This window comes from Puntigrus tetrazona, chromosome 20, assembly GCF_018831695.1.
Source record: "Puntigrus tetrazona isolate hp1 chromosome 20, ASM1883169v1, whole genome shotgun sequence".
Taxonomy (NCBI): Eukaryota; Metazoa; Chordata; class Actinopteri; order Cypriniformes; family Cyprinidae; genus Puntigrus; species Puntigrus tetrazona.
The window spans coordinates 18,452,762-18,594,613 of NC_056718.1; the positions used below are offsets into that span (position 1 = coordinate 18,452,762).

Here is a 141,852-nt window from a genome sequence, read left to right on the forward strand (position 1 = left end):
CAATAACAAGTAGGCGGATGAGCTTTTAGTGGCTGTTTCCACGGGCTGATGTGCTGCGAGTTAATCATCAAAAACACAAATCAACACTTTTTTAGGTGAAAAAGTGTACACATCTATGGTGTGTACAACTGACGTCCACTAAACGGCCAGAGAGTACTAGTGCACCGTGTGAGGGTCCTGCGAAAAGATTTCCCGCGTCTTACCAGAAGATGGCGCCTGCAGCTAAATCACATCCATTTTCCAACAGCTGGTCCGGTGTGGGCACTGTATTATCACACTTCTTTACTACTATCACACGTTTCTTTTTAACTGTTAGTGTATTAAATAGTTTAATTAAGATTTAATACTTTCAGAGTTCAGGTTAAGTCTCTTCCTTACTACCAGAGCTAGTTTGCTAAATTTCGAATGATTATTAAACAACCAGCACAAACTGGAACAGCCGTTACAGCACACTCGGGTCACTTGAAAGAATACTGTAGTAATTTACATTTATATTAAGTATTATAGTGTTTGTAAACCATACTACAGCAAAGTTTATTATACTGAATGAGGTTATGTTGGGCGACTTCGAACACAGGTTGAGTTTTGCTCCAGACTGGAGATTAGGTAAAGTAGCCTAGGTTTGGCATGCTTCTTGACTCTTCACCTCTTTAATCTGGTCCAGCTTGTCCTCCGCCATTTGGATCTAAACAAAAATAGCTGAGGAGCACTAATGAGTTGATGCAGGTCACAGTTTAACCGTCATTACAAAAAAAGCAGACTTGCTGAGAAAAAAAGCAAAATGCCTTAAAACAGAATACAAATTTGATTGTATGTTTCATCCAACAGCAACAAAGGGTTTCATGCCGGATATTTATGAATCTGATAGGCTTACCTGAGATAGATACAAAACAAAACCCCAAAAACATTAAAAGATATATCTAATATATAAAAACACCACGTGAAGTTATGACAAAAGACTTTAATCTGTTGATTTCCCAGGTTACATGATAATTATCAATAATAATAAATGTCTTGGTTACATGTGTTACATCTTAAAACAGCCATTAGAATACATATTAGCTTTCCACTCCGTGATTCTGTCCAAACAGCTCATCTGTCGCTCTTCCTCAGATCCAGGAGAGTTAATACAGCTGCTGTTTCGTTTTGACCCATTTTTTTTTTTTTTTAAAGTTCATCGGTCAAATGACCATAAACACCCTGTTATTGGGATAAAATCAACCACTATCCCATAGTTTAGCATCTAGCACCAGAGTGACTTGATTTCAACAGAGTTGAACAGAGACATTCTCTCTGTACTACATATCGTCATCTGCAAAATCAATACTGTAATGCTACATTTAAATGTGACTTTTTTTGGTGGTACTCTAGCCTGTGTGAAATTACGTAGCGATCATACTTGCTTTTTGCCCTATTTTATTGGAAAAGCACATGGAGACGGAGCTTATTTTGAGAGTCGTATAGTGAATGCACATAATCCACCGATTACTATCATAACCAGTTGGAATGATTTTCAATGCCCTTGAAATCACATAAAACACAAAATTAGCATCTAAAAAAAAAGCTACAGTGGTAATACTTGAGAACGTAAAAAGGACAAACAAAGGGAACAAAAATACTTTGCTGATTAGGATGCGTTAATCTGTAAGTAGTAATAAAAAAAAAAACACATTGTAACATAACATCAAAGGACTAAAAGCTTGATTTAACAATTTACAAAATCGGTTCATAAATTACATCGTATAGCTTTGAGTTAGACATCATGCTGAGATGTGTGCAAGAATATGCTGCATGTTAGAGAGGTTATAGCATTGACACCAGCTGTATCCAGTCAAGAGCTCACAAACAAGAGAACGCTTCTTTCAATTGCAGATAAACTCCTGTCTGAGCATTCCAGAGGTTTTAAGATTACGTGCATGTCATCGAGTGACACAATGGAACGGAGTGAGTGCACATCTGTGTGTCCATCACTTTGTTTCTGTATAGTGAGGTGTGGTCTAAAGAAGGTCAGGCAAGTGGCTGTAGACCGAGTCGAGCAGCGTCTGGCTGGCTTCTTGACTCTTCACCCCTGCTATCTCGAACAAGCGGTCCAGCTTGTCCTCCGCCATCGGGATCTCCTCGATAACATGGAGCTCCTCGGGGTTGAGAATGTGCAACATATCGTCAAAGATGGGCTGCAGGTCACATGGGTCCAGACGCACCTGCCGCAGCACCGTGTCCTTTTTCTCTGCGGGGACAGAAGATTGAGTGTTGTCATTAATAAAACAGTTTCAGGCTTTATTATTCATTATGGTCTTTCTAACCAAATGCTAAAAGAAAAGTGCAAATTTTCATATAAGATTAATATTTAATATAATATGAATATAAATCACAGCTCAAGAAGAAAAAATAGGATTTCTTATTATTGTTTGTATTTTGACAGTTAAAATAAGGCATGCACAAGAAGCCAAAATATTTGTGTATATATATATATATATATATATATATATATATATATATATATATATATATATATATATATATATATATATATTTTTTACATTTTACTAATATAAAATAAAATTACTAAATTGTATTTAATACATTATTAATACATAAGTATTATAGAGCCTAGCAATAAAAAAGGTAGCATTTCTAGATTTAAATTAGGCATATTTGTAAACTTGGAACACAAAACCAGTCATTAGGGTATTAGGGTAATTTTTTTATTTATACAGCATTTGAAAGCTGATGTGCTACTTAAAAGTTATGTTTTGATATAGTTATGATATGACATTTAAAAACTTTACTTAATATATCCTAATGATTTTTGCCATTTAAAAAAATTTATAATTTTGACCCATACAATATATATTGTTGGCTGTTGCTATAAATATACCCCAGCGATTAAGGCTGGTAATTTGAAATTGTCTAACAGACAATGCAGAAACATAAAGCAACCACAAGGGAGCGATATATTGTAAGATTCTACTACAATACCTTTCACCACAGTGCAAAAACAATTACTTTTTCATTTTAATTACACATTCATTCATTACAGTTGATAAATTATGTGAACATAACAAATATTAATAAAACATTACCAAAATATCTATCTATCTATCTATCTATATATATATATATATATATATATTATAATATATATATATATATATATATATATATATATATATATATATATATTTACAATATTAAAAGTTTAAACATTTTTAAGATTTAAAGTGTGACATTTTGATAATCTGAAATATAAAAATGCTTATTAAATTATATATTTTGTTAGAGTGATTTTCTAGATGTTTTTCACCCTAGTGTTTATCCATGTGCGTTTACCTTTGGTTATGAAAGAGCCTGTCCGGCTGAGGGCAGAGTCCTTGCTGGAAGTGGAGTCACAGCGCAGCAGAGGCTCTGATTCGTCGGTGAAGAATCCCTTGGTGCGCTCCATGGGGGACTGCTCCAGCACCACACCGGGTGACTCGAAAGGCTTATGGCTGGGGCTCAGACAATGGCTTACATTCACAGCCGTCATTAGCTTGTTCAGGTCGACCTGAAAAAGAGGCGTCACAGTGCACGTTAATGACAGCGATGAGAACATCAACCTGGCACACATTTCTAGAGATTCTTTTTAATGCCGTTCTGATCCCACAAGTGTATCCTGTCAGAACAAACAAAGTTCTTTTGCAACAACTATTACATGAGTAATGGATTTGAAAGAATGAGGGTCTTGGCTGATAGACGGCGATGACTGTATTAATGTGTGGGCTCTACAAGTGTATCACTATGTGCTCACGGCCGGGTCAGCACAAAGGGTTCAGCCTTCGCAGCCCTGGACCACCCACATGAGTCCTGTCACTGTTGGCCTTTGCGTCAGGAGAGGACAGATGAAAAAGATCCAGTACAGCCAGAATTTGACTGCCCACAGAGCACATGGCCTGTGTTACAGTCACAAAACCCCCTCATACTTGTTATGGCAGTTTGTTGGAACATTATTGGTGCATTTCTGAGAATGAGTCACTTTGGAAGAGTCCGGATTTTATTACCGCAGTCTGTACTACGCACTTAAGGCAAATATGGCCACCTTTTTAGGTATCAAGTGAACATACCCACAAAACACTCTCAGTATAATCTACATGCATGGCACAATCTGAGAGTGACATAGCTCGATCGGGCGGGTTATCTGAAAGGTATTTGATTGTAATGTAGCTAAAATCGATATCAAATAGACTTGGTGACTCCTAAGAAAGCTCTGGTGACTCCCACATTGGGAATTCCTGACGTAAGCTATTCAAGGAAGCTTATAATAGGCTGGGAGGGTATTCAAACTTCTGAAGTGGAACATCCAAATTATAGGAAGAACGGAAACCACTTCATTTCCGGGAAAGTTTCCCTTGGAATCAGCAGTGAATAATCAATGCCACATAAAAAGGCAGACCATTACTCTGAGTGCCACGGTGAGAGTTCACGTTTAGTCATTCATTGGTCACCCCACACGGAGAAAAACAGCTTTGAACTCAAAGACACCACCAGGAAAATGGCACCACAAGAGGTCAAGCGAGATAATATATGAGTAAAGGAGCATTACAGAACACAGACGTTTTTGTGCTGCTGTATTTGTCGCTTTCTTATAAACGCTTTCATTATACAGGTAGTTCACTTTTCAAATTCAATACACTACATTTATGCAATGGAGGGAGTTTTCTTTGACTTCGGAAATCTTGTATTTTTGCACACAACATCGGTAGGGACTGAGCTAACAGATAACACTGCTCCACCCTGTCCATGAAATCTTGCATTAGTGCCGAAAGGAAGGAAGTAAGTGTGCCGCAGCACATACAAGATACAAAAATAGCCGCTTTTTACAAGGGAAGCCAAAATGAGTGCAGCAATTACAGATGCATATCTCTGGTGAGCGTTGCTGGCAAATTGTTTATCCGTCTATATCCAAAAGCTTTACGTCGCCAAAAATGAACAAAAAAGGGATGGATTTAGATTTTTGGCAATGTGGCATTATGTTTATGTAAATTAGGCATGTTTTAATACAAAATTACTGTAATATGAAGAACAATTGTCCATAATAATTTATTGAAAAAACATATATAAAATAAAAATAATTGTTACAAAAATAATAAAAACTAAGAATGAGATTTTCACTTCATATTAATATAATATAAATATATTTTATAAACGTAATATTTTTCTTTAATATACATGCATGTATGTGTGTGTATTTATATATAGATAATAAATATACACAGTACACACACACATATATTATGTGAACATACTTTTTTTGGATGCGATTAATTGCAATTAATTTTCAAAGAGATTTTTGTGTAATACTTTAGTAGTATTCACTGTCATTTACATTAATTTAATGCATCTTCGTTAAATAGAAGTTCTCATTTCTTTCAAAAACTAGCGTATACGCACACATATTACATTATTGCTGAATCTACATTCGAACTGACTAAAATAAACGATAATCTTCCACATCTAAGGTCGAGTCTCGATGAAATCAACAAGCGCAAAGTGTACTGTTCAGACAAGTAGCATGTGACAGGAAGGAGGATGGGCGTATACCCAAATATCTTCTCTGTTCATATCCAGTCCAAAGGTTTTTGTCGAACGTCTGGAAGCGCAACGCGAACGCTGTGCCATCACCCACCAGGACACAAGCCACACATGTGGAAAGTGTGTCACTCCCACACTGATCTTATTAGCCACAGCTAACACTGCTCCAGACTCAACAAGACCACCTACAGCACACACCGCATGGTCCACATCTGACTATACGAAGCCTGGTAGTGAAACTACAACATTATACAGGAAAAAACATGATTTCAAGAGAAACAAAAGGTCAATGGTTTGGAAAACCGGTCAAAATGTGTTATATACACAGTAGCATGGGGCAGACTGGTGGTGGCTTTCAGACGGAGTCTGTTTGACCGGCGTCCATGACACGTGAAACACTGGGTGTGTTTATCCTCTGAGGGCCCTTATCTAAGGTTTACTTGCATTCTGCGTCCAAGTGGTATGACTTTGTATCCTTTGTAACTCATAAAAGCACATATCGTTCTGTTTATAGGCAGTAAAAGAAGTACTATAGATACTATAGACACTAATGTCTTTCACTTTCTTTCCATGTGCAATTCATTCTCCCGACGGGAGGTTATGCGCGCTGTGGCACCGTGGAGCATGGGATACATGTGATTTGATCTACAAACATGTGGCTCTGATGAACGGTGCTCTGTCATGATAATGATGTTTCATCCTCCTTGCTGCATCATTTTCATTCAGCATTGCTAATTCAGTATCAGATCTTGTAAGCATCGTGTTTTGCTCAGAGAAGAAGAAAATGCCCTGACAAAGCCCATCTAATTTGTATATTCCATGGTTCACATTTTTTAATGTGAACTAAAAGTTCTGCCATTATTGTTCTCACCATTGTGTTGTTAAAAAACATATAAGTCTTACTGCAGTTGAGTACAGAACAAGAGAGGATGGGAAAGAGGATTTTTGTCGCAGTATGCACTAAAAATGAAATTTTTTAGCAGGGTAATTTTTTTAGCAGGGTTTCAAATGATACGAATGCACATTTTGTATAATTAAAACTGGCAAACTAAATTAAATTAAACTAAAAATTATGTTTAGCAGGGTTCGAAATAATATAGATGCTAATTTAGCATAATTAAAATTACATTGCACTGGCAAAGAACATCAAATAAGCAAAAAAAATTAAATAAGATTTCACTGGCAAAGTTGGTTAGCTGTTATTGATAACTTACATTTCCTGTGATACTATAATATACTGTAATATCCTTGTTAATGTAAACTATTCATTTACATACAGATTTATAAACATAATTAGAGGACGAATGAAGTGATCATATAAGAACTGCTTCAAAAGAGTGAACCATATGTGCCCAGCAGAGAGTTGACTTTGCTCTGCCTTTACAGACGAACGTTCAGTGAAAGTCAACACTCGCACTGGCGATTAGGTGATTATGAGGTGGTGCTGACAGACACGCATATAAATAAATCTGAGAAGTTTTATCTCACTTTATCTCGGCCAGATCAGTGGCATCAAAATGAGACCAAAAGCCTTAACTTCACCATCTGCTCTGACCTTGAGACAAGGACATAATAAATAAAGTGGCCTTTATAAGACCTGCGCACAGGAAAGGCAGTAAACTCTAAAATGAAAGTTGATGACTGATCCTCCATCTCCGGTAGCCTGTTAGGCTTTTGTCATTAGTAATCCAGCTCAATAGGATGCAGTCAGGAGTCACGATGCACTCATGTGGTTTGTTTACTCTTCTGCGCACGTATTATCCAAGTTGAGTGTTATTAGACCTGGGGTGTGTGTGTGTGTGTTATGTAAGGCTATATACACATGACTTCATGATCCATTATTGTGTCCTGACTAGCAGCTTCTGGCCCAAACATGACAGGACGGTCTGGTGTTTGCTAAGATACAATTATGATGAATCTATGAAAATTTTGATCCAAATGCTGACCACCTGATTTATTTTAATAAAATGAAAAAGATAAATTATTTCCTATAATATTTACATTTCATGTAAATGACTACATATTTATTATAACTGTATTTATTTTAATTGTTTACATTTTTTCACTTTTTGTTTATTTAGCTATTTGTTATGTTAATCAAATAAATTAATTTTACTGTTTATTTTTATTTGATATTAGTTTATTTTCCTTTCTGATTCATTTAATGGATTTCTATTTTAAAACAATGTATAGTTTAAAGATTGTTCATCTTTCTTTTTTAATTATCTATTTCTTTTTTGCACTTTTATGCACCTGGTGGTTCAGCTGGATGCTGCCATCTTCAGGTCACATGGCCAGCTAAAAACGACTCACTTCATGCCGTAAACGTGGCTGACTGCTGCTCACCTGAGGATTGTCTTCCATGACACTACGTATCTTGTCCACCACGTCGATGCGGCGCTGGCGGTGAAGGGCATTGATCAGCTTAGCCAGGTTGGCGTCACTGTCGCGTATGGTCCAGTGCTGAAGAGCAGCGTATGCCCTCTCGTGATCAGCCGAGTAGCCGTTGGAAAATGCGGCCACCTCTCTCTCGGTGGCACTGGCCAGAGACTTATACATATCAATCCACTGACTGCCAATCTGTGCTGCCACCAGCTTCAAGATGTCAACACCTAGAGAATGAGAGGAAAGGTCAATCCTATGTTTATCTACTATAAACTGTAACTGAACCTCAATAGGCAAGCACAGCACAAATTGCCCAATGTGTTGCCTTTGACAAGCTGTACTGATATATCACAGTGCAAAATGTTTTTTTTTTTTAATTTGGTTTCTTTCATTTTTATGCTTATGTATGTTTAGAATCACAGTGAAGACTGGAGTAATAGTTTCTGTAAATACAACTTATACATCACAGGGATACATTTCAGTTAGTTTAAGCAGAAAACAGTTTTAAATTGTGGTATTATTTCAAAGCAAGACTGTTTTTAATTTATTTTTGATCAAATAAATGCAACCTTGGAATGATGTTCTGTTGGCGCGGTATGGAGTAGACGGTGAGAAATGGAATCATACAGTGCAGACAGACAACACTCTAGGGTTACAGTACACCAGCAGCTCCAGTGGGACATGCTGTCCCATGGATAAGGTCATATGAATGACCTAGATTGATGTCTGTGTTCATACGCTTTGGTGTACAGTGACATACAGATGCCTCCTAGGGAATCCTTTAACTGTGAATCCTTGCAGCAAACCCAGGAAGCCGTGATAAGTTGTTTTTTTTTGTTTTTTTACTCACACTTGTGGAAAATCCCACAGATTCACAAAAACTAAAACCATGAAATAAAAAAAGTTCACTGAAAATAAATAAATATTTAAAACTAAACTAAACTAAACTAAAGAACTAATGTGTGTGTGTGTGTGTGATCTGTGTATATTTATTATGTATAAATAAAAACACACATACACTATAAAAAAAATGACAAAAAAACAACAAAATACTGAAAGCTTTAACAAAAATTCAGGTAACAGCAAAAAATATAAAAATTCAATTTCATGAAATAAAAACCTTTAAAAACCATAATATAAAATAAAATTGGCTAAGAATATGACAGGGACACAGAGAACACCATAGCAATCGCATGTGCTAGAAACACATTAGTGATACCATAGCAACGCACTTTGCATTTCACCTATGGACATTTTTAAGAGAAGCACCACTCTCTTGTTACAGAAAAAAATTAAATTATGTAAACTTCCATCAAGAGAGCCCAATGTAAAACAGCACAGATCAATGCAATCCATGTTGAATTAGCCTCTACAGCAGATAAACGTGACTGGGTTCAGCGTAACAGGATGATTGTAGGGGACAACTGCTGCTGGAAGGTATTAGAGCATCTATCTGTAAGCCAGATCTGTCTTGTTTGGGATCCATCTGTAGCAAATTCAGTGGAGCTCTCAGGAGGATAGCGTGCCACAGACTGTACTGCGGATCTAAAAATGCCAAAGCCTGCAGGCTGCCCATCCTCTCGCCTGTTGTTTCCAGAAGTCACTACGCCATGGCAGCGTGTTAAAGGAGGACGGGCTCTGTCTGAGCGATTTAGGCCAAAGACGACGGGTCGCGTGATGCCTTCCCTGTCTATGACTGTACTTGGTTGCCCTAGTCCCGAAGGCAACTTTTATGGAATGCTGGGAAAACACGTGTCACTATATCTGAATGTAAAGTGTGCTTGCAAATGTTTCCAGGCTTGTGTCTCACACAGCAAGTACAATGTTTTTCTTACACTCTTAAATGAATGTGACTTCAACATTTGTTATTATTTGATAATATTATTTTAAATATATACAGGAAATCTAATAATCTATCATCAAATATATAAATTGATTACATTAAATTTGATATTAAATACATAAAGATAGATACAGTTTTATAATTTAGAAATGTGTGGTGTTGTATATATGTGTGTGTGTGTATATATATATATATATATATATATATATATATATATATATATATATATATATATATATATATACATATATACCTAAATACATAATTTTGTAAAAAAATATTACAGTGTATAAAAATACACTGCATCAAATGTTTTTATTCAATTATTTAGATTACTGGACAATTTGACAGGAAATAGTTTCAAGCTTTGCGTAATGTATCTAATTGTCACACGAGACGTACTGTATTCAAGATGTAAACGACTGACTACTTGCTGTAAATAGGGTAGATACAAAAGGTGTTATGCAAAAGTGGAGAAACAAGTTATAGCTCATTTGCATGTATAAAGACAACAGCTTATCAGCCACAGCCGTTTACAAAAGAACAAAGCCTTAACGTCTTCATATGAGAATTCAAATGAGGTGACAAACCAGCTGCAACAGGTCTAGGTTGGCTGCAAAACAAAGGAATCCTCAAAGAGAGTCAGGACTTCCCCCTCTTAGTGAGTCGCCATGGTGGCTTTGCCGGAATGTCTCACGGCAACGCAGTCATCCCATAAATCCCTGACACCTCATACACTGAACCAGCCACAGTAATTACCACTTCCCCATCAAAACAATGAAACCGTTCACCTGGTGAAGACCAGGGGAGGTTCACTAGCAAGGGGATCCTACAAGCTTCCCCCGACTTTCCCTGACTCCTAAACAAAATGCTGGCAAGGTTGAGCTCACCCATGAAGTTCCTAATCGTCTCTTATAAAAGCCCCAGCCCACCCTGATTCTGGGCAGTGGGCTTTTATAGATAACACCTATTGCAGAGGTTGTTATATGAGGCGTACATGCGGGTGGTTCTACGTCTTTGATCTCCGCTATGCGTGCTTTGTTATACCTCCAATGAAAGAATTCATTATTTGTACGATCGCTCCTTCATCTTTATATATGTTTCCCATGCGGCCCTTTATGGCCATTATTTCACTAATGTAGTAAACGGACACACATGCACTTCAGGCCGCCCAATTACACACCTTGAATGCATTAGGGAAATGTTTTGTGTTGTGTTCGCGGAGGCAAACGGCTGTGTAAAGGTTACCTGTGCTTTCTAACATGATTCGAAGAGGCTCTACTATCTCAGTTTTTATTCAAAAGTTCAACGCGTAATAAATTCTTTGCTCGTCAATGAAGTCAATGAACAATGAAATTGTTCACGTTTAGGAGTGCAAGGGAGAAAAGCACAGTAAAATAGCGAATGCATTTATTTATTTATTTATTTTGCACCTGGTGGACATGACATTTTATGATGGTGAGCAGATCAATGGTTCACCCGTCCTTGATATTCCACTATTTTCAAGGCAAGTTAACAATAAAATATCATTAAACTATTCTTAAATTGGTGTTGTATTTTATTATTCATCATAAATAATAGCAATATCTAAATAATAGTAATAATTGTTGGAAGTCAATATTTCCCCATATAATTATAATTTCAGTTCAAATCCAGTACCTCTGTTTGGGGGATATTTCTGGGTGCTAGGTTACTAAATGGTTACTCCGCCCCAAAAAACTTGTCATTAATCACTTAGCCCAAGATATTTTGGATGAAAACCGGGAGGCTTGTGACTGTCCCATTGACTGCCAATAAATTACACTTTCAAGGTCCAGAAAGTATTTAAAAGACACTGTCAGAACACTCCATTTTGTTTGTTCAGTTGGTCATGCAAATTCCATGCGATGATCAACAGAAAGCGGCTTGGTTAAAAAGTGACCTCTTTGTGAACTGTGATTCATAAATCACTACACTACTGACAACATGATTTCTGTACATTAAATATTGCTAATGTATTCACACCCTTATGGGCGGTTGCTAGATGGTTTCTTAAAAGAACTAAAGTCAAAATAGCCCAGCTGAAAGTCTCTATGATCTTAAATTCCCTGCGTCAATGTGAGTCTGAGACACATACTTTCACTTACTTGACTACTCATTTTATCCTATACATGATTTCAAGTAGCATCATACTAAAACTTCATACTAAAAACTTTTGGTTAGGTGTTTGCTCAAGCGTGAGGTTCCTGCAGAACATACAGCGGCACCCTGAATTCAGACCTATGGCAGTCAGTCCCTCCACTCATCTCCCACCAGGCCATGTCCACCAATACACTTCCCCAGCTCTCAAACCACAAAGAACCGGAATAATCTAGTTCCAACTGCTCAAGCATACACACACAGGTGGAGATCTGAGGCTCATATAAGCTCGTTGCTTCAGTCCCAACTAACCTAACGGCCTCTGATGCATATTAACAGCCAGGTTATGTGGCAGAGAGTGTGAAATAAATAATAAAAGAGAAAGAGAAACACCAGAGACGTAAAGCAAATGCTACCCAAGGAGCGGAATGGGAAACAGAATGAGATCAGGTTCCGTATGATCATGTGACTGATCTTGACGTTGGTCTTGGTTGTGTAACTGTTGAAGTTCTCATTACTATATGCGTACAAAGTCACCATAGGTTTCCCTTTTTTGAGGACACTCTGCCTGCCATTGGTCAGCCAAACAGGTAGCCACGCCTTAAAATCATAATTGGCTGTATTGTTGCTGTTGCTGTGCTGGTCATGATTCTCAAATAAACAGAGCAATGTTTTAAAATGTTTTTTCCAATTTCAATCAATCCACGAATGATTACAGATAAGCTGGGATAGAAGAATGTATTTTATGCAAACATCATGAAAAAAAAAAAAAATCTGACTATCTGGAAGAAGACATGGTGAGGGAAAATAAAAAATACGAGATGGGAAGAAAATTAATATTTTTGTGTTATATTGTTCTCTTACAAAACTATTGTGTTCCCCTAAGAGACTGAGTTTGCTCACAAAGGCACTGAAATATAGGTCTTCCTCCAATCTCGTATTTTTCCATCACAAAAGTTTTGTAAGCAATCGCAAAACATTGAAATATATCTATAAAAATACAAAAATATAACTCACCCTGTCCATTTGAGTAGTAGATCCACCTCTCCTTTGTCTGCGCAGGAGAGCTGGGCTTCTTGTGGATGGCTTTCTCCATGATGCTGCTGGGATCCTGTCTAGGACCTTTCTTCAGCACTCGTGAACTGCGTTTTACGCTGCATACCACGATCACTACCAGCACCAGCAGAAGCAGCAGGACTATCATCCAAGGCAGGTGCTCATTGATGTCAAAGTGCTTGTGCGTGCTAGGCCTCGGTGCACCTCTGCGGATGGGCCGGTACCCCAAACCTTGGGCCTTGCCCTCAGACAGAGTCTCCATGGCCTGTTGATTGGCAACCTGGGGGTCTCGTGATGAGGAAAACTTGTTTTGCAATTTAGGGAGGTCCTGAGTTGCAGCGATTAAGAGTCCACCATCCTCATCACTAGTCTTGGAGGAAGTTGTGGTTGTGGTTGTTGGAATGTCTTCTTCAGCGTCGAGGGCCGTTTCTGTGCTACTGAGGACCGACCCGGCTACTTCTTGAATCTCTGTAACTGGTAAAACGGCAGTGCTTGCTGTGTGCAGAGTGGATCATATAATTGTAGACAAAAACAGAGACAGAGAGAGAATTAAATACAGTCCTAAAGATGAGCTTAACCTAGACAACAAAACAGAAGGGAGAGTATCTAAAACTTTAATCCAGCATCAAGCTGGCATGTGTAGATAGCAAAGTGGAGCTGTGCTGCTCAGCCAACATAATCTCACATGGATTTCTCATCTTAACTGCTCAGATTTGACCCAAAAACTAAAGTCAATGTAATTCTTCTGAAAATAAGAGATAAGTACTAATACTACTGGCAATACTATGACTGCTTTGGTAAAACAAACAACAACAAAAAAAACAGCTTTCAAGAGTTTGGGTTTAGTAAGTGTTTCATTTAGCACAAAAATATTAAATTAAGAAAACTGACAACAAAAACATTTCTAATGTTACAAAAGACTTCTATTTCAAATAAAGGTGATTTTGAATTTAGTTTGGGCCTCTGAAAAATGTATTACAGTTTCCACAAAAATATGTAACAGCAACAGCAAATAAAATAAATACTAAATACTTTTTTCAGTGTTTATTCTATTATTATTGCATTTTCGATAAAAAAAACAAAACATTTATGTAGTCTTCTTGAGCACAAGAATTTTACTACTCTTACAAAGCATAAAACTCTTGATAGGTAGTGTATGTGCGAATTGCATTTATTTTTATCATTACTATTACTAAGAATAGCATAATTATAATCATTATTATTGAGACGATAAGCGCCTTGCTTGCCCTAAGCAGGGAAATTTTACAAGCTATAGCTCATATAGCTACATCCGTGCAGACTTAAAAAGAGTCCTCTAAAGAACATGCACAAAAACATCACATACAACCACTGCTTTATTTAAACACCAAATTAGGGAAGTTGATGAAGGGGTTGAGCAATCAAGTTGAAAAGAGGGAGCTGTTAGTAACAGAACCAGCGGATGAATGCACGTGTACAACAAACCAGGGGAATATAACACTACCAAGTAAAGGAAACAAATATCTATGTATGTATGTACTGTATATGTATGTACATATCAATCTATTTGTCTGTCAATCTATATACTCTGTTTAGTAAGGAATAACTCCTCACTGAGCTTTTTCACTCTCACCTCTATATGCTGACTCAGTGCTGGAAACCGTGGAAACGGAGGCCTCTCCAAGTAGGACATAGACCGAACTGGCTGGAGTTGGCCCGCACACACTATCTGTCTTTTCTGTGCCTTTGATCAGCAGCGTTAAGCCAAGAGACAAGCAATCTGTGTGAGATCGGCACCTCAGAGCATTTGATGCCACGTCGGAGAAGGTGCCACGCTGACATGGCCGGCAGCGCACATCCTCTGTCTCACTTCCTCGCTTTCGGACGCCCCACCCCGGTGGACATAATGAGTGCCGCTGACACTTTCCACCCTGGGAGAAGCTGCCCGGAGGACACACGCACAGCCGGTCGGTGGTGGACGTACAGGGAGTTTTCTCGAAAAATGGGGCTTGGCAGCGTCTCTGACAAGCGTGGCACTGTTGAACACCGTTCTCGCCCCGGGTGAAGGTGCCGTCCGGGCAGGGGCTGCATTCCCGTACGGTGGCCTCTGTGCAGTGGGAGGACACGTAGGTGCCCGCCGGACACTTGTCGCACACCAGCTTGTTTCCAGCTTGGTCGGTGTGGCGGTAGTGTCGAGGGGACAAGGGCTTCTCTGTGGTCGTGCTGGGGGTCAGTGTGTGGGTTAGGACGTCACTGACCGCAGTGAACAGCAGCTAACAGCAATGAAAGAACAACAAGAAGACTGTTACGCAATGACAATACAAACAACCAAAACGTACAATAAATGTCTTATTTAGCATGAATGACCACTGCGTCGTCGGTTTGTATTATAAGAAAAGAAAACTATATAACGATTAAGAAAACCGCTGGTGCTTTTGTTTGTTTGCTGGCTACATACTCATGCCTTTTCAACAACTACACGACAAGTTTTGACATTTCACAGTCAGAGGTTGAGTCACTAATTGAAGAAAGTGGAGCCAACAGTCATTTAATGTTGTGATGAAATGAAACAGATGTTTTCTTCCATGCTGTAACATACATCAGAAAAAAATTAATAATTGGAAAAAATGCAAGGTTGGGCAGGTTTATTTGGACAAAATGACTGGTGAAGTCCAGCATATGTCATACACAAGTACAAAAAGTAAAAAACACATGAGTGAATCAATAAATGTGTTTAGAGAATGGATGTCCTGGATGAGAGGGAAGCTGTGTTTTGGTTGAATTTTTCTTTTTTCATTCAACTGAATGTTACTATTATTACAATTGTTTCAATGTTTGCCTTTACTGCTAACCAATAAATGTCTATTAATAACACAACAGTATGCTGTACCAAAAATATTCCCCACTGTGCTTAAAAATAAATCATTATATCGAAAAAGACACTAAAAAAAACGCGAGACAAAAAGACAGACAGAATATCACAACAACCTCTAGCTTTACGTTTAGGTAATGAGCAATATCTCAAAGAGCATACTGATGTCATAATATGGAGCGAACGACCTCAAGAACTTTGAACTGTGACATCAGCCAGCTTTGGGAAATATAAGCAACTCTCAATTCCTCTCTAAAACACAGAAGTCTGCATAACACTTACACAGTCTGCAACAAATCATCCATGCAAAAACACTTTACAGTCCAACAACAGGGAACCCTGGAATGCGTTGACAGCACTCTCGCAGCCCGATGACCTTCACAATAACTTTTAATGACAAGAAGCCTGTAAACGCAGCCGCTCTATAGTTACTACAGCTTGAGCGTTTCCCATTGAAAGCCAAATTCCGATCATAACGGTCCCGCTCTTTCCTCTGGCGCATGCAGCAAAGCCGACTGCACAGCATGTTAACTGCACCTAACATTCTTTATGATGCTAGCCCACATTTTAATTCGGCACCTAAATGGGGCTTTGGCCACGACAGGCATCTTGGGCTCGGTACAAAAGTCGTCACCAAAAAATATGATGCTGGAAAGCGCGGCACACAAGGGCCTCGCTGCATCATCAGTTTCTAAACACAAAGTTCTATTAACTGCTGATCTTGAATCCCCTGGAGTTTTATTACATTTCCTCAACAACAGACCGCACAGAAGACTAGTATAAAAGCGCAGGAGACTAATTTCCTTGCTAATACACTGTTACATCTAACAAATGTGCTAACTTAATTCTTTTTGTTGACTTTACTTAAAGTGCTATTGTACTGATCTAGATCTATTAAATCTTACTATTTGTGCTAAAAGTCCCAGTTACTCAAATACCCGAAGCGTTTCCCGGTTTCTTTGAGTGCTGTGCGAGCCACGTGACCACTAACGTCATCTGGGTTTGGACCGAGAACTTTCTGATCGACGGCCATCTTGTTTTGTGGAAGACCTCGGCGGATAAACAAAAACTGGTGAGTATTTATTATATTCTCGAATGACTTTTAAAGACTACTTAATTGAAGGAACGAGTTTGCACGATTTAATTAAGTAAATTTAACAAAAATAACTTTCTACAGTGTACGGGGGATGGCTGAATAAAAACAAACACGACATTAATATTCTCCAGCCAACACATACAGCCATCGCTGGGAACCGCGGGACGATGCCAGAGAGCTTGGGCTCGGATGCACGTGTTGCTCTTCGTGAGGTGATGGGGATTGTTTCAGGACGACAGACTGAACATGAATAGCGATTAGACAAAGCTGCGCTTTCCCAGCGGCCTTAGCTGTAGAAGAGGGCCAGCAGTGAGCTAACAGACGAGGGTTTGAAGTAGGGCAGCGAGGGGGACAACTTCACCGATGACAGGACAATGTCTGTATGCTTAGTGTGCATCCACAGCGAAGAATGAGTACACTGTTGTTGCAGAAGTCGGTTTTCTTTCAAACGGTTTTGGGAAGAGGAACTGGCAACCCGAGATAAGAGGAACACTTTTTTCACGCACACTTGCTTTCGATAACCACAAGAAGGGACGTGATGTACAAAACGCCAAGACATGTAACAACTCCACCTTTTCATCCCACCCTAAACAGCTCCTGGGTTAAAAGGGCACTTGCACGAAACCTAATTTGGACATTTTTATGGAAGCTTATATAAATATGAGTTCTTATGTGAGAGTGTATTCGCATTCTTGCCATCTATGTCTGTGTAATGTCTCCACATTCGGAAAAATGCACTTCTGGCACCGATTCAAAATGAAGCCTTTTATAGCTGTGACTTTCATAGAAACTCATATGCCATACAAAAAAAAAAATATAAATATTTGTTCTAAAATGTTAAGCAGATGTGTTATTACCTGTAAGGCCATGAGAAACAACAAACAAGCAAAAAAGCTTCTTAAACTCAATTAAGACTAAGATTTATCTTCTATTTATCAGAAAATCAACTTTACTGTTTTTTCTGTAGTCTGATTGAATTTTTTCTGAAAGTGAAAGGCTTTTTAGAATAATTCTACAAGTGTCCTCTTCAGGTTGTGGTCCACATTTGTTCTTTTTGCAATTTTCCCAGATTTTTATTAAGTAAACATAAAATAACGTTCATATTGTTAAAAATATTTAATAGTGAACATGGATTTACTGTAATGTTTACTTTATTATCCATAATCACGGTAAAATTGAAATGCCAAACAGGCTTTTCCCTATAAATGATAAAAAACAGAACTTTGATAATTAAACTATGGATTAAAATATCAAATATATTTGGAGATATAGACCGATATTTACACGAAAGCAGTCTGCTATACTGTTCTAAGCTATCATAACTTCTGGCCACATAAATATGAACTACTACATCAAACTGGGCAATTTTTTAAATAAAACTGAGATGTTTCTTTCTTCTTTGAGTATACTTTATGTGTCTGTATTTCACTATATCATATTATATAAGCCTAATGATTTAAATATTCTACAAATATATATATATATATATATATATATATATATATATATATATATATATATATATATATATATATATATATATATCAAGCTTCACAAGTATAAACATGATTTTAAACCTTAATTTTCACTTTGCAAGGTTTGATTGTTGACTGACCTGCTCTTATGAGCCATAATGTTTTGTAATGACTCACCTTTTCGCTGATACATGAGCTTGCGATCTGTGCACGCAGAATTACATAACTTCACATTTATCTATACTTAGCATGTAATCAATGATGTAACTAAATGTTGAACATATGTGGGGAGACCGAAGGTAAAAGTGTCACAGAACACTAAGCGAATTTGCCTATGAACTTCAGGATAGATTTGTCTGCGTTTATTGTTTTCGGGACAAACGTAGTATGCAAATCTGCAAGAACAGGGATAGATGTGATATCACCAGGACTCCGTGTGCCAGACTCTGCTAGATGAACAGGGCACCTGTTACACTTCTGATACATCATAACTGAAGACTGCAAAGCAAGAACAAACACTCCCTGTCTGGAGGCATTCGTGCCCATTTTGTAATCGTCAACAGTCGACGAGTCTGCAGGCGGCGTGAATGAGAGAGGAATATTCCTGCAAATGTCAGGCCACCTGCCAAACAGATTGCATCAGTTGCGTCGATGCCAATAAATATGTTTTTCGAGGGTGCACAGATGAGCACACTGGTGTTGTGAGACTAACAATACATATTAGCCTGCATTGGTATCAAACAGCCGAATCCAATTTTTTAAAACTGAGCAGCAACAGTAAGCCGTGTGCATTATGGGATTTAAAGGTCCCATGATAAAGGCCCGCTAATGGATGAGCCGGTTTGATATACCAAATTAACCTCAGCTGACTTTCTATTGCATGAGGATATTAACACAACAGGCATATTAAATCATGTAAATAAGCCACTGTCAATCAAACAACAACATAAGTCAGGCACATGCTTTAAGAATGAAAACGTATAGAAAATATCGAGCCAGTGACACCAAAACCATGACTATAGGCATATTAAATCATACGAGTTATGATCTAATTGATTTAATAAATCATGTCATTGGGTAACATCTTCAAAACAAAAACAACATTAAGTGAATGTTTTCACTGTTTTAACAAGGCAGCGGTTTTACGTAAAGCAAATGTCCGTTAACTAAAAACAGGGATATTATTAAGCCATAACAAGTGCAGCAATGCAAAATAATGTGTACTCATCTTAAAATAGGTCAAGAAGTGTCCCGAATTTAACCTTTAACGATTCCCCATTTGGCAAAATTGTATCGGCGATTTTATTTTTTTATTAAAAACAGACTGAAGCGGGAAAATACGTGAAATGTAGTATCACAAACAAATGCCTGCGATAATATTCTTAAGATCGCGTTGGTCCGTTTAAGCTGTGTCATAAACCTAGGTGTGCCTCCTTAACTGTGAATTCGTTCGGAAAGGAAAACAATTGCGTTATTACGCTGTCCCAACCTTTTGTTTGGGCTCCATCCTCGCTACAGTAGTAGCGTTACACCGGGTACCCCTACTGTCCCTTTAAATCCAACAAAAGCCCGAATATTCGAGAGGACAAGAGAAGCATAATGCGTAAATAAATGCGCCCTCCACTTACCATCATCAGCGACCAAGTCAAAGACATTTTCCCAGGCATTGTCCCTGCGGAATCACTCTTGTTTAAATATGCCCAGGTCCACATCTGTTACTTCATAGGTGGCTTCATAGGTGGAGCATCAGCATCTCCGCATCAACAGGACACCCACATTGTTGTGAGGTATTGTCCCTTTTGCTGGGTTATTCCTTCAGTGTACGAATTCCGTCCACTGACGCCTTTTTATAGTCTGTGCCCCGGCGTGCACGGGTTTCAAGTAGTAGGGGATAAGCGCTTCGTTTTGGAAGAAGAACGCTATAATTCCCATAGCGATGATGGATGGATCTGTGGACTGAAGTCTGGCTGCCGTTTGTCCAGGTTACGGATTCCCTGTGCCGCAAAGAAGACGGGCTGCGGATGATGGGCGGGTACTGGCGACACACGTCACGACCGAAACTCGCCACTGGCTGCTCGTCTGCGCCGCGCGCCGTATCACGGGCCTGATACGAGCCGGTTTCCGGGAAGATATGATGGGGAGCCGTGGTGTAAGCGGAGTCTACCCTACAGGGCGTTAGACTGAAAAATAGTAGGACTAAAGGTGCCGAACAGGTGTACCGAGCGCCCAGGCAAAGCAATAAAGTTAATTATTTTCATTGTGGCACACATTGTGTAAATCGTTACTGTAAAGTGGACAGTGTGACCTTAATTTAACCTTACAACTTCAATATAAAAGGCCTATATAAAATGTGTACATAACATGCTGAATAAAAAATACATATTTTATCTTGAATTTTATCGTTTACATATTAAAATAATGTTTATATGAATACATGTACCAATAGTATATATACACTGCCATTCAAAAGTTTGGGATGAGTATTTTTTTTAATGTTTTTTGATGTCTCTTAAAGGTGCTCATCGAGGCTGTATTTATTTGATCGAAAGGAACAAGCAGTGATACTATGAAATATGACTGTGATTACTAATTTTATTATACTTAAGAAAATAATTAATTTTATGTGCCGCAGTGCTGAAATTTCATTAGTCATTACTTCAGTCTTCGGTGTCACATGATCCTTTGGGAATCATTTTAATAAGCTGATTTACTATTAATGTTGAAATTGTTGTGCTGCTAAATTTTTTGTTTTTCTGGAACCTGTGTCACCTGTTAAAAAAAAAAAAAACATTTATTCAAATAGAAATCTTTTTTTTGTCACAATCTTAATCTTTATTAAAATGTTTCATCCATTAAACATAACTTTGTTGAATAAAAGTAGTCTATTAATGTCTTTAAAAAGAGAGAGACATTTATTACCAGTAATTACTAACACAAAGCATACATAAGACAGATATAAAAAATAAAAATACACTTTAAAAAAATCTTTAAAAAAAGTAAGTATCTTAAGTTTTTAAGTATGCAAACAAATTATTTTAGCTGCATTAAAAAAAGTGTTTATTTCAAAGAGCTAAGAAAAATTGATTGCAACCACTTAAACGTGAATATAAACGAAATAATAATTTATATAAAAACTGATGGTGATGCAACTATTATGCATACAGTTAAACACATAACCTCAATTTAAAAACATGTGCAGAATTATTATTATTAGAAATAAATAGATAAAATAACAAAATACCTAAATATATATATAGGCACATGCCTACAACGTCCATTCTCGTTTGCGTTATTGTTTGAATGAAAGCACCTCATCCAAACGGCGGTGCTCAGGCCTCAGACATATGCAAGCGGCATACGGCTGTTTTGTGTCACTGGCACAAGGACAGGAGACCGTTTCCAGTGTGTCTCAGACAGGCAGAGCTCAGAGCCCACTGGCAGATGAAGAGCACACCATCTGGCACAGGCCTACACGTGCATCTGAGAGCTAAAAGGATGAAACGGGGAAATGCTCTCACGTGCCACACTGTTTCTGCCCCGGGAACTCACTCTAAGTGGGTTAGTGAGTTAGACGACGGGGCGAGAGAAAATGCCTCGCTCTGACCAACATTAGTGCATTCATACTGAAATGTACAATAATATGCTTATTTATGCCGCTGTGCAAATTATACACCAACTAGTGCTTTAAACAAACCACCAGCACTGTGGACTGACAGCTTTACTACATTTTTATTATGCGTGCTGACACCTTATTTCTGTCAGCATCTGCTACAGTATACAAAGCAATGCGTCTGGGTTACAAAACCAAATTATATTATATGCCAGTCGTTAATAATCAGAACAGCAATACATCGAAATCTCTTGCATAAATCATTATATTATATCATATGATATTATATTACCGATTTGATTTCTTGTGCAAATAAAGACATTTAAAGTCACACGTGGAACAGAGTGTAAGTTAAAGAAAACACACTATTAACGTCAGCGTCGTTCCACCCTTTCTTGGTTTTGTAAATTGTTCACATTCTGCCCTCTGCTGGCTGAAAAAGCGATTTTGAAGACACATTGAGAATGTTACAATATCGTGAACCTTAATGATTTGATATTGAAAAGCGTTTGTACAATAAATAATGACATTTAATTAAGGGAAGCGATATTTATTAGGACTAGATATGTTGGTACCAAGGCAATTTAAAGTGAACGCTTCAACGGTTTGAAAGAAAGCAGCTACTGTACTTGTGCGAGTCTAAGCAGTAGCTCGGAGTGTCCAGCAGAGGGAGACAAAAACCGTGAGAATATTAATGAAAGAAATGCCACTCACTTCACAGGTCTGTATAAAGAGGGTAAACAAAACAAAATGACTGAAACATCAGGCACTATATTAATGTCCTATTAAGACGTACAGCAACTCTTTGCCCTTCAGCAGTTCAGAACACTAGCTGTGAACTGCATTTATGAGGGAATAAATTAAGCACATATGAATCTACTAGAATCTGTGTTTCGGAACTACTCAAAAAGTTTCAGTGTTGTTTATGTCTAGGATTAGGGAGGACATGGAAAGCATGACTTCATTCCGGAGCCCCATTCCTAGGAAACCATTGGATCTTATGACCCCACTAGATGGATATCTATTATGTAGTTTGATGTTAATTTCTGGGATTTTGTGTGTGTGTGTGTGTGTGTGTGTGTGTGTGTGTGTGTATGTGCGTATCCTTCTCAGCATTTGATACAGTTCATAGAAAGTGTAGATTTTTTTAATTGTCATGTAATATAAAAGAATATATGGTTAAGTTGTAAAAAAGTGTTTCTCATAACCTTTTTGGTTACTATATTATAGAACAATCACATATTTTGTATATATATATATATATATATATATATATATATATATATATATATATATATATATATATATATATATATATATATATATATACAAAATAAAAGCTTTTGTTTACATAATGTATGTATGTGTACTGTGTTTATACACAAATACAGTATATATTATAAAACACACACATGCACACACACATGCAAACACACACACACACACACATATATATATATATATATATATATATATATATATATATATATATATATATATATATATATATATATATATATATATATATATGTACACATTTATAATATACATATAAACATATCATATATATATACACATTCCAAAACAAATGTTTTTATGGTTTATATCCGAAAGAGAAAATGTGTAAAAAATTATGTTGCATATTATTCCATTATGTTATAGGCCTAGAATAAAAAGGTTCTCATGTTACCTTTAGATGATGCTAAGCCCTCTTTCAGTGTAAGTTGTAGTGTAATGCTACCATTCTTTCTCAATAAATGCGATTCTTTGTGGTTGTCCTGTAATCATGAACACAGACTGAGCAGATATCATTTCAAACCTGCCATAAAACTTAGGGAAGTACATGGTTATGGAAATTGACTTTGATTGGGGCAATTTCAGTTTACCGTTAACAGCTTAATAGCCAAATCTAATGCAAATACTTCAGCCACAGAGAGACATTCAGCTGAGAGAAGACGAGATTTCACAGCTACTTCACCGCCTACATACTCTGTTGACAAAAATATCAGGAGAAAGTGACTGCAGAATGACTGGTATCCCCACCCCCAATGTAAATGACACGTAATCCTTTTTTGCATTAAAATATTTAAGACATGATAAACAAAATCCTTTTTCATTACTAATATACACTTAAAATTCCTTATTATATACAATATAAAATATACTAACATATTTTCAGTTAGGTATGTATATAACATATATATATATATATATATATATATATATATATATATATATATATATATATATATATATATATATATATATGTGTGTGTGTGTGTGTGTGTGTGTGTGTGTGTGTGTGTGCGTGTGTGTGTGCATATGTGTGTATATGTGTTTTATAATATATACTGTATTTGTGTATATAGTACACACACACACACACACACACACACACACACACACACACACACACACACATACATACATACATATATATATATATATATATATATATATATATATATATATATATATATATATATATATATAATATATATATATATATATAGTTCAATCACTGCAATATTGACGTGGATTTGTTCATTTGTACTTGAATAACCAATTTACACTAAAATGTCACACCTCAGCCTTTTGCATTCCAGCGAGGATCTGACTTCTCGCGGGATCCTCCCGATGAAATATCGCGGAGGCAAATCTAAGAAAGGTGGAGACTTCGGGATAACTTCCTGCACAGTACTCAAGAATCATACCTCATACTTAAACAACAGGCCGTCATCAAAAACCAAGTCGAATGGATTAGTAGCGCAAACAAACTCGCTAACAAGCACTTCACCGACACGATTCCACGCACAAGTAGGATTTGCCGCTAGCATCCAGCCTTGCTAGCTAACATCAGCTACCAGGACGGCAGATTGTACACATCAGATCAAGACGGTCTCGTATCGAAGGACAGTATGGGTGAGTTCGGCTCGCTTCTTATGGATCAGTTACGGTGTCACTTCGCGTTCCGGTTACCAATGAAACGGCCCGAGCGAGTCACTTCAGCCTCGTTTTAAAAGAAGAAACTGTATCCAAGTGGAATAAAGAAAAAAAAAACTTGCGATCTGATGAATATTTGACTAGGCGCCAGTGTCGCAAACTGGCTCGGCTTGTCCAAACCAGTAAATTCCAGGCATTTGCGTCAAGACTAATGACTCCCTGCTCCGTCAGTACAGTATTGTTGTTTACCTTTCGGATGCAAGTGGCTTTGAGGTTGTTTGATTGTTTTTTTTTAAAAACAGTTTGTACTAGTTGCTGTGGCTCGGTTCCAAGGAAGCCCCCCTTAAAGGTGTACTCGGTTATTTTCGCTGATGAATAAAACGAACGTTTAAAGAAACAAATGACGTGCGCTTAAATAAGACGGAGACTCGAAACCATGTCAGTATTGTAGAATCTTGAAAAAGCAGTTTTATTTAACACGAAGAGGGTCGCCCCCTTATGGGCGCCTTCATGTTTATGTCACATGACACGCTGCGCGGCGTCCCGATTTACTATTATTAATAACAACAGTTGTGTCGAGCCCAAAACTATTAACAAGACGAGTAAGAGCCAGGCTGAACACTAACAAAACGCGTTGTAGTGCTTTTACCCCAGCTCTGATCAGAAGCACCTCCCTTGCTAGAAGTTAGGCAGGTAGGCTATTGGGTAAACAAATATTAAAGTGGAAAACGTTAGGTTAGTGCCTGTTTTGCACTGTCATGCTCTGCTGCACGACTCTGCTGGTTTGAATAAAGTGCAAATGTAAGAAGTTGTCTACAAATCCTCTTTTGGGTTAGCTTCATTTCCATATGCGCTCCTCTCGATTTCAGGTTGTTGACACTTACTGTAATTTCATTATTAGCAGTTGTTATTATTATCGTTCTTTGTCAGTTGACCGAGCCTTTGGCTCATGCTCGTATTGTTAGTAGCCAAAAACAAACTGACATTCAGAAGTAGGCTATATATTTTTTTTATGACTGGATAATATGGCTTTTAGCGATGCACTTTAGACCTTTTCTCTTTGAGAAAAGAGTTTTTTTGCCATCCGCGTGATTATCTGAATGATGGGTCTTAATTTTTATAACACCGTAGGGCAGAGTTTTTAATGTCAAACACAACCTCCTTAAGGGAAACGCTGGAGTGGAAGATGTGTTAGGACATGTCCCTTTTACATTCACTTTTGGTCGAGAACCTAAGCGCTGAGGCTCAAAGGAAAAAGGGTCTGGAAATGTTTGGCTTTTTAGATACATGTTACATGGGGCACAATGGTCATTTGTTTTCTCAGCTGTAGGTTAGAGTAAACGTGCGGCGTGGGCTGCCCGGCCGGCCGGCTGGCAGACAGGTTGCTTTCGTGGCCTCGAGTGCCTCCCCCCCTCTCTCTCGACAGTAATTCATCATGTTGTCACAGAGTTATGTAAGCGCCGGATTGGGAATTGAACCCATCAGGAAGTATGGAAGTGTGTTAAGAGTAGTAAGCGTGCTTTGCACAGGTGTGAGTGGACATTGCTTGGTCATGTCGGGTCTTGACTGCAAACAAAATCAGTACAGGTGAAGTGACAATAGGTGAACATTTCTCACTGATCTCAGGTTTCAGTGGGATCTTTAACACTGATCTGTTTTCTTTCTCATGTGGGAATCTGCTCTGCAGATGGCCTTGTCGTGTCGTTGAACAATTAAAGGGTGTCCTAATAACTTTCTGTTAATTAGTTGTGCACTTCTGTATACGTTAAATGTGTTTTAATGCAATTGATTTTAATAGACATCAACTACATAATTGTTTCCAGCCAACTTTTAAATGGTAATGTACATTATGAAGTGTACATTATGACGTTTCTAGATCAAAATCTTTTCGTTTTCAATCGATTAAGTGAACAATTGAGTTTAATTTGAACTGATAACATCACATTAAGGTTAAACACTCATGGTGTGAAAGAAATATTATTAAAGCACTTTGTTATGATGAAAGAATGCAGATGGTAAAGACCTATTAATAATAATAACAACAGATGCAAAATAATTCAGATTCAGTATTTTTTATAGAAAACAAAAATGGTAGCAATACTGAATCAGTTTTCTTTTTATAACGTCTCTTGACATCATGCAATAGGCTGAAAATATGTGAAGAATTCCAGCAGCCTCTCCCTACCTGCTAACTACTGCATTACTAGTTATTTTGCCAAGAGATATTGAGGAAAGGACTCTGGTTGACCTCGAAGGTTTGTGTAATAATCTCTTGTTTGACAGACATGCTTAAAAATCCCAGATTTTCTCGCCGGCCACTTTTGACCGCACGGTATTTGTTATTTTTCAACTTAACAAAAAATGCTTTGCATGAAGAAACCAAGAACGGTTCAGCTTCATGTTTGACTTCAGGGAGGACCAGGCTATGGATCCTTTTAAAAAAAAAAAAAAAAAAAAAGAATAACTTTTCGTGCAAGATCTTGAAAGCTGCTGCTATTTTTCACACTGGTCAAAAGGTCTTCAGATTAGTTTATTTCCTATTTGCATCTTGAAAAAGACCCTCTTTCTCTTTCTCTTCTGCAGGAAGTTCCATTCTGGTTGATCCAAGTTATCCTTTCTGTCTTTAAATGAGGATTAAATCTTTAAATGAAGACTAGTTTATTTACTGTGTGTGTGCCAGCCAGGGTCTTGATTAGCTCAGCACAAACTGCTTGAGGGCATTGTGAGGTTAAATTGAAATGAAGTTTCCCATATTAGTTGCTCTATTTCCTCCAACCTCCAGTCGCCTATTGATTGTATGTGTGTGTGTTGTTGTTGTTTTTTGGTTAGTGTAGTAATTTTATTTTATTAAACCGTTGACCCATTTAACGTCTGCCCTTTCTCTCTGATTCATGGCACACATGACTCGCCTGAATTGCACTTCTACAGTGAACATATGCTCTGAATAATTTTGTCTGTAGAATTTTGAGGTTGTCAGTACATTATTTAAAAAAAAACATTTTATGTAAGTTTCATTTACATTCAGAATCAAGGACGTTTTCTGCTGGAATTTACTGTGGAGTCATTATTCTGTTACTAATTAGTCTTGCATAATCTGACTTTTGACTATAGGTGGAAAAACTGGGCCAAGAGCCAGCCATTTGTTCTGACATGAATGTTAAATAATCAAGCTTATTTTTATGTGTTTTATATATTAGTTAATGTTTTTTTTATACGTTTTATGCACACATAAAACACAGCACATGTCAGCCTAATACCAGGACTGATGTTTTAGGACATATTTTCTTTTTTTTTGTGTAGTAAGGTACAGATAAATGTAGTTTTTGTGTAACAAAATAAAATAAAATGATTCTACTTTTATATGTCTTAAATCAATAAAACTGCAGTAAGGCAGCAATGTTCAGTGGCCAGAAGTCTGTGAGAGGTACAGACAACAGAGAATAAATTCATTTTATATTGCAAACCTCTGCCAACTCTTGCCATTTTTGTGTGCAATATGTACAGATGGTTTGTGGGCATGCCGTCTGAAGATTTGACAAAGCTCTAACCTACACTGGCAGTCCAATATTCCACAGTGGTATGATTTCAATGGTTTCGAAAAAGCCTCTCATGTATTTTATTTTATTCTTTGAGAAATAAAATGTACAAAAGAATGGCATTTATTTCAAATGTAATATTTTGTAATAATTGAAAACCTTTATTGTTGCTTGATCAGTTCAATGCATTATTTGCTAATTAAAAACAATAATTAAAAAAAATGAAAAAATAAATATTATAATAATAAAAGAATAGTATTTGCTCATGTTGTTCCAGACCCTTTTTTTTCTTTTTTGAAACACAAAATCAATGTAAGAAAAATCAATGTGAGGTTTCTTGAGGAAAATAACAAATATTAATAAATAATTTATTTTTAATGGGTGAACAGTTTGCGAAACACAACTGTACAGTGAAAGCATTTTAGCGCTTATGTGTTTCTCAGCTCCTTGAACCATCTATGAGCCGTAACCAAAGTTGAAAATAAACAAGAAGCCTTTTACTTCAACTCCAGCTGTAGAAATTATTTCGAAAGGTAATTTAAAAGATTGTATTGCTTGCTTGTTGGATAAAACTAAAACAGTCTTATTCCTTAGACGCGAGGCCGAAATTATTTCCTACTCCGTTTAGTCTTTTGTGTTATTTCACTGACCCAGTATATTCCTGTAGTTATTCACCAGCTGGCAACTGTGAATGGCGTTTTAAGTAAAGCTTTAAGAGATTTTGGCAATCAGAAAGCAGAGAAGTAAATGACCTAATATGTTTTCCTTTCTAAATGGCTGCAGAGGGAATAGGAGCGAATAAAAGCAGAGTCACAGGCTCTGGATCTGCTCCTGACACTAATGCCAAGTCGGCCAACTATGTCATTATGACAATTTCTGCAAAGCTCTGCTCTAGATCAGGATGCTTCGGAAGGCGAAAACAGAGAGGCTAAGTCAGCATGAAACGCTGGATACATGAGCTACACGAAGAAGCCATATTGTTGTTTTACTAGACACTTTCGGTTTCCAAAATCCTGATCTCGATTATTCATTTTTGTTGCATTGGACCTGACCTCTGTTTTATATGCAGTAAGCACAGCATGCAAAATAAAAAAAAAAACAACGATATACTTCCTATGTGATATGATAAAGCCTTTTGAGTGAGTTAATTTGAAGGTTCATCTTAATTTGGATGTTCTTCTTCCCCTTTCCCCCTCCTTTATGTTTGGAAGCATGGTCTAGGCTAAATTAGAAGCAAAACCAACTAACCACAATTTATGGTAGCTTGACATTATACGTAACTTTGTCTTCTGCAAACTGCACCAACAAGAAGAGGAAGACACAATGACCGTGAGCCGCCAACCTTCACAAAGTGTTTATGATTTTAATCCAAGAGCAGAGATGACAGCACATAGTTTGGCGTTTGCTCAAAAAGGCACTTATCTATTGTTTAAAAGCGTTCCATTATATTGGGATTTTTTATTATAGTTTTTTTTTTATTATGCACAAACTGCTAGGGCTTTCCCTGTCCTAGGGTCTGATATCAGGACAGAGTAGTTTAGGGAATTTTGCTTAATTTATTTGACCATTTTAGGATCTTTCCCCTCCTCTCTCTCTCTTTAATAACTTGTTTTTAACTGTATATCAGTCAGCTTTCAGTGGCTCAAGCCTCCATCAAGTTGGATGAGATGCATGAGAAATGAATCCTCTTCCAGTGCAAAATTTCTGTAGATGTGGTTATTGTGAATTTGTCTGGCCACAATAATTGAGTAGTGAAAATGTGATACTGTGACAGCCCTAAAATATTTTTATTCACTGCCGTAATGGGTATGTCTTTCCCTTTTTTAGCAGCAACACAAGAGGTTTTCTTTTTGAACTACTTTGCCAAAACCAGATGATATTTCTTTTTTTACTGTAACCGAGTTGGAAATCCAGAACCAACATTACACTGGTAAAATCATTGAGAACGGGGCATAACACAGATTCCTCACAATCTAGTTGACCTAAACCGGTTTATTTTGCGTCTATCAACAAATGCTCTCAAAAGAATTCCCCACAATATGTGGGCCATACAAAGAATTTTTTTTTTTTGAAGATTACATCCGTTATGTATCGTTCGTGGAACTACTTTGTACAGACATAACCAGACAAGGTAGGGATGAGATCCTGTCAAACACACTGACCTCTTCCCTGAGCTTTCCATGAGACGTCCCTGCTATCTCTGACATCGCTGTGTAAATAACCCTCGTCAACAGAAGCACTGTGTGCATATGCAGCTGATCACATTCTTCTCAGACTCATGCAACTCTCACAGCCAGATTTAGCGCTTTTCCTAAGGCATTGTCTAACACGATAAAATTTCCGTAGACTCTGGAAATGGTTGGGAGATGTTTGTGTCTGGGTGTCCGTGGTAATGATTAGGTAGCAGAGAAACGCACATTGCCCAGACGTTGTTGCTTTTGTTTGCCTGAAACCGCTTTACTTGGAAACGGACAATCCAAAGCCCTTGAAAAAGTGCTTAAAATGACCATCGTTGAGCTTTGTCCTTGTAGACATACCTATATTTGATGAAAACATTGTTTATAGGCTGCGCTCTGCTGGCCTTTGGCACAGTAATTTTGAAGTTTTCGCTCAACAAAGAGGTCAGACAATAGTGGCTGTCTAGGGGCAAGGTCTAGATTTCCACACTGTTCTTCTGTGGCCTTTGTGTGGAATGTTTATTCACTCACTAAAGGTCAGATCCAACTATATTAGGACACATTTTAAATATTGGACTGGTCAAGTTCATGTGGATCTGATTGCACTTTAACTCCTGTGTTAAGTTAATCACAGTATGTAAAACAAAACAAAACTAAAATCCCACATTACGATAAATGGTTATAATAATATTATAATTTTTTGGTGAATAAATAAATGTAAATGCCCTTAGCTTTCCTTGTTGAGAAACTTCACATAATGAAATATGAGATCAAATATAATCATCATAACTGTAATAGAAATTCTGTTACATTAAAGTGTTGAATGCTTATGGGTCCTAAGTGGAGAAAATCACAAATGTCAAGAAAAACATTATAACCAGTATTTCAGAAAACGTGAAATTCATAATTTTCTCACCCATTTGACGTTCGTATGACTTTTGGACTGCTTGTATGATATCTATAATTTTTTTTAATCCTGTCTGTTTCACCTAAGACAAACGGAAAGCCATGTGGATAAATGTCGACAGAAGTTTAAGGCTATTTTTATGGTGTACTATTCCTTTAAGAACCAACCATACATTTAAAATGGTATACAATATCAGTGTCAATGCCACGGACCATTTGTTGTTGAGAGAGACCATTCATTTTTTCCTCTATCATCACCTTGTATTTGGTGTGAAAAAGCCTTGGTTATTTTTAACTGAACATCCTCGTTAACTAATATCTGTGCAATTATTTCTCATTTTACTTTATCGCAGCATTACTTTTATTAATAACCGTGTGTTCTCCCCTTTGTAGTTGAGGTGGTGGTGGAGTTTGAGTATGAAGCCGTCCACGAAGATGAGTTGACCCTCAGACTTGGAGATGTGATCAGAAACGTGCGACGAATCGAAGAGGAGGGATGGATGGAAGGAGACCTCAACGGGAAACGAGGCCTTTTCCCAGACAACTTCGTAAAGGTAATCTCAAGAAATGCTATATATCGGATTTATACAAGGAAAACAAGAAAGTGCTAACAGGAGCAAAGTGGTTTTCTTTAGGTATTGCATTACAAGTTTTGAATTCCGTTTTGAAATCTGGCCGTGAGTCATTGCAGGCATTGCAGTCTCATCTTCAGTTCGTGTACGTCCTAATTAGTGTTTTTAGTAGTTATTGAGGCAGCGTGAGGAAACCCACATTAAAGTCGGTTGTAATGACAAATCTTGTCAAAGGCAGGAAATTATTGCTTTCGTTTCCTTGCGGAGATCCTTTAGTAGGGTGTGAGGTAATCTTCCACTCCCTTAACTGAACTTTGATCCCGGAAAGATTTGATAGTCAGCATTTAGGTGGTTTCAGGAGAAGATCATGGAAATCGAGCAGGTAAGGAGCTTGTTTTAGTTTGTCTGTCTGTCAGTTCGTATCTAAATAAGATCTTGGGCTTGTCGTGTCTGGAAAACGTGTTGCTGCTAATGTTTTGTCTTAAGTTGGTTTTAGTTTCTCATATCATGGCAGTTTTGATTGCCTGTTTCGCTGAATCACCAGACAGATCGCAGATAGCTCAGGATTTGAAGAGCATAAATGGAAAATAATTCTTTAGTAAAAAATGTTTTTCCACTAACAGCACAATTCAGTTATGTTCATTATTAAGTTCATTTTGCATAATTGTGACTTTGGAATATTTGTTTTAAATAAAGATTTTGGTCAGGAATAGTTATTTACACTTTTTAATTTATTTTATTTACAGCTTTCAGTATGCTGTTTTTTGCAGATAATTTTGTATATTATTATTATTATTATTATTATTAATTATAATTATTTAATTATTTATAAGGAAACAGGAGCTTTAAAAAGGTGGAGAAGGCTGACCTCAAATTAGTTACTGAGCAGGGAGTAACAAAAAAGAATTTCTTTGTCAGCATCTCAGACAGGAAGTTTGGAGCGGATGCAGCCTGTGGCATTCTCCATTCTGCACCGGAGCCTCCAGGAAACAAAAGAGAGCTGCTCCACATGCCTTTCTCTCAAACCCAAACCCTGTCTGAGTCCATCTAAACCCAGCTCACAAGACTTTCTGTGACGGTGCTAAAACTATGCTATAACACTTTGTTGTATTACGTAGTAATGAATGTATTACATAGTGCTTATCATAGTAATAAAGGGTACTTGTTATCAACCACAACATATGTCCAAAAACATCTAAGTATTATGTCTCAAAAACATGTTAGCTCCTTGGGTAGTAGACTAAAAAAAGCAAATGCAACATGCTCTGAGGTTGGTATAGCAAATGAGGTTTGAGCTATTATTATTATTTATTTATTGCTATTATTATTTGAATATGATTGCAATTGTGTATTGTGCCACATTTAATGTAGTTAGAATTCTGCTTCATTGCATTCTAATTGCTACCTTAATCAGAATTCAAGAATTTAAAAGGATTCTTGATTCATTGCTAAACTGAACCCTAAATAGGCATAAAACACTGGCTCTACCAGTTCAGCGTTCTTTAGAAGTAAGTGCTATCAAATCCATGAATATCCATACCAAATACAAATCTCTTTGAGAGAGAGAGAGAGAGAGAGAGAGAGCAGGTTTCGACTGGATGCTCTGAAAACTTAATTCTCAGGGCGTATGAGAACACGGCTGTGTGAAGATCTTATCACTCCTTTGTTTCTCTTCTGCCTCTCTCTTCCCACCTTTTTCTGAATGTGTGAGGGAGGCTGTGGTGTTGCTGAATTTACATGTGTTTGGAAACCGTGAATGTAGGTGCAAGTCAGTGGTTTCTGTAGAGTTTTACATGATGCGGGTGTGAAGAATGTAAATGTAGAATGTAAACCTTACAAAGAATTAATGCATTCATGGTAATAACGTGCAGGTGCTGTTGGGCGTATAGACGTTAAATTCTTTCAGACGTTTGCATTTCAATTCAAACTGATTTAAATTCAGATTTTTGTTTATTTTATTACATTTTTCTTTGTTATATGTGGTACTATATGTGATTATTTAATTCTTTGTTGTTGTTTTGTTTTTTTTTTTAATCAAGGAGGTGAAAAAAGATGAGCCAAAGTCCAAAGAGGAGCCAAAAGAGGCTAAGGAGATAAAGGATGAGACTCCGATACAGCGGCGAGCATCAGGGAATGTGGCCAGTCTGGTGCAGAGGATCAGTACCTACGGCATCCCAGCAGGAGGGATCGGCTTACAACCTCATTCTCAGCCCCGTGCCTCAAAAAAGAGTGCGTCTTTTTTTGTTGTTTTTTTTCTAATTCTAACAGTTTTTAGCTTTTCTTTGAAGAGATACTCCACCCCAAAATTAAACTTTTAGCATTAATCGCTTACCACTATGGCGATCTAAACCCGTAAAACATTTGCTGGTGTTCGAACAGGATATTTTATATGAAGACTGGGAGGCTTGTGAACTGTCCCAAGTAATGAACACCGTCAAGGTCCAGAAAAGTAGAAACCCATCATCAGAATGCTCCATCTGCTGTCAGCGGTTCAAGCTGAACGTTATAAAGCACGCTATGTATGCTGTTCTGTGTGAGCCGCGCCACAAGGATGCACTGCTTTTGTTCAATACGCGAATAAATGTGCGTGGAAAACATATCATTGCTGAATAAAGTGTTCTCACCGCTTAAAATTCAGATCGAACGTGAATGGTTTTTAACACACTTCTGGAACATGACTAAGATATTCATTCGTGACAGTCACAAGCCTCCCGGTTTGCGTCCAAAATATCTTAAATTGTGTTCTGAAGACAAACAGCTTGTATGGATTGAAATGGAGGTTAGTGATTATTGACAGCGTTTTCACTTTGTGTTGGAATATCCCTTTAATTTAGAGATTTTGTTTTTAGTATGGCACATACATAAAATCTGTCTTTGTGACAGCCCCCATCAAAAATGTGTTCCCTCTGTAAATCATTGTGCATGTTCAAGTTCAGTTTGTCAGACATGTCTTTAGATGAAGGCCATGTTGCCTATAGGTTGTAGTGGTCTAATTCAGCCTAGTGGAAATTAGCATCAGCAGTTTACAGCGTCTTTACTGTTAATTGGTTTTGTGTGCGTTATGATAGGAGTTTTTGTTATTAAAATAATTTGCCATCGCAGGTTGCAATGATATTCATATAATTCACCGTAGTATGGCATATGGCGAGATCTTTCAGCTTTGTGTGCGTGTTGGTTTTGATGGAATTAGTGAAGCACAAAAATGTTTAGCGGGTGACCGTTTTTGGCCAGTAGTGGGCAGCAGTTGCTTTCTTATCGGCTCATAAATCCTGTTTTCATTTCCTCTGTCTTGATTCTCGAGTGTACGACTGTCTCAGATTTTAGAGGAAGTCCACTTGATCCGATCCAGCTTGCTGGGAACATTGTCACAGAACACACAGCGATTGTGCTGCCTTCCTGTCTTCAAGGTTTCTGCTCAACAAATCGCATAAAACAGTGATAACAGTGGAATGTAGTTGTGTTGATTCTCTTTCTCTGTGCTCCTGTGCAGGTTTATCGCGTTGTACCCTTGAGGAAATAACGTATATTTTGTTTAGTTTCTTCTCAGTGCAGCTTTCATTTCAAGCCAGACGTAGAGAGCTATCTACTGAACCAAACAGGACTGTGGTGGTACAGTAGCACAGTAATAGAATTAAACTGTAATGCTATAGTATTTCAATTTAAAATGATAATGTATTATTACTATTATCATGTACCATGGCATTAACTTAATACCAAGTACACAAAAATTTAAAAGGTTTGGGGTCAGAAAGATTTTTTTTAAGGAAGTAATATATTTAGTCCACGATAATTATTAAACTGATCAAAGATATTTAATCACAAAAGACAATAAAGGCATTTATAATGTTTAAAAATATATATTTTTTCAAATAATAGGGTTTTTTTTACTTGCTTTTATTTTTTATTATTCTTAAAAATGCCTAATTGTTTACACATATAGCAGCACAACAATATAATTATTATTTTTAATATGAAAAGTTCCTTGAGCACCAATTGAGCATATTAGAATGATTTCTGTAGGATCATGTGACACAAACTGGAGTAATTGCTTCATAAATGTCAGGTTTGCCATCCAGGAATAACTTACATTTTATAGTATTACTGTTTTAATGTATTTTTGATCAAATAATGCAGCTTTGATGAGAATATGAGACAAATTGATACATTAAAAATTGGTTTAAAAAAATAGTTTGTATATTTTCATCAGAATTATTTTAATGTGCAGTCTAAAAGAACATTTATGACTATTATGAGTATTTTTTAAATGTCTATTGTCACTTTTAATTGAATTATTCTAAAATGTTTTCTCAGTTTAGTTTTTGGCTGACAGGTAACGTCTTAATTTGGCTTGTTATACGGAGCCAACGGAGTAATCGGCCGTTTTTCTTTCTCCTTAAAGGCCACATGAATCATCTCAAGGACAGGGTGTGGTGTTTGTGTGTGAGAACGTATGTGTGCACACAAGTTTAATAAAGGCTCTTCCTGATTGCGCTAGTCTTTACTCACTGAGCCCTCTTCAGGAAGGCGGAGGAAAGGCACACTGCCGTTATTGGCTGAGCGTGTCAGGTCAGATCCAGAGTGACTTGTGTTTTCATTACAGAGCCCAAGAAGCGTCAGTGCAAAGCCCTGTTTGAATATGTGCCTCAGAATGAAGACGAGCTGGAACTGAAAATTGGAGATATCATTGAAATAACTGAGGAGGTCAGTAGCTTCTGGCTTTTTTTTTTTATTTAATGTAACCCAGTGTTTTGAAATTGCACTGAATCTTTTTATAGAAATCCAAACACAGCAAACGTTCTCTGATAGGCTTTTTTGCATGCTCCCATGAAAGATATTAAAATGTTCCTTGAGATGTTCCTCAATTTTAGTTTACCACTCAGATGTTTCTCATAAGCTAGTAATAAAAATATAGTATGTTTATTTAACATGCTTTCTTTGTGACTTCATCTGTAACTGTATGAAAATCAGTGTTTCTTTAACAGTGGTTTGTGGCCCAAAAAGAACTATATAAAATTATGTAAAATGCAAATTAAACAATTCAGGTAACCATATAATTGTGAATAGTCAGTAAATAAAATAAAATGTGTATTCATAGGCTAAATGCTTCATATATCACGTGTTGTTTATGATTAAACTCTAATATTGTTTTGTGGTGCGTATCATCAAACCACACTGCGTTTAGTACGGCCTCTTTTATCACAAAGATTGCTTTTGGGTTTTTTTTGTTCTTGGCTAACAATATTCAAGAGACAAAATATTGTATCATTTTTATATACTTTTAGGACAGTTTTGCTTTATTCTTTAAACAGTTTTGCTATTGTGTTGGTTTTTCACGTGATGTCCTGTGTAAAGTCTGCATCCTGAAGTGAAACCACTTGACACCTACTGTTTTTGAAAACGAGTGTTTGACTGGACAGTTCCTGTATTAGTGCTGACTGAGTGTTGTTTTTTTAGGTTGAGGAGGGCTGGTGGAACGGAAGCATGAATGGGAAGTCTGGACTCTTTCCTTCAAACTTTGTCAAAGAAATAGAATCAACTGAAGACACAGAGAGCAGCGATGTAACAGATGAACCAGGTACTGCTCAGCTTAACTCAGACATGTCCTCACACGAAAACACTTAAGACACCTTTGTTGTATTTTTTTATTTTTTTTTGCACATTCAAGGGTGTGTGCGGCGACGTTTTGTAGGTGTTAGACCTAGTCACGGCATCTGCAGTTGACAACTTTTTGTAAATCATATTTATTAATTTGTTTGAGACATTATGGTCAACCTAAGCAGTCTCAAAAACCAAGTGTACTTTACTGGGGTCAGTACAGTTTACTCTGCACATGACCCATGACATGACACGCTTGTTGTGGTGGTACTCATAGAGAAGTGTGTGTTCACAGATAACAGAGATGGAGCTTCTAGCCCTACATCCCCTCACCCGGGCAATGGGGTCATGGCCCAACCGAAGAAGATCAAGGGCATCGGCTTTGGTGATATATTCAGGGAGGGATCTGTAAAACTCAGAGTCTCTCAAAGACTACCGTCTGAAAATGAGGAAAAGAAAGAAAAAGTAAGTGTAGATCTGCACATGATGTTGTCTTATTTGCCTTCCTCAAAGCCCTTCCTTTGTCTGTCTGTACTGCAGGACCAGTACCAATCCCAAAACGGGAAACTTTCAGTATTGTAGTTATTTGTGTATAGTGTGTGTGTGTGTGTGTGTAGCCCATAATAGTGCCTTATAAAATTATTTAATTGTCTTGGCATGTATGATAATCAGTGCTGCCCATTCCCATAGCCATGAGCAATGGAGCGTTGAAGGGTAATTACATGTCTAACTGCTCTACAAGTTTTGCCAGTGATTGCTCAAAACTTTACCATATAGGCAGGCAGTCTCACGGTCTCACCTTCCTTCTTAGGAAATATGTCTCTCTATTTTTGGTCTTCGTTATTTAGGGTGGCTGTTTTTGAAGCAGTCTGGTATGGACTGAGTTTGTGCTCTGCAGAGCTCGAACTGAGAGCAGAATATCCCTGTCTGTGCTTTTTGTTACATCTGCAGACAGCTGGAGGACATTGCACATTTTAATTGCTAGACATGTCAATGACGTGTGCTTTGTGTTACGTTTCTAGGAGCTACATAACTTTTGTTTGCCTTTAGTTTTATAGGCAGCTGCTTGCAACTTCCAATCTAGATGAACCCTTTTACAGCTATTATAAATTCCTCTGTTTTTGCGTGATTTAACAATGTGCGTTACACTAGTAAAAGAAATGTCTCATCAAAACACTTGATGATACTTTGCTTTGAAATTTAATGTAACCCATACTCCATTGGTACAATATATTATGTAAATCTATAATATATCTATAGTTATAATTTGAGACAACATTTTACTTTTACACAGTGAAACTTAAAAATGAAATACATTTGTACATTTCTGGGTCATTTTTCATTCCTACTGTTGTTGTTAGTTGAATTTTTTTTTTCTGCTTTACAGTGATAGATAGATAGCTCTTTCCAAAAACTATCTATCTATCTATCTATCTATCTATCTATCTATCTATCTATCTATCTATCTATCTATAGATATCTATATCTAGATTTATTTAAATCCAGATATATTTAAAAAAATATATAAATATTTTTAATAAAATGTATTGTTATACTTTTTCAACACACACACATATATAAATCATTATATAATAAATATAAATAATATGATAAATGAATGAATAAAGGCTGCATTGATTTAATCAAAAATACAGTAGCTGTAAAATGTTATTTATTAACGTAATGTATTACATGAACCATAATACTAAAGGAAAACAAGGATTCTTAGAAAATTCAAAGGAATGGCATCTATAAAATGGAAATCTTTTAAGAGATTATAAATATCTTAATTGTCAGTTTTGGTTTTGATCCATCCTTATTGCATAAAAGGAAAACAACTCATCCCAAACTATTATAGTTGTTAAATGTGCCACAAATGGCCTTCCATGTTATGTCATTTAGCTCTGTTTACAATATTAAAGCATTTAACCAATACTTCCTTTCTCCCTTTTTGTCACATTTTGCATCCCATTATGTCATTCAGATTAGTTGAGTCATCCGCCACGTCTCATATCAAGAGCTCGGGTCATTTATAAACATGTCACGATCATGTAATGTGATGGTCTGAGGATTTACTGAATACTTATAGATTCCTTACTCTGTTTTGGGCTTAAAACGAAAACAGTAAATTCGGCATGAGCTCCCATTGAATTTGTGCATATGTAACAGCAGTGATCTTTTCTTTTTTTTCTTTTTTTTTAACCCAGCATTCCTTTTCATCCAGGCATGGCTGACCTGTCTCAAAGTCTGTACCTTTCAGTGTGCAACTGCATGTGTTTGTGTGGCTGCCGTGTCAGTAAATCCATTTGTGATTCTGCTTCATTTTAGCCAATTCCATCATTACCATCAGCCACAAAACCCACCCCTTTGAGCACTCCTGAACCCCCTAAAGGAGAAAAAGAGGCAGAGAGCAAAGGAAAAGGTGAGTTCATGGGAAGGTTGACACAAAGCTGTATGTTATAACCAAAGTAATGACAGGAGGTTTGTGGGAATCCACCAGACATGGTTAGATGTTGACTGCCCTGATTATGACTGACTGACATTGGTTTTCCTCCTCCTGGTTATTAGCTAAACCCAAATTATAGATTAGTGTCTTAAAAGTGCACTTACTTGTGCTTTCCTAACACTCCGCAACTTAAAGTTTTTAGTAAAGAGTGTAGTAGCCAAAACACGTTGTCGAAACCTTTATGCATACGTTTTCTTCCTTTTTGTCTTGTCTCTCTACAGTAAAAGAATACTACAAGGCCATATTCCCCTATGAAGCAACTAACCAAGATGAACTGGATTTAAAGGAGGGTGACATCATCCACGTACTGAGCAAGGTACGAGCAAATGTCTCTAAATAAACAACACATATTGAGTAGTATTTTTAGGACAAAGCATTCACAATAAGAACATTTTAAGCATGACAATTATTATATAAAAAAATCACATTATGTAATGTTTTGCTATAAAAAAGGAATCTCAGAGATAATCATTAAACACTCACTAAAAAAAAAACAATCTATACATTTGCTGAAATCTGTTTTTAGAAAATATGTTAATTTATTTCAAATTCATCCTTTATCTCTTTATGGGTCTCACGGTAGACTTTGAAAGTATTAATAAGCAAAATGACCTTGTTTGCTAATCAGCCAATCTTCTAATATCGGTCATTTCTAAACAGCCAATTGTCAGGACTTTATTACATTTTTTTACATTTACATTTACTCATTTAGCAGATGCTTTTATCCAAAGTGACTTACAAATAGGGGAAAATGGAACCAATCGAAATCAACAAAATAGCAATGATACGCAAGTACATGTCTCAGTTAGCTTGACTTAGTACACTTAAGAAAGTTGTTTGTTTGTTTTTTAATTCTATAATACTTAAAAATAAAACCTTTTTGTTAATTGCACAATTAAAATAAAAAGAATAGATAGGATAGAGAAGCTAGACCAGTTTTGGTACCTACATTAATAATGAGGCGACGATAGTACTCCACCTCATACAAAAACGTGTGAACCAATCATATCTGCGCTCTTCATTTAAGCCAGTTAATCTATATCCTGTACTGTAGTTCAGTCTGGTGTGTGAAAACACTACCTGACACAAACAAGCCTAGGCAGTTGGTCCACATTTTTGTAAGTTGTGCCAAAGAGTCATGGTTCATATTAGAATTACATATAACATTAAAAATATGAAGCATGGATTGAATCATGGGGACAAAATCACCCTAAAATGAAATTAAAGTTCATTTACAAAAACAGGCATGATATGTGATATAATTGTTGCTAGTGCAGAGACCTCAGATGGGATTTCTGCAGTGATGATCTACAGTGATCAGAGATAAGAGGGTTTTTTGGGGCGTTATTTAATTTTTTGTGTGTCTTTGATCCTATCTGCAGACATTTATTATACTGTGGCTGATGCATCTCATTACCCCTGGCTTCTGTTTTATTAGCAACCGAAGGGTGTGTCTGGTTCATTTAAGGCACGTGGAAACCGTTTTCCCGCAGTCAGCTATTGTTAGGCAAAGGCCTTGAGCAGGAAGCAGATCAAAGTTGGAAATGTTTTAAACATGACCACCATCTAGTGGCAAGGGATATGTCCGCGTTTCTCATTCATAATAATGTGTATTTAAGCTTTTAAGGTGTATTGTATATTTTATAAGATAAGCTGTTCATGTTTTCGATCGTTTTGATGTTTTAGGACACAGGAGAGCCGGGCTGGTGGAGAGGAGAGGTCAATGGCAAGAATGGAGTTTTCCCAGACAACTTTGTAACTCTGCTTCCTGAGGCAGACAAAGAGGTACATTTGCATTCATTAATGCTGCTTTTGATGTTTACCTTGGGAACCACTCAGTACAGCCCTGCAATTATAAAATATCAGAATCACCTACTTTTATGTCGAACATAAAAGTTTTTACTCTTATGACAAGTGAAATCTTCTTCAAAATAATCTCTAATAAGTTGGGTTTTTTTTCCTCCTATACAGACACTCGCATCCAAAGGCTCCGTTAAAGCGTCTTCTAAACAAGAACCAGAGGAGGTAGGCAGTGCTTATTGTTTTTTTTCAGGCAATATCAAGTTAACATCGAATCAAACAGTTAAATCAATAACGGCTCCTTATCATCTCCAAGCATTTCATAAACACAGCTTCATTTTAGTTTAGGAGTCTTCAGGTTTAACCTCAGGGTGCGTGTTTAACCACATTTTGGCAAACCGTGGAGCAACAGGCCCTTTTTATTGTGAGAAGCAGCTTATTTGTTCAAAGCACCATCTACCATATCTAGAGAACAAACAGAGGGTTTGTGCAGGCAAAAGCTCTGTTCTGGCACATACATTTTTTTTACAGAAATTCTGTGAAGCCTCATGGGTTGATATGCTCCCGGTTTTTTTTTTTTTGTTTGTTTTTTTCCTTTTTTATCTTTTCATTTTTAACCTGATTGGTGAATGATTGTCTTTGTGCTGCTGCAGTGAGAATGTGATGAGCTGAAGCTCATGTGATCTGGAGGTCAGCGAGCAATTCATGAAAATGTGAAAGTGTTCATTCCTCCAATGGACTCCAAAAAGCCCACGATGTGATCAAGCCTTTGTCCTTTAAGCATCCTGTCAGGTGATGAGACATTGATTTCCACATCAGGAATGAAGGGGACCGAGGGCAGGAAGGCAATTTCTTTAAATTGTAGTTGACTGCAATTATAGAGCATTTAAAAAAACAGTACCCAAGATGCAGTAATACCACATTGTTGGGCCTTTTTAATACGTTATTATTAATGCTTTTATATAAGTTTAAATTTTTTATTTTTGTATTAATGCATGACTATCATCAGTTATCTGTATTATTAAATGCATGAATATATTGCATAAATTGACAGGTTTAGCTTTAGCTGTAATTAAATCTTAATGTTTGAACAAAAAGATCCAGTCTGCTGTTTGATCGTTTTTTCTCTTTGTGCCATGAGCGATTGAGTATTAACCCCTCAGCACTTGACTTTTAGGTTTGTCTCTGATGTTCAGAGAGAGGAAATTGTTTTGCCTCTTTTTGGCCCTAAAGTGATTTCTTCATAGATAGGGTTGGTTCGAGATGGTCTCACTAAATTGTGAACAGTTGAGTTTGCTTGAACCGTGTGTGACAGTAATTTAACCAAATATATAGCTATTACTATATAGACTTACTTTAGGGCAATTCCTGTATAAAAACGGCTACATGTGTGCATTTATCAGTATATTTAATAAACATAAGCATCTGTTTGCTAAAACGTTAGAAGGAAAAATATTTGTATCCATAACCTTTCAAACGTTTTAACTTAATCCGGCTTTGGCTGTAGGTAATCCCTTTAAATTATCACAAAACCAAAAACATGGGGTTTTTTTTCATGCACCTGTCAATTTTGAGATTTGTGAAGTGTTTTTTTCAGACAAGTGGAAAGAAAACATCCAAAAGACACTGTAAGTGTTTCACTTACAAAGTGTATACACTTATCTATTTCAATTACTATACATATTTTTTTTTCTCATGAAAGTCATAAATCTTACTTTCAGCAGCACTTGGCTCTCTTTAAATTAAGAACGTGTAGATTAGATTTCAGTTATGAATTCCTATTTGTTCTTGGAGCATTTTTTTGTTATCCTTTTAATCAGCATACAAAATTGTTTAGGCATAAGTTGCCATGTATAAGTGCCTGAATTCTACAGTTATATACACGAAAGACCACGCGTTACATGAAAGGAGCTTAGAAATGCTGAACTGATTGTTGTTTGAACTCTCCCTGCTGCTTTGATTACGTGTCAAGTAAGTTGATTTATTTGGTAATCAATGCAGCCCATTCATTGATTTGGTTAATATGTTGCGAGAATCATCAAATCTTCCAGAGGCATCAAAGAGGAGGCTGGGGGATTTCCAGTTTCAGTTCCTGCTAATTTTAATTTGTCTCGTTCTTCTGAAAACTTCTGTTGTTCGACCTCTAGGGTTTATAGGAGCCTGACTTAATGCATTACTGAAGACTTAATGCATTTTTGTCATTTACAAAATATAATCAGCATAGAAATGTATTAAGAAAATGGTTAATGGAAAAAAAACATTAATTTCATAATGTCTTAGTATTTAGCATGCGTTGGTCTAAATAGAAGTAGCAGTAGATTGTTTGTTTATAACCTGACGATTGTGTTCTCCAGCATGATTTGAGATGAATCTAATCTCAAAATGATCCTGATTAGTTCCAGATATAAATAATATTGTAAATCACAGGCTTGTTTTGTTGTTGTTTCTCCACAGAAGCCAAAGAAGCCCCCGCCACCATCCAAAACCCCAGGTATGACCTCACGTCTTTAACACACCTCTTAACATCTCACTGATTGCATGAATTTGATTACAACATTTTACCTTTTTCTTCTCGGTTTAAGCTGCTTTGAGACCACTGAGGTATAAAAGAGCTTGAAGTGCCATCGTACGTGTTCTGGTTGATGAGGTTATGCTCAATGACTGTCTCGCAATCATATGTAATAAAAGCCCTGTGATTTTTAAAGGGATAGTTCACCCAAAAATGTTGTTATCATTTGCTCAAGGTCATAAGGTTTTTTTTTTTTTTTTTTGGCACTTAATGTTAATTTAACGAGGACTAGCAACTGTTAAGTCACCAACACTGACCCTATCCCTTTAAAGCTCATTGTCATCAAACATCTTTTGCTTGTTTTCGCCTGCCAGTCACTTTCAAAAATATGAAATACTAAATTATTAGCTACAGGCAGCTGACATCATTTGATGACTCTTGATAGTGGTACTTAAAGGGAACGTGTCTATGTGTCAGCATAATAACTGGTGTAAGATGGCATATTGATTTGAGCCGCTCTCTTTGTGGTTTTCAGAGAAGCATGCTGGTGTATGCTGAGATGATTAGAGGTGATGCCAACTAATTTGACATATTCAGTTATTACATTGAACACAAAGGCCATACCTGCCCATGCCTCTTTGTCGGGCCAAAGCGTTGCAATCAGCTTGCTTTTATATCTTACTTTCACCTTTAAAAGAAATTTGAGATTGTATTCATTTATAGTTTGAGCAACGTAGCTCTCATTTTCTCCCTTGACATTTGTTTTATTTGCTTATTTATGAGTCTTTTTTCATTCTGAGATGTTGTTCTCATTTTTATTGGCTGTTGTTATTGTACAGAACATTGGTCAACCTACACGCACAAAAAAATTATTTTATTCGAATTTTTTTATTTTATTTTATTCACTCCATGGCAGCTATAAACGTATAAATACATTTGAGTTATGTAACATTACTTTTATATCATATTTGCATTCCATACGTCTCTTAACATCACTGAAATATTAAGGTTTGTAAGATATTGAAACCTTTGCGTGATCAGTGGGGTATTAATTAAATAGAAATCCAGTCGGGCAAGAGATATTTGCTGTCTAAGTGTAAATGTGTTTTAATGTTTAATGCAAAAACATACGTATGATTTGTATTAGTTTAGAGTGACTGGGGACAAAATCGTATGGTCTGTCAGTGCAGATGTAAACTGATAATGCAGCTGAAATGGAAAATATCAGTACCTCCAAAATATGCAAACAAAAAAAGCGGATGTTGTTCTGCATCAAAAGGCACCTCATCATCCCGAGCTTGCATAGAGGGTTGCAAAGATTTAGTCTGTCTCTCCAACCCACACAGGAAATGCAAGTCATTGACGTCTGTCTCAGAAGTCACATCATTCTTTTATCTGCCGTGTCTAGAGCTGCTCTATCTTCAGTGCATTATCTAAAAAAAAAAAAAAACATTTTAACTCTGTCAATATGTTTCGTTTCTCAGTCCTGAAACCAGAGGCCAGCGTGGACAAGAAACAACCGCAGCCACGGCCTGAAGATAAAGGTAAGAGAAGACCCACTGCCCAGTTCCTGTTAGTCCACAAATTCTTCTTGCCATAAAGAATGAAAAAAGCAGTGAGTTGCTGAGTACAGCTGTAGTTCTTTATTGGTTAATATGAAATAACTAATATCTGTTAACTACCTGTTACCTTCCCATACCCCCAAAATCGTAATAGCGCTAATTTAATTGAATGTGAATTTATATTTATACATCATTTGCTCAGCATTTTTTTTAAGAGAGAATCTTTCTTGCTTATTTACATGTGCTTCCAAACAGAAACCGTTTTCTTTTCTTCACCCTGTCTTCACTACAGACAAGCACTGCATCACAATGAAACTAGATTGCTCAAGCCTGTTCTTGCACAGCAACAGCCTGGCTTCACAACTCTCACAATGTAGACAGCTTTGATGAATGCGATAAGCCATTTCATTCAAAACAGAGCATAGATTTAACTTTTTCGATTATTTAGTAAGAAGGAGTTTCTGTTAGATGTTTTGCTTATCGTATTAAAAACTATTTAAACTTTAAAAAATAAATAGATTTAATTTATTTTATAGTTATTTAGCAAATGCTTTTATTCAGCGAGCATGTATTAAACTTACCTTAAGTGATGGTAATTTATGATGTTGGAAAAAAAAATATGTTTCAAAGGAAAGCTGTTCATTTGAAATTCCTATTAATCAAAAACTGTTTAATATAAAAGTTGTTAGTATATTTTGAGGTCAGTCAAAGAGATCTCACCATAAACCTTTGTAAAGCAGTGCAATAATGTTACACAGTGTTATAAAATTTACTTCCGCATAGTCTGCCCTTTTTTTTTTTTCAAAAACATAAAAAAAAACATTTGGCATTGTATTCTTTCACGTATACGCAAAATGGACATTATAACTGAAATACACCTTATACTGAAGGTAAATATTATAAAATCAAGATCTTATTATTAAATGGGATCACATTCAAGCAGGAAAACTGTATCAATACCCAGCCCTCTTTATGAAGAATTCTGAATATTGTTAATACAGCTCAAGGCAGGTGGGGGCCATTAAGGTCATCTGGTGTGTGTACTTTATACTGTTAACCATGAACTTCATATAATGTTGTACTTTGTAGGAAAAAAAGTCATGCACTCTGACCAACAACTTTTCAGAGTATCTGCTATTGTGTTTACATCAAAGACTTCCTGTCAATTATTTTCTCATATGAATGTCACTCAACTGGAGCATATATCTGATAATCTTTGCGTCGTCTGAAAGTAGGACTTTGTGTTTATCAGATAGAAGGCTCTCTTATTTCAGAGTGTCACAAATTGAACTCAGGACTTGGGAAGTGAATGTCAGAAAGACTGATTTATATGACAGAGGAGCATTGAATTAAGAAGATAGGAGCAGGTCGATGTGGTGAAAACATCCTGCCAAAATCTCTCCTGACCTACTTTGAGACAAGTCATTGTGAACACTTCAGAAAGTTTCCGCTGTCGTTTGGACCAGTTCAGTACATTTAGATGCATTATGCATTTCTGCCTAAATAATTAGCTTCCGTTGCCACAATCGTCTACTGATTGCGGACAATTGCGGCACGTTTCAGACGATTGAAAGCTGTTTCTATAACCAGTTGAATTAACTAATAATATTGCTGTGTTAACTATATAATGAACTTTTATAGAACCTTGTAGGAGATAATGTTGTGGAAAAATGGGGAGACATTTATTATCTCATAATATATTTGTGTCATTTGTTTCTCTAAAGTTGTGAAGCCCTTGCCAGAGAAACCTGCCAAACCTGCTGGCCCCATCGTGCCCCCGAAAAAACCTGTGCCTCCAAACAAGGGACTGCTGCGTCCTTCCATCCACACAAAACGACCTGACCTGCCTCTCGCTCCATCACCAGCCGCCAAGCAAGTGTTGGTGTCATAAGCTTTATCTTGATACATTTTTTTGATTTTTAGAAGCACAGTACATTTAAAAAAAATTAAAAAAAAATAGAACTTTTTCAATATAAAATAAATAGAATTAAAAACTAAATATCTGATCATTTTATTGTTATTATTTATATCATATGCAGTAGTAATACGTTGCATGTAGAGTGTGACGGTGGACATCGCAGGAAATTAATCTAACATTTCCTCACAAATTCCACAGGCAAAATGGAGAAGTTCCCATTACACGAACAAAACCAGAGAACGAACCTGTACCCATTAAGCCAAAAAACGTTGTGGACAGCGGTGAGAAGAATTTAGAAATAGGTAAGTTGTTCTGATTTTGGTTTGTACTGGCCGTCGTGTGGTGACAAAACCATAACAAAGTATAGTTCAGAATTGTTTAGCAGGCAACAACAAGGCTCTGATGGCAGTGCTCTTACGCGTGCAACAAAATGGCAGCGGTTATTTCTATATTCTAACTCTGGCACGGAGGCCATAAAGTTGGTGTTTGGAATGGTTTTGGTTCTTGCGTGCTCAATTTCTCTCAGCTCGGTTTAGTTTTTGCTTTTGTTTGGGTGTAGCAGAGCTCTCTTTGTGGATTAGCCCCGTGGATCCCTTGCTGGGAGCGGGATTACTCTTCCTGCACAGAGGGTGGCGGTCCAGATCTGCAGAGCTGGTTAAAATGTTCAAATTACCTGTGAAAGATAAAGGAAGAGACTGCTTTATTATTTCTGCTCAGTTGCCTTGGGTGCCATCTTTTTATGTTGTCGATCTTGTTTTGGGGATTTTCTTTTTCTTTTAAGGATCTCTTTAGAAGTCGTTAGCAATGGCAAGTTATTTCCTATTTAATTAAGACTTCAATTAAAAAAAGTACAAATTGCTGTCATTTTTATCAGCCTCTTAGTAATTATTAATATGAGAAATGTGTTTTCGACTGTTAAAACGTATATAAGCTTCTTTATAAGCTAATTGTATATTTGTTTGCATGTACAACAACAACAAAAAAAACTTTAATCAGTGTTTTAGACATTTCATATAATATTTTTATCTGTTCAGTGTAATTAAAGTCTGTTAAATTGATTGATACATAGATTGACGCAACAAATCAATCAGTGCCATCTTGTTCTGATAACAGGTTTTAGTTAGGAATAGGTGTTTTTATTAAATTGGTACTTATGCATTACTTGTTAATACTGTTAGAGATAAGCACTTTAATATAGGTAACTGATGAAAAAAAACCAAAAAACAACAGAAAACAAAAATTCTTCAAAATGAAAATGCAGTGTTTGAGTCTGCTTTGTCTGTTTGTGCACACAAAAACAACAGGATGTTGCTTCAGTATGAAAGGTTGACAAAAGTAACCGTTTAAAGGTGCTATAATCGCGTTGCCTCTAAAGGTCAAGAACATATCACTGCAGCTGACATCTTGATTCTTTTTAGAAGAGAATATTGTCAGAAATGAGACATTTTGCACTTCATGGAAATCTGTATATAGTCGCTGCTTTTTATAGTATTTCTAAGAGCATGTGGTTCTTGTTTTTGTGTCTGCGGTCTCTGTGATACCATTCAGAAGGTGAGTAATAAATTAGAGTTGTAGGTAATGGTGGGCATAATAAAGTTGGTCAGATGGATTTTTAGTGCCAGATTTTAAGATATAAAAACTGACAACCATGCCAGGATGACTGATTGGAAAATTTTCAATCTTTTGACACCATCTTTATATAACCATCGTCCCTCGTGAACTTTAATTTCCTGCTTTGATGGGTTTTGTTCTAGACAAACTTTTTTACTTTATTACCTCATGTGACTTTTAAATTGCCTCATGTAACTCCTAAATCATTTTTTGCCTCAATATATAACTAGTTAATTATGATTCGGCTGAGATGGGTCTTTTTTGACTGTGTTGACTGAAGGCTGTTCTTCTTTGTGTCTTATTCCTGTAGTTAATCTCATGAGTTTTGATGATGTCTCCTCTTCCTCTGAGAAGTTAACCCACCCTACCGCGCAGCGACCAAAGATGCCTGGCAAAAGACCGCCTGGACTCAGAGGCCACTCTGTGAGTGTAAAACACATTTACGCTTAGTTGCTCTGGGATCTTTCCATTTAAAGCAATAAAAAAATACATTTTTTATTTTGTTATCTAAGAAAAAAAAACGAATTAAAGTAACATATCAAAACGGGCATTTTGCATGTTCATTAAGTGCCATCCTTCCACTTGGATATAAGACATATTGCAACAATTTTCATTAAAATTAAATGAAATATTAGAAGAAAAACATACAATTTCTTTAGAATGATAGTAAATTACTTATAAAACATTAGATTACATTTTCTATATCAACCAGTCAAGTGTTTTATTTTTTTTTTTGGTTCACATAATTGTTGCTAGCTATATGTTAGTATATTTTTTGGTTGATTTCACAAACTCTCAATTTTTATAATAGATTTTTTACATTATTTTGACTGAGAAAACAGTGTTCTTATGATGTGAAGGGTGGCCACCAAGCATTGTTTTTGTCTGGATCGAAAAAAAAAGGCCTAACCAGTGACACTTTAGATTGGATGCGTTTGAAGTACATCACTATTTGCGCTTTTCTCTTCCCATAACGTGCTTTGTAACGTCTTGCAGCCAAGCAAGGAGATTGCTGAGAAAGCTGAGAAAATCGAGAAAGTGGAGGAAGTTGATGTTGCACCTTCCACACAGAATTCGTTTAAGGTAATTCAGATATATATATATATATATATATATATATATATATATATATATATATATAGCATGCAATTCACACACAAAATAATAGGTTTAGAATGACATGAGAGCAAATAAATGATCACACGCCTTGTGTGGCTTTTCTGCAATATCTGAACCGAGTAATTAAACAGATAACTGACAGGATATGTAAAAGTCTAATTAACTTTGACTTTTTGAAAATACATTCCATGAAATTATGTTCTCATGGGTTTGTGAGAAAAACAGCATCTCTGATATGATCTCGACTGAATGTCTGGCTCTTCTTTTTAAATAAAGCTTTAGTCTTGAGGACATATTTTAGTATGTAGTGGTCTTTACGTTAAGCTTTTGTGAAACGGGCCGAGAACATACTGTCTGGTTCACATAAATAGTTCTGATATTTGTACTAGCACGAGGTCGCTCTTCATTGGGTTCATGTTTTGGTGTGTTGTAGTTTTTAGATTTAAATTTGCTTGATTTGGGGGGAAAAAGAAAAGTAATATTGCTAATAGTTTTGACACATGCTGTAATTGTACAGTGCATGCTGAATTATTAGGTTGAAAATTATTTTAGTTGAAATTGTGGTCTTTTCCCAAGAACATTTTTTCCAATCCCAAACCACATCAGTTTTAATAACTACTATTGATTTTGTATTTAATCATATTTAAGTCATATACAATTGTCTGGGAAGGCCGAAAGTCAAAAATTCTTATGTTCAGGTGTATGCATGTTTCTTTTCTAGATAAAATGAGCCAAAAAAAGAGATTTTAAATTTAAAATTATTAAATGCTCATGAATTCTGTTTCATACCATTTATACACTGTGTTTTTTGTTCTCTTTTTCTTGCAGACGTCTGTCTCATCACCTTTACCATCTACAGTACCTAAAACAGTTTTGGCAACCCCTGAGCTCAAACCAAAACCTGACAGGGAAGAAGAGAAAGGATCTGAAGTGGAGGATCTTAAGGCTCAGATGAAGGAGCTAGTGCTGTCCATAGAGTTGCTGAAGACACAACAGTCGTAAGCGATCGTTTTGTTTCCTGGCATTTATTCACTGTAGATGGAGTACTTTGAAATCTGCTTCAACCTTAAGGTTGAAATAGTCTGTTGCTTTTCATAATTATGTAACGTCTTTCATAACTTTGCAGGAGAGAGCTCAATGAACTCCGAAGAGAGCTGGATGAAGAACGAATGAAACGGGTGGCCCTGCAGGTAAATCGATCTCGAAATCAGAATTTCAGAGTTTGTTAGTTTGACGCAAACGGATGTCAGAGTGCTGTTTCTGTGGACAGTCTTGGGTTTGCTTGCACACTCAGCAGGGAGAATGCAAGAGGTCTGACTCGGCTCGGAGTCTCCTGCTGCGTGTTTCTCACACTCACTGAACATAAAAACTAACAATACTTTACCTAAAGTCCAAACCTGCTAGCATCTGAGAGATATGGCATCACACAAGCCAAGGCATCAGTTGGGGTGATTCAGGAGATCTAAACTGTTGTGGATCTAATGCTATTAACATATATTTATATACATAAAATTAAATAATTAGTGCTATTTTTCTAAACCGCCTTTTTATGTAAATACAATATGTGAACAATATTTTTTTCAGTATTTTTACAAATTTCTAAATCTGTTTAAATCTTCAAAATTTACATGCTCTCCGTTCATTGTATAATTTTTCCTCAGTAGCCGTCTGTTTAAGGTGCTATATTAGACATTAAAACAATAGATTACCTGAAAATTTAATCACCCTTAAGCTAAGATATAGAAGAGTTTGTTTCTTTATTGAAACAGATTTAGACAAATTTAGCATTACATCACTTGCTCAGCAATAGATTCTCTGCAGTGAATGGGTGCCGTCAGAATGAGAGTTGAAACAGCTGAGTAATCATCACACACAAATCCAATCAGTCTCGTTAATATAAAAACTGTGCTTGTAATAATATGCATAATTAAAACAGGTTGTCTCATCTGAATCAGGAGAGAAATTGCACAAGCAAGCAAAAACTGTGGACCTGATGTGAAATGATAATAGTGCATAGACTTTTTTTCAGTGGAGGAGGCCTTTTTATGGATTATGATACAACATTTTGGCCAGAAGTGATGGATTACATTTAAAACATGCATCTTTTCACGTTACAAAATGTTAATTGACGGTTGGAGTTACTGTCATGTGGATTACTGTCATGTTTTTATCCGCTTTACGGCTTTTCATTTTGATGGCACCCATTCACAGCCAGGATCACTGCCGACTGATGTTTTTCGACGCGTTTAACAATCGCAGCATTGTAAATCCTCAAGTTTTTCAAATTTTTATTTTTTTTTTATGCATGTACATTTATAACAATATTCTTTGTATTATATTGCCTTCAAATGACAAAAAAATAGTTTACACTATTTTGAGGGGTTTCTAACGGGTAGGCCTGCAGGTAATTATTAAAATCAGATATTTTCTTTTGCTATTTGATAAAATTGGACTGCAAAAAATATTTTTATGGAACTCTTCCATACGCTGCTCTTCAAATATGACTACTTCCTCTTCTGAGAAACCTGGAAACGTGAAAAAGGTCCATGGAATGTTACGTTTCTCCAAATTTGTCTTGATGAAGAAACCAGCTCATGTACATATTGAATAGCCTCCTGTTCTGTTCTGCTCTTTTCAGTTTCTGTTTTGGAATAGATGGTTTATTGTCGAAACAAAAGCTTACCATGTTGAGCAAAAGTATGTGCCTGCTTCTTTTCAGTTGGAGATAGAAAAACTGAAGAAGGTCGTACAGTCGACATGAAATGAAATCTGGCATCCTGAACCGGGCCGATGGCTGCGCTGTCGCATCACGAGTGGAAAGTGACCTCCATGTGAGGAGACTGATATCATTCACATCATCCTTACACTCACTGACTTACTCCACAAATTGTAAGATTCAAATATTTGCACATGAGGTTTTTTCTAGGTTTAGAAAAGTGTAATTATGACAGATGTATATGTTTGTTTTCCTCTTCTTCTTTTTTTCTTTTTTTTTGCCAACAAAAAAAATGTTTGAGGCCTTACTTTACTACTGTGCTGGATATGCAGTCTATGCACTTACAGTGCTGTGGATTATGCATTCAATACTACTGAGTCTGTATAAATGTTGGGGGATAATGTTGTTTCCTTGGTTTTTTTTTTTATGACATGGGTTAGTTTTTAAAGAAACTATTATGATCTCAGCAATATTCTGTCTATATTAGCCTCTTTAGATGATTATCAAATGTATGGCATATTCTTGTTTCCATAGTGATGATGTATTCTGTTTGTTTGTTAAAAAGGGAGAACATTTCTTTTTGTTTTTCTCTAACATTCCTATCCAGGGTAACACTATTGTGCCTGTTCAAATTTTTTACAAATGTTAATACTGGGAGCTCTCATATTACATAAATATATATATATATATATAAATATAGATATATATATGTGTATACTTAGATCTACAGCATGGTATATTTTTATGGTCTATTGATTGTGACATAAAAAAAGGACTGGGTTTGTGTATCTGTTTTTGTGTATCACACTTCCCTAAGAAAGACAAACTGGCTTCAACAAGCAGTGCCATTTCACCATACGAATGGCAAGAAATACATTTTGCATTTTAAGCTGGTTTTCCTCCCTGAACATACACAAATGAAACACACTGAAATTGCAATGATCGGTTTGGCTTTTTCTACGTGTGTATCTTTCTGACAATGCTGTTTCTGCATGCCTGGTTGACTAGTTTAAACATCTGGCACAACTAAATAGAAATAATGTACTTGTGTCTGATACAGAGGGAAATATTTTTGTCAGCACAATGTCAAAAATGGTAGCAATACTCTGCCTCATGTCAACCAGAAGTGATGCATCGGCATCGGCTGTCCTGTGGAAGCACTGCTGACCAAAATTGATCTTTTATCAGTTGGTTCTGATCTTCGAAACATGCAGTAAATGATACGCTCTCGGCTACGCTGATGTGTGTCCATACCTCAGGCCTCTTTTAACGCTTAAGCTGAAAATACATTTTTAAGGCATTCCTGGCCAGGGATTGATTGTTTGTCTCTGTGTGAGAGCGAGGTTGCTGATGCGGGAGGATGACAGGTTGACCCCTAAAGCAATAAACAGATGCGTCTTTTTGCTTTCCATTTTTAAATGTCGGATGCATATGTTCACATTCCTTTGCAGCATATTTAAACGATCTCCCATGAAAGTACATGGACATTTCTGTTGTCTGAAATTGGGTAGAACACATTCCATTGTATTGTTTTATTGTCTTAAGATCCGTTGTGCACATTCGGCGTCTATCAAACTGATCTTGTTTACATGATTACAAACTGAATTGCATGAGCTGAGATTTTTTTTCTCCCCCCAAACTAAATAAATATCATGTTTATTTACAGAGATTGTTCTGGTCTCTGTGATGATTTATTTATTTATTTTTATATTTATATACACACGCACATACATAGTTTTTTTGGAGTCTGAAAGGAGTCTCTTATGTTCACCAAGACTGCATTTAGTGCAAAATACAGTACAATCATCAATATTATATATTTAATAAAAAAATAATAATAATAAAATATATATATTTTATATATATAAGGAATCATTTAAAATAACAATCTTGTGCCATCCTTTTAAAAGATGGGTTTATGGGTTTTTTCATGTAAAATGTTGCTTTAAAATTCATATTTCTGTTGGTGCCAGTTAAATCTTTGTCCTATAGACTTGCTTTGGCCCATTTCACTGACAGATCTTAGACTAAGCCAGGATTAGTCTATTGTTCAGTTAGGACATTTAAATAATTTATAAAAACATTCTTAGAAAAAAAAAATACTGCTATGCGTCTTGAGACAAAAGGCACAAAAATATTTTAAGGTCAGTCAGTACAAATTTACTTCAGTTGAAACAGCTAAGACTTACATTTTAGTGTAGGACTATGCTTAAGCCTCATCTGTGAAACCGGTGAATAAATTCTTTAATGTATGAAGGTTATGTTTATTTAGCCTTTTAGCTTTCTTATTGTCAAGTTAATTAGATCGGAGAGCAATGGCATTAATTATAAACTCAAACAGGTCACAAAGGGTAGGAAACTATGGGAAACTCTCCAATCAGCAGAGCTGGATTCAGACCAGATCCAGACAGGGAGGCATGCTGTGAGAGACACACGTTTCCATCTGTTGAGCTGGTCTGAGCCAGTTTACATTTCCTTGACATTCAGTCACTGCAGCGCTATTAGAGAACAGTTTATGCTCAGTCCTTCATAGCTGTTTTTACCGCGCATCCATCGCTGATCTTACGTAACAAAGCCAGGCAGATATCAGGACTGTGTCTTTGTCAGGTCAACGGTATTTCCCCTTCAGAAATTGTCTGGTATTTATAACTTCTCCTCTGGATATTTTTTAATTTTTTTGGTTGTCAGAAAAAGTATGTCATATAATTAAGATTTGTCTTCAGGGGCCAGATTTTGGTGCAATGATGCATGTACAACCCAACAGAATAATTGTTTAGTAAACAAAGTAGCTTCATTTAGTAAGTCAGCTGACAGCTCATGAACTCAAGTCTTGGCACTCTCATAGAGCTGTTTTGTGCTCTTTCCTTGAAAGCCTTCTTGAACCAAACTCGTGACTATCAATGGTGTCCATTAATTTGTGGTAATGTGCGTCTTTAAATTCTATGGTTGTGGCCACATCCAAAGTGATGGTTTTACTGGAGGGATGTTTGGCCATACACCCTTAAACTAGTCAGAATTTCTCTGAAATAATGACAGTTTTGGTGAACTAAATTGTGATGAATCACTGATGAACTGATAATTGTCACATTCATGCACTGTTCCGTTGTGTTTTCTTCCTCCGTGTGTCCTCCTTGCCCTTATTAGGTCCTTCCTATTCCTGTCCTCATTATGTGATTATTAGTTAATTAGTTTCCTTCTCTTTAATTGTTCCCCTGTCTTTATAAGTATTTAATAAGTTGATGCCCTTGAATTAAGAATTAAAGAAATGTTTGTGTATGCCATTATGTGAAATTTTGATTGAAACTGTATGGCTATGGACAGGCTTGTGTGTCTGTGGCAGAGTGGGTGTACATTGGAGAGATATGTGGAGGAATTCCTCGCTCTTTCCAATGAAGTAAGCTGGCGTGACTTGTTCCTGGGTGAATATGTTCTGCTTGGGTTTGATCAAAATCAAAATTTGTGGCCCAACCAAGCCCACCTCTGGTCCCTATGGCAAGTCTCCAAAGACTTTTAAATGGCCCTAGTGCCCTCCAGAGTTCAAGCCAGTGCCTGCTCCCCGGAAACGCTTTCTAGTTGGCGGGTCCTTCAGAGCTCCCTCCAGTGACTGCTCCTCCAAGTCTTAAACCAACTTGAGGATGATAATAGACTGAAGTTTTCCTGACTTCAAGGCTCCTCTCCTCAGCCCAAAGCTTCTGCTGGTCCTGTCCAGCTCCATGCTCCTCCTGAGTGCTCTCCAGGGCCCACCTGTGCCTGCAGAGCCCTGGATCTTGAAGACCTGGAACTTCCCAAGATAATTTTGGTGGCTTGCTATATAGAGACCGCTGAGTCAAGTGTGGGTGGGCTAAGGGGTGAGGATATGGTCCTTGTGGCGCTTGGAGTTCAAGGACCACAACATTAGCCCATAGCCCACCCTTTTGCTGCATCGTTGCCCCCTGCTCTGATTCACCTGTCTTAAGCATTTTATTAATATTGTCAAATGTTTGAGTTGATGCCCTTGAACTAAAGAGACCTTGCATGCGCCGTACAAAATTACAGCTATATTACTATATATGCATTTTTGTATGCGTGTGTATGTAATTGTTTTTTTAAATGGTGTTCTATTAAGGATTAATTTATTTAATCGAATTGTCATGTGATGCCAAAGCTCAATTTTTATTTTATTTTTTTTTGCAGCCATTAGTCTAGTTTTCAGAGTCACATGGTCTTCAATAAATCAGTTTAATATGCTCAGTTGGTGCTCTAGCTACATTTCTTAGAAACTGTTTTGTCTGTGTTCCTTTTTCCTTGAAAGCCTTCTTGAACCAAACTCATGACTTCTGACTTGTGTGGTAATATGTATCTCTTTTGTGTGTATGTTTTGCTTTTGATATGACGGTAGAAAGAGAGGGTGGGACTAAGAAAAGTCTTTGAGCAGAATTTGGGACTTTTTTTATAAATGTCCATGTCCATAGTGATAGTTTAACTTGCATTTTTTTACACATGCATTTTATTATTGGCTTAATCTCTAGCACATTTATCAATCCGGCTGTGGTTTTTAACAGCTGAATGCATCTGATAAATAAATGCTTAAGCCCAATTTCTGCAAATGCGTTTGATTTCTGATTGATTAGCAGAAATGGCTGCTAAAAGTAAATCACGATAGCAATCTGCAGTGATAAAAAAGAAGTTTGTTTACGGCAATGCATTTATAATGTGCCCTAAGATTTGCAATAGTAAATGATTGGATGCACGTGACACTTGAACATACAAATGACCAGGTTCGCTACAGCGGATAAGAAAATTGGGGTGAAATAATCCCCTTTAAGGGTGCTTCTCCAGTTGATGTATGAAAATGCTGTGGTTTGATCCAACGAAAACATTTGCTTTTGGACTCCATTTATCCACTGTGTAATCTGTGGATGCTAAAAGAAACCACATCAGAAATGGCCTTTGTGATGTAACCTGATGTAACATCTTGTAGTTTAATGCTGTAAATAAAACTGAATGTTCGTAAGAAATTCTTTCTGCCTGAAAGCTATGCAGCTATGTTTAAAATAACGGTGTCAGTTTCTTTTCAGGAGTTGTAGGTCTTTTATAACCCCTAGTACTGCTCAAGGCCATTAAATAGCAAGTGGAGGTCTCTTATCCACAAACCTGTGTTCTCAAGCACTCAGAGAACGATTATAATGAATTGTCTTCATTTTTGTTCATCCTTTTAAATTGCGGACCACTATAAAGCAAGTGCATTGGATGCAGCCTACTCAAAGCTTTAGCTATACTTTGGTGATTTTCGGAGTATGATGATTCAGTGCTGGCCATCATGCTTGTTGATTTAAACAATAATAAAATCTGATAAATCTAATAAAATGAACATTTGGAGACATAACAATTGCATTTCATAATAATAAGAAAAAAGGTACTCTAAATGCCTATTCCCTACAGCAATTGTTCTCATTCGTGGAGCTTGACTTTTTTTTTATATAAGTTAATTATTTTGGTGAGGATTTCTTATTACATGCATTTTAAATCGGTTCTCCAAGGTCTTAGTGATTTTTAATTTAAAGCTTTTTTTTCTTTTTCTTTTTTTTTTTTTTTTTTTTTACAAATTATATAATCAGAATATAATAAAGTGAAAGGCTTAACAACAATGACTAAAGTTACTTGTTTCATAATGTCTTAGTCTTTGGTTTGTCTTTTGTGCATGTTAAAATTCAGCATTAATTTCAGCATTTTCAACATTTTTTTTTCTCAGTTTATGCCAAGAAAAAAAAAATTGGACGTCATTGCAAAGAATGCGTCTTTGTCCTTCAGCTCCAGATGTGAGTCATTCTGGGAGCTCATGGCTTAAAAAATATATTTTTTAATAGTCACAGAAGGTGCATTGTCACCTGACATAATGAAATTTTACTTAATACAGCTGTGTCAGCCTAACCGCTTACAATTTTCAATCTTTAATCTGCCTTTTTATATGTCATTGGCTACAAATATATCCAAAAATTGTATGTATGTGTGTGTGCGTGCGTGTGTGTGTGTGTGTGTGTGTGTGTGAATCTGCTAATGCATTTCTCTGATATGCTGCCAACACTTCAAGCTACTATTAAAGGTGCAAATGGACTTTCTTCTACATACAGCACTCCTTTGCCTTTTGAGCTGCACCTAACTTTAAAATTACATTTTACTACTATGTTATTTCAAACAACGTGCTTTCAACCTATAGCTTTTAAAGTGTGAAGACATTCATTTTTTTATACTTTCAATACAAAAAATTTTTTAGAGCTGCTTGTCCTAAACTTAAAAGAATTGTAAAACAAACGCATGCTTGTCAGTACACTAAAAAGGCTTAGGTTAGTCGTCACTTGTCTTTGTTTTTTTCAATTTAGTACACTAGATGTGGCTAGCAGCAAAAAGGAAATACAACATGTGAAATTGAAATATTAAGCGTGTAGCTTATCTAGCCTGCTACACAAAAACACCATTTGTGACCCTGGACCACAAAACCTTAAGTCTTAAGGGTTTCTTACCGTAAATACATTTAAACTTACTTTCTGATTAGTAATGTTTCATTTAGACAATTTTAAAAGCGCTTTTTTGCAACCTCACAATCCAAACATTTAAATGGCTGCATCTCGGCTAAATATATTTCTAACAAACCACGCATCAATGCATAGATTATTTATTCAGTTTTTAGATGATGTATAAATCTCAGTTTTGAAAAATGCACAATTATGATCATAGAATAACTTCAATAGGCAGAGAACAAACTAAATCATTTTAAATGATTGAATGGAATTCTGAAATTGCTTTCTAACTAAAAAGATCAACCCAAAGCAACAAAGTAAAATGAAACAAAAACCTTTAAGTGTGCATTCACACAACAAAACATGATTATTTTCAATTTACTGTTATTTTTGCCCTTTGTCCAGGTTTACTAAATCCACCTTTGTTATCGAGTCCAGCTGTGTGTCTCCTTCACAAACATTATGATTTATGTGAATATTATCTATCTGTCATCTCTATCTCTCTATCTTTCTTGCCAGTCGGTCAGTTTATAAAATGATGTCTATCTGTCTTCAAGAGGAGGTTTCAGATTTTTTGTTTATTTCTGATATTCATTTTCTGATTCATCATCATTTCAGACAGCTATCTTTTAAATCTCCCCAGGTTAAGAGTGTTTCTATTCATCTTCTTGCTTCAAACTATAGCATGTATAGATTGCGACCTTAATTTGCTGTGCGTGCTATAGGAGCTATAAGGTTGGTTTTCTGAAGATTTTCTGAGAATTTGGCTTTGCCATCCATCATCCGATTGTCAGACCTCTGAAGAGGGGAATAACTACATCTTCCTCTGATAACGCATGTGTTCATGCATGCATCTTTCTTCATCATTTCACATTATTGCCTTCTTAATGAAGCCTTCAGCCAGTTGTAATGCAGAGTAACACGGTATATAACATCACTTTCATTTATGTGCAGGTAAATGAGAGACTGCCAAAAACACTCTACTCTTGAGTATTGATCTGAATCAAGCCCTGATGTTTACCAGATCCTCTCAACCTGTAGCTACGAAATCAATTTGGATGTAAGGCCATTATTACCGTAATCCTAAATGAATTTTTTATTTCATAGTTTATGGCATTCCACTAGCCTTAAGTATAGTTTCAAGGGTCTCAGTAGGCAAATAAAGGCTGTCAGTATATATACAAAAATACTACTTATACTACTATTAATCATTTTAGTTCAACATATAAATTTCAGTTAGGTGCTTTAAAGTGTATAAGAGGTGCAATAGGATATTCAAGCAGGATGAGAGATGTATGGATACATTACATTTCATTGCTTAAAATACTCTGCTGAAATGCTTTCCTCAAAACATTTGAGTCATTTTCTAATACTTGAAACTTGGATGCATGGAATATAAATGAAAAATATTAGTTAATGTGGAGGAAATAGAGAGAAAGTCTGTTTTTGTTGGCTCTAAGATCATTTTTGGCTGAACAAGGAGAGGTTTGTGCTGTCTTTTAAAATAGGAAATATGGCAAATTACCAACGACTGCATGTGTGATATTGAAGAAGAATTTTTATACAGCTCTTTGCTATACAATGACAGTTATAAATGGGAAAAAAAAACATCATACGTTCGTCACTGTTCCTTTAAGGTTTATGGATTTTGATCATCAAGTTCATTTTTCTCTGCCAAACTGATATGTATTTTATTTTACCGGTGCTCTCATTTCAGAACCGCCAAACTTTTGCGTTTTTCGGTATCGCCAATTTCAGTGTCACATTTGGAATATAAACCGAGAGACCCATCATGAATAAAATTAAAGAATTGTTTAATTTACAGCCTTAGTTTAATTTAAACCGCTTGCTTTAAATAGAATTCAGGCCTGAATCTGGACAAGGGGATTTCCAGTTTTCAGCATGCTTTGCATTAGACTGAATCAGGTGAGTAAATTTTAGAATAGTTTCATGTGTTTTGAAGAATAAAGACACTTGTCGGTGTTAAGTATTTTGTTGTGCTGGATTAAACGCGTTTTGGAGGTCATATGGTGAAGAATGGAGTTGAAAATTATGTCAATATTTTCTCTTGTGTGCTCTCATATGGATGAAAAATGTATATTTAGTATGTTAGTTTGTGCCTAGCTTATCATTGATTATTTATTCTTCATTTAAATTTTGTGTGATTTTTTTAAATTTGTTAAAATGTAAGGGGCAATAAAATGTCCCTTACAATAAAAAAAAAACAAATTATAAAAAAAAAAAAATGTATGTATAAATATGCCAAATATGTAATTGGTATTTTATGGTTTTGCAGTTAGCTATTGGTTAACCCCTTTTATGCAAATCTTTACAGGAAATATAATAATTATAATAAAATCATAATAAATACGGACACCGTAAATGATTATATATTGCCGTCTATCCGTATGATTTATATATATTGCATAATTGATATGTCTGTTAGATGAGGGAGGGGCTTTACTGACTAGAGCTGTCAGAGCTGCTTGTGAATAGAGGAGAAAACCCGATCTAGTTACTTTGACCAGTCGCTTTCTATCGTAAACCGAGCACTACTGTTCTACTCCACCACTACTAGGTAGCTTACTGCTCATAGTTTTTCTTAGTTTATCTCGACAGTACTCTGAAGGAGCGTGCTGAGAAACAATCATCATCATCATCCTCCTCCTCCTCCTCGAAGAAAGACGGAGCAGACAGCCCCTCAGCTCCATCAACAGAAGCGCTCAATAACAGGAGCAAACGACCGCGGCGCAGTGAGTGATTTACAATCGTGAATTATGGAAAAGTTATCGGTCCAATTTTAGGATTTCCGGAAGAGAGAAAAGTGGTCAAATCGATCGGGATGGTGGAAGAGTCATAGAAAGGTAAGCGTTTGTTTTTCGGGGAACGTTAGTGAGCGCTTTCCGTGCCGTGTTGCACATGTTGCGTCTGTTTTTGTGCTTTAGCTTTGAGAAGTTCATCATAAACAAAAACGTTTAAAAATGGACACAGGTTGCGAAAGAAGCCTTGGGAGAATAGCTTAAACAATGATGATGATGGTGTGATTTATTTTGTAGTTTTATTTTAATATTGCTTTATGTCTATATTTTATTTTATTTTTAATTTTTTTTTGCATTTTTAAATAAATTGATACTCCACATATTTCATATATTTATTACTGAAAGGAGAACTACAAAACTGATTAGAGGACGGATAGATCCAGATTCATTCCACTTCATTGCTGACATATATGCTACTGTCTGCGCTTATTAATGCACAATCATCGATTTTCTGGTTTGTTTTTTAGGTTTTAAAGAAACAGACATGAAGATAAGTTGCTGCAAGAAGATACGTTTAAAGTGATCGCAAATAAACGTAGGTGCACATCTGTTGATGATGCACGAGGCGCACATTTTAATTATTCAGAAATGAATCCTGTTTAATGCAATGCAGAAATATCCTTCCATGTTTTTAATGTCTTCTCTATGTTTATTTTAACAGAAAAATATTAGAATATCTCCCATTTCAGCTTTGACAAACGCCTTGCACATTTGACTATAGACATTACACCAGACGGTGCACTTCTACAGCAACCCACCGTGACTCCTTCAACACAAGAGCAGTTATTCTTTTCTCTTGTTAGTTCGTCATTGCATGTTGGACAATATTTGTTATGAATGGAATTCAAAACTTATGACCTTTTTGAAGGGTCTTCTCTAGCTTAAGTCTGTTACTTTATGAGATTTTATTACTTTAAGGTGTATTTAGGGGAGGGGATTCGCTGTTTGGTAACCTCACACATTCTGAGTTTGCATCTGCAGGGGCTTTAACCAAAAGATGCACACAGCATCACCTCTGATCTCCTGGGAGATGATTGCAAAAGCTGTGTGTCGCTAGTGAATACTCATTAAATTAAGCCTGTTTGTCTTCCATAAATCCACTGCACGTGACTGAGATTGGTGATAGTAAACTCAATACCATGCCTGTTTGATCTCGTATCGTTTGCTTTTAGGTAAATGGTTGTCTTCAATTATGGAGAGGTTTGTTTTGAGGAGTTTGACAGGTCTTCTTTCCATCTCTACAAAAACACAAATCCCGATGTAGCGGTTTTTCGACGAGTTCCCTGGATATTCTTTACTTTTTACTTGTCTTTGGACAAAAACATTTGTAATTTTTAATTCGTTAAATCATTAGACACGACCGCATTTAAGGAGTCTACAGGCACACAGAGTAAATAAATAAAAAGTGAATGAGCTAATAGATACCTTCACTGCAGATCAAATCTAGATGGCCGTGGTTTTACCTGGTTTTGCATGTGGACCCAGATTTCTGAATAATTACTTTTCTGTTCTGTGATTTAATTCATTTTGATCATTTAAGTCAATCAATCTGCGTGATGTTTTATAATACCATTGGAAATGCATGGCAAACTGATAAATGTGTGCAAAGAAGCCCCCTGCTGTTACAGTAATGAGCAACCTTACGTGATTTACAGTGATTGACATTGGAAACGTATGAATGAGACAGACGGATGCAGGTGCAAAAATCACACACAAAATATCTTATTTATTCCAGAACTATCACTAACCAAATGTTAATGGTAATCATTTGGACAAGCGTCAGTCAGAGGACCTGTCATGAACCCTTGCAATTTGCTCTACTTAGGTACAGCTGAGAAATGACATGACTGAATCATGGCTTTTTCCTACAGCATGCCATTATTCACCACCGTCTCAAATGCGTCCGGTTTGTGAGGAGCAGTCATATATGTTGATTCTGTACCTATGCTCATTCGCCTTCTAATTCTTTTCTTTGCGCGCCAGCTTTTTCCATTGAAATGCACAACGGCTCAATATTACATTGATGGCGGATACGAAAGAAGTGTCTTCACGTACTTTGCAGGGCTTAATGTGGAGCTGTTGGATGTGGCTCCCCTCCAGTTTATGTTTCAAACTGAGTTCAAAGACTTTTCTGTTTTAGCGTTTAATTTTTAATTATTGCTTTTTTGTTGTGCAGGAAAGTAATCACCAAGGCCCTAATGGAGAATGAGACCATCTCTTCAGGCTACGTCCCACATTACCTTCTTCGAGGAGATCCCTTTGCTTCCAAGCTGTCCAGGGAGGCAGACATAGTGGCGGCGTTCTACATCCTTGTCATCGGTAAGCGTACAAGCTTCTACATAAACAGCACGCGAACTGTGATGGAGAGGATCAGAAATACTAATTTAATAATAATGATTTGAATTCAGATAAAAGGTCTGGATTATACATTTTTCCTGTTGATTTTAAGAAGCTTAATTCGTAAATAGTTTATAATAATTTGTATTACTGACTTTCAGTGACGTCTAAGAGTGAGGATTTATTCTTACTTAATCTGGCCTGAACATGTAACATCCTTGCATAAGACCAATTATTTTTAATGTCATGTTAATTGGTAAGTCTTGCATGCTAGTGAACACTTTTGGGAGTAGACACATTGACTTCATAATGTGACAGTGGGATCAGCCCATTCAAGGATCGTACCATAACTCAATACGGAATGTTAAATATATATCTTCATAGACATGTTTGCATCAACGCCAAATGCCAAATTTACTGGCAAAAGAGAAAAAGATTCTCCATGTTTTATTTATGCATCGATGGATTTCATTTGACCATCCATAAAGAAACCCAATTATTTTTGTCATTTTGAAAAGAACCTTGTGCCATATTATTTGACTCATTACAATATTCATTACTGGCTTTTTGTCCCGTGTCATAATCGAAGGAATTCACACCTAGCATAAATATTTATTTTGCTGATGTTACACATTTTAAAAATGTCTCTTGAAAATTCCATTCACTTCCATATCGGCTTGTATGTCTTCTTTGTGGTTTGTGGTATGCAATTAAAGCGAAATAAGGGATTTTTATTGATGTTGTTTATTACTGTACTAATATTTATTTAGTATACCACTAAGTCCCTGTAAAAATAGAAATTTAGTTAACTGAACCTAGGACGCATTGTTGTATGTTTATCAGGAAAAATTTAAGTGGTTTAAATAATAATAATAATAATACTGAAACAAAACAATTAAATAAAATCACATAAAATGTAAAAGGCAGCATATTCTTTTTGAACTTTTGACAGAAACTGAGGCATAGCCATATTTTTCCTTTGAAGAGCTACCTTCTTGATTCAAGTGTAATTCTCTTTTAACCTGAAAGCTGTGTGTTTCGGTGAAAAGACTGAATCAATAGTTCTTCCTCATTGTATTTCTCAGTATGTTTTCCTCCTTTTGAATCACGTGAAGATGTTGCAACAGACATGTGCTCTCAGTAACATAAATGGAGAAGTGTCAGTTCACTTTAGGAAGGTAACTTTTGGACGTGATTTGGTTTTTATTTATGAATGGACTGCCCCTCCAAGCTCACAAACTGTAGAGACAATGTATCTTAGTAATGTTAATGTGCGTGATCCATGCACATTGGATCCTGATCATATGAGGACAGCACACTGCAGGAAAGTGAAAGAGTTCATTGAACACTCACATTAAATAAATTCTCTGAAGTGGTGCATCCGTCAGCTGACAAAAAAAGGACAAGATATGAAATTATGTGGTGCTCACAATGGCCTCTGCATTATGGACTGAACATAAAATTATATAACCTTCAATATAATTTTGTGACAGTTTCAAAGCCCTGTTTAGATTATGTGCAGTATATAATCCAGGTCAAATAGAGAGAAAAAACAAATAACAACAGAAACATTGTGTTGTTTGAATGTATGCGGCTGTAACCAGAAAAAAACCAATCATCACTTTGCTCTTTTGGCCTTTTCTCATTTCACAGAGTAAAGGTATAACCAGGAACCACTGACTGTTATTGGTTCTCTTAACATGCAGTTCATTGTATTTCAGCAAACGCACAGACTTCAAACACCTGGGCCTCTAGCTGATGCAAAAGTCTTGATATAATGGAAAGAATCCATAAAAAGCCTTTTTACTAAACCGCTTTATTAAGCATAAATCTGCACACCGTCTTCACTATTTAAAAAGGGTAACGAATTTGAATTCCCCCCAGGCTTTATTCATCGCGTGTGCAGTTACACATTTCTGAGAAAACATGCAGTTTTACAGTTTGTCTTACGTTTTACAGGTATCTTGTCAGCCACTGGAAATGGTTATGTCATATACACAACCACCAAAAGGAAGGGCAAGTTAAAGCCACCAGAATTAATGATGCTGAATCTGGCTGTGTTTGACTTTGGCATATCAGGTGAGACTGCGACGGTGAATGTTTATGCTGAAATGCTTTTTTATCCATCAGCTGTGCTTTTCAAAAACAAGTTCTTATTTATAAAGTGAAAAACGTATTATACAGCTGAAAGGATCTATTTGTTGTTTATAGGATTTTCTGTCTTTGTGTGTTGGAGTGTTTTTGGTGTATAGTGTGTATAGTTTGTATAGCTTTGGCTTCGAGCATTGCGTTATGGCTCAAAGTAAATCAGCCAAGGTTATTTGTTACTGTCCTTGATTGATTTAAGATTGATGCCCAAGAGTTTGTGACCTTCATATAGCAAGAGCATTAAAAACTATAGGCTAGTTTTAATAAAAATCATAAAGTGCTTGCATCTACCAGGGAAAATGATTCTGAAGTCGGTATACTGTAAGCTCTAATAAATGCATCTGTATAATGTAGCAGGGCTACAGAGGTATTTGATTGGGGCTCTTACCCCAGTAAAAAGAAAACTCTGACACCAGAGAGCTTGCCTTCATTCAATGTTCATAACAACAAGGTTACATCTCTCTTTTTTTTTAACTACTTTGCATTTATACTTGTACTCTAGCCCCACCTAGTGCATGCTTAGTGTCGCATAATAAAAGCAGATAATAAAATGTCTTAAATGTCCTAAAATTATGGCACCTGTTTAATAGACGTTGCCTTTTTTAAACAATTTTGCATTGAGGAGATATCAGCTATAGCTTAAGTGTGAGGGGCCAAAAATTCTATCAGTTATCCTTTATCAGTTGTTTACAGTAAGTTCAGTTGGATGCAAATAATTTATATTCTATATTCCTACATACTCACTTTTTGCGTATAAAGAGTTTTCGAAAAATCGGAATTGGAATCAAATTGATTTGGATATTTCCAAAATGCAATTGGAGGAGACTGCTTTTTAAACTTTTTGCCCATTAGCAGCATTGCAACACTGTATTTGAGAATAATGAGGCTGTTGTTTTCCAGAAGTCATGCACATGGCAAACTGTTTAAGTGCGTCATATTCACGCAGACTGGGGGTCATCGTATGTCTTCGTCTGTGTTTTGTCCATAGATGCATTCCATACACTGCAGGCTCACAGAGAGTCTAAATGAGAATCTGTGCATATCTAAAGAGATGTGATTTTAGATACAGACAGTTCTTAAAATATTTATAAAGATATGAAATCTATTAAACTTTAGAAAGATTTTTTTCCTTACATTTTACAAAGTTTGTAATGACCTATATTTTTCAGTTTATTGTCCTGTTGTGTTAAATACATGAATTAGATTTCATTTTATTTGGTTTATGCTAATTACATGTAAACATGAATGAATATTGAATGTGGCCTTCGCTGTTTCCAGTTTCTCTGTGTGAAAATGCCCTCCGAGAGCTACTGTAAAACAGACATTCTATTGTCAGTGATACTGGCTTAAATAATTTGTCCTTGACATTGAGTTATTTTTGTGTGTGTTTTGTCAGTCAGTGGAAAGCCATTCTTCATAGTGTCTAGTTTTGCCCATCGCTGGCTGTTTGGTTGGCAGGGCTGCCGCTACTATGGCTGGGCCGGCTTTTTCTTCGGATCTGGAAGTCTCATCACTATGACGATTGTCAGCTTAGACCGCTACTTGAAGATCTGTCATTTAAGATATGGTAATTCAAATTTGCCTGCCTGTCTATTTGCTGTTTTAACTATCATTTCTATCTGTCTGTCAGGTGTTTTGACTGTCTGACATTCTATCTATCTATCTATCTATCTATCTATCTATCTATCTATCTATCTATCTATCTATCTATCTATCTATGTCAATCTGTTTATTGTGTTTTCTCTAAATTTTATCTGTCTGTTTTTTTTCTTTGATTGTCTGAATGTCATTATATCTAGCTCTCTAGCTCATCTAGCTTTTGTTCTTTGTCTACATACCTTCTACATTTGTAACTGTATTTCGATTTGTCTGTCGCTCAATATTAAGTCGTTTCCCTCTTGTATATCTATCCGTCATTCTGTATTTCTACTAGCTATCTGTCTGTCTATCATTTTAGCTATCTATCTAGCTTTACTACCATTCATTTACTCTGCCATCAGGTACGTGGTTCAAACGGCATCATGCCTTTCTCTCTGTGGTTTTTACATGGATCTACGCTGCCTTCTGGGCCACCATGCCAGTGGTGGGTTGGGGTAACTATGCACCTGAGCCGTTTGGCACCTCCTGCACGCTGGACTGGTGGCTGGCCCAGGCCTCGGTGTCTGGCCAGAGCTTTGTTATGTGCATGCTCTTCTTCTGTCTCATCTTCCCCACCAGCATCATCGTCTTCTCCTACGTCATGATCATCTTCAAGGTGAAATCCTCAGCCAAAGAAGTGTCTCATTTCGACACGCGGAATAAGAACAACCACAGCCTGGAGATGAAGTTGACTAAGGTCTGTGCGCTTTGTTCTTCAGAAATGCTATGTGGAAATAGTCATTTTTCAAGTGCTTCCATTTGCATCCTTCAGGTGGCGATGTTGATCTGCGCAGGGTTTTTAATAGCGTGGATCCCTTATGCTGTGGTATCAGTGGTGTCTGCTTTTGGAGAGCCTGATTCAGTGCCTATCCCGGTCTCTGTCGTGCCAACTTTACTTGCCAAATCCTCTGCTATGTACAATCCAATCATATATCAAGTCATTGACTGTAAGAATAACTCTGCAACAAAATCCTGCTTTCAAGCTTGGAGTAAAAAGAAACACTACAAGACTTCAAGGTATGTGCAACATTCAAATTCTAGAGGAATAAAGGATGTACTGGCTTTGATAATCCTTATATGTAGGATGGTATTTAATATTCAGCACCTGAATTGGCTGAAAGTGTACTCACCCTCAGGCTATGCAAGACGTAGATTTGTTTCTTCATCTGAACTTTGGAGAAAATGTATCATCGCATTTATCATTACTATCACTTGATCCATTGGATTTTGAGAATTATTGTGATGTTTTCATCAGCTGTTTGGACTCCCATTTTGATTTAATGTTAAATTTCTCCAGTTTCCTCCAATTTCTTCTTGCCTGAGGGTGAATAATTATTCATATTTGGGTCAATTATTCCTTTAAACTCATTTTCCCTAGTGCATAATATGATTGAGTACAATATATGCATGTTCAGAAATGATTCCTCTGCACTTTACCATTGTATTATGGATCAAATGCAGTATGCAAATTCATATTCCACTGTGGGCGGATGTTTTTTTTTTTGCTGCTGTGCTGCATCTCGCTGTCTGTCTTGTTCCATTAGTATTGTGTTAAGACAACTTGTGTTAAGACAGTTACCTATGTCAAGACGCATACATCAAGGTAGTTAGCTGGTTAGCATGGCCTAGTTAACCTTTGCTGGTAGATGCTATACAAATTTGTAGAATTGCTTTGAATAAAATTACGTTTTCTGAATGCAAAAAACATGTGATATGTAGCATAAATGTGATGCATTTATATGTTCTGCATTGTTTCCATGTGTTTCATATATATATATTTTTTTGTGTCACGTTTTATTTTACAGTGTAATTGTACATTCAAGCACAGAATAATATTACAAAATTAGGATTAGGGTGTAGTTTAGGGTAAATGCATGTAATTATTCATAATTTACTTTTATTACTATAGTACATGCATATAATATGCAACAAAGACACTGTATAATAAAGTGTTACTCAACTTTTTAAATGCTTATCGGAACGATTGTTGACACAAAACCCTACCTGAAAAAAAATACTGATTGACTGAAGACTATTGAATGCAGCTGTCTTGTTTTTCCCAGGTTCTACTCCATCTCTGCCTCCCTGAAACAGAGAGCAGCCAATGAAGTTCCAATTGAGATATGAGGAAATGACAGGAACTCACAATAGGCCTGTGATAGGACACTGGGCAATTTGTTATTGTGCAATTTAGACATCAACAGTTCACACCCGCCTAACTTTGCCGTTATATCCTACTTCCGTCAACTTACCCTTCTTTTAAATTTGTCTGTGTGAGTCTAAAGGAATTAAGTGGTAAATATAATGTATTTTATATATTGTTTTTACTTTGTTTGCATTATATCCCAGCGTTCCAAGAACCACAGTGTTTAAATTGTCTGCTTGAGGTCTAAAGTTACTTTTCAATCAGCACTAGTCTGTGTTCAGTGTATTGTATCTGGTCACACATGCATCTATACATATAGCTATATACAGTACACGCTAGTACTTACTGTTTTTACTTTTTAATCAAATTGAATGGACACTGATGCACTTACTGAATTTTCTTTAACATTATTATAAGAGACGCAGCATGATAGTTTTAAACCAAGTCTAATGATTATATACTTATATCCAACATTTTACATTGAAAGTTGTCGTCCCCCAAGGATTTAATCTGGTCTTAAGAATATAGTCTTTTTTTTATTTCTAAACACTAATTTTAACATACTTTTTTATAATAAACTTATTTCACAAAATAAGCTCATAGAGGGCCTAAAATTAATATTCACTGCATGATGGTGTTTTATCATTAGAGAGAAGCTTGTAAATACTTGAACAAAAAACTAAATGCTAGCACAATAATAGCTAAATATGAAAGAGTTTAAACTTCTTTTGACGCTGATCACTGTTTAACATAAATGGCAACCAGTAAGATTTTTGTAACTGGAGCTTTGTTAACACAGTAGACATATTATCACTACAAAAAAAAAAACAAAGAAACAAGAAATAAATTGAATTAAGTAGAAGGACCTAAAATAGTATTTTCTGGTAAGACATACTCCATTAATCTGTTTTTATGACTTTGAAAAATAATTTTCTATAGTGTATAGTGATAAAAACTAAATATCTTCAGAAATATCTGTAATCATAATTTTCATTTTATAATGAAAGTGGACACAAGCTATTCTGATCTCTTTTTTGAACCACAATTTGAAAGCTTTTGAATCCACGAGTTCAAACCACAATTGAGTAAATGAAGATCAATGTTTCTGAATGAAAAGATTATTTTTATGTGCACCAGACAATCATTTACAAAGGTCTTCAGCTTTAGTGTGAAAAAATGCATTTGCGCTATGCTCTCATCAGCAAACAACAGAATAAAGTTGCACTTGTAAACCTTGTTGGGTTCGGTGTAGAATGACCAGAGATTCCCCGTTCTGATCTCCTGAGCCTCTGACAACTGTATTACCCAAGGTACTTCAAATTCTTGCAGTCTGTTGGTAGCTGATCCTCATGGTGTTGGATTTCCCTCAGCAGTTTATCCTGTTTTTCAGCAGTTCAATATAATGCCCACATCTTTTCTCTGATGCTTTCGTACCGTTGTGACAGAGAGGGTGTCTTCCCCTGCAAATCAATGCCCCAGTTGCAGGAAGTAGAGAATGCACTGGATGCCTCACTGCCTGCCTTCTGTTGTCCTTGTCATAATGCAGTTTACAGCAGCCAGGAGCCAGAATAACAACCAGACAATACGCTACCCTTCAATTTCCACCTCTCACGGTCTTTTTAAATAATTTTTTTAGGACATAAGTGAGACTTGAATGCTTTGTATATAATATGCTGTTTCCAGTAAAAAATGTACAGTACAGTATATAGTATGAAGAAAGTAATGAAACCAAAGGTAAACCAGTCATATCTTTATTTTGTTTAGGCAGAAAGAAGCCTTCTACTAGAAGCCTGCTCTAGTCTTCCCAATCAGATCTGACAGGTTTGCCAATGAATAACAAATTCCTGAAATCACCTTTTAATGAACGAATAGAAAGCAGAAAATGCGTTGATGTGTGAATTGGTGTAAAATGGGATGTCTAAAGTGGTGATCCGGGAGGCAAATAAAGTTGGCAGATTGAAAGATACTAAATATTTGCATATTTCACAAGTGGGGGGGTACTAGTACAATATGCATTCTATACTATTTTTAGGGTTCTGCTACTGCAGGGAAGCCTGTCACAACATTCAGTTACAAATGCACAATGTTCTGTTGCATTAGTCTGTTCATAAAATGCATTGATTCAGGTTCTTCCTGCTTGATTCATTTTTTGTTCCAGATGTCCTGGCATAAATGTTCATCTAAATGTAATGTCCTGGCATAAATGTAATAATGCACCTTGATTACATGAAAGCATATATTCCATGTAAACTGAAATAGTATATAGTCGTAGAATATAGTCGTAACTTTTCATAACACACAATGAGCCATTATTTAGAATCATCATGTTCGCTTTAATATTGTTTATTATCATTAACATTACCTTTGAGGTGGACATTTACTGCAAAGGTCATTGTCAATACGGTAAACAGGGTTTTAATGTTTCATTTCCACATGTTGAAATATTCCTCTGTTACTGTGTTGATTTCACATTTTACTGTAAACCTGTATCAATTCATATGCGTGTATCCATGTCAAAAAATGTAATAGTGATCAAAATATTGAATAAAGTTTAAATACATTAAACATTTGTGTTAGTTTTTTGCAGGATAAATTGTGTTATATGGAAATGGTGATTGTAAATATTTCCAGACAGATACTGTTATGCATTGCTTAAGTCTGTTTGGCAAGAAAATGTTGACACTGATGCCAAGGGCTAGCAGAACAACATGGAAGACATTTCAGATAACTCATGGCAAGGTATTAATTTTTTTTTTAATGGTTGTGTAGCTAGAACCCACAACGTTAGAATGGAAAATAACACCAATCTGTTTAAATAAAACACATACGGTACATTTTAGCGCAAAGCTTTCGTTTCCTTGGCCGTATCATTAATAATTTTATACTGACTGTGGAGCCTGCCCTTGGTAGGACCCTGCTCTTGAAATAAATACTATGATCTCAGCGGGGGCCGCAATATGATTCGCGCGAGATAAACTCCACACACGCCGTGAATTCGTGATTCCGGAGCGGGCAGAGAATGGACCAAGAACCGGGAGATTGAGCTCAACACTACAGACACGCTGAGCTGACGCGCGCGAGCACGTGCCCACCGCCGCGCGACCGTCAGGTGGACCTGATGGGAATCACAATTAGCGTTAAACTCCTTTGCAATCGCGATCACTTCTTAATTCACTCTTGCAACAACTGTAGGTATATCTATACGACCTTTCCTAAAACATATCGACGTTCAACTTTTAGCACGGCAGTTAATTTGTACAACAGCGTTTTCTCCGCCATTTTAAAAATCTGTCCCTTACTTAAAGTATAATAGCCTCAATAGCCTGCACTGCTGGTATAAGATATTACTTCATTACAGGTGAAAGGTGTAAAGACCTTTTTTGCTCAAATAGCCTACCTGAGTAACCCACCAAAGGTAATTTTCCTTTTTGGAAAAGTGAGCACATCTACATAAAGTCATTCATCACGTGTGTGTAAATATATATGTGTTTATATATATATATATATATATATATATATATATATATATATATATATATATATATATATATATATATATATATATATATATATATATATATATATATATATATATATATATATTTTATATTTTTTTTTTTTATTATTATTATTATTATTATTTTTTTTTTTTTTAAAGAAAAGATATAAGTGTACTTTTGACTTTCCAAATCCCAGTTCAGATGTAAACACTAATACAGCTCCCTTATGCGAGGCTTGTGCGAACATAGCCGAAAAGCTTGGAGACAGAGTCCCTCAGGGATGGAGAGTGAAGATCAACCTGTCTGTCTGCACTTTCATGTGTTTGAGTTTATCCCTGGACTTACCCTCTCAATCAAACCCAAAGGGGAGAGTCTGCAAGGCAGCTCTGATGGGAACACAAGAAATTTCATCAGCATCTGTAAAATGACCAAACATTGTGAATACAACACTTAAAAATAAAATACAGAGTGGCTATTTGTGCAAAATGTATTTATAATGAATTGACTACGGTACAAAGGATGGATGTTTTTGCTGTTTAAGGATATTAAAGGGTCAAAATGGATGGTTAGAACTAGCCAGTTAGCATCTGTGGTAGAAGCTAACCACTCATCTCATATTTTTAAATAAAATATGTATTTTATACATTTAACATATTTATATGTGCTTTATCTCTGCTAACTTTTGTATTTATTATCTATTCATATAGAGTGCATTATAATAATTTGTGTATGGTAAGATTTTTCAGATAATGTGAAGTACTGTTACAGTTGAAACCGACTATTTTAAATGTATTTTATTCCTGTGAAGACAAAGCTGTATTTTTCACCCCTGGATTCAGTGTCACATGACCCTTTAGAAATCATTCTGATAAGCTCTAGTGAGTAGGAATACATGTCCTAATAATTAATGCAATCTATAAAGACAAAAACTGTTACATTGTGGTTGACACTAACTAAATCAGTTTGATTCACACTAATGGTAAATACTAGGATTCTCATTCATCACTCTGTGTCACCGGAGAAGAAAGATGCTAATTTTGTGCCAGAGAGAAAGATGGCTGATCCACCCACCCAGTATATACAAGCATTATACACAGAGGGCTCCCAGTCATAATGCCATGAAGTTTCATAGACAAAGGCTTTAATGAAAAAATCCATATTTCCATGTTTCCATATAAAAATGTACATCAGCATAATATTTATAGCTTCAACATAGCAGGCAGTAAAAAATAGTTTACAATGAAAATATTCAGAGCATTCAAATGCATACATCTTATAAATTCAGACTTAAAGACATTCCTTTAAATGATCGCTTTACTATGGTTTCTATTTTTGGCTGATCGATTCACGTTACTCGCTACCTTGAATTGTGACGAAACTCAAATGAAACAGTGTTCTGGTGCGTGTCACAAACTGAACACCGCAATAATGGAAGACATATTCATTTAACGCTATGCTCACGTCTACCGTTGTGCGTTTGGTAACACCATAAAATCAAGTCATTGCATCAGAATGGAATCTAAAACGTCATGTTTTTAAGTCTGACATATCCACTTCACAGTGAACTCAAAAAATTCAAGACGCCCGACAAGTGTACAACTGCACAAACAGACTCGTATCAGCATGTGACATCAATCTTGCGGCTCGCTCGCTCGCTCTTCTTTCTTTCTTTCGCCCGTCTGAATGAAAAGATTTGATCTGCATGAGCGACTTTGCGCTTTGGGCCTGTTTTCAGGGCTATTCACACTCTTTGAACAAAGCACAGAAGTAATCAAGTAAGTAAGAATACAGAATCACTGCAGATAGGTTACGTAACCCATTTGCGGCAGTTCATTGAATTAAGCGCTGGAGCTGCTGAGAGCAAAGCGGTGAGAAATAAGAAAGGAAGAAATGGGGCTACATGAACACAATTCAGATTCACACAAGTAAACACAGACTAGGAATTACATAACAGCGGTTTTAGGCCACAGGACCATGACATTGTCTAGCTTTAAGCCATTGTGAGCATCACAGTTTCATTACTGATGGGTTTTGTTCTTTAGAAATGGGTTCAGAATCAAACGTCTCATTTGCGTCACACCGGTGGCTTCCCTCGCAATGCAAGCATGTCCGTAAAAGTAAACTTTGTATGAGCGTCACAGTGTTATACACAAGCATAGGAACTAAACCTTCATGCTTTAGGACTAATGTGTTCATAAAAAAGACATAGAGAGCTTCTTTGCATATAGTATCTTAACCGTAATTTCTCATGTGATGTTGTTCATTTTAGTGCCGTTTATTTTACCTAAAGATCTCACTTAGTTTGTATCTTTGCTATGATACTAAGGAATAAAACTACTGTGTAATACCATTGCACAACCCTATTATGCACATATTTGGGCTCATAAATTGATTTGACTAATTTTGTCCATACTAAGAATTTACTGCTTTGTATTGAGGGTGACTCGTTTTAAGAACTAGCATAGATACCAAACACACATCAGTGAACTAAATTTACTTGTTTATCTGTTAAAAAACATTAGCAATGAAATATTAGGTAGTCTCAATATTGTCATTAACCGTTCAGGTATGCGCTAATTGCATTAGTGTGCAATGAAATCTCACATAACCTTTTACATTATGTATAAGCTGCTTATAAAGAGTCACTGCTGGCAACACGTACAACAAATGGTCACATTAAAATATATTTAGCACTTTGAACCGTCTCGTATTTTACGAACCCGTGGGTCTTTGATTGCGAAAAGCTAACGTTTTAAAAGCTTTGATATGACATACAATCCACGGCAGTCTAATTCTCGTCTAATTTTGTTTCAACAAAGCTGATGAGCACTCACGTAACAATCACAGATCTTCAATGATGCTTCATTACTGTCATTTTCAACACAAAAGAAATAAAAGCCAAAACGACCAAATATAAAGAACACAATATTACCTTAAACACCAGTTAATCTGCATTGTCAAGTATAATTTCCTAATAGTAGACACCAAATCAGATCACTGACAGTAAGTCACTCCTGATTAGCAACAAATATTAAAATATATTTGAAAACCTCCCCTTACACTTATCATGCTGGAGGATGGTTTTACCGTAAAAACAACACAGTCGACTTTATACAGTGACGAACAACTTTCGACAGAAGCTGTCTTCTCTTCTGATTGTTGGCTTATACAGTATAACGCAAGACATGAATGTTTTGGGCTCATTATATGAAGGTCACAAATTATGTAGCCTCACCTAAATCAAAATTATTAACAGTAAAGAGCTTATTAAACCATGCAACATTATAAGACCGATGCATGTCGGAGATGCCAGTTTTATATTTAGTTTAATGTATTTAGCCGATTTGTTTTGATTAACCCCGACTTCAGATGTGTATATTTCATTGCTATGGCCAGGATCCAAACTTAACTTACCTCACATGATGTTGTGTTTTAAATCATTTATTTTTTGGAACTTTTTTAACATTTTTAAGAACGGCATATCATAACAAATATACTACAAAATTGTACATGAGTTTTATTGTTTAAAAATCCCAATGGCAATAATTAGGAGGTCATTGCACAGCCTTGAAGTGAAATATAACTGTAGAAATATATGAAGACTAATGGTCCTTGCACTGGATCTGAAATGTTCGCATACGTTTTGTTTTTGTTTGTTTTTGTCATCCTTTCCTATCAAAATGCTTGCCACGGCGGTGAAAACGCAGAAAATAGTATGAATTTGTACGAGTGAGGTCAAACGATTTAGCCACCTCATAAATATGTATGAATTGCCATGAGATCAGGCTGGATTGACACAACGTGAGGTTACATTATACATTTTTTTATGCGAAATATTCGTAGGAAGTGTAAAGGTCATTGTATGCCGAGTCTAAAATTTTCGTGTGTGTTTTTCTGTTTTTTAGCATTCGTCATCCTTTCCTATCAAAATGCATGTCACAGATGTTACTTTTTATGATGGACATAAACATGATTGAGACAACTTGAGTTGAGACGACAATTTCGAACTCGGTATGCATTAACCTTAACTGTTGCTTTTTTCTCGTTAGGTTTTTATTTTGGTGACTTAACCGTGAAGAACATTTCACATATAGGCAAAAACGTACACTTTATTAAGCCATTTAAACCTATTTATACTTGCTTTATACTGTATACTATGCACACTTGCATTTTCTGTTTAAGAAGGGGAAAACGAATACTGATTTAGTTAGTGCCTTTCCCAAGCTCAGGATCACTTTACAGAATTGCACTGAATTTAATTAGAAAAGTGTTAATTTTGGACCCTGGCAGATTCTGAAAAAGCCTTGCACCAGAGGGAAAACAACAACAACAACAAAAACATACAAATTTTGCGCTTTTGTCTTATTATTGCTCTGTAGGACTAGTGACCTGATCGTGAAAAATACTACATGCTGGTGTCTGCTCAAAAGCTGATTGATATCCATTTTATCATCACCTTGAATGCACAATATTATATGGTTTTCTGTATTATTGCGGTGAGTTTTTGTCCTTGGCAATGACTAATACAGTTGAAATTACACACAATGAAAAGCGAAAGAAAAGATGTTAACACTGTTATCTGCATTCTAAACAGCAAATCCCATGACAAAATATTGACTAATTAGGACAAGCCTTTAAAAACAAATAACAGTGATATACAGTATTCACTGCTCGTGTAATAAATGCTAAGTGCCTGTGTTTAGAAATAGTAAGGTTATTAAAATAAATCTGTTCAAATGTTCTTTTTTTGACCTAATGCGGATTACTGAATAAATAATCAGAGGTTGACCTGAAATTTTTGAACGAGCTTTTAAATAGGAGAAATGTTAATGTTGAGCGAGCTTTTCCTCCCTCACAGAGCAGTAAAATGGTAAAAGTATCTGTTTGTTGTTTGACCTCTGACATCGCATTTGCAGAAAACGGGGTACAGCAAAATGAGTCCCCTGTAATGAAAATGATTCATAATTTTAGCAGTGATTCACAGTCTTAGCTCATGAAATCTAATATGACATGCTTGTTGTCAAAATGATTTGAGCCCAAAAGTGCATATTTGATTTATGGCCCTCAGAATACATAGCTGTGTGCCTGAAGTCTGTAGTTTCACTGAAAACGGTAGTGACTTTGTGTTGACTTTGATTTGTGGGCCACTTTGAAGTTAAATAAAGCAGATAATAAGGATGTCAACTAAGTGATTTATGGTCCGATCCAAGAACATGCATCACAACAAAAAGAACAGTATGCAGATTTTCATTTATACAGCCTTAACACTAAAGATATGACCAGCAGTTTAGTAGACGGATATACGTACAGTTGGGTTATATAACTGTAACTTAATTAAGTGTCCTGAATTGTCAACATAGTTATTTGGCGTTTTAATAGCTTTAGCAATATATTTAGCAAATTTCTTACAAACTCTCTATACCTATGTCTACACATCGCATTATAATTACGATTTCTAATTAAAATTCAGTTTTGGCCACCTATAAAGAAATGGTTTATGCCGGAAGAGATTTGGTCTCCTGCTAAATTAAATAGTTTTATTATTGTTATTATTATTATTATTATTATTATTATGATTTAATTTTTTTTTTACGTAGGCTCCTAGTGTAAGTAACAACAAAATATCAAACATAGTGTAGTGTGGCAAGAACTGACCTGTGAGGATGCAAATAACATTCCATAAGTTATTACTGGCCTACTGAGATTAGAATTTGTTTTATTCCTTTTTTTGTTCTTTATTGCTTTTTATAATAACATGACCTTCATCTTTAAAAAATGTTTCCACTTCTCATTTCTTAAAAAAATTAGAAAATTCTATACATTTATTTTACAATTCATAATCTTTCCTACTGGCTTAAAGCACACCAGAAAAAAAAAAGGAAAACAGAACTTTTTAAAAATGATATCAAGTATGCATTAAAACAAAATGTCCACTCCAGCATCTACAGCTCTCAAAAAGTCAGGAAAAAAATACACACACTAACCAAATACATGCATACATACATTACATGCATACACAGTTATTTTGGGAAGTATATGATTTTTTTTTAGCATTTTCAATATGCATCTCTTGTCTTCGTATATTTAATTTTCATGCCCTCTTCCAACACAAATGATATAGCTCTTACAAAATATGGGGATCGATATTGGACACAAAGTACATAAAGGTTTGATTGATTAACATTTATGAAATCTGCTGGGTTTGGAATGTTGCATCTAAACACGGTGGCCATTATCTTGACGTGTCTAATACCTGTCACGTTTCAAAACATAATACCATAACTGTACATGAAGCGTTTTATCGTTTCTAATGGACTTTTCTGTAGCAAACTTTTGGTCCATGTATCTCAACCTCTCAAGTAAACTCTAGTCAACCATACCTTCCCCAGCGAGAGGCCCTCCGCCTTTGGAATGACTCTACAATGAACCCAGCTGTTTGACTGGATCAGTAAGGCTCTGGCTACCACATGCGTTTTGCACAGTCCGATGATCATGAAATGTGTACAGTATACACAGCAGGACAAAAGCTAGCAGTATTTTTTTTTTTTTTTATACATTTTTGGGTTCAAATTCCACTTTTTTTGGCAGGCAGTCTATGTTGAGGCATACATTGCAATGACTGACCTAGAATCCGTTCGAATCTACATCTGAACCAATGGAAACATGGCAAGCACGAGAACAGTTTGTTGTTGCATGAGATAAGGATATAATTACTTTGATTACACCTTTACACTGTTGATTAGGACAATCAGAGTTTGATGAAATATTTAGACTAAATATTTTTAATTTGCGATTATCAGAACATTAGCCAAAAGGCTTCTGGGATGCAGGAGTGGAGGGTAATAAGCAAAGATTTTTGCCTCCATCTACACAGTTCATTCCAGAATCTTTCACATTTCAGGACAGTTCACCCAACAATTATTCTGTAATGATTTACTCACCCTCAATTCATTCCGTTACATTTCATTGGACTAAAACAATCTCAGAACAATTCTGCATAAAATAAAAGTCATACAGGTTTGGAATGACGCGAGAATGAGTAAATGATGACAGAATCGTCATTTTTGGCTGAACTATCCATTTCACGTTTACATTTTCCACGTTATCTTTTGCGTTGCATCTTAAGAGCTACCAACAGCTTTGACTGGTGCTGTACGTATTTGTGACACATAAAATAACCCACAGATCAAAACTGCCCGGATCGACTACTTTGCTAATACATCACTTGATGCAATGCCTAATATTCCTGTGGACAAGAGAACCGAGATTTCTAACATAACAGACATACTCATTTCCACCAGAATGTACCTTGATGCCTTTATATTGTTTTGTGCAAGATATTTCTTCAACGTGAACACAGTGTATACCATCTGCACTGCTCATCTCCGCAAAAACACACAAATACAGACAAAACACATGCTACACTCAGAAACAACATCTACTCTTGTGATTTGACACTGTATATTTTTAGACGACAGCCATCAGTGAATCTTGCCTAATGTGCAAAATAACAAAACAACAGAAAGGAAACCTTTCTCATCTTTGTCATTGCTCAGTTTAACTACAGGAACAGGTGCATGACCAGATTTGTGGTTTTGTAACAAACAAACACACAAGCAATTAAACGAACAGATCATATCAATGCAGCTTTAAGACATGCTACAAGTCTCTTTTCTCATGAATGAGCCACTTGGGTGTATTGGAATAACCTTTTTTTAAATGGTATATGCAGTTTAATATTATATGCAAAACACTTAAGTGATTCATGTCGGTGGTCTCCATACAAAGCACGTTCAGACAGTGTTTATTTACCCGGAAGAGTAAGACAAATTACAGTCTGAATATCAGCTAAATGTCAGATTTGACAAATGTACTTTCGCTTCACATTTAAAGGAGAAAAACCCCTTTTACAACTCTTAATAATTCATTCTTTTGACCATTAATGCTTTGCTCTGGTTATAAGGTGGGACCTCTCTTGGGTGGGGGGGTCTCAGTGAATACATCTAAATAACTGCTACCAGAGTAACTGCAAACACACTATTAGATTTGCTACAGGACATTTGTGATAAATGCATGCCAAGTGTAATTTGTAGGAGAGTGCTGCATAATTTGATGGACGCTGAAAACTGCTACTTCCGTTCGCTACTATTTTTCACATAGTTATTTTTAAACAGAGTTGGTCTTGATTAATTATGTAAGAACAAGGCTGGAGGAACGTGAGGTGCATAACAGTTAGAAAAACACAGAGTGATCAAAAAGAATTGTGTTGGTGCTAAATAAGAGCAAATGTACTTGCTGTAATACCTGCTCTTACAAAACATATATATACGAATACCCTTGGGAATACCCCTAGAGATCTAATATAAGCAGGAACCCACCTGCTTAGATTCATGCTCGTAACATTTTTGGAGGCCTTCTTTTTAGGCCTTTTGTAGTAGTTCATGTATACAGACAACCTTCCTTCGCTAACCTTTCATTAACGGCTAACGTAAGCTAGCAGCTGCAGATGTTATACACTGTTCTAGACGAAGGGTACACAAGAAATGAGTGAGAAGGGGTTTTTAACTCTGGACAGCACTGTTGTTGATTGCTGGGGTCGCGAGGGTCACCCCAGGGGCGAGAGTGCCGGACTCGGCCACCTCTAGATCTGTGAAGTGCTGCCTGACGTCGCCCCCTAGTGGACAGGAGCTGATTTCTTACCAATTGCGTTCACACACATCTTTCAATCAAACATTGGTCACGTGGTCCGGGTTTTCCCTGACTTCGATGCACTCAATTTCCTCTCTCTCCCGCTCCCTCTCTCTTTCCCGCTCTTTCCGTTTGGCACGTTTCTTTTTCTTGTGCCGCTTCTTAGAAGGCGGGAAGAATGTCAAAAACACCGGTAGGATGACAAAACAGTGCAGCACTGTGCAGCCGGCTGTGAGAAGGGAGCACTTGAACAGTGTGTAGGTCAGGTTAGAAGGCACAAAGAGAAGAGGCATTATCCCAATTACAAAACACGAGGTGTTCTGCAAAATGGCGGCCCCATGCTCCTCTAAAGAGATCTTGATGCACTGAGTCCGCGTGTGCTCAGTGGCCAGTACGAACGTGTAGAGGTGGGGGGCACAGTGATCCATGGCAAAGTTGAGTGTATAAATAAGGCACAGGATTGAGATGCTGTCCATGTCTACATTCCAGAGCGTCATGAGACCCAAGACGCCCAGCTCCACGGAGGTGACAGTCAAGATCAACCAGAAGTTCCCCAGTGGGTTAATGACCAAGAAGAAGGTGAGGATAAGAATGGTGAGCACGCTGAAACCTGATGTCAGGATGGGAGAGATGATGGAGGAACTGTAGCGGTCCATGAACACAAACGTTGGGTTGAAAACGATGAACTTGATGCTGTTTATGAGGGAGAGAGGTCGAAGTCTCTCCAGCAGCTCCACGACCTCCTCCCTGGTCTTCTCGGTTGTCCGGGCCACCAAGTACATCTTGGACGCGATAATGTCGTACTCCTCTCCGTTTTTGGAGAAAATTATGTCGTCCACAAAGTGTTGATATTCTGGGCTCCTCAGAAAAGAAGTCTTGAGGATGTTGATGAAATCACTTTTGGTTGACGCGCTGACATTTACGACCCTCAGATAGTGAAAGTAATTATCGATCCACGAAATCTTATTAAAGCCCTGGCCCAGCGTCTTGAGGTGCTCCTGTACTGTGGAGTTCCAATACTCAATGGGTTCGTAGATGTAGAAGCCAATCACCGGGCTGTAGTTACTGAAGTATTTCTGCTGCGTCAGGGCAAACGACACGCTGGGCGAATTACTAGCTAGCAGATTAATTATATTGGAGCCGTCGCTGATTTGTAAACATCCCATGAATGAAAAGGAGGCGTAAATCAGGTAGAGGATAACCACAAACGGCTTGACGTAGGTGTTGGTAATCCATTCCGTGTAATGCTCCCTAAGGAAGTGCTGAATGAAGTGGTTCTGGTACGGTACGCTGTCGTGGTGCGTAGACAAATCGTGGCCGTCACTCATCATGGTCTTGAACCAAGTGGGCTGGCGGTCCAGATACTCCACCGAGGGGATCTTGCAGCAGAAGACGCTGTGATAGCGATTTTGCTCCAGCTGCCCGGCAAACACCAGGCAGGAGCCGTAGAATGAGAATACATAGAAGTAGTTTACCAAGATTGCTACACACATGCTCTGGCAGAAAACCTTCACAGATTCGATGTTGGTGAAAGGGCTGGCACCCATGCCGAAGGTGATAATATAGAGCGAACTGGTCATGGTGTAGCACACCATCACGTCGGCGAACGCATCTGCCACTCTCTCCTTGAAGGGCAAACTCTCTCTGGTTCTTCTCCAGCCTGCCAGAAGCTCAAACACACCCTTTGTTCCGTGGCCTGAAAACAAGAAAGAAGCAATTTATAGTTTGACCAATGGTAAATTCACAGAGAAAATTGATTACACAGCATTTGCAATGTCAGCATGATTATAATCTGCAAAAATCTAAGACGTGAGTAGTGAAAGACTGATATATCAGCCAAGGTAATTGCCCATTTTCAAATTATCGACACTGGGTGAAAATTGTGCCCTCTTGGCTGACTGTATTGATAGTTGTGTCAGTTCCAAATTCCTACAACAGCCAAGTTTCCATAGGCAACACACTTTTTCTATTTTGTATTTGTATTTTTTTTTTTGCAGTGGAAAAAAAATTAATAAGAATTAGAAAGAATAATACATTCCAAATCACTTATTTTAATATATAAAATTATGCCAATTATAATGTCTATCCCACGGCCCTCAATCAAGTTTGATTTTGAATATTAATCTATATAAATAAATTCAATAAATGAAAAATGTTAAATGAGATTTATTTTCAGTGATTACATTTTACAGTAGAGGCCGAAAGTCTGATTTTGGCTGGGCTGGGCTGCGGATGTTTATTGAAAATGCTACTTCATTGTATTTATCTATCTGTATTTAATTATCAGCTTAAAGAAATTGTTTTCATACAGCATTTTTCATTTTATATTAGAATTCCTGGTTCAAAGTTCCCACAGACCTGTGGACCCCACGATGTATCAGCATTTTTTTTAGTCATTGGCTAGATATTGGCATGGTCATTGGTCATAATGGTCAACCACTAAACGTGAATTATGGAATAATAAGCCTTTCATGATAGCTGTAATATGAGCAGAAATTCAATTACTCTTCTACCATCCACCTATGAGATCGCTCAAGCTTATACATCACATCTAGTGTGTGTGCACACTGTCGCCTTTGAACATTTTAATACATTTGACTTTCATCCATCCACTAAATATTTCACTCAGCATCAAGGACATCGTGGCTCATCTCTACGCACTCTGCCGCCGTCAAGAATATGTCACAAAAACTACTCTCTTACCTCTTTCTACAAAATCATAAATTTTCATTGACCTGACAGACACGGAGAAAAACCTAATTAACCATAAAGGATTACGCCAATGTAATGAGTCAGATGGACTGGCTTTCCCTGCTTTTAGCTTTATTAAGAGGAAGAACAAGTCCATTAGCTTGTGTGAATTCATCTGCAAGATGAGGAGGGCGTATGGTGGGCTGGCGGTCACCCGGTGGCCAAAGATTCAGGTTGCTAATGCAAAGACTGCATGTTCAATTACATACACTCATAGAAGGGGCATCACAATCTTTCTTTCATCATCAAGCATACTTAAGATATGCACTTAGCCTCAGGTTGCTCTGAAAGGGCTGTCCCTGCAATTATAGGAAGTTGCTCTGAATAAAAAACATGCTATATGGCAATTAAAACTACTAAACATAAAATTTGGTAGAAGATATCTGAGAGTGACCATGGGTCACCACTTGCCATATAAATATATATATATTATATATATATTTATATCAACAAAATCATTGTATGAGGATTTAATTTGCTGACCCTGCCATCTCATGAACAACACTATTACTGCTTGAGCAATTGTTTTGCTTTCCTCAATTAGGAAGATTAATTAGATTTGTGAAGTGAGTGCCATTTATTATTTGGAAAATGTGCAAAGAATTGTAAGATGCTAATGGATGATAAGCAGTTTCACTTCATCTTTGCTAAAAATGAAAATTGTAATCTCTTGGCTGATAGAGGCTAATTCATTTTGTTCAGTGATTCCCAATGTGGAAAGTTTGTGTTTTGTTAATAAACTAAAACTATTTTTAAATTTTTTTGAATTTTTTACCCAGAAACTATTAGCAAATTACAATGAAATGGCAAGTAATGAATAAATTTTGAGATAAAAAATATTATATATTATATATCTTGTAAACCTCTTTTTTTTTTTTACGACAACAAAAATCTCACTAGTATTAGGCTATAATATGTGTTGTATGTGTATATGTTTTGTATAATATGCACAAAAATAAAAGTAACATTTCTGCACATTTTGTAAAAACAAAAAAATATTGGTCACTGAACATCTCAAAGCTGAAACACTGAAATCAATATCAGTTAAAGTCAATAACAACAATGATATACTTTGCATCATAATTCACAGTAAATTTAAACACCACTACATTTTCTATGAAAAAAAAAGAAGTAACTTTTCATGCCATAGTAAAACAAGGGCTTTTTCCAATTGGTCTGCTATAAAAGTCCTGCGATGGTCCTCTTAGCATTTGTAAAAATGTGTTTCACTCCTGGGATATATAAATGCTGATGTGAATTTAAAATCAACACATCACTGGTTTGAAGATAATGCAGTGATATTGCTGATGAGCCAGTCTAAAAAAACGTAAATAAAAATAAAAATATAAATATTCGAACAACAAAAGCAGAGAAAATTTAGGTGCACTTTTCTGGTTTTATCATCATTTCTCAGACACTATCACTTAAACATGATGAAAGAGGGATTTCCCTGTAGGACAAATGAGAGGTACTGGACTGGTACTTCTAAATGTATTATCACACTCTTATTCAGAATGACATAGCGATTTCTTCAGTGTGGGCTGAGAATGAATCACTGCAACATAAATGGAGTTCCATCAGGCTGTGGTCAAGGGCAAAAAGAAAATGTGCTCAGTTCTAAAGGTCTCTAATGAAACAGGACAAAGAGACAAAACATGACTAAACTACTGCGTATCTGCCTAAATCAAGGCCTTTTTTGTCTCATGCTTCCCAACAACCCCATGAAGGAAGCTCAAGTTGTCAGAAGAACTATTTCTTATTATGCTACATATCATTTAGAATGAACAAAATCCGAATGGACATTATTACTCGTGTCTTTTTTTCCCTTAAAAAGTCACTAAGTTGTTAAGCTGTTAATTACAAAGAAAAAAGATGAATAGTTTTTAATTACTATAATCTTTTAGTAACCTTAATGTTTTGTAATTTCTGTTTTATGGGTTTAATCTTGCCAAGTACCTCCTCAGACTTGCTTAAGTGCCCCCTGCGGTAGCTGGGAATCACTGGGACAGCGCATTAACAAATATATAAAAAATATTCTTTATTATATTCGCTCCATTATAAATCCTTTCGGTTATTAATATCCACTATTATATTACTCTTTTATTTCCTTCTCCTTTGTAAAATGATTCAATTCCATCTTAATTCTGTGACAGCATGCAAAAGCTTACAACTAAAATAGCATCTACTATATGGCAGTCATATTGTTTCAAACTAGCTCTGTCAAAAGGGGTCCATTCATTCAAGGCTGTAAATTAAATCGGGGCCAGTAGAGGAGTGTGTAGCAAAGTGACATCTTGAAACAAGATTGACACGTTTTGCCGCAGCAGCAGCGCCAAACCAGCAGCAAATAGAGTATATTTAAAACTGAAAGCACAAAGCCAGGAGCTGGCACGAGAAAGTCACATATACATTACAGAGATTTTTAAAGCTTTTAAAATGGAGCCATTTCAACAACATTGTACTTGTTCTTCAAGTACATTTACTTCAGTATTATCATGTATCATTAATATACAATAAGTAAAACCACTAAGTAACATTTCACTGTAAACACTGTACTTTTCACTAAGCACCTGCAATCTATCTTAACAAAGTAAATAATAAAGTAAATGTTTTGTTTATATATACGTAAAATAAGTTTGGCACAGATTATTTTATATTCAGTAAACACACTTATTCATCAAGTGATGGAAAAGGGCAATATAGCATGCAGATTAGCATTGTTAGCATTGGCACTGTAGTAGTGAATGTCGGAGAAGCTTTAAAAGTCTACCTTGCCAAGTTACAAGCTTAATATAATATAAAATATTGATGGAAATAAACGAAAATGAAAAATAGAATTTCTATAACTTAAGAAACACTTTACAAAAAAGTCCTATTTGTTACAATTAGTTACATTAACTAACTATGAGCCATATATTTTTACAGCATTATAAAACCCTTTGTTAATGTTAATACAATACAACTTCATTGTGTACAGTACATTGTCAGTTCATGTTAACAATATACATGTGTACATATAGAGATTCAAATGAGTTCAAATTAATTTGTGAATCAGTTAATTTACAAGAAAACTGATTCACTTGAATCTGACTGTGCTACATGAGAGAGAACAAATATACAAATTATATATATATATATATATATATATATATATATATATATATATATATATATATATATATATATATATATATATATATATACACACGTGTGTGTGTGTAACTCATCGAGTCAAATATGAAATATCACATTGTCTTGTAAAACATATAGGCCTAATCCATCCATCTGTTTTCCATTGTTGTATATCTCTACTTTTAGTTGTTACTTCCCAAAAATGGTAGTAGTCGAGCAGACAATATTTGAAATAACAGATTCAGATCCCAGGGTAGTAAACAGGATTGTGGTAAAAGCCTCCTACACAACCCAACACTCAGAACTGACCTGCAAAAAGAGAAATTGCACTGTGCAAACTGTGTCTTAGTGGGTGGGTCTGTGTGTTACCACATTTGCATAATTCCTTTAGTGAATCGGGTGAGGAAACAATACAGACCGCATGCACAAGTAAACAGTGGGCGCAATTCATTCATAGTGAATTTCCTCCCCCAGAGTGTTTCTCCCATTGCTAGTGAGAACACCTAGGGAACTGAACTGCAGCGTTCCCTCAAGTCTCACAAGGGGTACGGTATTAAATAAAGGGCTGTACCTCATGTTTCTCGGTGCTGGTGGACAGGTACAACATTCCACATAGCTAAGGAGGGCAGTTTGTCACAGGCCTCCCGTGGACAGTTCCAGCCGGCACCGGCTGGAGGAGAGCTACTCTGAGGCCGTGGCTTCAATATAAAGAGCTGCATCACCTCTCTCGCTGCAGTGCAGTGAGTCATTAAACAAAATTACTGCTTTAAAACTTCAGCACCAGAACAGCTGCAAACACATCCATCACCGGCAGGAAAACACCCTACGGATGGACCATTCGTACACCTCTCATAAAGCATGTCCAGTTGTGACAGAAGATGGGAAAAATATTACACGGATTTCCATACCGTGTCAATCTCTAAGTGCAGCACTGACAAGACACGTACAATGGCCTATATATCCTCTGAGGAGATATTCTTTATAGTTTTATATTTATTTTCAAGTGGTATTACCACATTGTTTGGACACGTAAGATGGTATTGTTGTCATAGATCTTTTTTTTATGGTAAATGCTACAACAATATTGCTTGATTAAAGAAATAATTCACCAGATTTGGAGTAATTCGCCAATGGATTCCCTGCAGTGAATTGGTGCCATCAGAATAAGAGTTTGAAGAGCTGAATAAAACATCAATTAATGTCTCGCAAAGAGTGTTTCTAAGAAATCAGACGTTTGGACTCTCATTCCGACGGCACCCATTCACTGCAGAAGTGAGCAAGTGACGTAATGCTAAATCTCTCCAAATCTGTTCTGATGAAGAAACAAACTCATCTTTATCTTGGATGGCCTTAGGGGTGAATATATTTATTGTGCTTTAATGTGCTTATTATGTATTCATATCTTACACAATTTAATTTCTCAAATAAATATATCTTGCCTTTGCAGTGCAAAACATTGTCTTTCATTTTACTGCACGACATCATCAGAATAAAAGCAGCGCTGTTCATTCAAAAATAAAAACAAAACATGCTGAGAGCGCTGCACTACAAAAATGGCCAAAATTTGCATCTCCTTTGACAGCGAACACGTCCTTATCTTAACACGGCACACATCACGGCTCACCGTTAATCCCGCTGCTAAGGATTAGGTGTGCAGCGTGCACAAAACTCAACTCAACACAACGGTGTTTAAATAGAAAGCTGGGCACTTTGCAGAGCCAGTCAAACGATTGCCGTCAGAAGATGGAGAGGATGGCGGGACACTTCTGTCGTAACAAGAATCATTGTATTGAAAGGCTACTGCTTCTCGTGGCACCCCACACATCTGCTGCATCCGCAACTGCTAATGAAAAAGCTTGTGCAAATGCACCGCATGTAAATCAGCAGAGGGCTTGAGTTACGCGCACATAATTTCATTGGAGTGGACCTCATCAATCCTGCTGTTGACTCTACGAACTATCATTTAGCTGCGTTTGGCAATGAGCAAGTTTCCATTTTTAACCTTGGAATTTCTACATTGTCATTTCAATAGAAACATAAGAGTTTACGGAAACGTTTGAGATGGTTAGGAGTTTTTAATGCTTTTGAAAGCAAGAATTTATTGTATTAAAATATAGCTAAGCAGTAATATAGTAAAATATCATTACGAAATATAATGTGGCTAATAGATGTATTATTTTCATCAAGAAATAAAAAAAAACGAAACTGCCCTAAGATCTTTTATGCTAAACATAAAGAACCAATCTAAAAACAGCCAAGAGAAATTACAGTACAAAGTATTCACATACTGAAGACTAATTAAAAAAGTTTATATCCATCTCGAATGAATAGTTAAAACTTTCAGATCTTTCTTATGGCCTACTTTTCTGCCAAGACACCGAATGAGCTGAACAAAACACCCTGCCTTTATTGTGCCACGGGCCAGCTCCTGAAATTCCTTGACCTCAAACCCACAATTTAATTGTTCATAATTTTCAAACCCGAGTAATGAGCCTCCTTTGATATCAAAAAAGATGCACTAAAGTACAACTGGAAACAGAAAGTGGTTGAATAGCTCAGGATTGCCCTTTTCCATCACTCGCTTTCTATACGGTGTGGTTTCAGTCACATAAACTCATGGGACAATCTACCTTGCAATCTATGACAGCATTTGGTGTCATTGTAAAACATGCCACTGTCAGCATATGTCAGTGTGTTCAAGGCCTTCACTGGAAGATCTATTTCTCCTAACAACTGTACTCCCACACTAAAAACAGCACTTTTCCTTTTAGTGACATAGAAGCATAAAGACGAGAGTAAAAATATTGTGAAGTTCAAACAGCTTCAATCCAAATCACTCTTGTATTTTTAATGCCAATTATTCCACTTGAAGCAAAAAACCCATTCCCGTAATTTCCAATCTCGTATAATTTTCAATCAGAAAAAAAACTGTGAAACATAAATCATAAAACTGAAGGATAAAAGGAATGGAATATTAATGACAAATGGAGGGAGGATGAAGAATAGCTGGACGTCTGTTACTATTTCTATTTCACGCATCGATTCAGTAGTCGCACATCATGCCTGACCAAGCTATGCAAATGAATTTTTTTCTCTTAGCTTGCGATGTCCAACAAACCTTTCTCATTCCGATTCTTCCTCCTGACAATGGCAAATTATCCAGCCACAGGCTTAATGGCATGTAATATGTGACGCTTGAAGACATTTGTGATAAGTAGTTCATTGGTAAGACCCCTAATCTCTTCCCCAGGACTTGATCTTGCCTTCTAGCACAGAGGCAAATCAATGGCATTCAACATGGCCAGTTTTCAATCTACTAACACCCCATCATCTATATTTTCCTGCGGGAGACAGCAAAGGTCTGCTGTCTGTAAATGCTGGCGGTTGCACGTGTTTGTTTCTAGAATGGGTGATTGAGACGGGATTGGACTTCCCAGGCACTGTGAATGTGTGTTAGCCATGACCAGGCACAATCATGCTTGTGTGGAGAGAATTGCAAGGAGACGGCCCAGATCCCAGGGCACATGCTGTTCCACAGTCTGTGGCCCTAAATGAGCTCGATCAATAGAACTGACGTGCTGGGGAGTGACTACGCCACTACACACACACACACACACACTTACATTATGGCTCACGACAGACATACAGACGTCTAATCCCAAACTTTAACATAAAGGGGTCATGAACTGCTTCTGTTTATTTTGTACTGTTCTCTTGTACAGGTCCACAAATGTCAGAGTTCACTTATCACTAGCCATCTTTCTCTTACTTTGTCTTAAATCTGCTCTTTGATTAGTTCTTTTATTTGTGTTCATCAGTGTCATCTATTTATCTTTTTATTTATTTTTCTAATTTCTTATGCTTATCACTTCTCTGTCATAATAGCGCAATTTCATAAATGGATGACTGTAGGAAAACAAAATAAAGGTGCAGCAATGTTTTATTTGTCATTTTGACAACTTTGGCATGCCACATTTTTTGTAGATAATCTCCGAAATTCAATTTTAAGCCAATAAATAGCTTTTACAGAACAGCACTTAATTTGTCCAGTTAATTTTCAAATGGCGTGACAACAGAATTGGTAGAATTGGTAAAGTCAGCCTTTATTGTGACCTGGGCCACATTCCGATTATTCCAATCACAATTTTTTTGAATTTTTCAGAAATTGCTAGCAAGTTACAAACTGAATTAAATGTGAAATTGTGATGTAGAGCCGCTGTCACAAACAGGACGTAAACCAAGTATGTAACCTTGACAATCGGTCAAACTGACGACAAACACACAGGACTTAAATATACAACGTAATTGACTAAACTAACGAGACACGGCTGCAGACAATAATACAATTAACACGAACTAAAGGCAGGGCACACAGAGCACATGACATGAGACAAAAACAATAACAAAAGAGTCCAGAGATGTGACAGACGCAAATGGCATTAACTTATAAAACTCAGATAATCTTGTTTTATTAAAACTTAATTTTTTATAGCCAGTGTGCCTGTAGATAACAGACAACAAATCATCTGCACAATCTACTTAGCATAACATCATTTGTCTATTATTTTATAAGTTGTTGAATAAACCTTTTTTTTTTTGTTATAAAACAGTGTTTTGGCATTGTGCCACTTTGCCATTGTGCGTTGTTTCTGGCTTCACCCTTCTTTTCCTTTATGAATTTTCATTTCTTTGCTGTCATCCTGACTTGCTCACCATGTGAACTCCTCGCATCTGTTCAGCTTCAGAATATTCAGCAGAGCAGGATTCCACTATTTTTGGAGAGGGTGAAGGGGACCACAAATTGAAATGCTAAAAGTACCTGCATGACACAGAGCACAGTTTGTGGATTCCCCATATAAAATTGTATTAATTATTATCTACTTCTACAAACCCTCTCTTGTATTTTAAATGGTTACTTCACCCCAAAATAAAAATGTTGTCATTGATTACTTACCCCCATGTTCTTCCATACCTGTAAAAGCTTTGTTCATCCTCGAAACGCAGTTTACAAATTTTGAATGTAATGATATGAGGAAAACCGAGAGGCTTGTGATTGTCCCATTGACTGCAAGGTTAGTATCACTGTTAAGAATGACTATTCTATGACTATTTCAGGACCTTGACGTGTTGTTTACTCAACAGCCACAAGCCACCCGGTTTTCATCCAAAATATCTTAAATTGTGTTCACAAAGAAGAACAAAGCTTTTATGGGTTTGGAACAACATGGAGGTAAGTGACTAATGGCAAAATCTACATTTTGGACTGGAGTAACCCTTTAAGAGCTGCTTGAAGGTTCTTTAAAATGATTTTGTGGTGCATTAAAAACAAGAGCAGTAAATAATGACAGAAACCTCAATTTTGATTCACACCCCTTTCAATATTAAATGAATAAATCTCACATTATGAGATTTTTATAATTGTCGTGATCAAGGCTCATCATACATCAACAGCAAACAGCTTTACTGTATGTGCACTCAGATCAGGAGAGGAGTGAGTAGTCTGACATTGATTTCCTATCCTGTCATTTGTCCCAGCAGAACAAAGCATTTGCCGCTCCACCACTAAGACGTGTGGCAGGAAGCGAGTCTATAAATAGGCCCCTTGTCTGTATGCGTCTGAACAAAAATAACCTCTAAACTTAAATTGAAGGTATAGCACGCACTCCATCCATTGTCTCAGAAAACAGTGTCGCACTTTGTTTTCTGCAGAGCATCCATCTTCTGCCAACTCCTTTTAAAGGGACAGTTCATCCTAATATAAATATTCTATAATTATTTACTTACCCTCATTCAACCCATTTTTGTCCCAATAAAGACAAGATTTATTATATAGCTTTACACAAACAAACACAAAAATGTTAAAAGTAGCCCAAGCATATGCACTATATGCACTATGTAGGAAAAATGAGTCTATTCTACCACAACACCTTTCAGATTCATCTACAAACTTTAATCCAATGTCACTTCGCCAACTTGACGAAGCCACCCCGTGTCCCCGGGGCCCCCGCAGCACATTGTGATGTGCCGTGTAGACTGCCACCATTCATCTTCGCCGGCGGGACAAAATCTATTTCTCCAGATTGTCCTTCCTGCGAAGCTTAAATGCAAAGCACAGTAAATCACAGGTCCTCTGGTATTGTGCAAAGAGCTCAAAATCCAGTGGTCAGGGAGCAATTAATCTTTCACGCTGGGCTAGCCTTGCAATAAGACTGAGCATCTGAGGGGTCCAGATCATTAGGGACCCCGTAAATGGCTGGCTGAAGCTTAAGAGGTGAGTATACAGTACAGCACCAAGTATTATTACCTTTGATCCACAAGGTCCTCAAGGACATTCATGATCATAAAATTCTGGAGTACACTCAGTCTCTTCACTGACAATGTTGCTGTCTTCTTAAATTGGGAAGCCGCATGTAATTGATGGTTGATTATTCTATTGTGCTGCTACAATAACCAAACCAATGGCAGAGACTGACTGAGAGCAAGAATGCAGTAAACGGTTATTCTCCGCAGGTTGTAATTGTGCTTTTGCACCCTGTATATCCTTGTTTTGAGCGAATCATGATTCTACCTCCACAGGAGCAAACAAATCGACACGCTTTAAATCCGAAGCTAATTAGTTCCACTCAGTTGAGGGTTGTGACAGTCGTCACCTAAGGGCATCTAATGCAAGCTAGACAGGTGTAAAATCTAAGGGTGTTTTTAACACCTGCGAGATGTGTTGAGCTCGGAGTTCGTTAAATTTCCAAGTTTGTTTTAGCTTGCTAGATTGTGTTCCCAGGGGTTCACAAAAATAACACGTTAGAAAGAACACAGCACTCGGAAATTTATGACTGTTCCTTATTCTCCCAAAATGAACAAACGATTGGAAGAAAGTCAGCTAATTATCATTAAAAGGATAAATATTCTGCAGACTAAAATATTAATATTTCATTTATCGGTGCAATAGAGTGTTAGCTATCTAATATCATTTTTGGATTTACTAAATTAATCATTCTAAATTACGTTTCAGTCAAGCACTAGTCTACAGGAGACCAAATATTACATTAGCCATCAAGTAGATCCAACACATCCAAATGTCATCAAAAATCTTTTTTTTTCTATATTATTTAAAAAAAAAAAAATCTATATATTTTTTCAAGTTTCTATGTGTCACCTCTTTTTTTCTGTAACTCACAGTTATATCACTTAGAAGATGGCGACAAATAATTTTTTCCTATTCTATGAATTTTTCCCTAAACTAATTAGTTCAAAACACAGATTCATTAGAGAAAGAGATAACTGAATGAATCAATGAATCATTCACCCATCGGATTTGTTGAAAACACTAATTCGCTAAAGAGTCACTGAAGCATTCACTCAGCCGATTTGTTCAAAACACTGATTCATTCAGGTGCTAAATAAAAATACATGGTGTTGCTTGCAGGTGACTGACTTTCCATTGAACTATTTCCATTAACAGAGTAAATGTAGAGGGCAATACAGGGATTAAAATGTAAGTTATACAAAATTAAATACTTGTTTATCAAGCTGTTTACAATATAAAAGCACTAACACATCTGAAATCGTTCTGTAGATTTGAATATCACCGCAAACCATACAAACGCATTACAGTAGTCAGGCGCTAACCATGTTTATCGTTTTAGTGTTTACAGTACCACATTTATTGTAGTTTAGTTGTACCTTGCATAGCTACGTTCATGGTTTTTTCAAATGCGCACATTTAAACTGTCCTTTCTAACACCTACCTGATTTGGCTAGGTTTTATCAAGTGATATGAATTGTTTTCTTGCTGTTGATGACCCTATCAGAGCAGACCTGCAACCCACCAGATGGGAACTACTGTGCTAGGTCATTGTCCTGCCCCACCATTATTTGGTTCTATGTAAAAAGGTCAACAATTATCATGGTACATTGAGTGGTACATTAACTATATAGTCAATCAGATCCACAGATCCACATGTTAAAGCTACATCAATTTATATTCATTTTAACTTGACATTCTTTACCATAATTGTGAAATTTGCAGGCATTCACAGATTTTTCACTGTACCACAAAAATGTTGGCCCCTAATTATCTTTCATTTCTATTCATGATATCGCAGATTCTCCTTACATGATGAAGCCCACTGTTGCACAAGCATTGACCCCGATGACTGCCGTGGAAAACAATTACACCCTCCCTCCCGAGGAGTCACACAGCAATTATAATAATCCTACATACAATCACCACAGTCTCTGTGAACAAAGCCGCACTTACCCATGGCAAAAAAGGGGATCCCAAGCAGCGTAGAGTTAAATTTCCCATCAGAGATGAAAAAAATCCCAGCTGCCGTCACGTTGGCGATGCAGATGGTAAGGACGCCCAACAGGCCCAGGAAGGGTTTCCCACGCAAGCAGTCCCGCATAGAGCTGGAGATGGTGGCTGCCAGGAGCACCAGCACCAAGCTGACCAGTACCTCGCTCTTGGCCAGCACGCCTGTCTTGTGGAAGTCCCGCCATAAGCTGAAGGACGTGAGTGACTGGATGTGTAGTTCCTGGCTGTCTGTAGCCAGCTGGTGAACCAGCTTACAGAATTCACTCTCCCACTTCTCAGAAATGATGTCCTGCACCACTGGCCCAAGGTTGCGGAGGTAGTAGGTGATTTGGATGGCGCGGGCAAACTTGACCTGTTGATCCCGGCTGTTTGCAGGCAAGGCCACACCACCCAGCTGATGGCCAATAAAGGACACTCGACCATTCTAGAGACAAAACAAATCAGTTACTTCATTTATTTCCTTAATTAAAGGAACGTTATGAGTGAAACTGAATTTGAATGCAATCTAACAATTGTACTTTGCAATCAGTGAAAATCAAATGCAGTCCAAAAATATGTTAAATAATTGGTACATCCAGAACATCTGAGGAATACTAAAGTTGATTAACAAATGAATGGAGATCTGCTGGAAGAAATAACAATAGTGGTCATGTGCGGATTATAAAAACTATCCAACTTAGACATAGAATTTATCTTATAATACAATATATCTTTTTTTTTATTTACATACTGCACATTTTACACTACACATTTGTAAATTATTAGTCATTTACAGCATGAGTGTTTTGTAGAGGTTAAGGTTATGGATTTTACTAAAGTAAAAGTGGGGCCTTAAAGAGTAATGAAATACAGATGGAGAATTCAATTACAAATTTGAATTTGCTGAAAGGAAGGAGAGTGCAACTAAAACATGTGAGTACTGCATTCATTTTATATTTTCATGTCTGTCATGCAAATATTTAATTGGACTATCATGTCAGCATTGTGTGTTTGCATTATGTATTTCACTACTGACATTTTTCTAAGTTTGGATGGACTTGATATTTTAGACTTATCCTAGTTCCAATCTGGGGTTTGTTTCCCAAAACGTTGTTAGCTATCTATGGTTGTGGTGTGTTCCATTGAAATCTATCTGCAACGACGAAAATAGTTGCTTTTGAGAAACCCACCTCTTGGTTGTGAATAGATAATGGGTAGAGTTATGCAACTCAAGATTGCGTTTCATACAACATTCATTGGTTTATTCATGAGGTAACGTCTTTGACAATTTTTGACTATTACCAGTAATGCTCTTGTGTTCATCAGGCTACTCAGATGATAATGACATATAAATGTCATTTGCAGAGCAATGTTTTTGGTATGGTATTTTGCTCATAACCTCCAGTGTTACGCCTCTTTGCTGCTCTTATTTGGTGCTCGTTAAAATTTTTTTTGCATATGAGCCAAGGGCTGACTTGCTACGCCACCGCTGCATTTTAATATTAATTCCACACTATAATCATGTGTGACTTGCAGAATCAGCAAACCAGTTAATGAGCAGCTTTGTTGGTGTGGATTTGTTCTGGTATTTGAATGGATTTAACACATTTTAACAATGTATATTAAAACGGTCTTCCATAACCAAAAAAAAAAAAAAAAAAAGATTCTCAAGGCAGCAGTGTTTGCTTAGTGTCTTTTAGCTAAATGTCAAACAAGAAAAAACAGGCGAGAAGGAAGCACAAGCTAATATCAAACCAAACCGTGAAACTGGATAAATATGTTAAGAGATCTCCACAGCTGAACAGCACTGTTGTCGCACCAAAACAGTGCTGAATTAATAAAATTCAGAGCAGACTGGGCGTTATTGTTTTTTCTCAATAGCCTCAATATTTCAGCATCCAGTAATGAGCTGGACAGTGCATCACCCTATGCTGAGAAAGCGATGTAGCCTTGGATGCAGCAGTACAGCCTCAAGATGTTCTGAAAAAGACTGGCACAATATGAATGAGCTCTTGTAGAGGCCACAGTAAGCGCCTCATTCACACAGATCCTGCTCCTACTCCTACTGACGTAGGCTTGGGAAAACAATAAGATATCTGGCTTGCTGTATTGTTGTGTTATATTTAGTCTTTCGCCTGTGAATACTGCAGCATTTTGATAAAGACTGTGTTAGTCTTACAGGTCTCATACTAGATGCATACTCAGTTTAGGATACTTGAAATGCAACAACGTTTCTACGCTACTTTGCATCATGAATTTAAACTATATTTAACAGAATTATGTTTATGCTGTTATGCTAAAATGTTTTGCGGGAAATTAAATAAAAATATTTTTTAATCATTTTCAAAATTCACTCATTTAAATGATTGATTAGTCGAAGTAAACGCGTGCCAGAAAAATTCATACGGTTTCACTGTTTCCCAAAAACCGCTGTTGATCGTCATATTTACTAATGATCAAATTTTTTGATTCACGTTCTTACGATCAAATTTTGGTTGAACATCATTACAAAAAATGTTGGAGGAAAAATGTACTCAAACTTTTTTGTTTGTTTGTATATTTCCAAAAGTAGTTTAGGCAGTTTAAGCCTTTCTTATACAGACACAGCTTTTGCTCTTTATTCTAGCAATGGTCCTCCCAGAATGCACTGGGGCCTGAAAAATTTATATAGCTTCAACGTTTCCCAAAAACTGCTTTATTATCGTATTTAGTAACTTGTTGTCTCGTGATGGCAGGATGTGTTTATTGCTGATCAGTGAGTTGATTATTACCTTTATATTATTTTTGTTACACAGATATTTCAGAAATTGCATGAAACAATTTTAAACGAATACAACTTGAGAATTCTTCGTAGTGGCAATACTGAAAAATGCTAGTGGTTCTTCTAAATGAATTTAACTCAGTGTTTGCATCTGAACGGTTTAACACAGCTCATCTAACTGATACCGGATTCTAACAAGTTCTGGTCTATTAATAATATCGCTATTAATACGTCATCATAACTTTATGGATTATAATTACAATGCACAAGGTATACGTCGTAAAAGTCTAGATTCTGTGAGTGTCTTCTAGTGTACATTGCATCACCAGGCTCCTCAGAGTGCATCACAAGAGAACTATGCAGCTGATTCTGAGGCTGCTCGCACTAGAATTACAGCAGCACGGAGTCTATTCATAATTCCGAGGGTTTCGTAAGGTTTTATGAGGCACAGTCGCAATACGCCGAGCTGGTTTTTGCCGTTTCATTGTTGCAATGTCGCTCCATCGCACACAAAGGCTGCGTCTCAAAAACCTCGGAAAAAACAGCGCTGTCTCGTCAGGCAGCTCGCGAGGTTTTGAAACACAGCCGCCGTGCTCCAGACAATGTATGTCTCTTACCTTTAATGTGGTATTCGGATAGCTGACGGGGACCTTGGAAAAAGTGCTGTTAGACAGAACAGCCAAGCGAATGTCTTCGAATATGGTGATGATATCATCCAGGAGGCATCTCTTGTCCCGGTGGCTCAGGACGCAGAGATGCGCGAAAGTGTAATTGAAGCCTTTATAATTGACACGCATATCCAGGACCTTCTTGTGCACCTGGAGCACCTGTTCGGCCAGCTCCAGGATATTTCCCCCGGATCTGGCCAGCAGGATGAGTCTGCCATATCTGCCGGGGGTGTGCAGGTCCGAGTACAGCTTGTGCTTGGACTGGTCGATGGGGAAGAGGCTGTTGGCGAGACTCCGCTCGATCTTCGCGAGGCTGTGCGTCGGGGCGACCAGGATCTCCAGGTCCGTTTCGGGCTTAAACCGGCTCAGCACCGTGGATCCGAAAATGATGGTCAGCACTGCGGGGACGGTGAGGAAGAACACCGGATGCCTGCTCACGAACAAACCCAGCCAGTAGAAGGAAGATTTCAGCCCTCTGTGTATCACTTGCCGCAGCATCCTCCTCCAGATCCAGCTTGCAGCAGATGATGCCCCGGTTCTTCCTATGAAGCACATGTGACATGTGGCTCCAGTTCAGTCAATCCGTATGAGAATACTCGAGTGTACACCTGTGAAGCACTGCAGCGATTTGCAAAAGACAGTCAGATATTGATCACTATAGAGGCTTTTTGGTTCCATCCCTCCCCCTGATGTGTGACTGTTTCTCTCGCTTCTTCTGCTGCAACAGCAGCCAGCCCCAGTCTGATGTGCATGTGTGCTTAATTCGGACTATTCGATCGGAGGCGCCTGATTTATGGGCTTGATTGTAACCATGTGCTGCTGTGTGCATGGAAGGAGGCACGACGGGGAAACGCTGGATGGCAGGGAGGGTGGGGGCTCATTTTTAAGAACACGCGCGATTCAAAGCCCTTCACGATCGCGGACTCACCTCTCGAAATAGCCACTCGATTACTAATGAATGAGGCATTCCCATTTTAAAGCTAAGGGCGGCAGTCCACGCGCAAGGCCAAATGCAGTTACAATGCAGACATGCTAAAAATAACGTTGCTTTGCAGACCTGAATATACGAGGCTGCTCATATCGAAGTCCTTAGGAGTTTGCTGATGGAGTGACTCATTCACCACGAGGGAAACCATAGAAAGTTAATGTAGGCCTACTAATAAACGTTAACCTACACTAATAGTACAAGTATTTATGTTCACGCATTTTACCACAAAAGTTGCGCGAGAACAACCAATAGACGCTTCTAACAAGTCGCGATTGAGGTAACCATAGCAACAGTACGCAGTTCGTTTCTATTATTCGGAAGTAGCCTGCTTTGACCATTTCTGACACTATTTAGAGTAGCTTATCGCTTCATTGTGGCTCATAATAAATCATTTTTAATTTCGTGCTAAAATTCATTCTCTAACTCAACTTTGAATCAAGCTCTCTCTCATTTGTAATAACTGTAACATCTCAGAGCCTGGGGGTGATTCTTCAGTTAGAAGACTTCTGACTACTTGAAATCTTGAGAAATAAAACTTTCCTTCTCTGTTAAAAGCTTTACGTTTTGTTTCTTTGTGGAGAAGAAGCCTCTTTTATACACGGTGAGCACAGCGGAACACTGTCACAACCAAAAATAGATTAAAAATAGTCCCAAAATAGCTCCCGTATTAGAAAAAGATCCTTATTTTACCAAACTGTTCTTAGTTTTGTTTTTTCGTATCGGTCTAATTCATTTACATATATTTGTTTAGTTATATTTTTGCATTTAGATTCATGGTTGAGGTAGGCCTACTGTTCAGCACATTTTTTTGTGTGAAATGATTGTTCTGGGACACAACTTACTTCAGGCTCTAACTTAATATGATCTACAATATCATTTACAAGCCTGAAATATTGAGTAATCTGTAATAAAAAACCGGGTACTCCTTAACTCATTTACAATGATTCATACTCTGCAAATAAATAGCAAAGACAACATGATGAAAAAGTCTGTAACATTTTTGTAAAAAGCCATAGCACCAAGGAGTCAAAAATAAATTCAGCCAAGATCTTTGAGTTGAATAGTGGAGAATAAATTCGCTGTGAACTTCTAAACAGCTACCTGTGGTTTTAATAACCTGGCACAAAACTCTCTACGCACAGCTATAATGGATGCATACTTGTTGTTTGTGCAATATTTTAATAGAAGCTCCTCATAAAATAATTTTCTGCACTGCTGATCATGTGTGACCGCAGAGATGACCTGTAATCCTGTTCGGTTACAGCTTCTTCATTATTTATGTGTGGATGATGTTGTGTTTACAACCACCGAATGGGTAGACATGGTCATCAACACAGAAAGATTCTAATTTGGCTGCTGGATATGAATAGTAAGAACTTTACCACTTTTGATCATCTGGAACGGACCGTAACTAGGCTTTTCAGTTGAGAAAAGCCATGTTAAACAAACTATAGTTTGCTAGTACACATCAAATTCTACGGATATGTGTGAAAATTGGAGAAAGATGCTTTTAGCCTGCAAAATGCTAATATTTCAGCATCTACCAGCAGGAAAAACGTGCAGAAGCTACAGTAAAAGCATTAGATGTACAGTGCAAATGCCTCCCTCTCTAAGTAAATGTGACATGACAGAAAGCACAACGTTGCAACATAATTGGGATACAATGGAAACCATCACAGACTTGTCCCAGTTTATTCCCCAAAACCATTACCAAAACGAGTGCACTTTTTTTCCAAGCATGACAATTTAACCTACATTTAGAGCCACCTTATCTGTTAGGCTCAAATGAATTAGTGCACACAGTAGATCGACTCACAGGTGTCAAGAAAGATACACCTAAAACGCCACATGAGATAATGAAATTAAAAATATCGATTCTCAACACTTCCCACATCTTAAGCCCTGCCATCGAAAATATTTAGGCTCTTCCAATGCAATGACTAATGCAGTGTTGCCAGATCTCGCAGAAAAAAACAAGCAAAACAAGCACAAAATAGCCAACATGATTAAAATAAGTTTAAATGAGCAAGGTTGTAGATGAAAAGGTAGCACACAGGGATAATTTATCCATCGTTGGGAAAGGTACAAATAAAGGGGTAAATAGCGAAGAAACGATGCTGATGTTTACTAATGACGTTATGTAATGTGGAACTCAAAAGAAGTTGCTATTTGTGGTTGGTCACATTTCACTGAATTACAGGAGCCAAGTACTAGCAAGCCCAAATACATCACTATATTGTAGAAATACAAAAAAATACACAAGTTGTGTTGAAAACAAAAACGCAATGGGAAAACAAGCCCGAGTTGCTTAGAATTAGCAGACTTGGCAACACTGGGCTACTGAGATGATGAGAGATAAATAGCGCTGGAGTTGGAGAAGGACGTGGAAGAAGAAAGTGGGACAGGGTGTCGTGCGGTTGAGAGGAATCCCATATTTTTTGCAGTCTCAGTGGATACGGGGCCGCAGTCAAAGCTTAATGTGCACTTCCTGCCAGCCGCTGTTGCCAGGTGGTGGGCTTGTGCAAGAATGGCAGGCCAAACGCACACACATCTTCAAGCACAGCTGCGGAGAAACTGCCAAAAAAACAACAACAACGCACAAATACATAACAGACACTGAATTCAATTAAATTTAATTCAAAAGCTAAGATTAAAAAAATGTAGGCCAACGACTTGTAAAGTATTTTAATATAACCTGAATTGCCAGCGATGTCATAATAAGCACTGTATTATATGTAAAGCTCACGTATTTCTCATAATGCAGTATACTGTGTTATAAATTCCATAAATAGGAGTTCAAGTCAGAACCGCAAGTGCAACAGTGAAAAACAGGTGACAGATTGTGAATAACGCGCCTCTTGAGTTAACATCATAGCCTGAGGCCACGTCTGCCAATCACAAACAGAGACCTGTATAATAATCCATTCTATGGTATTAACCCTAAGATCATATATTGTACAGCATAGGGTCTTCTTTTAACATTTACAGCTATTTACTAACAGAAAGCCATTTGCTACCAATCTCTCTCTCTCTCTCTCTCACATATATATATATATATATATATATATATATATATATATATATATATATATATATATATATACATACATACACACACACAGTATATACATATATATTATAAATAACATAAATATTAATGCATTGTCTACCATATAGTGTAAAACTAGTGGTATATTATTTTATAAACAGCTTATTTTTTATTATTTGTTATAAAATAGCAAATAGCAAAGCTCATAAATAAATACACAATAAAAAAAAAATACTGCGTAGGACCTTCAAGTAACTTAAGTACCATCACATTTTACAGCGTTGACCAAAAGGCATATGATGGAACAGGAAAAAAAAAACATGCTATTACAATGTAAAGATGCACTAAATATTACTTTTATATAAGCTAGGTAGGTATGGGAGTTACAGTAATGCAATTGTGATACTGTTTCAATTTGAACAGAAAGATAGTCCATTACTGTTTACGCTGTGACATATTTTGACGTATTTAACCTTTTGAACCTATCTTCGATTACTAGTAGTTTGACACGATATAAAATTGTGACAGTTATTGAGGTGAACACACACTTTCCATTTAACACCTGTGTTTCTTCTAAGGGTTATGACCAGGAAAATAGAGCTGGAAAAATAATCTCATTACTTTTTCTTTGTGCTTGGCTCATGGCTTACTTTGCTTCACAAACATCCTCTCCACACAGCCTTGACCATTGATGCGAGCGGCCACCAACCTATATGAGCTGACACAGAGCTCACGTTAGCCTCCAAGAGAAAAGAAATGACCCATCTTAATTAAAACAGGCTCTTCTCTGCCATTAGCCTTCATGTTATCGGCTGCTGTCAATACATCCATTTCACGGGAGTAAGTAATCCCATGCATTATAAATAGCTAACTGGTTAAATGCAGTTTTAAAGAAGCCCCTGGGACCATTCTCATACCTGATTGTGACAATAAAGAAGGCACGTTTCATTCTTACAGGGAAAAAGGTCAGCTTTCACCTACAAAATATGACTATAAAAAGAATCTTATTAAAAGTCTTCTCATCCCTAAATTAAAGATGTATTTTATTTATTTTTCAACAAATGGTCACAAAGGCACCTTTGGAAAATGCTGCTTGCATATGAGTCATTTTGATTCATTTTATATAAGTTTTGCCTATTTAAAAGTATAGTTTAAAACAATTTTTTTTTATAAAAAAATATAATAATAATAATATATATATATATATATATATATATATATATATATACACAAACACATATATATATATATATATATATATATATATATATATATATATATATATACTCAGTCATTTTGATTCATTGTATATAAGTTTTGCCTATTTAAAAGTATAGTTTAAAACAATAATTTTGTTATAAAAAAAATATATATATATATATATATATATATATATATATATATACACACACACACATATACACACACACACACACACACATATATATATATATATATATATATATATATATATATATATATATATATATATATATATTGAACAGGACAATTCTAAAGACAGAAAAGCTTTTTACTATAAGCTGAATGTCAGTTAGAGATTTTGAAGAGAGTTCTAGCTGCCAAGTCCATTTCTTAACTCGACAAAATCTTTCACGTTACTCCACGTAAAAAAAAGTCACATCGTCTGCTGCCACGTTCACATCTACAATATCACTTCCCAAAATAGTCTACATCACATTCTTAGTTACATACTTTCTTCATATCCTCTGAAAACGCAGATCTGTTTAACGCTAGACCATGAACAATTCGATAAGACCGCTAACATAATGCAGCTGACAGCGAAGTCAGTTCCTGGCACTGCTGCTCAAGTCGTGCGCTGTGATAAATTAATCAAATCGCGAACGATTGCTGAAAGAAACAGGGCTTCTCTTGGAGGTGACAGTGTGCTTTGCTATTGTTGTCAGCATTATGAATGGCCCTCATATGGTCCTGCTGCAGAATGTGCCTCGTGCCCAGCAGAGTCCGTGCAACCTTGAGTCATGAATTGCTTTGGCTCCCACTCAGGAAAACAGGAAGCACCACCTGCTGTTCAAATCTGATGTTAATTTCCCTGAGTAAGACTTCATTGAGGAGGAGAGGCGGTAACAGGCTGTAATAGTGAAAGACAGCATGGGCGTCCTCTCTGTCACGGCTGCTCTATGCTATATGCACGATTACCACTGCATCCAAATCGCAGACACTGTTTAACCAAGTGCGACTTTTGGAAGAGTTCTAGCAGGCTGATGAGACTGTATTTTAGTCCCTAAGTCTCAAAGTATATTTTACAGTGGTTTTTGACCCAAACATGGTTTCCAGGCCTCTTCTGATAGGGTTTTGGATAGTAAAAAAGACATATACTTTGCACAGTGGGTAGATTATACTTAAAAAGTGTCTGTTATGATTTCACATTACATGGTGATGTAATTATGCATTTTAGATAATATGATTACTTTTAGATGACTACTAATTATCCTTTTAATAAGATATTCAGTAGTCAAAAGTTGCCACCCCTGAATTAATTGAAATAAATAATTGTAACCATAGTTTATGCATTATAACACTAGTCAATTTATTGTTAAACTATGCATTTTAAAATTTGGTTGTAATTGGTTTCCGACAAGATATACTGTATTAAAACGCATTTTACGAATGATTTTAATGCATTATGGCCTTTAATATAATAAGGCTTTAAGGAAAATGTTACTGTATAATCTTGTAATGTATCGATTAAAAAAGAGAGAGAGATAGAAAGAATATTCTTCATTTTGATTTCAAGATGAAGTGCATCACGTCAGGGTTCATGAAGGAAGTGGTGAGAGTTTGTTTATACAGCTGAGAATTAAATCATGAAAATGTAAAAGAAAATAAAACAAAAGGTATAATTGTAAAGTAAATCAAGTAAAATAAACACATGAGCATAAAATTACAAACACAAAAAGATGTGAACGTATGTCTATTAACCGACATCAGGGAGCTGTAATGTACTGTAATGAAAATGAATCGCAACCAAAATAAAAGTTTATATTTACATATGTGGGTGTACCGTGTATATTTTTAATGCATATATAAATACACACATATACAGTATATATAGAAAATATTTACATATGCATGTACATGTTTACATTGATATATTTGATATTATATATAAATATTTTATGCATGCAAATATTTTTTGTCTTTTATACAATACATGTGTTTACTGTATATTTATATACACATAATAAATATACACAGCACACATACATATATTATGTATAAAATTAATCATGAATAATCGTTTGACAGCACTAATTTACATGTATGTGTGTATATATATGAATGTATTTTAAATACTAGAATTTCTTCAATACTTTCAAATACTAATTTTGGCACTTAATCCAGAACAAATCTATTCAGTTACTACCCACTGTACACAGTCCTATTTTATACTATTTTAGTAATTGAGTTTGAAATCACAGCGCAGCTCAATACAACTTTCATTGCAGTCAAGTGTGAATATGAAAATACAATGTCTTGATATTTGTTACAGTTCAGTAAATGCACTCCAAAGCACCCTCATCAAAAATATTACCTCTTGTTAAATGTCTGCTGCAGTCTTTCAAAGCTCATTAATCACTTGACGTGTCGTAGTGTATTTGCCACCATGCTGACATTGCTTTTCTGGAAATACATTACCTTCATCCAAGGGACTTCACCCACAGCTCCTCCCGCCGCGCTGCGCCGCCTCATGTGAGAGTGAAATTCATTGGCAGGGGTTTCATATTTTATTGCCCAGTAACTAACGTGAGCGAGCGGCACCAGTTAAAGGTTGGTGCTCTTGGCCTATCCACATAAGTGTGTTCTCCTGTACGATGGTGACTCATCTGACTGGCCCAGTTTTGTATTACTGCTGAAACAATCATTTCAGATGAAGGTCAAACGTAGCCTTAAGGGCATGTGTTCCAGCCTTTAACGATCCGGAAGACTTTACAGCTGAAGATCTTCGCACATCAGTGTGATAAAGTGGCTTTTGAACTCAAGGGGAGGATCTGGTGGTGATAAAGTTGGGTGAAAATTGAAACGCGCTACTCTTGTGTTAAAACGGGTCGTGTTAGAGAAAATGTGATGGAGAGAAGTTGAATCAACTGTAAGAAAGTGTAAAATAGTGCTAACAATTTTCCTGCAATAGATAAAAATGCTAAAATGAATTCAATGAAGGCAAAATAAGGAACATCAACAGGAAGTCAACGATATGGTCATTTTGTCAGTAATCTCGGATTAGAGAATGATTCCTGCATTCTGTATAATATAACCATTAAGAAGATTAAGTCTTGCATTTAAATGTAGTTTGCACTTATATATCTATAGATGCCATCGAAAAATACTGGATTTAGCTGGTTTAAGGTATTTTATATTGACCAGCTAAAAGTGTCTAAAATCCAACTAAACCCAACTAATAATAAATCCTAAACGGAGTCAGACAACCATATTACACTGCTTTACATTGCTTGCTTTTTAGACTTCACTGTACACACAACCTACAATATCTAATATCTATTTTATATTGATGATATACAAAATCTAATCTATTTTATATCATCAATTATCAATACATTCAGCTAAATGTGGATATAGACACAATGTACAAAGTAAACATACAGTCTAAGCTAAATTATTGTTTGGTCTCAAAGATCAGTCGTTCCTTCAGAATGGTTCGTGTTTGCACATTCAATCTCACATTAAATGTAGTTGGTATCATAAAACTATATGCCTGAGAACTGGTATTAAGTGGTTTTTATCTGATTTTAGATAAAGTCCCGCTGTATGACCAGCAAATAAAATGTCTGCCCTATTGGAAAAAACGGCATATGCTGTTTTTGTTTTAGCTTGAATGCTGGTTTGAGCTGGTTTAAGCTGGTCCTGAGCAGGAGGGACCAGCACATGACCAGTTTCAAAACCTACCTAACCATCATATTCAACAGGGTAAAACCTCTCAAAAACAATCCAAAAGGCTAGCTTATAAATAGATTGTTTATAGGTTATAAATAGATAGCCTATAAACTAGCTTGTTTAGCCCAATCGCACCGAATTCATAAGTATTTTACAAGGTGGGTGATTTGTACAAATTCATACCATCTCACTTGTACAAATTCATACGATTTTTGCTAAATTGAGTTATTAATATGTACAAAAAACCTACACCTAGCCTGTCCCCAACCTGCCTGTCACTGTGGTTTAAACAAATCATACAAAAACAAAATTTGAACGAATCTGAATGAATAAGCCATTGAATTTGACTGGGAAACTTGTTAAAACCAGCTTGTTTCACTGTAGGCTATTTCACACACAACCTATCCAGACACATTGTATGAAAATAACCTGGTTCAGTCTAAGCAAAAATGTTATTGGGGCTTAGAAATCACTTTCATTCATTAAAATGGTTAATGTCTCATTGTTAGTTTGATAGCTTTGTGCTTATATCTCAAAAACAATGCCTGTCTGAGGATTAACACCAGACTGGAATAAGATAAGGCTCTGCTTAATGCCCTACAAAACTCTACTAACAATACACATTTAGGATTAGCTGTTAGCACCAATTACTTTGGTCTTTTTGGGTCCTCAAACCAATTTTCTTTCTCTGTGCTGGGGATGTGGGCTCTTAGGTCAAGACAGCTCTTTGGTGGCAGACGTAGAAGGAGAAGAATAACATTTTACTGCTCGATTAAAGAATTACAAACAAGCAGAACAAATCTAATTAGGACAAGAACAAGGAGGAATTCATTTGTTTGTAGCTGCCATTGTCTTGTCAAATATCAGCACCGACAAAACCGAAAACTTTAAAAGCTTTAGAAGAATTTCTGACTACATTAGAAGTAAAACTGTAACAAATGGTGAAGAACATTTTCCACTATAAAGGCCCTTTTGTGCAATAAAGACGTTGCATGGATGCTAAAGGTACTTTTTTGTGGAATAAACCAATTGATGATGACAAGGAACGTTTATTTTTATTAGCGTAAGAAATGAATTACTTTTGATTTCTCCAACGAAGCTGCATCATCACTAGCGATTCTAAATAGGGCATTGTTTGCCTGCGTGAAAATAACATAACTTTTTTCTTAAAACTTTGGCATTAATATTTAAGGCCTACATTAACTGCCTGTAATGAAAAGTTGATCGCTTACAGCAGGATGCAATAAATACACTTTTAAAAGATGGTTTGCTGATACAAATAGGCTTAGGCTACCCAGCAAAGAAAACGTAAAGCATAATTAACGTTAGTTTCACTCAGCAATTCAGAAATGACAGTTGACAATGTCGTCTGCATTAAATTATCCCTTCCTTGAGATGGTGCATCAGACACTCAAGTTGAGAGGCACTTGTTAGAGGGCAGAGCATCTCTGTGTCTTTTCAGCTGACAATTAGAGAAGACTCACCATGGAGTAGCCGGAGAATGAGACGGCACGCCAGATGCTGCAAGGCCTCTTGAGAGAGCATGCTTTTTTTCCGAAACAGCATCTGCTGTGTATGTGTGCACATGGTAACGTCAACACGCTGCTCAAGAACGCACAAAAAATGTACTTTCAGTTGGAAATACACTTCAAACCCTCGTAGGTATTATTTGATCGCTGTGTCCTCATTCAAAAAGCCTTAAATGATAATTTAGCTGATCGTGAATCTTCATTTCACACAAGGTTGCAACTCAGCAATAAAAGTTCTGTTTTCCCTACGTGGCTATATGCCTGACCTATTTTTATTAGAGGACATTAAGAGTTCTGTTTGCTTTTCTTTGGCTTGTTCTTGTGCTTGCAGAAAAGAAACTTTTTGTCCCTAATTTCTACTTTTGGGCTTGTCCTAATGCTTGCAAAAAGGCTTATGTTTCCCTGCTGAATGCATTTTTTTCTCTGATTAACTATGCATGCAGTTCAGCACTAACCAACAGTTCTACAGTTCCAGCTTATTAGACTCGTCGTTTCAACACTGAACTGAACTCATTAGCAACCAGACAAATATAAGCCATTAAGATAACACTGACTCTTCAGACATGGGACAAAACGGACTAAACTGTTTAAATTAACTACATTTACACTTTGTTCTATCATTTGATTCCCATAATGAGAGCTATGAGTCTTAACCCGTGAAACCAAATGCCTTCATAACAAAATCTATTAATTCCTATAGATTACAACAAAAAAAATTATTAAACCTAAGAAAAACCACAATGTAAATATGTATTTAAAAAAGAATATAATATGTTTCTGTTATCATCATCATTAATTATACTATAATTATTAATTAAACTATATTGAAAACACATTTATTAAATCAAATACTTTTTTCAAATTTCATGTTCTCCCAGTTAAACGTCATGCAAGACTTAAAAAAATATTTTCAGGCTAACTGGAAAAGGCTAGAACTCTCATTGTAGGATGGGTTTTTGCATTTTTATTTATTTATTTATTTTTACATTTATTTATTTACTTTTTACCTAGCACCAATATTTAAGCAAAACACTTTTTGCCTAGGTGATTATATTTAGTATGCAGTCATTTACAAATGAATAAAGCATAACAAGCATAATAACAAAATAATTGTTAAATACTGAGGAGTGAATTTTTATATACACAACTTTACAGCCCACTGTTAAAGGTGAAAAAAAAAAGTAAGGTGACCCTGACAATTTAAAGCAGGTATGTCTCAAATGCATACTTAAATACAGAGTTCATTTAGAGTTTTTTTGAAACATAATTATACAACTTTTTCCTTTTCCATTACTACTCACAATACCTCTCCTAAGAACGTAACTCAATTCCTGTAAATTAAAATACATTAATATGTATAATCTAAACATACCTTTTGCACTTTAAGGATGTTATATGAAACCGCAAGATGAAAAACGTGAATAAAGCATAAATAAAGTTCCACGAGGCCATAAATAATACTGCGATAACAGGACAGCCCATTAAGAAAAACCAAAGAAGCCTCTAGCAATAAAGAACAAGCAATTCGTGTGTCCCGTGCTCAACAAACAGGCATCAACGTCAACAGAGGATTTAGCTCACTTAAATCAGCACATTTACAAGGCCAAAAATGATGTCATGCATATTGATAAGGATGAGTCAACATGCAGCATTTCTCCATGGCTGTCTTTAAGGAAATCTGCGCTTCCTTCTCTCTTGCCTCCCTACATTTTATCATATACAGAAGTTAAGTGGCATATAATAAAAAACGATTGCGATGTTACCTTTTCTGATGACGTTTCTTTCTTCCCTTATTTACAAAAATATCGGTAAGTGTACTTTTGAATCGTATTGGTGTTGAATCTTTCCATCAATGCGCTGAAATTTTAAGCACTATTTAGGCACTCAAAAGAATATTGGTTTGAAATCATTTTTTTTAAAGGAGTTGTTTCACACGTGCTGACCATGACTTTCGTGCCCAATCCATTTACAAGTCCTTGTGAAACGTATGACACATGATGGCTGGTAATCGCTAAAGCATATAAACGTGTAAAAGACTTTTCTTTCAAATGCGGATACCATGTATTACATGAATGAATGGAGTCAATTAATAAATCACCATCTAATTAGTATTTAGACAAAGAGCGAGACGTCACTATTCATTTTATCTAATAATTAATTAGACAAAGAGAGAGACGGACATACATAGCCTTCATTCCTACAGATTTGTGCCATGCTGGTCCGTGTGGGGCTTTAATTCAATGTGTAAGTCGCATTCATTGAGTCTCAAGACCCAGCCTTCCCTGCGTTTTTTTAATTAGGTGGCAGATAGTGGCTTGTCTGAGAGAAGACTCCAATAGGAAACGGCTCTTCCCATGTAATCTCTTTCTGATAAGGATGTTGGGCAACATCAAATTGATCTTTTGCCCTTGAGATAAGGAGTGTATTTCATTAGAGGGCATTTTTATAATTCTTTAATGGGCTGATTCTGTGATATGATGGGCATTTCACAGCTAACAAGAATTAAAGCAGATGGCAGCCAGGTCAAGAAAGAATATTTCCACAAATTTGAAAAGCAAAACTAAGAAACGAAATGTCCTAAAAAGACTCCATGAAGAGCGAACCTTTATAAAATAAAGCGAAATATCTTTGTTGTACAGAAATAGAAAAAAAAACGTATTCTTATTCTGCCATATAGAATGATTGTCTGTGTGTGTGCATACGCGCCGTCTGTGTTCTGTTAGACACCACTTATCTGACTCAGAAGTGTCAGACTCTAGGTTTTTTTTTGTAAGACTAAGACTTCTAAGTCTCTTCTGTCAGTTGAGCTGGATATAAAAGAGGCTCACACAATATATCAGTGTTTGTGTGTGTCTGTCTGTGTGTGTGTAAGCAGATATCAACCTTAACAAAAGAAATGCATGTGCAATATATTTATATAATATTATATATTCCACAATGGTACAGGAAAACAAAAGATGGACTCTTCTAAAGGGAATTTCATAAATAAGTAAGCCTATAAAAGTGGAGCTGGTTATACAAAAGAATCATAAATAGATGCTGGTGTGTTTATCATTCAACAAACCGTGAATCCAATTACTGCCAGAAAACTTAAGACACATTGGGTTTATACGTAATACCGGTGGATCTGTGACTGTATATACTTCATGCACTGTCGTATGCTTGTTGTGAACCTGCTGAACTTATTGCAAGAAAACCAGTATACGGTTTCAAGCAATATTGTCAAATATTATTACAGTTTTAGTTTATTCCTGTGATGGAAGCTGAATCTCTGTATCCATTAACTCTTAAATGTTGATTTGGTACTCAAGAAATTAGCTTTTGCTTTTGAACAATTTAATGTATCCTTGCTGAATATTTTTTTAAATATAATTCGAAAAAATGTTAATTACCACAAACATTTGCATGGTATTGTACCTATTCTGATATAATTTCTAACGGAATTAAAGCCATTTTTCTTACTCTAGAATGCCTCAAAAATATCTCTCAAAAAGAGTACATCTCTTTCACTTGTTTACTTCAAAACACTGTAGAAAACACATGTACTCTATAACCATGCCTATTGTGCTTTATGCAAATGCAAACTTAAATAACTGATTATCGTTTGTATCAGGCAAAAACCCAAGCATCATAACAATTGTGATAATTACTGAACATAAGTAACATTTTAGAAATATAGAGAGAAAAAGTATTTGACAGTGAAATAAACAATTACGTTAAGTGATTAAACAGCTGTTGAATCATTACATTAATGCACTAAAGGTAAAAAAAAAAAAGTAAATAAATAAATAAATTGTCCACATGTTGGTCATTTTCTCCTGCCCTTGGCAGGTGATATTGAAAAGAGAGTCAAGGAACTTAATGTTCCTTACAACAACATGATATGGTTTAAAGGACATGGTTTTATTTTACAACAGACCGTAGGCTATTTTGGAAAATAAAAGCAGAGTTGTTATACTAAGTGCATTCTGGAGAATGCCTTTGGGTAACACTTGGTGGAATCTGGCACTTGCCTGAGAAAGATGCATGCTGGGTAGGAGAAGATTAGTAAGGGTAATGTAGCTTGTAAAATGCCAGATATATTGATGGCCCCTTCAGATCTGGGAAGGTAGCAACGGCCAATGAGCTGCACAAAGACGTTTTTTAAGACAGGGCCTGATCCATCTAAAAATAGAAGATCCACTGGAAAAAAAGAGAATGGTCAGTCCACAAAACAGGAAGAGGGGATGGAATGATTTACTGGCTTGAGGGTTGAGTAAATCACGCCATACTTCATGGTAGGAAATTAAACTCATTTCATGCTTTGTGAACAGTTGAATAAACTGGATCTCAATGGGAGTCACCTGGGACAAGGGCGTGTCAAAGTTGATTAGTATCAGAATGACAACCAAAGGTCATATTAAAGCATTTCACAGAGGCAAAATTGGTTGACATAACCTGGTCTCATAAAAATTTGCCCTTTTGTGCAACACCGTTCTATGTACCTTACTACATGTTTCACCCCCTGTTTGAAAGAGAAACGTCCACTGAGTGGTGCTAAAACAGGTTCGGTAACCTGTTCAGTAACCCTGCTAAGTATTTATTACATTTATATACGTATGCATTGCAGAGGTTTAGAATACCCGTGGACTGTTGGAAATATGCCCTACACCAAATCCAACCCTACACCTATAGTGTTAACAAATGCAAAACTGATATTAAAAAGCATTTGGTAGTGCTTGATGTGTTTTACACAGATTTGAACTGTTTTGTTGTAGTTACACAGGATTTGAACTGGAGCTCCTGGGCTCTTAAGTACATCTCTGTACTCTGTGAGCTACCGAACAAACCTACTGTCTTTGAAAACCCATACACACGAAGGTGGATATGTGAGGCGCTAACATTTAAATCATCAGTTTTCAAATATCCGAGCATATTAATATTGTTTTGAAGTGATAACACGATATTCTTTAAGTAATTGTGCGAAAATTCCAGATCACATGGTGATCTCACCAGTGTTATATGCAACTGCACCTTAAAGCTGTAAATATCCTGATGTGTTGTATCTATTTTACTGACCAACTGTGTTAAATCTATTGTATTAAAAGAACATAATAGTTATACTCATGTTTTCAACACATGATCAAGCCAAATGCTAAAACGTTACACTAACACTATGACTCTCCTCATACATTTTGCAGTCTAAAGTGGTGTTTAGGGCTTTGTCACAGAGTCCAGAAAACATTCCCGGTTACCCACACAGTGACGACAGTCTTTCACTTGCTGAAAATGCCTGGTAAGTATAAGCAAATTGCAGCTACTGCCAAATAAGTGCCTGTGCTGATCGTTGGTAAAGGAATAAGATGTCAATGTTGTTTTGCAGTCGTTTCACTGAAAGTGATGGAACAAACAGGCCTACTTTCAGTGCTGTTCTTTTTTTGCTTGAATTTTTCTAGGCACTGACCAAAAATAGCATTGTTAGTGTTTCCAACAAACATCTGCTTTGAGTCCTTTGGGTTTTTTTTTTTTTAAGCTAAACAGCAAGAGAGAATTCGTACATTTGCATTATAGTACAGCACAACAAAAATGAGAAAGAGCTTACTGTCACATGACAGCGTATGTTATCTTTCAAACGTTTCTTATTCGGTATTCAGTAAATGGTTTTACGCACTCGCTGCTGAAATTCAGATTTCAAGGAACTGATGCCTTTCATTGCGTAAAGCATTTTGAAGTGGTTTTCACCTCAAACAAATGGTTATAGTACCATCAGTGGCCTCAACGCTCAGTTCAGTTATTTATTTTTTTTGCATTGTGTGTTTATAGCAGCTGTCCCACTTTTCAAATCCTCAAACGACTTCATATTTTGAATTCACAACCTCTAAAAAGTTCTAAATGTCCTGACCAAAAATAGACCTGTTCTGTAAAAGCTCCTTGCACTCCAAAGCTGGGGTTCAATGTCATAGTGGCTTTGATGGGGCTTAAACAGGGCTTAGGCAGTACTTAATTACTAATGAGCTCTTTGAAACCTGCTGACTCGCTTGCACTAAAAGGCCATGGTTTGGTTCACAGGTGGCATAGTTTTATTGGATTCACCTGGTCATCTGAATATATTCACATCTTATTTATATTTACAGTTTACATCGAGGAGACTGCACAGATTAAGCAGAGACCTACATCACTGCTCCAACATTAAAATATTCTGACTGAACTATGTATAACCATGCGATACATCGCATAAATTATATAGTTCATAATATAATAACATACTTCATGCCACAAAGACACCATGAAAAGAAAACTGGATTATTCTTGCTTCATGAAGAATCATGTCAGGGCTATAAAATGTTTTTCTGAACATAGTAGAGATCTATTAGCAGGTTTTAAATACGATCACAACTGCATTTTTCTTTTTTGCCTTAATTATGAATGATATTGTTAGGAGCCTGAGAGCTGCTATATTTAAAGAACATTACTAAATAAGTAATTTTTCTTTCAGACAAGAATGGCTAGCATGAAACTACGGCTTGGCAGAGCAACATCTTCATTCCTTGTTCCCTTTTCTATATTCCTCAGCGGGATGATCAGAACAGTCTGCCAACTCTAAAACTGTCATAAGTTGTTAAAAATAAAATAGCAACAGAGGCAATGATTAAAGATAATCCTAATCCACATGCACATGATTTAATATGCATTTCCCAAATCACTCACATAATTAATACAGAAAACAAAATGTGAGAGAGGATTATATTAAGATAGACACAATAGCTTTGCCAGATAAACTCTGTAAATCATTCATAAGGAAAACAAGCCACGCAAGCCATATTACAGTATTTCCTATCTCTATAGGCCAAAATTCGATCAGGGAAAAAGGTGTAATAAACTCTCAATATGACAATTGATTTAATCGCTACTGAGGCCTGCTGTGATAAAATTACCCTTATAGCTTGACGCAAGCAAACTTGGGGTGTAAATTCAGTTTGGCTTCAGCCATCTCTTCATCCTCTTCTCTCTTTTTAAAAGGGTTGAAATTTAAAAGCACAGCACCTTTCCTTGAGGCATTGACTCTTCATTTCCGTCCACTGTGCTCATTATGTTTTTCACTTAAATGACATTTGGCAAGTGTAAGGTTATACCCATGAGCACCAAAGCGCCGTGGAGGGAAACTGTTTGTTCACAAGGAGGAACCAATACAAAATTAGAACCTGTTAAAAGCGTATGGATAACATGCCAGGTTCAAATCCAGCTATCCAGTGTGTTGTGATTGGCCAGATGCCTTAAACGTGTGCTGGGAAATACCATAACTCTTCCATATTTGGAAACACACAGCGTCTACACAGCATGAAGGCGGTGAAAACAATACTAAAAAAAAGAATCAATCTTATGCATTCTTTCTTTGATGTATATATGATATGACTATTTATATATATACATCTGGATGGTGTTATGCAAAGGAAAATGTGAAAACACATCATACTTTAAAGGAACAATTTACACTTCAACACTTTAACAGCATAATGAGTGTGTCTCATTGCGCCTGTTGCAGCAAAGTTCCTTCATTATTATGCCAGAATGAGAGAATAGTTCCTAATTATATCGGCCTTGAAAATCGAAACTTTTAATTTTCTGTTGAATTTAGTACACAATGTAACTATAGATGAGTCAAGTTCTATATAAGAAAAATATCAAAGCTCTTTGGTAATTTTTGAGAGTGATGCTAATGATCTAATCAGATTCAATGATCTATGCTAAGCTACAAATAAAAGTGCTACCTCCAGACCGGAGGATCGACAGAATGGATTCAAAAAGGGTAGAAATCTAGGGGAGTTGAAAAATGAACCTATTTTCAAAAAAAGGGAGTGTTTCTTCAAAGTGTGTAAGGAACGTCAATGGGGTCCAGTGATGTTTGGAATCAAATGTTCCTCAAAATATCTTTTTTGTGTTCTGCAGAAAAAAAGGAAAATTATTCCGATTCGGTACAACATATGGCAACAATAATCAAACAACATATGCATATATTATATGCATATATTCCAACATGAGTTTTTATATGCATAAAACAGTAGATGAACAATATTTAAAAGGAAAACATGACATGTGGGGGGTCGGGAACAGTACTTTTTTTTTATTGCTTCTAGTATGTCATCAGTCATAGGGATCAATAACAAAATTGCAGATAGTCTGTCTGAGAATGCCACACACCTGCATACCTAAACATACTTAATCAATTTAATTTCTAGCCTAAGCTCTTTAAATCCAGGACTTGCATAACTATATTTGTTTATTTATTTTCAATATCACATGTCCATCCAAATGTCCTACTTTGATGTAAACCTGTAACATCCAGCCAGCAGAGGAGCCCTCTCCCGAGTACTGACCCGAGCCGCGCCCTCTGCTGCTACTTCGGGTTAGGGCTATTTAACCGTAGAGCACCAGGTGCTCTACGCGAAGTATTGCCAGCCTGTCTGCCTTACCAAGCGTTTACCATTGTTCTACTGACTACTATTGGTTATGACCTTTTGCTTGCTTCACCGACTCACGACTTCACGGATCATCCTTGTTTATTACGGTAACCGATTACTACTGAACTTTGATATTGACCATTGCCTCCATTCGACTTTGCCCACGGATTTCCCTTTGTGTATGTTTGCCTTCCGGACTGATATTACTGTTGCCAACCCTTGCTTGTTTTTGACCATCCTCATCTGTGTGTGTGTTCCAATAAACATCCGCACATGGAATCGCAATCGGCTTCCGCCTCCTCCTTACAGAATACTTCGCCAGACCAGACTCCAGCGGAGGTGACACACATGCAACAATTGATGGCATACCAGGAGGAGCTATTGAAAGGTTACCAGTCCCGATTGGATCAACTGCAGTCGGTGAACGAACACCTCACCCGGTACATTCAGGATCTACCCCTACTCGTTTTCTACAGTAAACCTTGCCTTACCGAAAAGTTTGACGGTTCTGCTGAACGGTGCAAGGGTTTCATTCGCCAGGTCAGGCTGTATTTGGAGTTTCAGCAGGGTAGATTCAACAATGAAGAAGTCAAGTGTGCATTTATTATGACGCTACTGACGGGAAGAAGCGATCGACTGGGCGACTGCAGTTTGGGATACAGATCCCCACATCAAGACATCTGCTAACTATTTCTTACAGATGCTAAGAGAGGTGTTTGAATATCCTGCAGGGGCAAGGATATCTCAACCCAGTTAATGGATCTGTCCCAGGGTAAACGCACAGCCGCTGATTATGCTATTGAGTTCAGGACGCTCGCTGCTCAAAGCGGCTGGAATGATGTCGCACTCAAGGCGACTTTCAAACGGAGTCTCACGGCAGATTTACAGGCGGAATTGGCGTGTAGAGGTGAGGATTTATCTTTTCCGATCTCGTCAATTTAACAATCCGTATTGATAATCTTAAGCGCCAGGCACCGCAACGTAAAGCGCCGTCTATGGTCACGAACCAGGAAAAGAATCAAATCGACACGAGTTAATGGAGAAACCGGAACCCATGCAAGTAAACTCCCAACGTGTCTCTATGGAAGAACGCGAACGCCGCGTCGTCTTCAACTATGCTTTTACTGTGGAGAAGGGAAACATTATCAGGTTGACTGTCCTCGCAGACCCACCACTACAAACCGGGTAAATATGAATCATTTTCACGTACTCAGCAACAAGGCTCTCATGTTACCTATCATGCTCGGTCTAAACAATGTAAAGGTTATGTTGACAGCAATGGTTGACTCGGGCGCGGCCTTGAACATCATCAGTCGTGAGGTAGTCGCCAAATATCACATTCCTTCTCAACCTTGTGAATCTGTTTTGGGATCAAGACCATTAATGACGAGGACATCGGAGGAGGCATTTCTCACAGAACCAAGTCTCTTACTCTCCAGGTTGGCATGTTCCACAAAGAAACCATTACGTTCTATATTGTTGATTCATCCAAGTATGAAGCAATCCTCGGGTTCCCCTGGCTTTCGGTACACGACCCAACTATATCCTGGGGTAGAGGTGAGTTAACGCAATGGTCTCACATGTGTATTAACAGATGCTTCGCTGTATCTCCAAGGAACTGCCTCACTACCAGTATAGAGAGTCCGGAAAATCAGAGGAGAATCAAGATACCAGCATGCTACAGGCAACTGTCAGAGGTGTTTAGCAAATCACGGGCAACAGAATTACCACCTCACCGACCATGGGACTGTGCGATTGACCTCCTACCTAACGCCATGCCACCCAAAAGTAAGGTATACCCATTGTCATTAACTGAAAGCCAGGCTATGGAGGAATATATTAATGAGGCTCTTAGCTTTGGGTTCATTAGACCCTCCACATCACCTGCAGCAGCGGGATTCTTCTTTGTAGGAAAGAAGGATGGAGGCCTGCGCCCATGCATCGATTATCGAGGCCTAAATAACGTCACTGTCAAGTTTCGATATCCCCTACCTTTAGTTCCATCAGCTCTTGAACAACTTCGTGAGGCAAGGATGTATACTAAGTTAGACCTCCGGAGTGCCTATAACCTGATAAGGATCAAGGAGGGAGACGAGTGGAAGACTGCTTTCATGACGACTAGAGGGCACTACGAATATCTTGTTATGCCGTATGGGCTAGCTAATGCTCCCGCTGTATTCCAGTCCTTCATCAATGAAATCTTCAAGGACATCCTAAACAAATACGTGGTGGCTTATATTGACGACATCCTCATTTACTCAAAGAATGAGGCAGATCACATTGGACATGTCAAGGAGGTTCTATCCAGGTTACTGAAGCACAGATTGTATGTTAAGGAGGAGAAATGTGAGTTTCATGTGTCACAAACTCTGTTTCTAGGTTACGAAATCAGCCACCAGGGAGTGAGGATGGACGATGACAAGGTTAAAGCAGTTACGGAGTGGCCTCAACCCACTACGATCAAGGAGCTCCAACGGTTTCTAGGGTTTGCAAATTTCTACCGGCGCTTTATCCGGAACTATAGCACTGTTGCTGCACCACTAACCTCTCTCTTAAAAGGAAAGCCGTCCAAATTGAGATGGAATGAGGGAGCAATTAGGGCGTTCTCAACCTTAAGGAACGTTTCACCACAGCCCCTATTCTCAAACATCCTGATCCTGAGCTACCGTTTATCGTGGAAGTGGATGCATCGGACTGCGGAATTGGAGCTGTTCTCTCCCAGCGTCACGGTCAACCAGGGAAACTTTACCCATGTGCTTACTTTTCCAGGAAACTGACAGCAGCTGAGAGAAATTATGACGTGGGAAACAAGGAGCTATTATCCATGAAAGCGGCCATTGAGGAGTGGAGACACTGGCTGGAAGGAGCAGTGCACCCGTTCCAAGTCATCACGGACCACAAGAACCTGGAGTATATCAAGGGAGCTAAAAGACTGAACCCCAGACAGGCAAGATGGTCACTATTTTTTTACTCGTTTTCAATTCACTGTCACCTATCGTCCAGGTTCCAAGAACAGTAAGGCTGGCCTTGCTGTCACGAAGATATGACGCACCTCAGAAGGAGAGAATCCCGGATAATATTCTGCCACCCACGGTGATCCTGGCTCCAGTGTCCTGGGATATAATGGAGGAGCTGCAGAGGAATTACAACATGAACCAGCACCCCCTCAATGTCCTCCTGGTAAACATTACGTACCATCAACAATACGCCAACGCATCCTCCAATGGGTACACACTTCACTAAGTTCAGGTCATCCAGGCATCAACAGAACACTACAGTTAGTGAAGAACGCCTTTTGGTGGCCGTCAATATCTCGGGATGTGACGAACTATGTCAAGGCATGCCAGGTATGTGCACAATGCAAGACCCCAGAGAATTGCCTGCCGGTTTGCTCAAGCCTCTGCCCATCCCTCAGCGACCATGGTCTAATCTATCCATTGACTTTGTCACAGATTTACCATTGTCTAACGGTTTCACAGTCATTTTAGTCATTATTGATAGATTTTCTAAGTCATGTCGATTAGTTCCCATGAAGAACCTCCCCACCGCCATGGAAACTGCCCTCGCCCTGTTCGAGCACGTCTTCAGAATCTACGGATTACCCGAGGACATAGTGAGTGATAGAGGTACTCAATTTACTTCCCAAGTATGGAGGGCCTTCTGTAAACAGCTCGACATTAATGTGAGCCTTACCTCAGGTTACCACCCACAGGCTAATGGACAGGTCGAGAGACTTAATCAGGAGATCGGGAGGTACCTGCGGACCTATTGCCACAGAGAACAACACAGATGGTCAGAGTTTTTACCATGGGCCGAGTATGCTCAAAACTCACTAGTCAAATTGGCTACTGGTATGACCCCATTCCAATGTGTCCTCGGGTATCAGCCGCCCATGTTCCGTGGTCAGGAGAACCATCCAATGTCCCAGCCGTTGATGATTGGATTCGTAGGAGTGAAAGGGTGTGGGATAGTGCTCATGTGAGACTACAAAGAGCGATCAGGTATCAAGAGACCCAAGCTAACCGCCACAGACGCCCACATCCCCATATCAACCTGGACAAAGGGTCTGGCTCTCGGCGAGGACATCAAGATGCGGCTGCCCAGTAAGAAGCTAAGCCCAAGGTATGTAGGACCATTCAAGATAATAAAACAAGTAAATGATGTCACATATCAACTGGAGCTGCCTACTAATTATCGTATATCTCCATCCTTTCATGTATCCCTCCTCAAACCGGTCCACCCGGGAGCTGACCCTGGCCATGAAGCCCCAGAACCACCGCCGCCACTTGAGATTGACGGGAATCCCGCATATCAAGTGAGCGAACTACTGGACTCGCGGAGACGAGGGGGTCGGCTCCAGTACCTGGTGGACTGGGAGGGTTATGGACCAGAGGAGAGATCCTGGGTAGCCGCTCAGGACATTTTGGATCCATCCCTTATTGAGGAGTTCCACAGAGCCAGACCCGATCGTCCAGCACCACGACCCGGGGCGCCCGCGCATCCAACCACGAGATTCTGCCCAGGACCAACCACGGCCACGAGAACAACAACCTCGAGACCAACCACGAGATTCTGCCCAGAACCAACCACGACCACGGGGACGCCCACGAATCCAACCACGAGATTCTGCCCAGGACCAACCACGGCCACGAGAACAACCACGAGACCAACCACGAGATTCTGTCCAGGACCAACCACAACCACAGGGACGCCCACGAGGACGTCCACGAAAAAGCTCCAGGAGTCGCTCCTGGGGGGGGAGTTCTGTAACATCCAGCCAGCAGAGGCCCTCTCCCGAGTACTGACCCGAGCCGCGCCCTCTGCTGCTACTTCGGGTTAGGGCTATTTAACCGTAGAGCACCAGGTGCTCTCGCGGCGTATGCCAGCCTGTCTGCCTTACCAAGCGTTTACCATTGTTCTACTGACTACTATTGGTTATGACCTTTTGCTTGCTTCACCGACTCACGACTTCACGGATCATCCTTGTTTGTTTCGGTAACCGATTACTACTGAACTTTGATATTGACCATTGCCTCCATTCGACTTTGCCCACGGATTTCCCTTTGTGTATGTTTGCCTTCCGGACTGATATTACTGTTGCCAACCCTTGCTTGTTTTTGACCATCCTCATCTGTGTGTGTGTTTCCAATAAACATCCGCACATGGAATCATAATCGGCTTCCGCCTCCTCCTTACAAAACCAACTCATTCACAGGGCTTTTAAAAGGTACTGTGAGTTATACGTTCTTGGATTCTTTTGGGCTGATATTGTTGTGATATATTTTAATTTATGCTACACAGCAGTGAGATCATTAGCATTTTAGCAGCATGGAAGCTGTAACTCAAATTACCCATTGCAGGAAAGTCTATGAAGATACTGGCTAATTGCATTACCAAGGGGCAAGTGCTGGAACCGAAAGAAAGAACTTCCCTCCCCCCTTTTGTTACAGTGCATCTTTGCCTTAGAAAATGCTAGCTCAACTGACTGATTTATGAAAATATGCCATCCACACTGAGACGCATCCCTTTTTCTAGGTCAGGGTTATTGCTGTAGACAGACTATCCTGCATCACAAGAAAATTTCACTTGAGAAAACTTCTGCACTGGTAAGCTCAGAAACGCAAACAGCTTCACATACATGACAGCACAGGTTTTCTACCCCAAACGCTTGCTTCAGTTGCCATTTATCATTTATGCAAACGCTATAAATGGTTTATGCTAGCTGTAGAAAATTCCACTTAATTAAGTATATGACTAAACGTTCCATGGCTGCTTCTCTGAGCCGTGCCTTAATGTGACAGAATTCATTAACATCACCCACGGAGTGTTTGGAGAACATTCCTGGCAAATAAAGGGTGCAATAAAATCAGCCAATCAGCTTTAAAGGCCAATACCGCTGACCCTGTTGCATGTTAGTAGCTAAATCAATACTATGAAAAGGAGGATTGCAGCTAAGAGCAGAAATGGCTCCCTTATCAATGATAGAATGTGTCAGTTCTATTTTAGCGATGAAAATGACCTTTCGCTGCGATCTAGGGCACTCTCTCAATAGCTCCCTGCAGAGAATATCAAAATGCAGTTAGATTTTTCACACTTGTCAAATGAATGCTTTTAAAAAATATTCCTGTCTTTCCATGTCAAGAAACTTCAACCCTGTTGAAAGCTAGAGGCTTGACGGACATCCTATATATCCTATTAGGAATGATGTCTGTGCAATTTTTATAAAATACATTTTTACTGAAACATCAAACATTGCATTTTTTTTAACCAGAAACCAGTAAAAGAAAAAGTCCATGGATAACTATTGGGTGTGTCAATTACATTTCGATAAGTTAAAAAGGTTATTTTTTATTACAGATTTATTTTCAGAAGTCTATTTCTGTACAGACACAAAACTTGACGTCTTGTCCACAAAGGCTATTGGATATTTTTACTGTTATAGCCCAAGAATAAAAAGATACAGTTCAATAAACACATGCTGACCTTTGTGACAACATGCCCCAGTACCAATTCATCTGAATATCTACAATCAACAGATAAAATAGCGTTTCCAAAAATGGACCTGTCAACTCGTATAACTGTCTAGGTTACAGAGACTGTGAAGTTCTAAAAATACTCCAATGGAGTATGCGTGCAAATGAGGAATGATGATGATAGGAATATGTATTTTATCTTATATGTGGAACAAGAATATTTTCACTAGGGACTTTCAATTTTCCATGTGAGTGTGTCCGTCTGTTTCCTACCTCTGCCTCAGCTCAGTAACTTCAAAACATAAGCCCATAATGGAGCCCACACTGTATCTTTAAAGAACGAAACCTGCCCCCAGGCTGACTGAAAAGACATTTAGAGGAAATATAGGCCTACTGTACATGGAAAGGGTGAATATGGATTTTCATGTGTTGTGCTAATCATGCACACAGTTTACTGGGTCAAAAATATCGATAAAAATTATAAACAGGGAAAATTCACATAAAGCAAAAATGTATATAAAGATCTGCATAAATTTGACAAGATTTTATGTTTGAGAATGGCATTTTCACGTTTTTTAAATGTCAGATTTGTGAAATGTAGCAGCAGCAAAAGACAAAAATATTTTATCATATAAAAGCTCATTTGATCTAGAGCATTTGCAGAAAATTCATCATTCATCAAAATTTTTCATATGAATTGTTATAAAATGCCTACAACTTCTGCTGGAATCAACACTATGGCATTACAATACCACTGTTGTTATTGTTAACTAAAACAGAAATTCAATTATAAAAATCAACAAAAATAATTTCTGGTTAATTTAAATAAAAAATACATTTAAAAATATTTAAAATTAGATGATATTTTTATTATCATTTTTAGTACGAAAGTGTGCATTTTGAAAAGGTACTGCCCCGGTGACAGTTTTTGTACCTTTATTTCGGAGAGTGTATAGAATAAGTTTAAGTACTTAAATTTGTAAATAAATAACTAAAGAAATTACACACACATGCAAAAAATAAATGAATAAAATAAAAACAAATAAAAATCACAAAAGCACATTACAAAATTGACATACTGAAAATATATGCGGCATAGAAACCCGTTTGTACAAAGTGTTTGATTACCTGAGGGGATTTTCTGTGTTTGGCTAGTTCTGTTACTGAACACTGTAGTCACTGTGAACCCCGGCTCTGCTTGTTTCGCCAAGCCAGGCCACGTTCAGAGGAAGAATGCGCTCAATTACGGCTTCTGTCCATCAAACGGACCCTTTTTCTCCTCTTTTTGCAGCCTTGTTTTTGCAGTCAGCCATTCTGACAGGCAGAGAGTGCTTCTCCCCATCTCAGATGGGGCTGATTGATCAACTGACTTGAGACCAGCACGTCTCCTTGATACAGCAGTGTGTTTGACTGATGCTGTGTTCTAGGGCTGGGTGTGTCAGCATGCGTGTGTGTGTGTGTGTGTGTGTGTGTGTGTGTGTGCGTGTGTGTGTAAAGGACGGCAGACATTACAACCGAAGCCACATGAGGTTTCTCTGACAAAGGGTTGATTCACTCCATTGAACTATGAAGTGCAGCAATTTAGTTTTACTGTGAATTGATGGCTTGTGAATGAGTACTAGATGGGGTCAGTTATGATACATGGGCATTCCCAGCTCACCTTGGGTTCTTCTTTGGAGCGCTGGCATCTCATTAGCTCGTCTTTTCTGGCTCTCACGGTTGTGTTTAAATCTGCACAGTCAGTCTAAAGTCCTTTGGTGAAGCAAAGCAACCATTTGCGCAGCCAGTTTTAATGGAGTTTTAATGACCAAACTTGAACATAGCTTTATCTGTTTGCATTCAAGGCGAAATGAGTTTTTCTCATCTGCTTTCTCGGTTTAAGTTTAAGCTCTTTATCCTTCAAAGATCTTTTGGGTAAAAAAAACTAAGATCTTGCTGCAGCAAATCAATACTACTTTGGAAAGTCATCAAATCAGAGTGGTCTTCTTCGGCTTGATAGCGATGGCTGGGTTTTGGTTACGGTCCTGTGACATTTATTTGGAGCTTTGTTAATCGAATGATTGTGAACTCGTGACTACGCTGCAAAACATTAAATGTCATGTGCAAATAATATAAGATAAATATTTATATCAAGAAATAGTTATGACTCACAGATCACAAACACTTCTAATAGCTTTTGTAAGTCAACTTTTACAGTTTGTATTCTTCTGTTTGTGTGAAACGGCTTCATGTCTTATGTTCAACTTTGAAAGACATAAAAGTGGGGTCTTGTTTTGATTATCCCTGACCGAGTATGAGATGTCAAGTTGCAGTGGTTTACTCTTGAAAGAATTCACGGTCAAACACAGATTTCTGTTTATCGAACCATTCATCACTTGTCGGGCTGAGAATATATTAACGGTCCATTGCAGTACGAGGTAATATGCTGGACGTTTAGAATCTGATTGGCACTACTGGAGGAAATCAACAGTTCCAAACCCAATTCGTGTGCTGAATTTCAGTTTATAACGCCTGAAATGGCAAGTGAATGTTCTTTTTATGAACGGGTTACCTCAGATTTTTGAGACAAATGGATTTTTGCTCATGAATGCGGAAAAAAAACACACACACACGATGGCATTTGTGGTTTATGAGGACTCTCCATAGGCGTAATGGTCTTTATACTCTATATGTACTGTATGTACAAACTATACGTGCTATTGTCCTACACCAACCCTACACCTATTTTCTAACAAAAAATACCATTTAGTATGTTTTTTAAGCCTTTTGACAAAAGTCAGTGTTCTCATAAACCACCTTCAAATTGTCATACCCATGTCATTAAACAAATTAGTGTCCCCGCACATATTTTCTTTGTTTTATTTTGTTATTTTGTTCTTTTGTCTGTGGGACTTTCCATAGACTTCTATTATATTAAGACTGACCAAACAATGTTTTTGATTCCCTAACCCTATACTTTCCCTACAGACGTATACTAAACACATTTGCATTGTTACACCTCCAGATAAACATCATTTACTGATTTGAATAACTTGTTTCCCTCATGGGGACCACAGGCTGGTGTCAGATTTTACTATCCTTGTTGTGAGGACATTCTAAAGTAAAAACACTAGAGCACGTAGATTTTTTGGTGGAAAAACCCTGAAACAATTCTGGTAATCTTAAAAAATAAATCATGCTCTCAATTAATACTTACAGCTATTTGTTTTATGTATATATTATTTATGCATAATGAGTATGTTTGGGTGTGTGTGCACGCATAAGTATAAACATCAACAGAGATCCATAGTAGTAGCAGTAGTAATAATTCCATTAATAATATTAGACAAAAAAAAAGAAATGATATATTGCATATTCCTTTTCTACATACATGTTCTTTTTATGAACACTAGCTGTCGAGTTCAGCTTCAACTTTGTATACTTTATGAATCCACCAGTCTCATCTCACCTAAGACACCAAGTAAGCCAAGACTACCATTTCTGCTCTCTCACGAAATAGGTGTATCACGACACCTCAGAATACAAGAATAACTGTACTGTATATATGCGAATAACTGTGATCACTCTGCAAGGATATGTGCCATGCATATTTGATATGTTCTCACACAAACATCCTGTAAATGCAAATGAAGTGTTCATACAGCTCCACTGGAAGGAAGAAATGGATTTAAACATCTGATGAGTCATACAGTACTTCAGATGTTTCTCTGCGCTTAAGTGAATAATCTGAGTGTTCTGAAGCTTCATTTTAGCCTGAATAGTTTAGCATAAAATGACTGGCTGTCTTAAAGATATTATATTCCTACGTTTGCTCTAATATCCTAAATGTTATACCGATCTATTTATTTCAAAGAAGTTTCCATATTTGGAAGAGAAAGCACATGAAGAGGAAAGGCGTACGCGATGTTAAGAGTTATTATGGCAGGCAAGCTTTGTGACAGTGACCAATGTAGCTAAATATTGAGCACATTTGTCTGGCTGGGGAAACAAAAAAACACTCTAACTTCTCGGGAAACACAAACTGGCCCTTATAAATACTGATGATGCACGCCAAATGTGAAACTATTCTTAAACAGAGGGTTTTTCCTCTGTTCCAGATAATACGCCTCCTCCGCAAAGTCCTCGTGAAAGTGTTGAGTAGCACAATGATGGGCCGCCATCTGTCGTTTTCTCATTAAAGTGAGGAATATGTTAATGCGTCTTCGCAGTCTTGCCGAGCTGCTAAGTCAAGGACAAAATTAGATCGCATCCAACATTGTTATCCATATGTCAAGTATTTCTCTTTTTATTGGCTGATTGCAACTTTATCTCCTATTTCTTAGCTTGTAAAAAGGTAAAATAGAGAGATCGACAATAAAGAATTCCTAATTGGTTAGTTAACATAAATTTATATTTAGTATTTGGTTTATTTACAGTTCAGCTGGTAACGCTTTATAATAAGGTTTGCATGTCCTGATTTTTGTTAGATGTGTTTCTAGGTCAGCATATTTTGTTGACCCTGGACCAACATTTTAGTCAAAAAAATTAGTCTTGACCATATCCCTACAACTAAACCTAACCTTAACCATGAGTAATCCCTAAAATTGATGAATGACACTGAAGTACAAGCACCAAACATTGACTGTAAGCCTAAACATGTTGCAAATGGTAAAATCAGGTTCTTCATAAGCTTCCATAGTTAATGATGGCTAATACATTAACTATATAATAATAAGTAATACACTAGTAACACTTTTTATCATCTTTGTCAATTTTAGTTAATAATAATACATTATATAATACATATAATACATTGTTAATTTATAGTCAACTGGGGGAAATAAAAAAAAATATTTAACAGATATACATTTCTGATATGAATAATGTAGTTAACCAAGATTAATAAAAGCAATGTCATTGAATTTCTGTTCATTTCAATGGCACTTTCTTATAGTACATTCAAATTTATTTCTTTGAGGCACTCTCTCTCTCACACACACACACACACACACACACTCTCTTTTATGGTGGATTAGCATATTTGTATTTTTATGTGTATTTGTTGCATTTAAATGGTCACCTCAGGAGACTACGCCTGGATAAAACATTCTGGTTTGTTTTGCCAGCAGGGTTATTCCAATACTATGTGCATATCTGTGTGAAAAATCCCCAGTAAACATAAGTATCTGTAGACAGCTGTGCTTCCCATTCTCTTTTCAATGAAATTCCAGTGGGTTCTTCAAATAGTTTCTGATATATATATTATACTGTTAAAAGCATGGCCAAAGACTGGATGAGACTGAAAAAACTAGGGCTCAGAGCTGGTTATGTTACGTCATGGACTATGTGGAACACAGCGCAATGTATGACTCAAAGCTTTTTCATTTGAAATTTGCTCATTTGGCATTCTTTCTAAGCCATCAGAACCTTCCAGCTCTAAATCTTTGATGTTGCTCTGAGAAAAATCCAGTCTTCAAATCAGATAAAACAGATAAATGATTTAAATGTTTTTGTGGAGAAGTGGCCTCAAATCAACAGCTCTTGAAATCACAGCTCCCCTGAGTGCATCAATAATACATGACGACCCACTTTTTGGTCTCAAATTAAGACATAAGACTACCGCAGAACCGTCCCATCAGTAGCTTTCCTTCAAGGGTGATTTATACATTGGTACTTTGACCACTACAGCCTTTGCTGTACGTATTGAAGTTTATTATCGAACAGAGCAAATGGTTTTTCTTTTGTAGACTATTCAGCACAGCTTTATGTAACCAGATATTTTTGTTATTTCACACAGAATTCAGTTCACTCCTTTCATAAGGATCACAAAAATGGTAATTGTACTTGTGCTGCAGAAGTGCTTGTAAGAAGAAGCACAAATGAGAAGTCATTTATCCTGGCAGCAGAATAAAAACACAGACAATGTTCATTGAGGCTGCCTGCTTTTCTGTGCCACAGACAATTTCACCAGTGCATTAATTAAGATTATAAATAAACATCTCTGAATGTCATGAACCCAGATGCTGAAAACAGATATATTGTGCTTTATTTCGCCATATGTTGTGATTATTTTGCCCTATGGATTTCACAGGTTTTCACAATAGAATGAATTACCCATCTCAAATTTGTGCATGTTTTTATAAAGTGAGTTTTTGGTAATGTGGTCATATGCATACTATTAAATCATGTTCCTGAATTATATATTATATAGTATAGCCCATCAGACATTGTGCAAGTAGGTGTAAAAAATTTAACTGATTCACTCAAAATGACTGATTCCTACAGGAAAGAAAACAGAAGTGACATGAATTGAATTATTTATTTAACCAATCCATTAATGAATGCTAATTAATTAAAGAAGTGGCTTTGCCGTGCTATTTTCATTGATGAAATTACTGTTAAAGTGACTATTAAAATACATAAATTGATTGTTATATATGCATGTTCTTGTCATGGTTTTCAAAAGTAGTTGTTTAAAGTGCCCCTACTGTGGTTTTCTGAAAATTCCTTCTAAGTGAATAGAAACTTTCTGTGCAGCGTGTATAATGTAATGAGTCGACTCTGAATCATTAAAACAAATATTTTTAAAAAGGTCCCAAGCCATTTCATGTCGATGTCTACATGAAACATATTGCCTTTTTGCCCACACAGACCTGAGAAAATTATTTTTTTGTGGTCTGAATGAAAATGCGAATTAATTATTTGCCACTTGGTGCCGCTGTTGGAGCGTTAAAAGCTTACAAACACTGCTTTAAATGAAATTGACCAGCCATGGCAGATTAATAGTTTGGGTGTTGTTGAACAAATAAGATAAAATAATGCATATTTTAAGAAAATGAAAGTGTTTTTGACCTTGCATGCATGTCAACATGTTAACACTCCCAAAACCAAAATAAGATAGGTGCACTTTAAAAGCACAGTACATTTATTGTGGAGCAGACTGTCCATTCATACGGTTGCATTTAAACTGATATTATAACTCAAATAATTAGTTAGCACACTCCTAAACTACATCAGAAAATGATTCTTTGGATGTACAGGGTTATTGTTGCTTTTGAATTATAGTGTTGCACTGTGGAGAACAATGTTATGACAGGCCAGGCACAGCAGTGAAACAAACAGCAAAGTGTATGCAATTAAAATGCAGTACAGTGCCCTGCTATTAAATTTATGTGCCCAATAAAAGTTCATGCATGGTATGTTCCTCTCATTTCCTTCACTATTGATAAAAAAAATTTGCTTAATATGCATTACCACAAAAATCAATGAATAGTTAATCATGCATTTTTACTATTAGCAATTTATAATTGTGCAGGAAAATGCTAAGCACATCAACGGCGGTATCCTTTCTTCTCGTCTAAATGAAACCGGGCCTAATTGCATTGATGGCATTCTCTCTAAACGAAAGGGATAAATCAACTGAAGGGTCACATGCTTGTCTTTTATGAGACAATTCAGTCTTGCATTATTGCATGCATGGCACCATAAACAGGCCATCATCCCTGCACACATTACGCTCCCTATCGGCTTGTAAATCAGGGAATTAGTGTATGCAAGAAATAATGCATATAATGCCTCCTGCTGCATGCACTTCATCTCGGGGACAAATATGAATCTATTTCGGAAGGGGTATTCAAACAGGATGGTTGCTTGAGCACTTAGCAGCCTTTTACAGATGCACACGTCCATTGGCTCTGACTATAAAACACATTATGTAAACTATTCAGATGTCGTCTCCCTCTAGAAGGAAAGCCATGTGTTGGAGGAGATATTACAGAGAGGGAAGTCTCGAGGCTGCGGCAAAACTAATCCAGTTTGTTCCACCAGTAAAAGAGAAGCTATTCTGTATGACTGCCATCAGCTTGGGAACTGCTAGATAAGCACATGTATGTTGCTTCTCTTTTGCATCGCAAGCGATGGTCCCACGAGTGCGGCTTTATGGGAGAATGTGGCCAAGCCCCATTTTGGTAACTCGCTTTTGACAGCGGCTCGTTTAAGCTAAACGCGTACAGTTAAGATGTTTATGTGGAAATGGAGCTCGACTACAGCAGCTGTGTCTTAATTACCCAAGTGCCACCAAACTATACATCACCGCCGGTGCAGTTAAAACAAGCCGTAACCAAATGTCAGCATGAAGGTGGTGCTATGTGAGTCGTAAGCTTATTTAATATCCATTTACAGAAATCATATTGTAAACCGGAGGCAAAATTGCTCTTAAACATAATGACAAATAATAATAGACCATAAACATTTTAAAATGTATTCAGCCATTGTAACCGTAACTTTGCATGGAGAATACGAAAATCTAAAATGCCAGCTATATTTAGCTCATGCTCCAATGAATGATGCACGAGCCTGACAAATGTGTTTATCATTTTTGGTTATGGAAGAATATCACTAAAAAGCATTTTAAGAGGAACTTTTTTATCTATACATAAAATATATAAACATATATATGTAACATATATGTAACATATATATATATATATATATATATATATATATATATATATATATATATATATATATATATATATATATGCAGTATATTTATACCATATTGAAATTACTTAGATGTCTATATATAAATATACACAGCACACATACATATATTTATGTATAAAAGTATGTAAAAAAAAGATATTACATAGATAGACAAACACACACTTTTTAAACAATTAATCAAACATAACACCCACACACAAATCTCATTACTCAATGAATCAGTATAAGAAAACAGTGACACTGCCATTTTCTGCAACTTTACGTAGGTGACAGACTGTGCCCTAACCTGACCTATTTTTGGCCTAGATTTACTAGAAGATGGATTCTGTTCTTTGGATCAGTCGATACTGGATTCCCTCAGCAATTTGTTGTCATTTGTCTTGCAGCTTGAGTGTAGTCTACAGTACCTGTACTCATCTGGGAGTTTTATTATGAACAGCAAGATCATTTGTCCTCCACTATCTCATTGTATCACACCTTCACTTCTCTGGGAAATACAGTCAAAGTGCAATTTGCGTAACACAAATTTAAAGGAGACAAAGCAATACAGGGGAGAGAGACAACTTTTTATGCCAATAAAGCTGACGTGAATTTGATTTTGAGAGATCAAAGAATCAAAGAATTTTAATTTTGGGGTAAACCACTTTTTCACCCACCCTTTTAATTTAAAGTAAAAACTAAATAATCAAATGAATTGCTTATGTAACAATCTTTAGCTATTTATTAACAACCAGTTTGCATAATCAACAACTTTCAAAATCTCAATGCGATAATATCTGATATTTTGTTGTTGTTTTTTTCTTTCCCCCATGATGTGAGCCTGCAGATGGTATATTCATCCCTCAGAGTGTCATGGAGCCAGTGGAGGATGGCTGACTTATTAGCATCAGTGTGGAATGGTCCACCTACAGCACATGGGCTTATCATTTTCCATTACATGTTGGAGGCACTACCTGTGCTCCCTTCAATGCAGAGGTCATTAAAGTATTCCTATTAATCTGTTCCCCCATGAGGCCTTACCAATGTGCTCATATTTCATAATGTCTAAGCTGATACTGCTAAAGCATAATAATTAGCAGACCTAAGAAAAGAAACTGGGAGTTAAAGTACATCATAGCTCGTAAGCAGCAAGTAGACAACATTTCACAATCTTTTAAGGTCAATATTATATATTTTTTATCTATAAAAAATATGCATGTATATATATATATATATATATATATATATATATATATATATATATATATATATATATATATATATATATATATATATATATATATATATATATATATGTGTGTGTGTGTGTGTGTGTGTGTGTGTGTGTTTGTGTGTGTTTTGTGTGATTTAAATTCACTTTAAATGTTCTACTGTACACGTAACGGTTACAGTTTACACTCATTCACTTATTCCCTCAATAAATTTCTAATTTGTAAGGTCATTGTTAAGTTTAGGTATTGGGTAAGATTAGGGATGGAGAATAAGGTCATGTAAAATAAGACATTAATATGTGCTTAATTACTTTTTAATAAATGGCTAATATTCTAGTAATATTCATGCTAATAAGCAACTAGTTAAGAGACCCTAAAATAAAGTGTTACTACCAATTACCTGTGTGTGTGTGTGTGTGTGTGTGTGTGTGTGTGTGTGTGTGTGTGTGTGTGTGTGTGTGTGTGTGGGCGTGACTGTGTCTAATGGTTCACAATATTATGTTTGATCAAATAAATCCTGCCTTATAAAATCATACCAACAAAATCTTACCAAAAAATATACAAATATTAAAAAAAAAGTATTATACCGTATATTTTGTTTTTGAGATTTTTGATTTTATGGTACATTGTACAACAAAATATCTATACAGACAGAACATTGTGTTGCATATACTTACGCTGTGTAGAAAATAACCGAGGAATATAGTTATATAAAAAAACACTCTGTCAAGCGTTTAATCTGACATTAGGCGATATATCTTTGCAATTCAATACTACACCCCCAGAAATGCCCTGATTTGACTCTGTGGACTGCCGGGGGGGGAGCATTGTGTAAGACGCTGCACAACAGAAGAATAATATATCCAACAATCAAGCTCCAAAGCAAGTGTTGTAAAGCAAATGCCAGGGCCCCCTAGGAACGTTTCTTCACCTCAGTTTTTCTCTTTGTGTAACAGTGGAACTCGTGTTCTCTTCTTTCCGCTACAATAGAATAAAAGTTCCAGCCGAGCAATTTATCAAACCACAACATCAATACAAGCTCCCTTTGTATAGTGAGTGCTTTTAGAGAGGTGGTTGCGATAATGGGAAAACATTGTGAAGCAGCAAGAAGTCAAGTTCAGACGTTGTCGGAATGCATAATCACAATACGGGAAATAAGGAGACACTCTGACGCAGGAAAACCTTTTTTAAAGCATCCCCAAACAAATATATTGGACTATAGGGCAGTTTCATCGGGGGCACTTTTATAGATAAAGCGCTGTTCGTTCGCAAGCGCTACGCTGTAGAGCATCTCAGATACATCATTTGAAGACGCATCCGTTAAATCTCCAGACTATCTATTGAAGCATTGTCTATCTGTGGGTAAATCCTTTATCTCATCCCAAGAATTAAGAGGTATTAAAAATATAGACAACCTGACAGTAAAGGCCAAGGATGAGCCGGTTCTTTGGCATCGTTCTACCAATATGTCACTGCCACCTTAAAGATTTATTGTCCTCTATGAATGCATGGAAAACATATTAAACCTCTTTCTCGCACAAATTAAAAATATGTACAAGTGTATAAATATTTATCTGCCTCTAACATCAGCTTAAACAAATGCACCACAAAATGAGAACATTGCATTAAAACCGTTTGATCGCCAAACTGATCCTTTCTCAAATATTTATTTTCCTAGAAAACAATTTAATTTCTTTTTGTCTAAATTACATTTTGCAGTGTTTTAATATGACAGAGCAGATATCAATATGCACTGTACACAAATAAATAAGAAATACATAACAAAATAGCTTTTGGATTTCTAGATACAACTTCTCATAGTCATGGGATGCTTTCATAATAGAAAACATAAAAGCTATGAAATATTATGAAATATTTCAAAACTGTTGACAAACTATCTGTCACATCTGTATAAAATGACTAATATTTTTGTGGGATATGGAATACATTTTCTCGCTGCGGATCTCTTAAAGTCTAGTGGGGATCAACCTTCTAGAACGTTCCCGTAGGCTAAGATTATATGAATAGAAAACAATCTTTCACTTGTGTCATACATACAGCAACAGAGTGTGACAGATGCCTGGAGCACAGGTCTGGCAGTGTCTGCAGTGACAGCTGCGCATCAAGGTCACATCAAATGATGCTGGTACTTCATATTTCAGAGAAATGGAACTTTTGGCCCATAAAACTTAATAACACATTTGAATGGGTTCATTATCTTCATGCATTTGCAAATTGTGATACTGAGGTAAAAGTACAACATGTAATGGTTTAATGGGGTACAAAAGCCATTTTGTCTTTCTTTCTCTCTCTCTCTCTGTGTGTGTGTTTACAAATTATTATTTTACAAGATTATAAGATAGTCACTGTTCCTGGGGCAAAAAACCTCCATAACTAAACTTGAATGAATGACTTTTAATATCATTCTTATTAATATTTTTTTTAAAGTGTCATTGTAAAATAATGCATTTTAAAATAACGTAAAATAAATAAATTGATTAACAATTCTAACTGTTTTGACAATTTAGTGAAATCATTAAAAAACAATGTCAGATAAAGCAGAATCCCAGTAAAAACAGATTGATGTGAAATATAAATTTATTCTATTAATTATATATATATATATATACAAATATTTACATGTTTAATTATCATATCTTACTATACTATATGTGATAATAGCAACATCATGAATACAAATTGAATGATTTCACTCACTATTAACCCATAGGATTTAGGACAAAAAAATAAAATAATAATAATAATAATAATAATAATAATAATAATAATAATACCACTCATAACAACAAATCTTCTGTCCCACAACTAAAAAAGGGACACGCACACATCACTTTTTTGAGAGATACAAAATTATGTTAATCCTTCATCTATGATAATACAATTTATTATTATTATTATTATTATTATTATTATTATTATTATTATTATTATGTAAATAATAAATAAATTATTATTTAAAAATATTTTTAATGATTTATTATTATAAATGTTAAACCAAAAGAATAAGAATATACTAAATAAATGTATAATAAATTATAAATAATAAATAAATATAACAAAATAAAATATTCATCAGCGGTTTCACACTTTTTGGTCCACCTCACTGTATAACTAGTGTCAACTGAATCAACATGGAATATTGTTTGTGACAGCTCTGTGGTTAGTATGTTCAAGTGTGAGAGAGAAGACCTCTCTAAGCATGCTGCTAGATCTGCTGACCTGGCTTAAACTAGACTCTTGGGTCATGTATTTTTAAAGGCTTTCAGCTGATGAAATGACAAAGAGAAGGGCTACAACCGCTCATCAGTGTTGCCCAGAGCAGGGAATGCCCATCGGAGGAATCCCAGGTTGCTGGGAATAGCCCTAGAAGAGTGCTGTGCATTTAAAAAAAATATAATACCCATTACCGAGAGAACTCAAATGGTTCAGAGAAAACAATTCCCAGAGCTAATTTAGCTTAGTTAATTGTCTACTACATGAAGTGTGTCTTGTGCTATAAATTAAAAAACAAAGTCCCATTTCAGTAGATTAACAAATAAATTTTAAACAGCGCAAAGCATCGCATTAATATTTTCATTTAATATGTAAAACTCCAGTCTGAATCATCAGTGGGCAGATTCATCTCAAATGACTCACAAACACTGCTTTCAATTAAAATATCAAATATAGCACTTTCTGTGTTATCATCTTCAGGCAGGAAAAATAAAGTGCTGCATATTTAATGGAAATCAAGGAAATCAAGTGTAATATTGCCTTCACTCATGCTCAGATTATGGATCAAGACTGTGACTCCAAACACAAGCGCCTCGGAGAGAGACAGATGCACGCGTGAAGGGGTAAGGGACTCTGACAGGCCACCATTACATATTGAAATATTGCTCCATTCATCCACAGGCTTTATAAGCTCGGCGTTTTTCTATTCTGCCTGCTCGTACATCACTGTCAGCTGGAGTCTCGATCACAACCCCAATGACTGCTTTTTAAATCTCAGCTGAATTGTCCTGCGTACACGCAGCCTATAAGTTGTCTGTTGGGTGGTCATGCTACATGTTCTTATAAATGATCGACCTCTTATAAGAAGGACAGCTGATTTTCAACCAGAGTAGAAGTATGTCACGAGGCTTTTATTGTGTGGCCTTGGTAACAGTGCTTTTGATGCAACAGAGTAGAATACATAAAATCATTGCTAGCCTTAGCTCTTGCTAAAGGAGAAAGACGTTTGATTTAAAAAAAAGTAAAGGATGAAATAAAAAATGATTTACACCCAGAATGCTGTTTATTATTTTTATTAATATTTTTATCCTGACAAACATGTCAAAAGTGACAGACTATCCCTGTGTCCAATGAAATAAACTAGCGAGAAACAATTCCATAGATTTTATTGCAAAAAAAATGCACAAGAAAACCTTTTAATTTTATGTATCTTATGACGTTTGTCCCAGAATTTTTAAATCTATAAGCTATTACTGACTCTCAAGGGTTACATTAAAACTTTGAACCTTGTGCTAGTGAGCATGAGAAAAATGTATTTTCAAGGAGTTTTCAAAAAGTCCACAAACGTTAAAAGTGCTTATAGTCGAAATCTTCATGAATGACAGCACTGCAGCATTTGCAGGAGGAAGCCCTCAATTCAGCATAGCGGGGGGTTGCGCTGGAGAAAACTGCATGCTAAATAATTGATTATGTACATAAAGCAATGCAGGAGGAACGAGGGGAAGGAAAGAACCTCAGAAGCCTCTAAATAAATCCACAAACTCCTAAGCAGCAGCACAGCACCCTGGTATCTGTTTTGTCATCTAGTGTAATCCGCAAACCGAGCCCACGAGTGACTCTGACTTTCTAATATAAATCTATTGATAAAACTGTCAGTCTTTCATAATTGTGGCTATTAAGAAATGTATTAGCTGTGGCACAGCATCTTCGTGTGCGATCTCACAGGGGTCTTTGGGGACTATGCAAATACACCACAAATTGCAAAAGGAGAGAGGAAAAAACTGTTTTGCATTATTCATAAAGGATGCCTTCAAAAATCATAGCACACTACACTGCAGGTGCAATTTGAAATATGAACAGCTATTAACAGCAAAGATTAGCGGCCGAGTCATTTATTTGTGAATTGCAGTTATACAGCAGGCAAAGCATGCTGCGACAAGGATGTCCATTGTCATGAAGTGCATGGGAAAAAAATGATTGTAACTAAACTTCATTTGTTTCTAATTTGTAGCCACAGACCAAATATACAATAAAATATGCTCAAATTAAGTAATTCATTCAAGCATATATAAATAAATGAAGACAATTAAATTTGAATAATGTATATTAATATATAATATACATATAAGATAAAGAACAACTATTTGTTGTGTTTTGTATCTGAATATGTTCCAAAAGGCTATTTGAAATTCCATTTCTTTCTCTGGATGTATTTTAAATTGCCCTTCCACAAATCCTATTTACATCCTCTCAAATGTGAACTGTCAAGACCAGTCAAATTAATAATGGCGAATTGTTTTCTTTCCTTTTTTTTTTTTTTTTTTTTAACATTATGTTGTCAGATGCAAGAAATTGCCTTTAAAATACTGAGATATCAAAAAAGCAGGAGAAATCCCCCTCGGACGAAATGTTAGATATGTATTTTGCCATGTTTTAACAGATCGCAAAATTACCTCTTTCCGCTGAGTGATGTATAGTGGCTTGATTTTTTTTCATTAACTAAATAAATTCCCAAAAGCTGATGATGATGATAGTTATTATTCACGGGCATTGTAAAGGCTTTTAATATTCCAAAGAGCAACTCAAAATACACCTCCTTGTTGCAGTGTTAGCCGACAGATGGTTGTGCCAGCATGAGTATAATAGTAAATAAACGTATCAGAG

At 36.8% G+C, this 141,852-nt stretch overlaps 4 protein-coding genes and 1 long non-coding RNA gene across 7 annotated transcripts; 3 read left to right on the plus strand and 2 right to left on the minus strand.

Annotated features, from left to right (window-relative positions):
• Window positions 1-946: 946 nt before the first annotated feature.
• Window positions 947-20,498, minus strand: tnfrsf21 (tumor necrosis factor receptor superfamily, member 21). The gene is made up of 6 exons (XM_043219440.1): window positions 20,021-20,498; window positions 14,583-15,222; window positions 12,932-13,465; window positions 7,915-8,180; window positions 3,331-3,544; window positions 947-2,227 (listed from the first exon to the last, which is right to left on the minus strand). The coding sequence occupies exons 1-6, from the start codon at window positions 20,102-20,104 to the stop codon at window positions 1,998-2,000; spliced, it is 1,968 nt and encodes a 655-aa protein (XP_043075375.1). The 5' UTR covers window positions 20,105-20,498; the 3' UTR covers window positions 947-1,997.
• On the plus strand, window positions 15,234-18,315 carry LOC122324773. The gene is made up of 2 exons (XR_006247223.1): window positions 15,234-16,893; window positions 16,999-18,315. It is a non-coding gene; the product is annotated as an uncharacterized LOC122324773 (long non-coding RNA).
• A 4,049-nt stretch (window positions 20,499-24,547) lies between the features above and the next one.
• Window positions 24,548-55,141, plus strand: LOC122324770 (CD2-associated protein). 2 transcript variants are annotated; one of them, XM_043219437.1, is made up of 19 exons: window positions 24,548-24,924; window positions 31,958-32,118; window positions 34,176-34,365; window positions 36,737-36,837; window positions 37,591-37,711; window positions 38,027-38,196; window positions 40,060-40,153; window positions 40,459-40,553; window positions 41,924-42,022; window positions 42,209-42,262; window positions 44,492-44,528; window positions 46,031-46,090; window positions 47,833-47,980; window positions 48,225-48,328; window positions 49,948-50,060; window positions 50,634-50,720; window positions 51,585-51,754; window positions 51,883-51,946; window positions 53,476-55,141. In XM_043219437.1, the coding sequence occupies exons 1-19, from the start codon at window positions 24,921-24,923 to the stop codon at window positions 53,515-53,517; spliced, it is 1,914 nt and encodes a 637-aa protein (XP_043075372.1). In that variant the 5' UTR covers window positions 24,548-24,920; the 3' UTR covers window positions 53,518-55,141. The 2 variants fall into 2 exon arrangements, with proteins under 2 accessions (XP_043075372.1, XP_043075371.1); XM_043219436.1 differs by having other exon boundaries at window positions 24,552-24,924; window positions 47,833-47,986.
• A 7,322-nt stretch (window positions 55,142-62,463) lies between these two features.
• On the plus strand, window positions 62,464-73,620 carry opn5 (opsin 5). Of its 2 annotated transcripts, XM_043218678.1 has the most exons (8): window positions 62,464-62,833; window positions 63,256-63,323; window positions 64,965-65,107; window positions 67,085-67,204; window positions 68,670-68,840; window positions 69,274-69,608; window positions 69,684-69,928; window positions 70,975-73,620. In XM_043218678.1, the coding sequence occupies exons 3-8, from the start codon at window positions 64,987-64,989 to the stop codon at window positions 71,036-71,038; spliced, it is 1,056 nt and encodes a 351-aa protein (XP_043074613.1). In that variant the 5' UTR covers window positions 62,464-62,833; window positions 63,256-63,323; window positions 64,965-64,986; the 3' UTR covers window positions 71,039-73,620. The 2 variants fall into 2 exon arrangements, with proteins under 2 accessions (XP_043074613.1, XP_043074611.1); XM_043218676.1 differs by lacking the exon at window positions 63,256-63,323.
• A 2,056-nt stretch (window positions 73,621-75,676) lies between these two features.
• ptchd4 (patched domain containing 4) lies at window positions 75,677-102,533 on the minus strand. Its single transcript, XM_043220441.1, has 3 exons — window positions 100,800-102,533; window positions 97,386-97,866; window positions 75,677-84,941 (listed from the first exon to the last, which is right to left on the minus strand). Exons 1-3 carry the CDS (start codon window positions 101,403-101,405, stop codon window positions 83,284-83,286), a joined length of 2,745 nt encoding a protein of 914 aa, XP_043076376.1. The 5' UTR covers window positions 101,406-102,533; the 3' UTR covers window positions 75,677-83,283.
• Between the last annotated feature and the right edge of the window lie 39,319 nt (window positions 102,534-141,852).

Bases quoted from the DNA above. Each gene is read 5' to 3' on its own strand.
- tnfrsf21 (XM_043219440.1), bottom strand. From the start codon at position 20,104: ATGTGGACCTGGGCATATTTAAACAAGAGTGATTCCGCAGGGACAATG. The intron at 13,466-14,582 runs GTGAGAGTGAAA...CTCTGCACACAG, and splicing joins CACTGAGTCAGCATATAGAG to CAAGCACTGCCGTTTTACCA. The intron at 2,228-3,330 runs GTAAACGCACAT...CTGTCCCCGCAG, and splicing joins AGGCTCTTTCATAACCAAAG to AGAAAAAGGACACGGTGCTG.
- LOC122324770 (XM_043219436.1), top strand. The intron at 38,197-40,059 runs GTAAGTGTAGAT...GCTTCATTTTAG, and splicing joins ATGAGGAAAAGAAAGAAAAA to CCAATTCCATCATTACCATC. The intron at 50,061-50,633 runs GTGAGTGTAAAA...AACGTCTTGCAG, and splicing joins CTGGACTCAGAGGCCACTCT to CCAAGCAAGGAGATTGCTGA.
- opn5 (XM_043218678.1), top strand. From the start codon at position 64,987: ATGGAGAATGAGACCATCTCTTCAGGCTACGTCCCACATTACCTTCTT. The intron at 67,205-68,669 runs GTGAGACTGCGA...GTGTTTTGTCAG, and splicing joins GTTTGACTTTGGCATATCAG to TCAGTGGAAAGCCATTCTTC. The intron at 69,609-69,683 runs GTCTGTGCGCTT...TGCATCCTTCAG, and splicing joins TGGAGATGAAGTTGACTAAG to GTGGCGATGTTGATCTGCGC.
- ptchd4 (XM_043220441.1), bottom strand. From the start codon at position 101,405: ATGTGCTTCATAGGAAGAACCGGGGCATCATCTGCTGCAAGCTGGATC. The intron at 97,867-100,799 runs GTAAGAGACATA...TTTTGTCTCTAG, and splicing joins ATCCGAATACCACATTAAAG to AATGGTCGAGTGTCCTTTAT. The intron at 84,942-97,385 runs GTAAGTGCGGCT...TCTTGTTTTCAG, and splicing joins GATCCCCTTTTTTGCCATGG to GCCACGGAACAAAGGGTGTG.